We start from the raw sequence: 144,179 nt of genomic DNA on the forward strand, positions 1-144,179 counted from the left end.
TGCAGTATCCTTCAAAAATAATAATAATAAATTTAAGCACAAAAAGTAAGCTAGATCATCTGCTTTACTATCTAGGCCGTTTATTTGCATTTTGTAGCCTCATCAGTAGTAAAGTCAGTACTGTTTTGATAGGTTTCTGCCCGTCGGTAAAAATGGTCTACCGCCCTCATAAATTCTGCATAATCCAGTCCTAGTTTTTCTGTTACAATATACCATCTTTTATGATAGATGAGCACTACCAAAGTCAGAAAGTCAAATGATTTTCAGGCAAATTATATGAAAAAAAATCCTATTGTTTACAAAAAACAGTCACAAATAACATTGCATCATCTATTTCAAGGTTACTGTGTGTAATATCAGAGGGTTTGTTTTGAGCCTTTATATTTTTCCTCTGGGAAATACCTCGGTTCAGAACAAACCCCTTAGATTTCACATGATGAGCTCAAAAAAAAAAAAAAAAAGGCGCGAGTGATTTATAGTGCGCCACGCGCAGGCACAATGCCTAGAGCGTTGATCCACAAGCCTCAGCACACTTTACAGGTTGTCGCTGACCACTACGCCCCCACATTATTCCATACACCATTTAACAACAAATCAGGGACTTTGCTGCATCAAGAGCGCACACCCTAGACATTCCACAAATAACCATTGCAACCAGGATCAGCTCCCCGAGTTTTGTACGGGTTACAATGAGACAATTAGTTCCTTGTCCAGGGGAATTTCAAGCTAACTCAATTTTTCCATGAGAGCGTACTAGGCACCACCAGGCTTTCGAACCCGCAACCTCTCGCACCATAGTCGAACGCCTTATCGATTGAGCTAACTTGACTGAGACAAAGTTACTATGGACTAAAATTTGCACAGTATTCTTGGGAGTTGCTAATCAACAGAAATGGAAAAATATACATATACAGCAGTCGACCTAATTAGCTTTCCAGATGCTTAAGTACATCATTTTGAGGGTGGATGTTTACATCATAAAAATCACAGTAAAAATGTTCCAGGTAAAAATAATACTTCAATTCGCAAAAAGAATTTGGAACTAGAGAAAATATGTTGCAACAATTTAAGTTTATGCACTGATCATTACCAAAACAGTTTTGTTTTGACCAATTTCATGTAAGTATTCTGAAAGGGGCACACAGATATAAGTAGAAAAGTCAAAATATAACGGGGTAATTATTAGGAACCGGACACTAATTAGTTTGAATAGGGTAATTCAGCTCTATCATTGTTACATATTTACATAAGTAATGCATCAAATACAATTAAAAACAGTTATCACATATCACACATATTTTAGGAGGAATCCTTGCTCCATCTTGTGTCTTCCGGTACAAAATTGTGTTTTTTTACAGTTTTCAACTGCTAAGATGTTAGTTTTATTGTACACTACTTAAAGAAATGAAAGGATTAGACTTATTTATTAGCAGTAACATTGTAAATCATGTGAGTGTCATTTCAGTCAGTACTGCACCAGAAACAAATATGTTCGATCTTTGGATTGACCGTCGATGCTGCTTCGATGATTGTTATTAACGAACTATCAACTAATTAATCAGAATGCTAAATTTATATTGGTCAATATCCCTACAGGCACAAATTACCATTTTATAGCAATTAACAATAGTAAATTAGTTGATTTCATAAATAATAAGGATCGACCAAGCATCGATGGTCGATCCAAAGATCAAACTTATTTGTTTCTATTGCCTAATGTTTAGGTAACAGAAAACTCGCAGTACCAAGTACTGATGTCCCAGGACCTAAAACATATAATTTTGATTAGCACCATAAGAACAAAAAAGGTTAAAATCAAGATTGTCAGAATCTGATCCTTCTGATTATTTGAGTTGTGTAGATCAAAAATTGGTAAAGTGAAAGGTTCCTTTACAAAATTGAATGGTTAATTTCTTTCACCAATGTTCATTCACAATATTGATCATTGCATTGATTAGTACATAATTATGTAACTAATAACACTACCACTTCTTGTCATCTTGTTACGGATCTTGCATTGATTAGTACGTAATTATGTAACTAATAACACTACCACTTTGTCATCTTGTTACGCATCTTGCATTGATTAGTATATAATTATGTAACTGATAACACTACCACTTCTTGTCATCTTGTTACACATCTTGCATGATTTGTCTGTATTCCAGTTGATGATCCAGCATCTTGAGGAACACTTTGTGTTTTCTGGCGTAGTAGTCTTGAAGTCTTGCATTAGGCCACACAACTGACCCAGCTTTACTCATCTTAGCCATAGCTTCCTGCAGTCACATAACATAAAAGAAAAAAAAAAAACAATAACAACTTGTGAATAGTATGGCATTCAGAATTTGATTTGTAATAATAAAATTGTAATTTTTCAATGTGTTTGCCACACTATTGCACTGTTTGTTTAAACGGTTGCTCTGTGTGGAAATACACTTGGGTCCTGAAATGACAAGGCTCAAACAAAATGTTCAAGCCAGGCTAAAGCAGACCTTCTCAACTAGCGGCGCGCGCGCCACTTGTGGCGCTTAGAGTTAGTCGAAGTGGCGCTTAGAGTTAGTCGAAGTGGCGCACGGTAAATTTACTATTTTTTTCACATAAATTTATAACAAAAAAGTGGTGAAAATACCACCGTATGAGCCTTTAGAAAGCCCTTTGTCAGTGGACCCTCCAAGGGCGATAAGGCGAGCCCCTGGACACCACCGCTATGCGTTCGGTCGCGCACGCGCTCCCTCGCAAAATCCACCCTTGACATGTTGGCACTTCATGAGCACTAAAATTTCCCAGTTGGCACTTCAAATAAACTGGTTGAGAAGGCCTGGGCTAAAGCCTATAATGTAGAACATAATGCACATACCTGTACATTGGTATAATGTCCAGCAGCTGCAGCACCTAATATGGCTGACCCTACAAGAACACACTCAGTCTCCTTAGGAAGCACAATGGGTAAACCTGAAATACATAATGTACATACATAAGCAATTAGTCATTAGTACACTGCGTCATTACTGGATATTAGCATGACCTGTACATTGGTATAATGTCCAGCAGCTGCAGCACCTAATATGGCTGACCCTACAAGAACACACTCAGTCTCTTTAGGAAGCACAATGGGTAAACCTGAAATACACAATGTACATACATAAGCAATTATGAAGATCCATCAACTTAATAGAAGTTATTACGAGTGCCTCAACAGCACCAAGACATCCAAGCTTCAAGATCTCCGTAAAGAACAACCACAAATCCATTCAGATGACAACCGCAGGTTAGTAGTCACCATACCTCCTGAATTGGAACTTAATAATGACCAAATATCTGTACTCTCCAAAGGACTTACCTTCATTCCACAAGCGACCTAAGGCTGATGAATATGAAACTTCGTATAGAGACGGAGAAATTCTTTCGCCGCTTGCGTCTCAAAGCTCATTTCCATGAAAAAGTTGAAGAGAATGATGACGATGAAGACAGTGACATCGCCGTTAAAGATGATGATGATGAATTTCTAGCACTCCAACCTAGGACACCACCCACTGGCAAGTTTTCTTCCTTGGACTTATATATCGACAAGTGCCGACAGGACATCAGCAATATCGACTTCAACCAGAAGTTCAACCCTCACAATATCACCACCGGTGAAAGACAGGCGATCAAGGATCTCCGCAACAGCAACGAAGTTGTCATCAAGCCGGCGGATAAGGGGTGGTGCAGTTGTAGTTTGGAAGAAGGACCTTTACCTCAAAGAAGCTGAACGTCAACTCTCCAACACCACAGCCTACGAGCGTCTTTCTTCTGACCCTACAGATCAGCAACAGCCTGAGATCAAACGCACCATCCAAAACATGATCAAGAACAAGGAGCTACCTTCCTCTGCTAACAACCTTATCCAACCTCACCCTAGATGCGCTAGATTCTACATGCTGCCCAAAATCCACAAACCGGAAAACCCAGGACGTCCCATAGTCTCGACTTGTAGCTGCCCCACAGAAAATACCTTGACAATGACAGCGTGCTTGCACCCATCGTCAAATCCTTACCTACTTATATCAAGGACTCAACAGAAGCACTTAAGATCTTCAAAGAATTCAGATTTAGCAGTGATCAGCACCACATCTTCACCATGGACGTTAAATCTCTGTACACATCCATACCCATCAAAGACGGTCTCTCTGCTCTCCGTCATTTCCTCAACCTTGACAAGAAATATCATCATTCAACCACTACCTTACTGCGATTAGCCGAACTCGTCTTGAACAACTCATTCTTTGAGTTTAATGGAAACTACTACAACCAAATAAGCAGGCGCCGCCATGGGAACTAGGATGGGATGTAGCTTCGCCTGTCTTTTTATGGGGCACCTAGAACAATAAATCTTTGACAGCTATAACGGCACCAAACCAGAGTTCTTCCACAGATATATTGACGACTGCCTGGGCGCTTCATCATGCTCCAGTCAAGACTTAATTGAATTCATGAACTATGCCAACAACTTCCATCCAGCCATAGAGTTCACCTACGAGATATCCACCACTAGCCTACCATTCTTGGACATTCTCATATCAATTGACAAAGACCATCTTTCCACGTCTGTATACTACAAGCCTACAGATTCACACAGTTACCTCCAATATGAGTCCTGTCATCCTCCTGCTTGCAAGAATAGCATCCCGTACTCACAACTACTGCGCTTACGCCGCCTTTGTGATGATGACACTGACTTTGACAGCAAGGCCAATCAAATGACATCCTTCTTCCACCAACGAGGGTATCCTGAATCAGTCACCAATGCAGCTCTTCATCGCACCAACAACATGACTCAGACTGATGCTTTAACTTCGAATGCATCAAAACATCTGACAGAGTACCTCTGGTTCTCACCTACCATCCCCTCAACACCAGAATTGCCAAGATCATCAAGCGCAATACCAACATCTTACAGGCTGATAGCACCACTAAGAAAATCTTCCCATCGCCTCCTTTGTGTGCTTATCGCCGCGATAGAAATCTTCGTGATGAGATGGTAACTACTTCTCTCACCAGCCCTACCGACAGACGACAAGAAGGCAGCACATCACCTTGTCACCGACCACGCTGCAACACTTGTAAACATATATCATCCACCGATAACATCGTGGGACCTAAAGAAACAGTCAAAGTCACCGAAGCCTTCACCTGCACCACCACCAATGTCATTTACGCTATTCAGTGTACAAAATGTAACATCTTGTACATAGGCGAGACCAAACGACGAATGGCGGATCGATTTACAGAACACCTTAGATCAATCCGCCTCAAGATGCCAGGTTTGCCAGTAGCTCAACATTTCTCCGGCAGTGGACACAACACCACACACATCAAGATTTCCGGAGTCTACAAATGCCACGGTGACGACCAAGCCAGAAGAGACATGGAACAGAAATTAATCTTCAGACTCGGCACCCTTCAACCCAATGGACTCCATGCTAGTTTCAACAGTTTTAAATTTTAATCATAATTTTCTTCAGCGCTCCTTTTTCTTATACTTTTTCGCGGTTTCCCCTTTTCGCTCCAGCGTTTCAACCTTTAGGCCTCGCATTACGCTCGCTTGCGCTGCTTTTTATATATTTTTTGTATTCTCCGTTTTGCGTGCATTTTTTTAATTAAACATGTTTAACGCTCTTTTTTTGTATACGCACACGCGTTTGCGCACTTTATAATTATTTTTTCCGTCTTCCGCGTTTTGTTTTCCAACTTAAACATGTTTAACGCGCTGTATTTGTATACGCTTTACCCGCGTGTCGCTTGCGTGTCGCTCCCACCATTCACCTGCGCTCGCGTTTTAATCATGTTTTAAATGTTTTTCTTGTGTAGGCCTCACAACACTATTTTTGTCACCTGACGAAGGGCGAGGCCCGAAAATTTGTGTAATAAAATATTCAATTACGACATTATAATTATTCTTCGCTTCTTTGCTTCCTTCATCAAATGTGGACGCAGTTAATTTTCTAGCAATTAGGTATTAGTACACAGAGTCATTACTGGATATTAGCATGACCTGTACATTGGTATAATGTCCAGCAGCTGCAGCACCTAATATGGCTGACCCTACAAGAACACACTCGGTCTCCTTAGGAAGCACAATGGGTAAACCTAAAATACACAATGTACATACATAAGCAATTAGTCATTAGTACACTGCATCATTACTGGATATTAGCATGACCTGTACATTGGTATAATGTCCAGCAGCTGCAGCACCTAATATGGCTGACCCTACAAGAACACACTCGGTCTCCTTAGGAAGCACAATGGGTAAACCTGAAATGCACAATGTACATATAATTTACATAAGCAATTATTAATTAGTCCACTGTGTCATTATTGGATATTGGCATGACCTTGCCTAAGATAAATTCTCCCCTATCACAACTTACGGGCAAAAAGACATTTTTTTCTACAGAAAATTTTCAGGTCATTAGTATCGCGTTTTGGGTCAAGCTGGGAGAAAAAAATCCCAGGTCGACCAAAAATAGCGTATCGCACACGATAGACCACCTAAGTTATTGTAAATCGGTTTCTCCCAGGTCGACCGTAAATTTTGGGTTGCCACATTCGGCCCGCAAACGCCAGGATTTTTAGTCAGTTCGACCCATGACAAGCATGCAAATAGCCCTACATGTAGTCATACTTCCAAGTTTTCTACTTTCTTGAATTTGCGTCAACGTGTAGGCCTAACTCGCTTAAGCTTACATCCAAGTTCGCATGGACGGTACTGCGACTCGATGTTTCAGACTTGTGAGAAAAGGAAATAGGTCACAAATAGGATCAAATAAAATAATCCAACAAAGAATCATCCTGCCTAAGTGCCGGACATAGGCTAGGCCTACATGTTTTAAACTTTATTATTATCCAGACCACCACGAATGGAATGCCAATTTCTATTAGCCTAAGCTGTCTTTCTATCAACAAACGTGGAATCTCCCAGCTTGACCAATTTGGCATTAGTATCTACGTAAACAATAAGTGAAGCAACCCAAATTTCAAATTTCAAACCCCTAATCCCAACTCCAAGCCCTTCCAATTTGACTGCATTAACAAATCAATGTCAACTGTTCTGAGCATTTCCCATTTCAATGTTGTCATACTATGATGGCATTACTGCCATCTGGTTACGCAGTAAAATATTTGTTTTTGCCTTTTGTCCTGCTAATACTAATGTGCCTTCATGTTGAGGGGGGTACTACACCCATGTGGTAAATTTGTGACAATTTTTGCATTTTTCTCAAAAATTAATAACAAACTGGTAACAAAACTTATGTATATTGTTGGGACAAGGAATCCAATTACTACACTGAAATTTCAGTGACTCAAGACAAGCGATTCAGTATATATGATAGGAAATGAGGTACACCCTAGCGGTACCTTATTTCTTATCATAAATAGCAATACGCTTGTCTTGGGTCACTGAAATTGCAGTGTAGTAATTGGATTCCTTGCCCCAATAATATACATAACTTTTGTTACCACTGTAGTTATTAGTTTTTGAGAAAAATGCGAAAATAGACACAAATTTATTGAGGGGTGTAGTACCCCCTTAATTACAATTTGACTAGTATTCACATAGACATACTTTTGATCACACCGGCCTAATACAATAAAGCGCAGTCAGTACCTGTTATATCAGCATGAACTTGAAGGAACAGTGAATTCTTGCTGAGACCACCACAGGCAAATAAGGTAGAAAACTTGTGACCTGATGATTCCATTGCATCAATTATGTGTTTGGTCCCATGCTGAAAACAAAATACAGAAAATCATAAATGCTCTATTTTGATATTTCTTTTATGTAAGGCCTAAGGGAAAATTGTTACCAGCCCTCGAATTAACCCACGGCACCCATGGCATTTTGCCGTGGGTGCCCATCCCGACTGCCGTAATGCCCTCAAAATATGTCCTTTACCCAAGGCAGTCACTTGCCGTGCCCTCTAAAGAAGTTGCCGTCGGTGCCCCAGCCCTGCTCCTTCATTATAAAATCATCTATCTATGTTTGTGTGTGTTTTCTTCACTTTTGAGAAATGGCCTTGGGGCCCTTCTCAAATTTTCAACAGTTGCCATGATGCCCTCTTGAAATATAACAAACTGCTGTGCTGCCTTGCCTTTTCAGTGAAAATCCAAGGCAATTATCAACTTGCACAAAAAAGTTGCCGTGCCCCTTCAGATCCTTAATTCGAGGGCTGATTGTTACTTTCACACTTAACTATTGTCCCTATATGTAATTCTCAGACACAGGTGTACATAGGTGGACATCATCATGTCAAAGTGCATTTGTACTTCATATATGCTACAACCTTAGTAACTGCCTGCTTGGTGACAACAATGGGTAGCATGATTAGATGAATGCACAACTGGTGAGCTGTGCATAGTTCACAATGCCATGTACCTGTCACAAAATTATTGGTGCTTTTCAAACGAACATGTTGTACATGTATCTGAGAATTAAACAAAAACAGTAGTGACATTTCAAATAGATACTAATAACCAAAATATAATACCAAAATATTACAACCACATGATATCACATCAGGACATTTTACACCACATCTTACCCACAGTGCAAAGGCACACAGATTCTATCTTTATTCCACACACTTAAGATATTAGAGTGTCATGTAAAAATGAGAGAAATCTATGCTGGTTTAGAGGAACGTGGGTCAAGGTATCTGTAAGTTAAGGGTAACTGAAACTTATCATTAGTTGCCCTCCAGGGACTGACCCTTGTATAACAGAAGAACCAACACTTGTCAAACCTGAGAAGCCTTATTGATGTACACAAGGGCAACGAGTACGCTAAATAACAGTGTAAATGTGAAACCACATTGACTGAAAGTTTCAACATTATACTATGAATTACATGTCATTGGTACACAGTGTCATCGCCCCGACATGTTCATGGCAAAAATCGCCATGATGGTAGGCTGAATCCACTAGTTCTTCAACAGCCACACATGTCCATTTTTGTTCCGACCTGTTTAATAGTTTTGAGACCATGGGTTGAGGGACTAAGGCTATTGACAATAGCCTGGTCACCAACCTCTGTAGATGTCAGTGAGCCTGGTACGTTATCTGCTTTAGACTACCTCTACCAGTGGTCTACACTGCACTATAGTGGGAATTCCAATTGAATGAACGCAGCTTTCAATAGCGTGACGAATTTTTGCGTACACTGCGCGATGTATGCCAGCGTGTGCGACTGTGCGTGAGTAACGCGGAAGTGAATCCAACCATGCCAACGCATGTATCCAAGGTCGTGCGTTCGCGTTGGAGTTTGAAATACGCAATATACGATCGCGGTTGGATCGAGTGCAGCTGTTAAAAGCTGCATTCATTCAATTGGAATTCTTACTATAGTACCATGTTATGTTCTGTAACCCTGCAGGGTTGACAAATTAGGGCAGCAGTCATTTTTTTTGTTCTGCACATATAAAATCGTAATTTTTCAATATGACTTATGACTATCGTGTTCTTTCAACACATATATTCAAGTGCAAGTCTTAAAATTGGTTTCTTTAGAAACCAAAAATGACGGGAGATATTAATCATTTTCTACCCCAGTATCCAAAGATCTATCGTCCGAAAATCAATACATGTGTATCGGCGTACATAGCAGATACACGTGTATTGATTTATTAGTTTCCCTGCCTGTACAATATAATTATTTATCAGGCGTTGTCGCTGTGTGGTATTACTGAAACTGAGCTCCATTTTGATTGAAATGGCTACTTGTTTAGTAAACATACTTACAGTAAGAGCTTGTACAGTTGCAAGATACTTTATTGCCAAGTCTTCAATTGATGTTGATAAAGTCAGACCACTTATCTGAAAGGGGAAATTATAGAATATTATGACTAGAATTCTGGTATGACCAGAGATGAAACAAACATGTCAAATAGTTTTTCCTGATATATGGAAATTGTCAAGAAATAATATATTTCTTCTCTATGGGTACTATTTGACAACTTTCCAATCTACAAACACAATCTGTTGAAAAAATGATAAATGCAAAATTGAATACAAAGAGAAATGTGAACGCTGCTTTTAACTTATGATCACATTTACTTTTTTGTTGAGATTTTAAAGAGTTTATATCCAACAGAAATAAAATGAAAACCCAGCATTCAAACGAATGCTCCTGTATATTCCTCTTTATCCTCTTACCATTCCTGTAAGTGTAGGATCAGCTAGTGGTGACCTGTTTCCATGGTAATCAGGCCACACGTGTAAGTCTTTAGTAAGTGTTGCCGGTGAGCTTGACCTCCTCAATGCAGCTATAGATGGTAGCATGTTGTTCAAGGACTCATAAATACTTTCACCACTAAGAAATAAAAAATAGTTAAAAGGGTAAAAAATGTGATACACAATTTCTAGGTAAAAAGCTCTATAAAAATGCACTTTTATGCTCCACATTCTTTCCACATGTAGTTTAAACTATTACAAAGAAAACATTTCGTGTCTGAGATGTCACGAGTAGTGGCTGATTGATGAATAGTGAAAACAGCTTTCTCTGCACAAGCCAACCTCCTCACTGATTTGACTATAATAATTCATTTGTACTAGTGCTAAATCAGCTTTTTTTAGTTAAGTTTGAACAAAATTGAAGACATTTTTTTTTCTGCTGACAGTTTTGGCAAACAACAGGATTGGACAGAGAGGAGATACTACCATTTACATGGTTGCTGGCACATTGGGCTATTCCATTTAAAATCCACACTAACCCTGTGCAAGATTTAGCTTACGTCTTCCACAGAGGGAGTATAAATTTTGAATAGAATAGACAATTGGGTAACTTCTATTTGAAATTTGTAGAAGATATAGGTAAACCCATAATACAGAGGGAGTATGGGTTTCAAAATGATTAACTCTGACCAATTACATTTGAAAAACATACTCCCCCTGTGGAAGATATTTCCAAAATCTTCCACAAGGGTAGCATAGATTTTAAATGGAATAGCCCAATTTTGTTCTTATTTATGTTTGTAACCTCTGCTCATCAAGACAACCTCAAGAGATGATTAGTCACATTTTGATGGAATAACAAAATTTTCCCACTCCAAAATATGATCAATATAATTTTGAGAAAGCAAGATGTCACACAGCAAATCAGCAGAAAAAGACAGGGTTTTCCAGCAGCATTTGACAACTATACACTTTAGTGATTAACGCCAACACTGGGTACATCTAGGTATCTAGGTATCAACTGTTTGTAATAACAAATTGATATCCATTTTTAAAGTAATAACATGCAAATTTGTGAGGATTCTTCTTTAATCTCAAGGTACATATATGGGGCACATGATCGCTACGTGAAGCTCTGATGTCCACCCATCCCTTGCATTTTTCAGTTTTAGGTTCACTACTTCGCACATCTTGCATACTATTATCTGCCAGCACCCTACCTTTTTGAAGCTCTGTTCTCAAGCTCCTTGAAGGCTGGATGTGTGTGTAGCACATGGTCAATTAATTTACCAGTGATACTCTGACCTCCTTCATTTGACCATAGCCCTGGGTGCATTGCACTATAGTATGGACCCCACACACCTGGTACAAATAGAGGATCTTGGTTGACCTAAAGATGTAAAGAATGGGAGAAAAAATACAAAGCATGTGTTTTTGTAACAGATAAATTGGCTAAATCAATGAGGTATTGTACTCTGGTGTGGTGTAACAATGCAAATTTACATTAAGTCAATTTATTCTCATGAAAATTGAGCTACCTTGAAGTTTATCTCGACAAGGAACGTACTACTGACACGGGACTACTGATTGTCTTGCTGTTACCTGGATAAAACTCGGGGTGTTTATCCTGGCTGTGATAGTTATACTGTATAAGTGGTAATTTTCGCGAGAGTTTTATTTTCGCGAATTTCGCGATTAGAGCTCCAACCGCGAAAATAACACCTCGCGAATGTATGCAATAATGTATTACAAGTATAGGGAAGGACTGGGCAATCTCGAAAATAACATTTGCGAAAATGTGTCTCTAACTCCAAATCGCGAAAATAACTGTACGCGAAAATTACCACTTATACAGTATATTGCACAATTTTTATGATATCTGCTTCTTGGCTGAAATTCCATTATTATCTACTAAATTCCATTATTTAAGAAATAAAGGGTAATGCATTATCCTTTATCACGAAAAATAATGTGTCGAGACAGTAAAACGTAAATAATGGGTGAGGCGCAGCCGAACCCATTATTTAAAAAGTTTTACTGCCGAGGACACATTATTTTGATGTAAAGGATAATGCTGCACCCTTTATTTCTATTCTATTACCACAAAATAGTGCGATTAAAAGAGAAAATGTCACATTTTTTGCCCAAATATTTCATGTTGTTAACCTCAAGGTGGAGAGCATACGCGTAGCCAAAGCGTAAGTGATAGCGAGTATTACAGAACGCGTAACCAAGCGTAATGCTTTGCGTAGAATGCGTAACGATGCTAATATACTGCATCACCCTTTGCTGTGCGCTGTGATGCGAGAAGAACATAAAGTTCGTTGCCCTGGCCACTTTATTGCTAATTAATGGGCTTTCACGTGCGCGATTTTGAATAATGGGTCGTGGAGGTAATAGAATAAGTTTTAAGTGTGCAGCTAGAGGCCACATGGGTTTGGCATAGCATACTATTATCAAAATCCTTTTTGAACAAAAGATGACATTGATGTCTCTCAGTGGCAGAAAACAAATTGATAGCCGATGTGTTCTTGAATCACATGATAAGATGCATATTGAATCAACTGTGGACACATATGTTAGAGTGCCATTTTTACAATGCTAGTGCTGGCCTGACTCTACACCGGTAACTGTGGACAATAGCATTTTAATGCATTCTTATGCTGCTTTGGATCTACATGTAGAAACTCTCCAGAATTGCGGACATCTATGCATCCACAATATATGTGTCTTCTTGTTTGCAGGTGTTTACAAAAGCAGGCACACACACCCCCACACACATATGTGATGTGATCAAGCAAAATCAGTCGAAAGTCGGAAATACCGATTTTGAGATAAAGCCAAACAAAGGAAGGATTTCCTTCTGTTTCCTATTCTTTGGAAACTCTTGAACTGCTCTTCATATCTTTTGAAATGGTTGTCCAAATTCAATGGGGTTTACCCGGGTTTTCTGCAAAATGTAGCTTTGCAAATGCTGTTTACAATCCAACTTCAGACTGATTTTGCTTGATCACACTGCATATCTTACCGCCATATGACAGGATAATGTTCCACAGATAAGGGGAAGACGGGATGTGATTGGCTTGTCTTGGCAGGGGAGGTTAAACCCTTCAACGTTGCCTGCCAGCATACCTGTCAATACATGCACACACACGCCCACCCAACACACACAAACCCATATCTTACCGCCATATGACAGGATGATGTTCCACATATAATGGGAAGACGAGATGTGATTGGCTTGTCTTGGCAGGGGAGATTAAGTCCTTCAACATTGCATGCCATCATACCTGTCAATACATACATATTTCTATTGTCAATGAAGTCATAAATTTACAAGTATTATTGTGCAACACTGTGTCAAGTTTTGCAACATAATTAGACAATAATAACTGCGCACCATCTATTTTGAGGTCATTGTGTGAAATCGGAGGGTTTTGTTTTGGGCTGAGGTATTTTTCGGAGGGAGGCCCAAAACAAAACCCGACAGTTTCACACAATGACCTCAAAATAGATGGTGCAAAGTTATTATTGTCATTCATTACCGTCGTATCTAATATTTTGAACAAATCAAAATGGCATTTTATGTTATTTTATGCCATAAAAAGCTGTTAAATATAACCAGTTTTAATCATTTTTGTAACCTACCCTACAAAAAATCAACCAGGCGAATATAACATTCGCGCCGACAACAAGAGCTACCAATCACAGAAGCGCGACGGCATCGCGTAGGCATGTGCGTTGCCATAACGCTGTAGCTTATATACGCACGCCGCAGCAGAAGTCATTGTTGCGTCAGGAGTCATTGTGAGTTATTAATGACCTCGCAATTAGTGCGCGGTCAGGCAATCAATTTCTTTTGATTGGATTACAGGCTTCGCGTATATTAATGAGGTTATGAATCATTATTAAAACATTGTTTATGTTTTCATTTTCTGTTTTTTATATTACATTGAGGCGTACCATTGAAACAATACATTTCCGGATTGTTAAAACATATAATAATGTCTTACATGATACTTGCGGTTATGGTTACCACAATTCAATATGTATTTGTTCATGCCATCTACAAGAAACATATCTCAGGCATTACATTTTAGATTTTCAGTTTTGATGAAGAAAGATGGGAAATGAGGCTGTCTATCAGGTCACACCCTTTCAAGAGCCATTTCCTTACCTACACCTCCAGCATGTGCATCAATAATACCAGTACCAACAGCAGTCCCCTCACATAGACCCAACTCTTTGGCTGCCTCTGCAGTTAGTCCATTACCAACAGGGGTTCCTGGTTCCAAAACTTCAGTTCCTAGTAAAAATAAGGCAAATAAGGCAATAAAGTTAGAGGAACACTAAATATTTGGGAAAACTCTTATTCTGTGTGTTTATTTTGTTTAGCATAAGCACAGAAACATGATTGATTGATTGATTTAGTAATTAAGAATATAACATAAATTTTTGACCTACTCCTGTCCTATAACATGTGATGTGATCAAGCAAAATGAATCAGATGTTGGGATTGTTGATTTTGAGAAATAGCTCATAAATATTCAACTTCCTTTGCATTTTATTGTTCTGAGCAACACTAAGATGCCATATCTCTGGAACCGTAAATCTAATGATGATGGAGTTTTGAGCAAAATAAAACTTTGATAGCATTACACATATGGGCAGCAAATGCCAGGACACATTGCAAAATTCATTAGAATTATGCAAAGGAATTTATGGAGGAAATAATGATTGTTTTTTGAAGACCAAGAAAGGAACAATCTTGTTTGGTATGATTTTAAAGCTTGTGAAATAAGACTTTCAAATCTGACAGTCAATTTTATGCTCACCAGGTATGCTCATTTTATGAGGGCAAGTCAGATTTAGATATCACTTTCATGTAAGCATACTGAGAGTTAGCCTAGTGTCAAGACATGGATTATACAGCTTACACAATAATTAATAAATACTATATGAAATGCTAATTTTGTGTAGTGCTTACATGATTGTTAGATTTAAATTTGTCCATTATTGTGTCAAAGTTACATCTGGAGATGCAATAAACATGCAAATGAATGATAGCTCCAAATTTTTACAATTCTTGTCATCTTTACACCAGGTAAACCCTTGCAAAATATATACAGATGATCCATGTAATTGACTTGGTATATTGTGTCAGACATTAATGAACCATAATGACATTGAATTATTTTTCTGATGAGATGAGTGAGTCCACTCATTTCAAGTTTCAACCAATCAACCTTCCAGATACCTACCGACTCTTGCATAGTTGTTTTCAATAAGATCCCCTAAACCAATCTGTTGCCAGAATGAATCATCCCAGTGTCTGGCACCCTCTGAGTCAGCCTGATAGGCCCACTTGCAAACCAGAGTGCATAATGATCTGCAATTGAAGCAAACCTCTATTTACAGTAACAGTAGATGGGTCGATCCTCTTTTCATGTCTGATGTCAATTTGGTTAAAGTGCAACAAACCAATGTGCATGTGAAATATGATCACCACGCAAAACACATACAAAGTCCAGATTTATACCTTACCAGTTAAACAAAAAAAATTTCACTAGGCCTATATCACCTTGGCTAGGCAGTGCCATCGGTGCACAAATCATTGAGCCCAGCTTGAGGATTTGCACAAAGCACTGGTGTACAATGCACACATTTAAAGACGCTGTGTACATGCGCGCAAAACAGATGCCTCATCGCGTTGATGTCACTGCCGCATCAAGAAGAAATTTAGTATAGAAGCATTTTTCTCTTTTGAAATAAGTGCAACTTTAATAGTAGAAATACTCATGCTACATTTATCAATTTTCATGCTTTATGATCTGTGGTTAAATATGAAATTGTTTATGCGGAAAAGTTATAAGTATTTGATGACATCATTACCTTGAGGTTGCACCTGTTGCTTTCCATGTCATAAAATCTGCTAGATCAAAAAAGTGTCCCGCTTTACTCCATGTGTTGGGCATATTCTGAAATAAAATCATAACATGACAATATATATTTGCGTAGGCTAAAAGCTAAAAACAAATACACTGGTAACAAACCGCAAATGAGGGCCAATTCCCTTCGTGAAATGCGAGACACAAAACTGCTATGCACACCGCATATTTTCAGTCTTTCACATAAACACGAAGACACAACCCTCTGTCTGTTGTTTAACATGAAGCAACGCTGGCGTGATTTGTTAGAAAGCACGACTGAATGATCATCCCTCATGAATATGTGAGAATTCACAGCATACAAAGCACAGGGACTTCGGCTGTTGGTGAATAGTCTGTGGTTGAGACCTGTACCAAAGAAAGTGGCATTTCAGCATAATTTATGCTAAAAATAACACAGCACAGGGCAAAATTGTTCCAATGACTTTTGTTTTGCATTAATTGTAGTACTCACCTGTTTCAACCACAGGAGCTTTGGTGGTTCCATTTCCAATGACATCTGACCTCCAACAAACTTCAATACTTCATGTTTAGTTGCATTGATGCTATTGGCTTGAGCCTCTGCTCTATGGTCCATCCACATGATGATGTTTCTGGTGGGACAACCTTCAGGTCAAATGTCAAGATATATGGTTACAATAGAGGCCGTCAGCCTTTTCCGCGGGATCCGCCATCTTGTGGGTACTGCCGTTCTGTATGTCATGCGTTAGACATTACGCCCCCGATTACGCGTAAGTCGCAGCGCATTACGCACCTCTTCAGTCAAGCATGAACGCGGTGATCTTAGCAACAAGGCACTCCGTACCCACAAGATGGCGGCGTTGACGTGACAATGACTACCTCTATTGTCTAGTAAGACAATAGAAGTCAAAGGTCAAATAACATGCTGTACACATTCCAATGTAATAATTGATTCTGTAAATTCAAAGTCTCAACTTGGTTTTTTAGGTTATGGTCTTGATGGCACAATGTTGAGGTCAAAAGTTGCAAGACATCTGGTATTTATCCCAGATGTTCCATATAATATCTATAGAAATTGTAGGGACTGAGCTGCATGAATGAAGGCTTAAAAACCTCTAGTCTAAGGCTGAGATCTATGTTCTGTTCATGTGCAGATTTCTGACATGTATGACTATGGGAAAACTACATTGTCAGTTTGATAATGTATGATCTTCCAATATGAATTGGTCCATTTTTTCTTCAAACCTTACATTTGGTTTATTTGTAATGTTTACACACATCCCAACTTATACTGAAATGGAATCGGCCAAATGTGTTGTTTGTCATGTAAACAGAGCAATTTTGACAATGGTGTAAATTTCATGATAGTTAATAATATTAACGGCATTTATCCACGCTTTCTGAATACTCAGGTTCCTAAAAGCGTGCCACAGGTCGATATGCTGCCAAGCCCGAAAGGGCAGCGCAAGTTGACCTCAATGCTGAGTGTGACCGACAACAAGCCTGGGCTGATCCCCTGCTCTTTACAAAAAGGCCTGCAACTTTTACATGTCCAGATATTGCTCTTCTGGTACATGGGACCACCATTTTATGTGACTCTCCAAACCATGGCATGCTACATGTATGCACCCACTGTGGTGTTATTACGAATATATTATATCAGCAGTTTGAGATCAAATGTGATGGAAATCATACATTATGGCTTGAACACACTCTGATGTATTCCATATTTTTATATTCTTAACCTGCTTCACCCTCCCCCCTCCATTCTCCTCTAATTCTTCCTTTCCCCCCCCCCCCCCTATCCTCAAAGCTTACCTATTGGGCTTACTGTAATTGACTGGAACTTATCATCTAGCACTACCAAGGAACACGTAGCATCAAAACCAACCCCTTTCACCTTCTCTGGATTGATGTCACCAACAGCACCCTATAGCATAGGTAAGAAAGTTAGCCTACAATGTAGTATAAAGCACATTAGTTGAATACAGGGCTGAGAGTAAGAGGCATTACATCACCATTGGATCAAATATTGAGCTGTGAACAAACAAGCATGCATACAGCTCATCAGGTGTTCAAATCAACATACATGTACCCCTATCCCCCCCCCCCCTTTGCAGGCCATGGGGAATTTAGGAATGTCATTCCTGGGAAATTTGGTCATCTGGGAGGAAACTATGCTTTTTTTTTTATAAAGAAATACATTAGAAATGGTAGGAAATCCTGATATTTTGAAGGGAAATGTGTCTACATTCCTGGGAAATGAATATTTGTTTCCACTTCCAGGCCTGCTCCCTTGTATCAAAGAAATTCAAAGTTAGGTAGAGACTCAATTTGGATATTAAATTAATCTCTAGTAACCACTGGTATCCACAGAATACTACCATCACCTTAAATAGCTACATGTACCTTTCATGTATTACAATTTTACATGCTTGTGCAAAACTGATATTATTTACTTTCCTTTTTTTTCTTCATTTAACATTCTTGCCTATATGTTACAATATGCTGATAATCGTACCAAAATTAGCCCCAGCTCTTATATGTGTACATCCATATCAAAAGCGATGCATTTGTCGGCTGCTACATGTGTCTCATTTCACATAATAGTTAGGAATAAATACCAGACTCATATCAGTGTAGGTCACTTCAAATCATCCCAAGTCAAATTGTATAAGAAATATTATCTGTATTCCTAAACCACGTGACTTGGGATAATTTGAAGTGACCTCCACTTCGGAGATGAGTCTGGTATTTATTCCTAGTTATTATGTGAAATGAGACACATGTAGCAGCCGACAAGTGCATCCTTTTGATATGGATGTACACATATGTGACCCGCTCTGAGTGAAAAAACCAGTAACAAGTCGCATTTTTGACATTTCATGATTTGAATTTTAAAATGTAAGCACTAGACAAGTATATATAAGTAGCATCAATACTTTTCAAGATATGGATAATTTTGTAAATGATACCTTGATATTTTGGCCAAATTGCTATTCTGAGTAATGGGCCAATTAGTTTCCTGCCTTACACAGGATTGAATATATGGATTATCATAGTTCAACTGTTATTTATTGATTAAATAAACCTCTTTTTTAATAAGTACTTTCAAGGATTTGAAAGTCCACTTAGTCCCACAGTCAAATACCATGATAATAAGAATTCCAATTTTTTTTTTTTTATGGGAATGTCATCTTTAAAGGCCTATAACTCAAAAATATGTCTGGCGACTTGTTCCGGGTTTTGTTGGAGCTGGTCACATATATGAAAATATTCATGTTCCATTATTAGACAAGGAAAAAAAAAGAGAAAAAAAAAGAACTTCAGTGATATTTTACTATAGTTCATTTGGCTTCCTCGAGGAAGTGACTTCAGTGCTTTGTGCTTGCTGCCACGTACCACCTTTGATCGCGCATGAAAAAATGCCAGTTCTTTGAGTCAACGCACACAATTTAATAACTATGTGCATTGAACCATGCACTGATGTCACTCTCTCTTGCATAAGATAACAGCTTTATAATCTTGCATATTGTCTTTAATGACCACTGAAGTTAATTATTTTATTGAAAAGGCATCTACCATGCAGCAAGTATGCCTTGTTAAAGTGCTGCTTCCTGGGAACATAATCTAAACAGTCTATGATCTAAATCGCCTTGTTAGAGCAAAATATCCCACAATTTCTTTAAATGTATTTCTTTACTAAATGACAAAAATTCTCTCTAAATGGGAAAATATCCCTAGAATAGCAAGCAAGCAAGGAAGCAAGCAAGCAAGCAAACCAACAAAGAAACAAAGAAACAAACAAACAACAACAACAACAAAAACAAACAAGCAAGCAAACAAACCTTCACAGCTGTCCTGCATGCCTCCCATATATTGTCTGATGATTGCTCATAGTAACCAGGCTGAGGCTCAAAAATTTTGATTCCGTGTTGACAAGTTTTGAGTATAGTACCGCTAGCATCTACCAAGGCAGCACGGACACTTCCTGTACCAACATCAACACCAACGAACAAGTCTCCTTGAATGATGTCTGCATCTGTTGCAGCCATCTGCAAGAGAGATATCATAAAGCTAAATAAATAAACAAACAAAATTAATAAAAACAAACAAAAGGTTTTTTCCCTGTAAGATACTCTCATTTTATTTCATGATCATTTTGCCATGTAGGCCTATACTTGATTAATTTTCTTATTTGAGAAATCCAAGAAAAATGCTAATTTCATGCATAAAATCCTAAAGAAAATTATTTTTCTCAGTTTGTTTACAATCAAGAAACATGATATCAATTTTTAATCAAGAAACATGAAATCAATACTGCATAAGTGGTAATTTTCATGAGGGTTTTATTTTCGAATTTAGCGATTAGAGCTCCAACCATGAAAATAACACCTCGCGAATGTATGCAATAATGTATTACAAGTATAGGGAAGGACTGGGCAATCGCGAAAATAAAATTTAACTAATAATTAAAACTTTTGAAACCATTTTTCATATCAATAGAACTTACTTTGCAACTGATTTTACAATATCATTTTAATTTGTAACATATTTTACCACAAATCCTGATACACATTATACACCCACCCTACCCCTATACCTAAATTAACTTTCAATATTACCGTATTCGTCCGAGTATAGTCCCACGTTCGAGTATAGTCCCACCCCCCATTTTTCGAAAAAATGGGGGGGGGTAGCAACAACAATTTTTTCATGGCGATGCGTGAGATTTTACTCAATTTTCAGCTTTTTGCGTGAGATTTACTTTTAGGCGTGAGATTATACTACCTTGGCGTGAGACCGTGAGAAATTAATTGACCCAATGCGTGAGACTCACGGCCAATGCGTGACAGCGTGAGAGTTGACAGCCCTGAATAAAGAGAGATGACTACTTTGAATTCATTGAGCTACATGTATATATGCAAGTTATTATTCTTGGGTGATCAGAAGGTGTGCTGACATTTTTAAAAAAGCGACCTGGTGCAATCTACAGGACAAGATGGATGGCAATTCGGTGGAGCATGATAAAAAACATCCACAGTCCATAGTGGGAATCTAGTGCCGTACTATTACGCTGACTTTCGTATTCGGCGAGGAGGACGATTTCGACCTCCTGGTTTGTTTGCAAACAGAGAGGTAGACAAAAGACCGTTCCGCTTGTCCAAACACTCAAGTATCAGAAGGATGGTCCACAATAGCGTGATTCACGTAACATGAATAGGAGTGCTAATAGGGATTAAAAAGCTGTCACGTAGAACCATGTGCTTCTTTTTTTTGTCCAATTTGCCATCAAGATTTCATATGGAAACAGTTCAGACCCAGTACACTGATCATTTCAGAAATTAATATTTTGTTCTGGGTCTGATTATTCGGACTAGTGGGAATCGGATCATGATCGAGGGCCCGAGATATGGCCGCATGAACAATACCTAAATTAATTAGCCCCATTGAAATCATTGTAAATTGGCCTGGTTCCAAACAGTTATGAACCATGCAGGCCAATTTACACTGTCCACTGATTTCAATGGCGGCATTGTCAATAATGCCTAATTAGGTATTCCCGGGAGGTATTCATGCGGCCATATCTCGGCCCTCATGATCCGATTCCCACCAAATTTGGACTGTGGATGTTTTACAGCATGTTCTACTGAAATATGGTCATGAAAATGCTGAAATGCAAAAAGAAACTTTTATGACGTCACACTTCGGTACTCTTATGCGATATATATGCATGTCACATCATCATGTGCATGCAATGCAATCACTGCATCACATCATGTCATTCATGCCTTTTGCAAATACGGTAGATACGCCTCGCGCCTGTCGTGTCTGCAGAACTGAGACAAATATACCTGATGAAGAGTCTGTTATCAGTTTTTTTATCTCTCGATTATATAATAACAATATTCCCAAATAAAGGGCTCAATTGTTAAACATACCTTTACAACAGCTTCAGGTGATAAACTAACTTCAAAAATTTGAGAGAAGGAAGCAGGTCCCACTCATAAGCTTACTCTCCACTTCCACCAGCTTCCACACGACCACACGGTGCTCTCAGCTGGTGTAGCCACTAGCCTAACTCGCCCTATAACAAAATCGTCCCGGTCGCGCAGTCACTCACTGCCAAGTGCCCCGCCAAGTGCACTGATTTATAATCCCAAAACAATCTTAACAATTTTATTTAGAAGTAGGCCTATAGGACCTATTAGAGGTATAAAATGTTACTTTAAAAGAGAGGGGTGATTGTGTGTAAAAAACTTTAAAAGGGGGGGGTCTTTGGTAGGCCTATAGTATTAATTTTAAGACGAGGGTTTCCTGGTTCAGACCTATTTTTGGCCACATCATTTTGAAAAAGGATCATCGTCCGTTGTCAAAAAACTTGGAGCGAAATTTTATTTTATTACAATACAATTTCATGAAATTAGGGAATATGAAAGTTTGTTCAAGTTATTTTTAATGGCAATTGATCCCAAAACAATCTTAACACTTTAAATGCTAATAAAACTACCATATTCAGAAGTAGGCCTATAGGGCCTATTAGAGGTATAAAATGTTACTTTAAAAGAGAGGGGTGATTGTGTGTAAAAAACTTTAAAAGGGGGGTCTTTGGTAGGCCTGTAGCATTAATTTTAAAACGGAGTTACCCGGTTAGGCCTATTTTTGGCCACATCATTTTGAAAAAGGATCATCGTCCGTTGTCAAAAAACTTGGAGTGAAATTTTATTTTATTACAATAAAATTTCATGAAATTAGGGAATATGAAAGTTTGTTCAAGTTGTTTTTAATGGCATTTGAAATTCTATTAAAAATTTAGAAGGGGCTTTGAAGCATTAAAAAGATAGGGACATCCGACATTGCGACATCGTACAGAACTTCTAGGCCTAGTATAGCCGCAGTTCAAAATTAATTTGTACTGGTGTAGATTTCTTTTTGACATGGGGGGGGGGATGAGGTTGGAAAAATTCATCCAGCACCTTTGGCAACAGTATAATGTTATAGTACAAATGCGCGCGAAGCGAGCGAAAAATATTGCCATATTGAAGCTAATCTGGTCAAAATATGGTGCGAAAGTGGATGGCCAAATATGAGGTGGTAAAAACCCACATACAGGCGTTAACATTGGACGAGTCGTAGTCGAGACCAACGTAAAGCACCCAATTTTATCATTATTATGTGTGGATCCAATATTTTCACACACTTGGATTCATCAAAACCTAAATTAATTAGCCCCATTGAAATCATTGTAAATTGGCCTGGTTCCAAACAGTTATGAACCATGCAGGCCAATTTACACTGTCCACTGATTTCAATGGCGGCATTGTCAATAATGCCTAATTAGGTATTCCCGGGAGGTATTCATGCGGCCATATCTCGGGCCCTCATGATCCGATTCCCACCAAATTTGGACTGTGGATGTTTTTCATCATGTTCTACTGAAATATGGTCATGAAAATGCTGAAATGCAAAAAAGAAACTTTTATGACGTCACACTTCGGTACTCTTATGCGATATATATGCATGTCACATCATCATGTGCATGCAATGCAATCAATGCATCACATCATGTCATTCATGCATTTTGCAAATACGGTAGATACGCCTAGCGCCTGTCGTGTCTGCAGAACTGAGACAAATATACCTGATGAAGAGTCTGTTATCAGTTTTTTTATCACTCGATTATATAATAACAATATTCCCAAATAAAGGGCTCAATTGTTAAACATACCTTTACAACAGCTTCAGGTGATAAACTAACTTCAAAAATTTGAGAGAAGGAAGCAGGTCCCACTCATAAGCTTACTCTCCACTTCCACCAGCTTCCACACGACCACACGGTGCTCTCAGCTGGTGTAGCCACTAGCCTAACTCGCCCTATAACAAAATCGTCCCGGTCGCGCAGTCACTCACTGCCAAGTGCCCCGCCAAGTGCACTGATTTATAATCCCAAAACAATCTTAACAATTTTATTTAGAAGTAGGCCTATAGGACCTATTAGAGGTATAAAATGTTACTTTAAAAGAGAGGGGTGATTGTGTGTAAAAAAACTTTAAAAGGGGGGGTCTTTGGTAGGCCTATAGTATTAATTTTAAAACGGGGGTTTCCTGGTTCAGACCTATTTTTGGCCACATCATTTTGAAAAAGGATCATCGTCCGTTGTCAAAAAACTTGGAGCGAAATTTTATTTTATTACAATACAATTTCATGAAATTAGGGAATATGAAAGTTTGTTCAAGTTATTTTTAATGGCAATTGATCCCAAAACAATCTTAACACTTTAAATGCGAATAAAACTACCATATTCAGAAGTAGGCCTATAGGGCCTATTAGAGGTATAAAATGTTACTTTAAAAGAGAGGGGTGATTGTGTGTAAAAAACTTTAAAAGGGGGGGGGTCTTTGGTAGGCCTGTAGCATTAATTTTAAAACGGGAGTTACCCGGGTTAGGCCTATTTTTGGCCACATCATTTTGAAAAAGGATCATCGTCCGTTGTCAAAAAACTTGGAGTGAAATTTTATTTTATTACAATAAAATTTCATGAAATTAGGGAATATGAAAGTTTGTTCAAGTTGTTTTTAATGGCATTTGAAATTCTATTAAAAATTTAGAAGGGCTTTGAAGCATTAAAAGATAGGGACATCCGACATTGCGACATCGTACAGAACTTCTAGGCCTAGTATAGCCGCAGTTCAAAATTAATTTGTACTGGTGTAGATCTCGGTTTGTCGCCGTAGGGGGATGAGGTTGGAAAAATTCATCCAGCACCTTTGGCAACAGTATAATGTTATAGTACAAATGCGCGCGAAGCGAGCGAAAAATATTGCCATATTGAAGCTAATCTGGTCAAAATATGGTGCGAAAGTGGATGGCCAAATATGAGGTGGTAAAAAACCCACATACAGGCGTTAACATTGGACGAGTCGTAGTCGAGACCAACGTAAAGCACCCAATTTTATCATTATTATGTGTGGATCCAATATTTTCACACACTTGGATTCATCAAAACATAATAATGTAATTTGCCTAGTAGTATAACATGTCCAAGTTTGTTAGGGGTGGTGCAATAATTATATGTGTATACCCGGCCCCCGGGTGGTGAATTATTCGGGTTCCCCAAAATTGTGCATGTGTAGGGGGTGGGGGGAATTTTTGGCACGTCAAAAGCCGGGGAGGGGGGGGCAAAGGTTTTTGGCACGTCAAAGGAGGGGGGCAAAGATTTTTGGCATGGCCAAAGGGGGGAGCAAGCGATTTTGAAAGTCCATTTTGAATTCACCACCGGGGGCCGGGCCTGGGGTACATATAATTATTGCACAGCCCCTTAGTTCATCGTAAGGACCGTGCGAATCGTGCTGTTATAGGATAACTTAAGCTAACTTTAGGAGTTTTCTAGACAGGGATGCAAGCTGACCTGAATGAGGAAAAGCCTGAAAAGTACGTGAATCTGGACCAAAAGTCTCCAAAATGTAAATAAAGAAAAGTGCGGGAATTTGGACTTCATGAAAGCAAGAATTCCTGCAAAAGCGGGTAGGATAACTTGCATCCCTACTAGCTCCTACTAGTATGCTAGCTATATATAATGCTCTTTGCCCGGGATGTATGCGTAACAGTAATATTATGCTCCTGTTGAAAGCCGGTTGTTTGACCACTCGCCTAAATGATGAAATAATATTAGTAAATAACTGCAGGGAATGCCTTCTGTCCATTTTAAGCTTAAATATATGCGTGCTTAATGACAAAGTATGAAACGTGATCAGAAACCCCACTTAACTATTTTGGCTGTTCTATGGGGGACTTTGACTTTATGTCAAAATATTAACCCAATGACCCCATCGATCTTAAATTCAAGATCGATGGGGCCAACACTCAACAGAGCAGTATTTTGACCCACAAATATATAACAATTACAAATCAGTGCCGGGTCTGATTCCATTTATAGGTGTAAAGTTGGGCGGGAAGTAAACATTACAAATATGCCAAAGAATCAGGTTTGAAAAAAAAATGAGCCAAATTTGTATTGAGGGGCTGTGCAATAATTATGAGCCCGGGGGGTAAATTTCCAAACGGCTCTCCAAAATCGCTTGCCCCCCTCTCGGCCTGCCAAAAATCACTCGCCACCCCCTCTCGGCCAGGGGTAGCGTTAACCCCGATCGGGGGTGAATGACCCCTAAATTTAAAAAATGTTAATTTTCACCCTCCATATAGGCCTATTGGGAATGTGCAAGCTCGGTGGTGAACTCTACTTTTGGACCTTACTCCTACTCCTGACTACACTGCAAAATATTTTTCACCCCCGAGATTTAATTTTGACCCCATGGGGTAAATTGGGGGTAAATGGAACGCTTAAGCAATAAATCACCTTCTGTGGTCGGGAAGGTACCCATATATGATTTTTGTTTGTTTCAATAAGTAGATAATATGTTTTTACAACTTGTTTTAACAGATTAACTCCCATTTTATGCTTTGTTTTTTGTACTCGGTCCAACATACATGGTCAGGGTGTTCCAGTTACCCCAACAAATTGGGTAAATGCAACGGCAGGGTGGGTAATTGGAACAAGGAGCATTACTTGCAAAGAGCCTACATTCATAGCTATATTTACATTGAAAACACATCAGAATATTTTATTTAACATATATTTCGTTACTAAACAAAAGAATAACAACAAAAATTTAGTTTTCATGTTTTTTTATAAACATGGTAATGAACCACGTAAAAATACACTAGTCTTTTTCTTGGTACATAACAGAAAAAAATGGTTTTTAGATTTAAAAAAACATCAATAAGGGGCCTGATCTACCAAGAATTATTTATTTGTAGTATATAATTTCATATTATTTAAAGGAGGATTTCGTGATCCTAGCATCCTCTTTTGATAGCTTTTGATGACATTTTTCAGTAGATATCCACGAAAAAAGCTTATTTCCAAAATTTCAGTTGATTCCGATTTTGCGTTTGCGAGTTATGCATGATTATGTGTATTACACTGCCCCATAGACAATGTGTTGTAATTTCGTTCTGGTGCACCAGAACGAAATTCAAATTTGGCGATATTTTTGCAAGAAATATTTGGTACATAAACATTATGTAGCCAGAGGTATCCAGTGGTGTAAAATCTCAACTTTTTTTGGGAAAAGTGGGGGGGATGAGGCTGTGGATCACGAAATGCCCCTTTAAACCAATCAGCAAAAAAGTATTAACATGATATTATATTTAAAGTCAATCAACCGTGTTCCATTTACCTCAAGCGGATCTGCTGTGGGGTAAATGGAACACCGAACTAATTAATTAGCTAATTATCATATTACTTTGCATAATTTCATCATGAAAATCTGCTATATTTTTGTTATTGCAGATAACAAACATATTGCCAATATTGTATGACAACTCTCAGAACAATATTCAAATATTTAGGAATCAATACCCTTAAATTAGTATTGTTCACTGAACCGTAGCATCACTTCATGGTGATGGTCAGTGACAACCTTTGTGATTTTCTTCCACTCATACCGAGTAAACCCAAGTTTGGGGTATGAAACAAAAGCGAAGCATAACGGTATTTTACTTTGAGTAGGGACGAGTCAACCGGGAACGAGCTATATGAGGGCAATCGTTTTTAATGAAGCAGAAACTTATATCTAAATGATAATCAATTTAGATGTAGTCGTAGAAAGTGGAGAAAAAATAATTATAAAAAAGTGATGGAAAACGTAAAAACATTACATTTAATGGAATATTGAAATCGATATTCCCTTCAAAGTGCATCCTTTATGTATATTTTTATACTAGGGAAACCTGGAGAAATTAGTAGCCTAGAAACAATTTTGCCATAGTAAACAATCAATCAAGCGCCGAGGTTGTGAAACAAGTGCAGTTGCCAGCTATTTTGTATTATGAAATACGCCAAAAATGGACAAAATAAGAAGTGATGAGCAATCTGGAATGTGGTATTTTGGGCCTGAGCCATGGGACTTTGGAGAGCTATTCGAAGCATTTCGACAGGTGAGTTCAATAATTATAATTTTGGTACACAGTCGACACGTCACACATGCACACCCATTTCAATTTAATTTTAAAGCTTACGTTCAAGACTGCTGAATTCTATTGGCATGGCACTGCTATACATGTACAATGTATCTGCTACTCCGTTCTATTTTAAGGCCCATTAGTAATTTGCTCATTGGGAGGATCGTAAAAATCATCAAAATTCAGGTTTTGGCACCTTTGTTACTGTCATAGATGATAGATAGACATGATAGATGTGATAGTTGTAAAAGTTGAAAGCCATTTGAACAGTTGAACGACATTTCATTTTACACAAATCTGTAATTTCTCAAGCTTGACAGAGTACTATAAATGCAGTAGGAATTCCAATTGAATGAACACACTCGATCCATCCACGATCATATATCGCTTATTTCAAACTACAATGCGAACGCACAATGCTAAACCAACCAATCCAATCACGAGTGCGTTGGCATGGTTGGATTCACTTTTGCGTTACTCACGCACAGTCGCACACGGTGGCATACATCGCGCAGACTAGTGTATGCTAAAAAATGTCATGCTATAAGCCCTTTCGCAAATTCAGATCATGGTGCATCATGGGTAATATTTGCCGATAAAATTGGAGATAAACACGATGAGGCTATTGTACATTTTCAATGGGGTGAACTTTGCCGTTTGCATAAAAATGTTTTGTCCTGGAATTTCGCTGACAGTTTGGTCTTCATTCCTTCACAATATTTGTATTTCACAGGAAATATTAACATATGTAGGAATGAATAAAAAATGTTTTACAAAAATATGTTTTTGAAGGAAGTGCAAAGTTCGCCGCCATTGGAAATGCACTGCAGCCTCCTCGTGTTTATCTCCAAAAAATCGGCAAATATTACCCACAATGCATCACGATTCTGAATTTGCGAAAGGGCTTATTGAAAGCTGTGTTCATTCAACTGGAATTCTTACTATTCTCTTGGTCGGGCTGACGTCACAAAGGGGAAATAGCCTTGTAAAACCAGTGTGCGCATGTGCAGCGCATGTGCAGTTCCCCTTTCTCGAGCTGGTTGCTATGGGCGCGCTTGTACAAAGGGGACGAAGGGGACAATGTTCCCGGATGTCCGACCGAGTGAATACCGTATACATGCATGACATGTACGGTACACTGTTATTTTTAATAGCGAGGGTTTTATTTTCACGAATTTCACGAGTGCAGATTAATAAAGATACAGTTTTATACATTGTATACCGGTACTTTACATTGACTGATGAGGTCAACTTGTAAAATAGGCTGAAAATGAAACATAATTTGTCTATACATGTAGGTCTCATATCTTCAGACGACCTATCTGGAACCCATACCTATTTTTTCCTTATTTTTGACACTGATCAGGCCCAGGGCTAACATTTTTCCAAAGGAAAGCTCCTTACTACATCCCCGGGACTACATGTACATCGGAGCCAGACATGTGACTCGCATAATTTAAGGGGGTACTACACCCCTGGCCAATTTTGGGCCTACTTTTGCATTTTTCTCAAAAATTATAGCACATTGGTGACAAGTAATGTATATTATAGGGGCAAGGACTACAACTACTGCACTGTAAATTCAGCAGCTCAAAGCAAGTAGTTATTGATTTATTGATCAAATATTGGTTTTCCCTCATTTTTGACTGTAACTCCACAACTGTTGGCTGTGCTGAAATAAAATTTCCAGTGCAGTAGTTGTAGTCCTTGCCCGGCCCCTATAATATACATATCTTAATTGTCCCCAATGCGCTATAATTTTTGAGAAAAATGCAAAAATAGGCACAAAATTGGGCAGGGGTGTAGTACCCCCTTAAGGACCACAGTCCAATGGTCTCTGAGTAACAAGCAGTGAACATTACGACTTACGTTCCAAAAACTCTTGGTGATCAAATTTTACGCTTTGAGTTAAATCAGTTTAATATTCTTCACCAGTTTTTTTCCTGGGCTCATAATACCTAAATGTTACATGTACATTGTATATTGCATAATTGTATGTTGTACATCAGTTTGGTTTTTACTTAAAATGATAAGCTTTGTATAATTTTTTTCCAGGCCCCTTACTACCATATTGCTGTGGAAGTCATCCTTATCCTTTTCATCATACGTCTATTGTTTTCCAAGAGTTACCCAATTGAAACTAAGTTAACAAAAGAGGTAAGAATCAGCAGTTGTTGAAAATCCACATTTAAAGATAATAGAGAAAATCAAGACAGTAATAAGGAATTTACAAATTACAATATATATTTTTACATTATCATTTATTAGTAATGGACATCATTGTATATTTTCGAAGACAACTGACATGCTTTGATGTGATATATCACATTTTGGTTTTGTCAAAATTATAAAATACCGTATTTCGTCAAATAGTCGCCCCCCCTCAAATAAATGCTCCCCACCACTTTTTTCAACCAAGATGTTTCAAAAATGCCGATGGCCAATTCCATGCCAAAGTGCCTTTTGGAAATTTTAAACAAAATTTTGGAACATTATTGCTCAAAACAGGAGCATTTATTTCAAACTAGCTAATCATGCCTCCATAGATTGATGTCAGACCTACTGCAAGATAATAAAGAAAAAAAATCTGAGGAAGTACCTTGACAGTTTTTTTCATTATGAAAACGTTACGGACGTTACATTTGACATAAAATGTAACGTCCGTAACACTAAATCAACAGTGTAGGACGATACAGGAGTATTAATTTCAAACTTACTTTTCATGTTTACATAGAATGGAGTCAGGGCTTACTCAATATAGTTAACAGAAAAAAATAAAACACAGAACTGAGTGGAGATAAAAGGATATGTACCATCTGTCAAAAAGGCAGGCACTTTCGCGTAACGTCCGTAACGCTCGTTTCTAATTTCTGTAGCTAATTAACTAAGAAAGCCAAAACAATATTGCTTCATTATATTGAACATTAGAGTGTGTACCAGCAGGGTCTTAGCTAGCCACCCGTCTGGCCGTCATTTTAGACAGCCAGTTTGCTCCTGGGACGGGCAAAATTAATGCCTTTGACAGATGGTATATTATAAATTGTATGTTTTGAGAAGCTAATTGCCCTTTTTAGTAGACCCAATTTGTAGAACAAGGCCATATCAGCACATATTTGAACTCTCTGAACCCCCAATGGGCTATAGATGTCTGATAAATGTTTTAAAGGTCAAATTAGGACAGGCAATTTTATTCAAATGACGGGCAACCCTCAATTTCTAGCTAAGACCCTGTGTACCAGTAGCATACTAAGAAATAAAGTGTTATCCTAACAGCAAACATGTGTGCTATTCACTTAAAAGTTGCAAGTTGCATGTATCTGTAACGTCCGTAACGGTGGAATTGGCCCGATATTTCCATGCTATCTTGTGTAGTAAGCTTACCAAGTTGTGCACATGGTCCATAATAGCGTCAATAATTGGATCAGAAACCCGGAAGTGAGCCAGAAGTCAAGTGTTTCTAGTTCATAGTTCGTCATTTTAGCGTGTGTTTTTAGTTTACCTAATGATTTTAATGGGAATTATCGTTCTAAAATTGACCTTGAATAAACGTCTCCCCCTTGGGAAAAGGTAACGCCCCCGGGGGCGTTTATTTGACGAAATACGGTAGATGTTTTTCAGTAACTAAAAAAAAAAAGCTTATACAAATTTGAAACTTATCTGGTTTAAAAGGAAATGACCAAGTGAAGTACAGTATTTTAATAAAGGATACTACAATGTATGTGAAATTGAAATATCATATACTGGTAATAGAAGTTAATAGAATTTTCTCATGAAACCAAACATTCATTATTTTGTGTTGAAATTCATGTACTGGTACATGACAAGTCGATATTTTATTGTGTAAAGCTACATTAAAAACTAGAGTCAACAGACGCTGATACAAGCCGCAATTTGACCCCTATAACTTGACCCCTGGGTTACGGATGGGGTCAACTGCTCTTACATTGTGCTTAGGAGGTCATAAGAAATATTCCTGGTGAATTTCAGCTTAATCGGAACTTATACATGGATTTTGATTTTTTGAAAATTTTGATTGACATTTTGACCCCTTAATGACCTTTGACCTCAATGAAAAAAAAACCTTGTATACACCGACAAAATGCATTGTTCAAATTTTTATTAAAACATTCTAACATGTTTAGTTCTTGAGATAAAAATTCTTAAAGTTTTTCAGCTAAAAACAGGAAGTGACCCCTTAATGACCTTTGACCCCCAAAATAAAAATACCATGCATACATCAGGGAACACTTATTCATGTATGTTGGTTATATTATTCTGGTCTGTTTACATTTTGAGATAAAATTTTTTAAACATTTTTGATAATTTTCGTTTTTGACCGGAAGTAACCCCTTAATGACCTTTGAGCCCAAAACTGTAGGCATCCTAAAGACCCTGGCTAGTAGCAATGCATGTGTGCTAATGGCGACTCTCTGCTATATAATTTGTAAAGACAGTGATTTTTTGAATATTTTTTACAAATTTTTCAGACTTTCACCAGAAATGACCCCTTAATGACCTTTGACCTCAATCTTTTTTAGGAAGTTTTAAGCACTGCCACATGTTGATTCATATGCATGAGTCACATGATCATTGCATGTAATTTGTGGAAGGAGTAGCATTTTTTTTTTTTTCACATTTTTGACCATTATAGCTAGGTCAAAGGTCACAGCGAGGTCAAAGTCAAATGGAAGGGTTAGCCTAGCCCAATGGTCATTTGGGTCAACTTTGGTTGAAATCTGTCAATCCTCATGGAGCTACATGCAGTTGATTGCGGTTGCCAGAAGAAAGAAAGAAGAAAGAAAGAAAGAAGAATTGAGAAGAGACAGAACAAGCCGACATTCGTCGTCGGCTTGTAAAAAGTTATCAAAACTGAGCTATTTTACACTAAGTTGTCTGTGATCCTTCATGTTGTGACACTGTTATTGTTGTGGCACTGTGATTGTACATTTGTCACCAAGGCTAGCAGTTTTACCCTGCAATGCTTCTCAGGGGTGCAAATTGTGATTTCTTCCTCAGGAGCAAGGTTTTTAGGCTCAAGATTTCCTCAATCATACCATGCATAAAATACATGTAGCTTTATTCTGCACTTCAAAAGATGAGAATGTTAACATAGCGTGTATTTTTAGAGCGACTGTATATTAGATAATTGAAAGATTCTTGTGAACAAATCCAATATTTTGGGTTGATGTTACGTACCTCAAAGACAGTTTCGTGCTAAGATTTACTGTCTTTGAGGTACGTAACATCAACCCAAAATATTGGATTTGTTCACAAGAATCTTTCAATTATCTGTTTTATTGACAATCCTGATGAACTTATTTGCGGACTGTATATTAGGTTTTCGAGCTTCCAAAAAAGGCTTTATGATGACAATGTGTGCGCGCAAAAATTTGGTATTTTACACTAGTTTTGGGTCAATTTTGGTCGGACAGAGGCTCCTTTTCCCTTTTATTTTCCTTTACCCCATTCCTCTTTCATTTTTTTGTCAGAGGAGCACAACTTGTTAAGTGCATTATGGTTCTTCTTTTTAAATTTCCTCAAAATTTTCCAGTTTGTCCTCTTCTCAGTGGCATTAATATGGTCATTTTCACGGTAAAGGGTGTAACTTTGGATTTTTAACATTTTGATCCGTAGTTTTCTAATAAAGCCACAGAATTCCATGATTTTTGGCCACATAAGTCATCTAGTTAGCAGCTACCTTGGGTAGCATAATCATCTTCGGGAGTTACTGCGTTCAGTTTTAGCAGGCTTAAATGTACCTAATATTGCCATTTTGAAAAACTGTAAAAACAGTAACATTTTTGTAAAACCCTGTGTTTTCTTCAGTTAGTTCATGGATAATTTTTCTTATCCTGAAAGTACGGTCATATGTTCAGTAAACACTGCCACATTAGATTTAATTGTGAACAGCCCTGTATTTTTTTTTTTCTTTCTTCGATATTTGTCGTGTCGGAGGCTTCATTTTCCGTTAACAATTGTTAACAAATTTTGTGGGTATAGCTTTGGTTCATAATTCTTGGTTATTTCTTCACTTCTTCTTGATTCATAACAGTTGATATCTTAACTTGAAATGGGTAACAAAAATTAGTTGATTTGCAAGCTTTTAAAATTTTTATAAAATCTTGACTTCAAAGAGCCGATTTTCCGTTAACTTTTTTGAGCCTCCGAAACAAACTGTTCAGCAAGCTTGGGCAAATATAAATAAAAGAGCTCATCCAATCTATTTATCAAAATGTAGCAAAGTAGATCCTCAAGTCACTTGTTTTTAAATCATGGAGATATATATCACCGTTTGAAAATGGGACCCAATACAAACTTTCCGTTAACAATTGAAGCCTCCGAAACAAATGAAGCCTCCGAAACAACAGTAAACTTAATTATCATCTATGCATATCTAAATTGGTATGTTCCATATTGATATCTGCATTGTAATTGTTGCATGATATGTGCAGAATGTCATAAATTTAAAAAAAAATTGATATTATGGTTAATGCTTGAAAAATATACTGATATCCAAGAAAGCCCGTTTCGGAGGCTTCACATGCAAATAACACCATACTTAACAAATGGGTGAAAAAATTATCATGTTATAAATCTGCAATATCTGCCGCATAGAATCATTGATTCAATACACACAAGAAAATAACAGCTTAGATGATCCCAACAGTGTTGTTTTCAAAAAAACTACTTCTGCCATGTTTAACCATTGTAAACATGAAGCCAACAGAAACAAAAAAAATGACTTGCTGTGATAATTTAATTTTTGTCACAACTGAAATTCAATACTTAGAAGCAAAGCATGAAAATTGGTAATTGTGATATTTTTTACCTATTTTTTCATGTCAACTTGTAGTAGTTAGCCAAATATGTTACTTTTATGATCACCTGTGTTGTTAACTGAAGCCTCCGAAACACAAATCGCTTGAATTGCCAATTCTAAAAATAACTCCAATTTCTGTGAAACTTGGCTGGGAGGTTCCTTTCATCAAGTAGTATTTGTACATGAAGTTAGACATTTAAATTATTTTAGGAACCCAATTAAAACTTAAAAAATATGTTTAAGGTTGGGAAATTTCCATTGCAAATGACCCTTGATGTTAAAAATTTTCAAAATTGCAATTACAAACATAGCAAAACATGGTACAAAATTTAACTTATATCTGTTGACTTCCCTTACCAAAGTGTCAGGCCTGAATTAAACCTGAATTCAGCTAGAAATCAGGCCTGAAATAATGACTAAATTCAGGCCTGATTCTAACCTGAAAAAGGGCCGAAATATTTAAATGAGATAAGCCAGAAATTTAATGTCAGGCCTGAAATTTTAGCCAGAAAAATTTAACCAGAAATAATAAGCCAGAATTTTAGGTAGAATTATTAAACAGAATTATTAGCCAGAAATATTAACCAGAAATGAAATCAGGCCTGATTCTAACCTGAAAAAGGGCCGAAATATTTAAATGAGATTAGCCAGAAATGTTGGGCTGAAATTTTAGCCAGAAAGATTTATACAGAAAAAATTAGCCTGAATTTTAGCTAGAATTATTAAACAGAATTATTAGCCAGAAATATTAACCAGAAATGAAATCAGGCCTGATTCTAACCTGAAAAAGGGCCGAAATATTTAAATGAGATTAGCCAGAAATTTGATAAGGCCTGAAATTTTAGCCAGAACAAATTAGCCAGAATTTTAGCTAGAATTATGCCCCCAATCGATTGCAAAATTTAGAAAATCCGATAGGAAAATTGCCAAAAACAGCTTGTGCCCCCATCATACCCGGTGCCCCCAATCATGGTTGGTGCCCCCCCCCCCATTGGATGACCCATGATGCTTCGCCACTGGAATACACCTTTTATAGGATTGTGTTATCAGAACTTGCTGGATAACATCAGTTTATTTGAACTCCAAACCTGAAAGAAGTTTGATATTCATACTGTGCACTTGACCCTCTTTACAAATTAATGCTCTCCTTTCTCAAATGTTGGTCACAAACCTTGTCAGTTTTGTTTTCAGTCTTAACCCAGGTGAAAAGTGTTACTGATGTTCTTGGGGTGTTATGAAGTGGGGAAGGGTTATTTGGAGAGTTCAAATATGGTGAGTTGTCATTTGGAGAGTTCTGATATGGCGAGTTGTCAATTGCAGAGTTCAACTATGGTGAGTCGTCATTTGGAGAGTTCCATGTGGCAATTTGTCACCTTGAGCATATTGGAAAAGTTTTGTTTGTATAGTTGGGATGTGGTGTGCTATGTCAATGTAATGGGAAGTTTTTATTTTGAAGTGAGGAGGGTAATTTAGAGAGTTCAAATATTCAGAGCTACCTTTAGCATATTGGAAGAGTTTATGTTTACAAAGCACATCCTAACGGTACTACACAACTCTCCCAATATGCAGAAGGTGACAACTCACCATATTTGAACTCTCCAAATGACCCTTCCCCCACATTAAAGTACAAACATCCCCAAGACATCAACATGACATATACCACATTGCAACTTTTACAAAATATAACTCCCGGATATAACTCTTTCAATTCGGTGTAGGTGATAACTTGCTCATCCTGGTGCATTGAATTCTCCAAATGACAGACCCTCCTCCCACTTCAAAGTACAAACACTCCCAATTTATGCATCAACAGAACACACCAAACCCCAAGTTTACCAAATACAACACTTCAAATTTGGTGAAGGTGAAAACTCACCACATTTAAACTCTACAATGACCCTCCCCCCACTTCAAAGTAGAAACATCCCCAATATATCAACATTGCCCACCAAATCATCCCAACTTTAAAACCAATACGAACGTACCACTATGATAACCTTATTTGAACTCTCCCAATGACAACTCGCCATATTTGAACTCGCTAAATAACCCTCCCCGCTTCAAAGTACAACCTCCCCAAGACATCAGCATAATTAACACCCCAACAACATCAGTAACACATTTCACCTGGGTCAGCCAGCATCAACCTGCAGTATACCCACATAATTATTCTAAATAAATGATACATGCATAATGCATGCATGTCTGCTGAATTCAACAACCTTTCTAGGCAATGTCTCCTGGGGAAAAAGAATGACAAAATTCAGGCTTTGAAACTTACGAACAGCTGATCTTCCTTCCACAGACATAGCTGGTATGTTCCCCATCAACTACACAATGTTAAAAGACCCTAAAATACCCTTTAAACTGTTATTTTTTCAAAAAGTTGTGGCAGTTTCTGAGCCTTATCAGCAGTCTGCTTCCTTACAGTTGGTGACCTCTGACCTAATATCATGTGACCATAATTAGCCTGAAAAATAATTAACCAGAATACCAAATCTGGCTAATATATAGCCATATTTTTGATTCTGGTTAATGTTTTAACCAGAATACAAAATCTGGCTAAATATCTTAGCCAGAAAACTTTTCAAGTTAAGATTTTAGCCTGAAATTGGATTCAGGTTATGATTTCTGTTTATTAAATAACCAGAATTGATATTCTGGTTAATTTGTTAACCAGAAATTGATATTCTGGTTAATTTATTGGTCTTAGAAAAATTTCTGTTTAGATTCAGGCTAAATTAACCAGAATGTTTGGTAAGGGTTACTTTGGAATGGGATTTCACATGTATTCCAGCTTTCATGTCATAATTTTCTGAGCTTATGTAAAATACATTTTTTCTTAGATTTTAACCAAAATGTTATGGAAATGTCAAATTTTTATCAGAAATCAAAAGGTTTAAGCCTTGAAACACTATTTTACTGGAATTTAAGTTGCTTCTATGCATGATTACAGTAAACAGAAACATATTTAAGTGGTTTGAAATTTTGACCCTAAAAATCAAAAGTTACACCCTTTACTGTGAAAATGACCATATTGATACACTGAATTCCTTCATGACTTTTGTTCCCATAAAATCCTCATTGCTGCCTCTCTATAAATTTCCTCAGATATGATTGCCGCCTCTCTAAACTTCCTCAGATATGAGCTCTGTTTCCACCTGTCTTCATCCAACTTCTTTTTTTCCTGTTTAAAATTACATTGAATACCTCCTATGGTGATGAATTGTAAATTTACCACAGAATTAGAGAAGTATCCCATTTCCATATTCTATCTAACACCAACACCTTCCTCTTTTTTTGCTCTTATTTCTTGAACAATAATGTGAATTCCTCCAAACTTTGCACAACCAGTGTCTTAAAAGATTTCCTCTCTTCTATTCAGTAGCTTCGCTGCCCCGCAGCCCTCCCCTATTATCTTGTACCTCACTCTTCTTCTATTTCTTTCCTCTTTTCCCTCTTCCTCTTCTATTTTATTTTCTTCTCTCTCCCTCCTTTTTCCTCTCTTTCTTTTTTCTTCTCATGGCATTATTTCCTCAATTTTGACTCTCATTTCCTAGGAGCGGTGCTCCCCGCTCCCGCACAATTTGCATCCCTGATGCTTCTACATGTACGTGTAGTAATCATTAATCAACCATTTTCATTATTATAAATTTTAGAATTTACACTGTCATTGAAATCAGCTAATTCCTGCAGAATTCCTTTCTACCTAATAATCAAGATTGCTTCTTGCATTATAAATAATTTGTGCTGCTACAGTAAGCCTGATCATAAAAATTGAACTTTCTCTTATTCATCAGGAAGAGGAACAACTGATAGAGGAATGGACCCCAGAACCTCTTGTGCCTAAAACTCCTCAAGATCACCCAGCTCTTAACTATAGAGTTGTTACACAGTAAGTCAATATCAAGGCATAATCTTTTTACATGTACGGTACCTGAAAATCTTCCATACGGTAATCTAAAACTTGCTTTTTTTCTACAATTTCTGCACTGTTTACTGGATTTGTACAAAAATGTACATTCTTGATAAAGAATCCAAATCAAATCTATTTTATATATTTTTTGTTTGTGAGCCAGGACTGACTATTATTGTATACTATATTACAAATGTTGTGCATCATTTTGTATCTTTTGTTTGATTTTTTTTCTTTTCTTTTATTTTGTGATTTGATTGTGATTTTGGTTGATTTTCATGATTTAAAAAAAAAAAAAAGCACAGGGTATCTCGGTGCCCTGTGGAAAAGATAAAAAAAAGAATCCAAATCCAAAGTGTCCATTTTATGGATCAGTGATTTTCATGAATTACAATTTACATTGTTTGTTGGGGGGGTCTAGGATTGCGGTTTGGTTCACTATTGGGGTTTAGTCCCACATGTGTACATCAGGGTCATGTTGTACTTGGAAATCTTCATTTTATATACCACAAGTATGAGCATAGGAGCCCAAACCAAGATCCCAGATGATCCCCCAAGGACCCTCATTACTCCATTAAATGTGATTCAAAGTTCATTTATCAAATGTCAACTGTAATTGCTATGCATTTAACTTGTTTATGCTACAGACAAGGTGGCTCTATGCTGACAGTAGATGGGATACAAGGTATCAACATGGGCACCTTTAACTTCCTTGGTATGGTGGGCAGAAAAGAAACAGCGGTAAGTAAAGTGAGAACTAATCAGTGTGTATGAGCGTGCATGCTGTATTTACCACAATAGTCAGAAAGTGAATAACATGATAATGTAGTTGACACTATTTGTCCCCAGTAATGAAACATCCACAGTTTGCCCTTAAGATATAAGAAGTAGTGTGTTTGCTGTCAGATACAGAAAGTTCAATGTGAATAATCACAATTGGAAACAAATACAACATGAATAGGGTGAGTATGAGTAGATATGTTTGCCAGCAAACACGGACGTTAATATGAAACCCAACTGTGGATGTTACTGCAATGGGGGACAATCCCCGTTAGCTGACATATGCAATTGACTGTAAACAAACTAAAAATGCTTTTGAGAGTGCGTCCTCTATTACTGATATAAAAATCAGTCTCCCGTTGATAGGTTAAAATTGTTAATATATAACTTGCATAAAACAGGTCAGCATCCCCAGTTAGGCACAGAAAATAAGAAACACATCTGTGCTCATCAGTCCAGTTTAGAGTTACCGGTGAATATATTTAGGGGCGTGTTTGTGTGAGGGTCATTTTTTCATTTAAAAAACAAGCAGAAAAACTTGGTAAGTTCAACCATTTGCTTGATATACAGCCAGCCAGTTATAATAGCTAAAACTTGGTACCTTGGTTCAAAGTAATTTGTGCATAAGGTCAAATACATTTTGACTTCATTTCTTGTTTAATTGTTACAGGAGGCATCACTTAAAACACTAGACAAATATGGTGTTGGCAGTTGTGGGCCAAGAGGATTCTATGGAACTATGGGTAATATTATACTTCATCCGAGTCAATGTTGTATATTATATCGATGAATTTGTCAACCAAAAGTTTTCTCCTGACTTATGAAACTTACATTAAACAAAACATAGATCATACACGTTCGGACACTTTCTGTACCGCTTGAAATCCAAAGTGCAAGTCCAATGTGTACAAAATATTGAAAATGTACTCATTCATATATTCCATGATCCCATATTTTTATCTGGGGGTGATAGACAACAAAATTTACCCTTCTACTTATGGGAATCGTGGGATTAGGGCCGTAGCTAGTAGGGGTACAAGTCAGTAATAATTAACAGTATTTAGTAATCAGAATTTATGGTCTGACCACAGCCTGTGATTAGTTAGTAGCGTATAAAAGGAAGGTTGATTCATCTTAATGCCTTCATCGGAGAAAAGGAATCGCATAAAATTATGGTACTTTTACAAAGCAAAACGCAACTTTTCTAGGCATTGTTGGCACAGTGTCTTAAGGAAATGTTTCCTATTATTAAAACCTAACTTTTGAGACAATTTGTATGTTTAAAAGTGAAAAAATAACCACAGGGCACACTGTGATCTGCAGCGTCCAGTCATGGTCATATTTTGAGTAAGAAAAATGTTTCTGAGCCTGATTGACAGATGTGTCAGGAGCAAATTAATTCAGTCTCTCATTTTAGGATAATCTTAATTTCTGATGACTATTGCTCTTGCAGATATCCACCTTCAATTTGAGGAACAAGTAGCCAAGTTTATGGGCATAGAAGAGGTCATTCTGTATGCATACGGGTTCTCTACTGTAGCAAGTGCCATCCCAGCCTATGCCAAGAGAGGAGATCTCATATTCTGGTAAGGCAATGTAAAATATATTTGGTGGATTTTTATTGTGTCTATGTTGAATCTTGTCAAAATGAATAGTTTTGATAATGAAATTTTACTAATTATATAGACCACTTGACATCATTGTTTATCAACAAAAGTGAGGGACTGGTCTATCAATATGCTTCAGTGGCTCTCATGTACTATATGAAATGTGGTGGCGTTTAAACTGCACATGCTCTGAGCAAACACTATGATGCGTATGCACACTGCAGGGCAAAGAACAATGGAAATTGGTATAATTCGCGCGCATACTGCCGGGCAATGACGGTCACATGTCAAGTGGTCTATAAGGTGTGACACAAGGTATGAGACTCGATTTTTGCCTTGAGCCATGCACATGGTTTTCAAACTAGAAATATTCTGAACTAAATGAACAGTGATAAAGGAATCGGTTTATTAGATGGAGCTGAGCCCTAAGTACAGGAATGAAAAACAACATTTTAGGACATTAAAGTAGATTTTCTTGTCTTATTTTGTAGCATGTCTGCAAAACTTGACTTGGAACCTTACTTGTAACATTTTAGGATCCCTTATTTATCTCTTATTTCAATGTTGTACATTTTATTATTACAGTGATGAAGGAGTGAGTTTCTCAATCCAGATGGGTTTACTAGCATCAAGAAGCAAGGTCAAGTTCTTCAAACACAACAACATGGAGGACTTAGAAAGATTGTTAGAAGAACAACATAGAGATGATCAAAAGGTAAGAGTTTCTTGGTTGTCAACTTTCAGAAAAATTTAAATAATGGTGAAATTTGATAATCTACTTTTGGTATCTGTAACATAATACAAACATAATTATGATTTTTAAGCTTTCTTACTTTTTAGTAATATTATTGATATAATTATTCGGCATATGTATTTACTTCTACATGCTTCTACAACATTTGTATGTTTATCTGAATTTTACAGAACCCTAAGAAGGCTCAGAAGACTCGTAAATTCATGGTTGTGGAAGGACTGTACACAAATTATGGGGATATTGCAGATATCAAAAAGTTGGTAAGTAACAAGCTTGTTCAATTTGGGAGTTGACAAAAGTTAGATATTGATATAAAAATATTGTGTATTTAAATCAAGAAATATTTTGATACTAAAACTAATGTCAGTGGATTTCAATTCAAGAGTTATGAATGCCTGAATTCTCAATTATCCCAATACACAAAATACACAGTATATTGTGGGCATCTAGCTAACATCCTCATTTTGTTATCAAACAAGTAAATTTCAACAAAAACACTTCCAAATCGATCTTTTCTTAACATTTCCAGGGATAATTATCTGATTGGCCAATAATTTAGACCATGTGACAATTTTGTTACCATTAGAACTACAGTTAACTACATCAGGCTCATTTAATGTTGTTGAGTCATACACGTATAGAGGCCCTGCATGAATTTATCGATTGGCTCCAAACAAAGGATTTGAACCGGTATCCTTCACTGTAATCATGGCGCAGGGCAGTCCATTCAATCAAATATTGTCATCAACCTATTTGATCGTAGTGCATTTGTTATGTGTGTGAGACGGTAGATTGCAATCATGCTTTTGTTGAATGCATTTGAGAAATCCGGCATATTTCGGTATGATACATCATTTGCACAACCTCTATAGTCAATTCTCTTACTCTTTTTTACTTCAATTCCTTTATTATTACTCTTACAGCAATACTACATGTGGTGTTCAGTGAAAAAGAATTATGTATTTACTTGTCACTTCTCTTTCTCAATTACAGATTGAGTTAAAATTCAGATACAAGGTGCGGATCTTCATGGATGAGAGCGTGTCATTTGGAGTGCTGGGGAAATCAGGACGGGGAGTGACAGAACATTGTGGTGTTGATGTAAGTGATGTCAAAGAAAAAGGAAACAGGATTTTAACGGTGGGAATCAAAAAAAGTTTATCAGGAGGCTTCAAGGACATTTTTGGCACTTGGTGGGACATTTTGTTTTGTCATAAAGAAGTACTTATGAAATAGTGTGAAATTTGGCTGTCTTCCTGGAAAATAAACATTTTTTAAGCCTGAGTTTAATTGTTTAAATATTTGGAACGTTGCACGTTGTTAATCGTATTATTGCAGCTATAGATTTGTCTGAATCCACTAATATGTGCAAATTAGCATGCAATTGCAAGTGTGTGTGGTCAACTCAAACTTGAATTTCACTATTCTTTTCCATTACAATTTTGCTGTTTAAGCACACCACTCTGTCTTTAAAGCTGTCCTATCAACTGACTAAGGATTGGTGCAATAATTATGTGTACCCCGGGAGGGGATTATAGGGGGGGCAAAGATTTTTGGTAGGCCAGATGGGGGGCAAGCATTTTTGGCAGGTCAAAAGGGGGGTCAAGCGATTTTTGGCAGGTCGAAAGGGGGGGCAAGCTATTTTTTGGCACAGATATTTTGGGTACCGTTTCTACATTACGCCCTAAAAAGGCATAGGAAAACGTTAGGAACACATTGAAATATGCAAAATTTCCAGCTCGCTGCGCTCACATTATATGATAAGACAATTTAAGGTTTTAAATTTGGGTTCACCAAAGTCTTGCATGTGTAAGGGGGGCAAAGATTATTTGCACGTCAAAGGGGGGGGCAAAGGTTTTTGTGCGTCGAAAGGGGGGCAAAAATTTTTTGGCATGGCCAAAGGGGGGCAAGCGTTTTTGGCAGACCATTTTGAGAATTCACCCCAGGGGTACACATAATTATTGCACCACCCCTAACCATCTCACTCTGATGGTTTCAAAATAACATTTTCCAATAGAATTCAATGGAGTTAGAAAGCTCAAGTGGCAGTTGAAATCTTGGAGACAAGAAGTTTGAAAGGGAATATGGGAAGTGCTTTTAAGAACTCATCCTCTGTGTAACAGAAGGGTTATGACTGTTAAGCCATCCGTGAGTTTCGTCATGATTCCTGACAATCATTTTTGTTACATTGCACATTTCTTTGTGTTATTTGTTGAATAAAATTGTATTACTTGTATAACTATTATTCTTACCTTTCATTTTGTTTTGCCTTTGCTTCTCAGATCACAGATGTTGATTTAATCACAGTCTCCATGGAGATGGCATTGGGAACACTAGGTGGATTTTGTATGGGAAGCAAGTATATTGTGGACCATCAGGTAAGGACTACCAATCACAAATTATATACTATAGTTTTCAGCAGAGAACTTCAGCAGTCGTAAATTTGGCACAGTTTATGGATGTATACAGAAGTGGGATTCTGATTGGCTAATTGAATCACATCATCATCACATCGGCACCTCATTCGCTGGTCATGCTGGGCAGCAACGTGTGACCTTGTTCTTTTTACGCGATAGTCAGACAAGGCAGACGGACACCGCTGAAGTAATTTGTTGAATGGTATAATGTGTTATAAGGTAGATTGAGAGAGAACAAGTGGTTGTTCATAGCCTGATCATTTACTGCAACTAAAAAGAAAGGTGGTGAGATCTAATGTCAATTTGACGCCATTCAAGAGTGCTGATTGGTAATACAGCGATCATCACATGAAATTGTGCACTTATGTTCCACCGCCACGTTCATTTTTGTTCACCTTGTGCTGCGTAATGTGTCCTCTACACCCTAATGAAATACTAATTAAGATACTTAGTCAATGGTAATGGAACATTTATGGTGACATTATTAAGACAGAAAGCTTATTTTCATGCAAAAACAATGTGATTCACTTTCATGTTACATATTTCAACTAGTAATTTTCAATATTTTATAATGCACTCTTTCTCTCTGCATCTCTCTTTCAGCTCTTCCTTCCTCTCTTTGTCATCTTTTCATCCACGATCTTCCCAGTCTCTTCCATAGAGATTTTTACCAATAGTGTTTCTAGTTCTCTTATTTTTCACTTGTTTTTGTTGTTACAGAGGCTTTCAGGTTTAGGCTACTGTTTCTCAGCATCTCTACCACCTATGCTAGCTACACCAGCCATGGTAGCTATTAATATGATCAAAGATAACCCATCAATATTACATGCTCTCAAGGAAAATGCCAGTTTGTATATGGAGAACTCTCAAAGTAAGTGCACATTTCTGTAAACAAATGAAGTAGGATTTTTAGATTTTAGAAACATTTTCAGAAAGTTCAGAAGTACAATATTCAGATTCTTTTTGTAAGTTCAGAAATATGCTAATAGTTGGTCTATTCAAAACTTATTCAGAAATATGAAACTGGCTATATCATAGGCGCATCCTTGACAGGATGGCGAAATATCGCCAATATTGTTGTGGCAGCGATATCACACATGATTATCATTTATGTTGTTTTCCTATTACAGAATAAAAGGAATGAAGGTGCAGGGTATTTCAGTATCTCCTATCCAACATTTATCACTGGCCAACGCTGGGGATAGATTGTCAGATATGAAGCTACTTCAAGACATTGTAGAACAGGTATGTATCACATGTGACACGATCTGGTCCATGGGGGCCAAAGGCGGCAAATTTGAAATTGAGATAAAGGTAAAAATAGGGAGTAAAAAGACAATAAAATATATAAGAATATACACATCACAAAACCTCATAACTTTAGAACCAAGTATGCTAGACCTTTGGTGTTTTCAGTATATTATAGCCTAATGTTACTACAAGATAATAATAATAGTAACTCAATTTTCAAGAATGCCTCCTTTGGCCCCCCGTGGAGCAGATTGTGTCACATATGATGTCCTTTACTCATTTGTTGTAAATGACTAACATAAAAACTTGATAGTTAGCATTTGTGCTTACTATCAAGCACTTTTAAAACATGCTCACATGAAGAGCCCAATCCACAAAAGTGTAAAGGGTTTTGAGCAAATCATCAATGCACATAGTTATATACGAACAAGTAAACTGCAAATGTAGGTCTCAACCCCATTAGCTCAGTTGGTAAAGCGCCGGACTTTGGTGCAATTTCATGTTTTTAAAAGCGCTCGATAGTAAGCACATATGCTAGCTTTTGAGTTTTTACGGTATTCAGAATTATTAGGTTCACATTATTGTCATAGACTCCGCTTAATCACTTGCAAAGTGATATGTGCATTTGCCTGGATGAAATTACAGGGTTTAGGTTATTTTGGTGGCAAAATAGGTTATGGACGAGATTGTTTAGCACAGTTAGTCACTCATTAACAATTGTAGGGAAAGTAGCTTTTCAAATTCTATTCAGTCATAATCACCAATATACAGTGACCCAATTCAGGTTGCATCTCTATTTTCAAGATGGCTGCTCACAAGCCAAACAAAAGGGTTGATATCAACTTTGGATCTCTTTTTATGCCTCCACATGAGGCATCCTGTTTTTGCAATGTCCATCCTTCAGTCCGTCCGGATGCTGTATCTCGGGCATGGATGGGCGGATTGACTTCAGATTTTCAGGATAGGTGGGTCATGGTCAAAATCAAAAACTCGGGCTACTTTTTTTTGGGTGGGGTTCAAATATGCTGCGGTCAAAGGTCAATCTGAGGTCAAATTACAAAAACTGTCATATGGGCATGAAACTTGGTAGGTACATTCAACATTTAGAGCCAAATTTTTGGAAGGTCATTTTGGGGTCATCCAGGGTCACCAAGGGGTCATCTGAGGTCAAATTACTAAAATTGTCGTATGGGAGTGAAACTTGGTGGGTACAGTCAACATTTAGAGCCAAATTTTTGGAAGGTCATTTCGGGGTCATCCAGGGTCACCAAGGGGTCATCTGAGGTCAAATTAATAAAATTGGTCGTATGTGCTTGAAACTTGGTGGGTACAGTCAACATTTAGAGCCAAATTTTTGGAAGGTCATTTCGGGGTCATCCAGGGTCACCAAGGGGTCATCTGAGGTCAAATTAATAAAATTGGTTGTATGGGCATGAAACTTGGTGGGTACAGTCAACATTTAGAGCCAAATTTTTGGAAGGTCATTTTGGGGTCATCCAGGGTCATCAAGGGGTCATCTGAGGTCAAATTAATAAAATTGGTTGTATGTGCTTGAAACTTGGTGGGTTCAGTCAACATTTAGAGCCAAATTTTTGGAAGGTCATTTCGGGGTCATCCGGGTCAGCAAGGGGTCATTGGAAGGTCAAATTAATGAATTGGGCGTATGGGCAACCTTATATATATGACTATTATTTTTGCTCATATTTTTTATGTTTGTTTGTTTACCACTCAGTTGACTTTTAGCGTTATCAGATTTGTACACATGTAAATCGCCTCATGGTGGAGGTATCCCATTCGACGCCTTGCGTCGAAAACCGTGATGTTTCTAGTTTTGCACTTTGTTCGACTTTGAGTATGGTAGTGAGGTTATTTTTTACACGGTTGCAGTGCAAGTATTCTGACAAAGTCGGACAAACTGCCCTTGTACACATGTGTATAATATGCTCTGCACGATTAGGCTATCTTGACCTATATCACTTCCAAACGTGACGTAAGATATATGATATAATATCTATGATGGCAAGCGAGAGTGGTTGGTATTTGTAATGAATAGCCAATGGCACCTCAGGAGAGTAACACTTGTGATTATATCAAACTGATATCACCTTTTGATAGCATGTCAGTATAATCTGAAGAATTAAGAATAGCTGTGTAACCTTAATAAACCCTTCTACTTATTTAGGTCTTGTGCTTCTTGATATAAGGCATCTTGAGATGGTGTCCTTCTGGCAATTAAAGTCCAGTAAAACAGGACAGGCAAGGTCCAATTAACTAAACAGACTGATGTTTACTACCAATTATGTGTTTGCTTTTTCAGGCATTAGATCGTGGTGTAGTTTTAACGCTATCAAGATACTTGGATGAAGAAGAAGCCTTCCCACCACCCCCAAGGTAAAGTATTATTACTATTATTCGAAAACAGGTCTGATGGATTCAATATAATGGAGTTTATTCTCTTATTTGACAAAAGCAGCTAAATAAATAAAATAATGAAGTACTCGCTCGTTATATTTCAGTTCCTATCAGAAACCTTGTTCACTCTGCATTGACTGTGGTGTTTCTAGATGTTGGTAGTCCTTGGTGGCTGTAATGACATTGCCACATTTTGAAATGAACCGTTTTTAAATGAACCAGAACTTATTAAATTTAATTGACCTTTAAAGGGCATTTCCTGATCCACGCCCCACTTTCCTAAAAAAGTTGAGATTTTTATAGCACTGGAAACCTCTGGCTGCATAATGTTTATACAATGTACAAAAACTTTCTTGCAGATTCATCATTTTATAGCAAAAATATCGTCAGATTTGAATTATGCTCTGGTTAACCAGAACAAAATTAACTGCATTGGGCTATGGAGCAGTATAGCATAATGCACATATACTAATCATGCATAACATGCAAACACAAAATAGGAATCAACTGAAATTTTGGGAATAAGCTTTTTTTGTGGATATCTACTGAAAAATGTCATAAAAAAGGATGCTAGGATCACAAAATACTCCGTTGAGCAATCTTGATGAACCTCATAAATAAAGAAAAACAACAACTTTACTTGCTAGCCTGTTTATTGGAAATTTCATAATTTTCTTCTTTCAAATAATCAGTGAAACAGGACAGCCTTTCTTCTTTCCCTCTGATGATGTCCTGCAGCTTCAATGTCTTTTAATGATTTGCATAGCGTCTACCCAGGATTTTGAGTGGGTTTTTCTTTACCATCAACTTGACTTGAAATTACTTTTGTTTTTGTATCTTCATATTTGACAGTATACGGTGGCTGTGAGTGTAGCATTATCTGATGACCAACTAGTATCAGCATTGAAAAGTATCCAGGAAGCAGCTTCAGCTTGTCTTCAACGAGTGTCATAGCATACTAACTGAAATAAGTTACTGTGTGTACTAAAATAAACAGGGCTATCTCAACACCACCTGCATATTATTGCTAGTTAACTTAGCAGTCTGGTGGGTAAAATTACAACAGTTACTGTACCCACTCATCTTGCTGGCAGGTTTTAAATTTAGATCAGTGTGAATAGGCCATATGTTGGGCAGTGTGAATAGGCCATATGTTGGGCCAGTTATTTTCTTGTTGGGACAGCGACTGTTTAGAAATATTTGGCCAACTTGCAAATAGCAAGAAGGAACAGTCATGTGGAATCTTATAGTACATGTAAGTGTGTAAATATTTCCAAGGGTACTTGAAACTTGTGCTTTGAACTGCATCAAAGCTCTTTGACGATAGTAAAACACTGCCAGCTTGGCAGCAAAGCCCTTTGAACTTTGAACTCAAGATTATTGTTAAGGATTGTGAATACCATTTTAAGTCTTTCCTTTGTAGATATAATTCACTTATATCTCAGTTGTGTAAAGCTTGACGCTTAATTTTATAAATCGGTACACCACACCTGTCATACAACCTCATACTCACAGAATACAGGGTGTATCAAAATGATTGGTACCCATCCGTTTCCAGTTATTATGGACAAGACAGCAACGACAAAATGCAACAAAAGATCTACCTTATTTATAGATAAATGTTATACAACGTCATAAAACTATAAATCCTGGGCATGTCAAGAGGATCCAATGTTGCATAATGAAGAAGCAGGTTTGTCAATAAACATCAAAAACGATGGGTACCAACCATTTTGATACATCCTGTAACGCACAGCTCATGGGTGGTTTACCGTTTTATACAACCTAGCATAAAGCTTGTATCAGGAGTACTATAATAGCTTTGGCGGTAAAGATTTCAATTCATAATGCAAAACCTGATGTACATGTAAGGTATGAAAATATGAAGAGATTGATGTAAAAGCATGTTATAAATAATGAACCAGAATTGTATTTCACAAGTACTGAAAATAGCATGTACTGTTTATTTAAAAATACCACCAAATATGTATTATGTATGGAGCACAAAGGTGAGATGTCTTACAAAATCTGCAAGTTTATGTTAATTTTAAAGTGCCTTGAATCATGTTTTCAGTAGGAGCTTGCAATTTTGAAGGCAGTCTTGTCTGTGATGATGTCTAACAGATTTGAATACTGTAGACTGATTAGCTCCTAAATTTATTGTTTAATACAGATTTTTGTTGTTGAGTTCTAGAGATGTGCACGTAGTAGAGAATATAGAGTGAAAATTAAGAAGAATGAAAGGAAATATGTGATTTCAATCATGTTTACTGTTGTACACTTGCACAGAGTCAGTACAATCATAATCGCAGAACCAGTGATTTCATTGAAAATGTTGGCACAAAATAGAGCTGAAATTGAGTGTCCTGTTATAGGGCTATTTCATTATAAATGACACGTTCACAAAAATGGCTTTTATCATATCTGGTTGATATAATTAGGGTGATAATGCAGTGTTATTAACTTAATTCTAAGTATGCCACAAACTACAAGCTACATGAGCATTTTTACAGAATTCTGTCTATTTTTTGTATAAAAAATTGCCAAAAGGTACATTTTAACCCAATTTTGGAGTCCCATTTCATTTTGCCCATGTATTCTGAATTAATTCTTTGAAAAATTAGGTACATTCTATGGCAATGTGCTTGTTGCAATGAAAATATGATATGTGTGGAACATCATGCAAGTTGAATGGTGAAAATTGGTGCAAAAATGTTAAAATTCAGAGATTCTTGCAAAATTGGCATTTTATGTTAAATAAAAAAATGAGTGTCCTCTCCAATTCATGCCTCCATTTTTGTTAACATTAAAGAGGAAATATAAACCCTTACCCTACCTGTATAATCTGTGTTATATTACCAATTGATGGGACAGGGCACTGATTGAGGAATTCATTTATTTTACATACAGTAGACCACTTGTTCTTGATACCACAGTTCCGTGTTAAAAATTTGTCCTCTCCAGAACTGAAGTTAATTACTAATTGTTGAAATAAGAAGGATTATATCATAGAATGTGAAATTTGTAGAGGAAGAGTGGTCTTCCTTCTACCAAGGTGGCACATGATTTGGTATTTGTTGCATTTTGCAAGCCTGTATCCACGATTCTGTTTGCAATTTAACAAATGTCCTCCAGCACAATTATGTCATTTCCATGAATTGGTAAACAAACTAAAAATAAAAATTTCAAAGAGCCAAACCCACAAGAAATTTTTGCATTTTATTGCAAATTATGCTTACAAACCACTTTAGTGTTCAAATTATTGTCCAGTTGTTGAGAACACATATATGATATTATTCTGCATTGAACTTCGGTTAGCTAAAAATTGCAATATTCCTAATTTAACCAGAATATTAACCCTGTTTGTAGTGGATTTTAAATGCTGGGGATCTTTTATGCAATAATATTGATGCAATAATATTGATGCAGCTATTTCTAAAGTTAAAGTATGCTTTAGGGTCAGTCCATGTCAAAACAGACTGAGTGTACACCCACCCTCTTGGATTATGCTCTCCTTTGGCTCAGGGGTACCTTTCATGGACCCCTAGGTGAGGTCACAAGAAAAAAGTTCAAATTCAATTTCGTTTCCGAATGGCGGGCCATCTAAGTTTGGCGACCTTGACCAAAAATGGGAATTTAAGGTGTCCAAATGACAAAGCGCTCTCTTTGAGAGGCATTTTCTTCTTAATTAAATCAGTTGTGACCCTCTTTTTGAATGTGGTCACTCACTGGCTGTGTCTGAAATGCCTAATGCCAAAAAGATTGATTTGAATTTCGATTTGGGATTTCAGAGGGGTCAAAATCAGCACTTCATACTGTTCAATCAAATTATCTTTGATTTTGAAGGACCCATGATAATGCCACAGTGCACTTATAGGTCCTAATTATGTTCAGAATGGATTAACCATGTGCCAATGTCTATGAGCAATTCAAAAAAGAGAAATTTCTAGACCCCCTACAGAATTTTAGGCCCCCTAAAGTGGTTCAGCCACAAATGGCGCTTAAAATCGGCAAATTTTGACACCTAATAACTTTAGGTGTACACCAGATATGAATTTCTAGTCTTTTGCATCTGAAAGAATGTAGTCTAATGTTACTAGGAACATAAGATTTGTTTTGTATTTTTTGTGTTTTGATACTTTCAAAAAGGTCGTTGACCTATGAACATTTTTCGTCATAGCGCCCTCCTGAAAGGTCTGACACATAACACACTATACATTTTGGAATCCTCATGACCATACTGAGTAATTTGATATATTACTTGACATAATTGGGAGCATTCTGAAAATTTGACCCCCATAACCTGTACTTTGCATGTGCATCGTTGCCAGGAAGTGCATTTTTGACCCCTTAAAAATCCATACAGAGGATTAGAAAGTAGTTTTTCTTATTACTTGACTCAAGAGCAACTTGAAATATCAGGATAAATAATACAAATGGCTATAAAGTGATCAAAAATATATAAAAATATCATACTAAAATTGGCATTTTGTACCGTATCCTGTATGCATGGTATGTTAGGCAAAAATGACTATTTTTGAAAGCGCCAACTTAATACTAAAACACAAAAATACAAAACAAATCTTATGTTCCTAATAACATTAAACTACATTCTTTCAGATGCAAAAGACTAGAAATTCATATCTGGTGTACACCTAAAGTTATTAGGGTCAAAATTTGCCGAATTTTAAGTGCCATTTGTGGCTGAACCACTTTAGGGGTGGCCTAAATTTCTGTAGGGGCTAGAAATTTCTCTTTTTTTTTAATTGCTCATAGACATTGGCATATGGTTAATCCATTCTGAACATAATTAGGACCTATAAGTGCACTGTGACATTATCATGGGTCCTTCAAAATCAAGATAATTTGATTGAACAGTACGAAGTGCTGATTTTGACCCCTCTGAAATCCCAACTAAATTCAAATCTATCTTTTTTGGCATTAGGTATTTCAGACACAGCCAGTGAGTGACCACATTCAAAAAGAGGATCACAACTGATTCAATTAAGAAGAAAGTGCCCTCAAAGAGAGCACTTTGTCATTTGGACCCCTTAAATTCACAATTTTGGTCGAGGTCGCCAAACTTTGATTGCCCACCATTCGCCAACGAAAAGGAATTTGTACTTTTTTCTTGTGACCTCACCTAGGGAACCATGAAAGGTACCCCTGAGCCAAAGGAGAGCAAAATCCAAGAGGGTGGGTGTACACTCAATCTGTTTCGACATGGAGTGACCCTTTATTATGTGTTAAAAAATGTGTCCTATCCAGAACAAATGACACAGGAGGGGTCTTTTATTTTAGGTTTTCCATGACTAGTACAACAGATTGACGCAGAATACTCACTTATGCATCAGTGTAGCTATTGGGCAGGACAAAATGACTATTTCATGAATTTTTCATGTGAAGATAAAGTTTATCCTTAAAATATGTAGTAATTTTGCACCATTTATCTGGATTAGTATCAATTTACTAATTGTTTTATATTGAAACTGGCATATTTAAGACACTGAAGTGTAAAGGAACATACAACAATTATTACAGACTAAATATGAATAAGTATGAACCCAATGTTGGTTACATATACTCTTTCAAAGTTGTGTATTAAATTGTTTAAAAAATGTCCCTCCAGACGGCAGCTATGTTTTTACACAGCAAAAATTCAATTTAATTTTTTTAATGGTTCCTGAGGGTTTGACGCTCTAATATTTTGAGAATTATTGACACACCATCTGAACTTTGAAATGATAATGAATTTGCATGAAATAAATGAGTTTGAATTTTGACCCCTTTTGGGACTCAATGTTGTCATTTATAATGAAATAGCCCTATAAATGTATCATTATTGATGATGTGCCATGTTGATAACCTTTTATTATATTTATATAAATTAAGTGTTACTGTGATTTGAAACACAATGTACATGACCAAAACTCACAAATTTTATTAGTCAAATTCATAATTGTTTAGATGTTGTTTTTGATTTTGTTGCTGTGTTTCTCATTTTCCATTGTTCCATATTGTTCAATTTTGTAGGTCCTTGCATGTGTACCCAAAATCTGGCTTATGAAATGGTGATATTCAAGTCTTATTTGTGATAGACATATCTTGTCCTAAATTGTAAACCATTGGTTATTTAATAGTAGTTATTCCCATCAGAGCAGGTCAGTCGATTTAAAGATACAAACTTCAAATCTGCGAGTTTTACCATCTTAAGCATCCAGATTTTGATGGTACACATTGCATTTGTCTAAATTATGTTGTGAAATAATATTTACTAAGTTTGTTCAGTAGAATTATTTATTGCTCCCTTGAAATAGAGGTTGCCAGTGTGACATCATTTTCAGTCATCTTGTGGGTTTAATCAATAGCATTACATGTGATAACCTAATGATGAGTACATAGATTTGCACCCATGACAATAAAGGGAAATGCAACTTGATTATAATTTATCAATTTACCAGGTTTTGCCCACAATATGGTGAAAGGCTGATGGCATTAAATTGTTTAATTATCTAGAAATTAAAATGAAAGTATTCTGGGAGGAAATGATTATTTTTCATGTAAAGTGCCTCCTTAAAAATTGTTTGTTTTAATCAGTTCTTATGAAATTGTGTCAAATGAAAAATGTTTTTTAGTTGGTGTGTGTAGGAAACTAGTAATGCACCTTAAATTATTATTGTTAGAGGAACTTGTAATAATATTATGCAATACATGATGGTAATTGTCAAAACGTAATACCTGAATAATGATTCTGTTGCATAAGAAATTTTTTGCTTGTTAATACTGGAATGGTAAAGTAAGTTTCCAAAATTCACTTTTTAAGCCAGAATTGGAGGCTCTACTTTAGTATACATGTAGGTTCAATGTTATGTAGTGACCATTGTGTGAATGAGCCTTCATTAAAAGGACTCAATTAAAAAAAAAGGCAAGTGACAAGGTTTCCAGTGCAACTTGTTTTACACTTATTAATAATTGATGATCTTTTAATCACTTATCAGGATCATGAAAGAACTGTAATTGAATATGACAAATGAGACATGTTCTAACTAAATGAGTGGGAAGTTGCCAGGGATAATCTTTCCAGAAAACAATACAAAAGGACAAGTTCTTTACTGAAATATTGACTTTTTAATGCAGAGGGAGGGGGCAACCCTGGCAAGTTATATATCATTTTAAGGCATATGATTCGGTGATTATCAATCTGCACATGACTCAAATTTTATATTTGCAACTTTCCTCTCATTTGGTGGCAACAGGTCTCAAATGTGTGTATTTGTAGTAATTACGTTGTGTGTAGTTTAACATGTGGTAATGGGTAGAATTTTAGAAACAGAATCCTGTGTGAAAAAATACCTGTCACATTGAATTATGGCAGGTGTCAGAACCATCATTTAAGGGGGTACTATACCCCTGTCCAATTTTGTGCCTATTTTCGCATTTTTCTCAAAAATTATAGCACAATGGGGACAAGTAAGATATGTATGTTATAGGGGCAAGGACTACAACTACTGCACTGGAAATGTTTATTTCAGCACAGACAACAGTTGTGGAGTTACAGTCAAAAATGAGGGGAAACCAATATTTGATCAATAAATCAATAACTACTTGTTTTGAGTTACAGAATTTTCAGTACAGTAGTTGTAGTCCTTGCCCATATAATATACATAAAATACTTGTCACCAATGTGCTATAATTTTTGAGAAAAATGCAAAAATAGGCACAAAATAAGCCAGGGGTATAGTACCCCCTTACGGACAAAATGTGTAAAAAGAAGACTGTAAAAGCAGAATTTGTGCTATGTTTGTCACATGTTTGATGGTTCAATTTAAAGCTAAGTCCCAGCTCTATATGCTGTCAACATGCTTTAGTTTATGTCAACATTATGTTGACATGATGAATATCTTGACATATCAATTTAAAAACACCCAAGAAGTGTCAAACTCTTTAAGGCTGCTGTGCTGCATAGTATTTTCCTAACTGCAAATGATTCCCAGGGCCAGGCAGACTTTAATAGTGGATATAATTATTCAACAAAACTGATGGATTTCTTTCATTTTGTGATTACTTGCCCTGTGAACCAACTTGAATTGAATCCTGGTCCCAATACTGATCCCAACATTGGGATCTCATTTTTATTGACATGTGGACATAAAAATTATCTTGACAACAGCACTACAACTTAAGAATCCAGAATTGTTTTTTTCGGCGTTGGATACAAGACATTTTAAGCGTAGCATTATCAGCTTGCACTACTTGATTTTTGTTACATTTGTACTGTATAAGTCTATGGCATAAAATTGCTATGCATTTCCCTAATTGTGTAGCATTTTGCTCCATGATACTGGCTATGGCCAATGCTATTTTCTTTGGAGGTGATTGCCGGACTATGATGTGATAGAGTCTCAATTACTGCCTAGCAAATTACACATAAGGTTAATAAATCAGAGATTATTGATGTTCAAATTATGATGTATGGTACTATAGCTTTTATTTATACTGTACAGTTGTCTGTATAGATAATAAACTTTCTTGGCAAGTTTTATACAATAACAATCTCTTTTTCTTCATTCTTTGTTTACATAATTGTAAAATATAAAAATATATTTTGAGCACTTTTAATAAATAACGACTAATGTGCATACATTGATGCTTATCGGTAGCATGACTTCTCTCTTGTCCTAAGGGTCGCTAGTCCAAAGGTTCTCTAGTTCGAAGGGTCGCTAGTCCAAAAACCAAAATAAAGTTAACTAATCCAAATATAGAATAAGGGTTAGGGTTAGTGAGCCTTATTCTATATTTGGACTATAGAACTTTATTTATTAGTCTGACTAGCGAATGGTAAATTATGTGTTCGGACTAAGGAACCTTCGGACTAGGGAACCTTTAGATTTATAGAGAGTTGTCACCATCGGTAGTTGGGTGTATGACATAAACTGTTAAAAATTTACTGGGCTTTTCTAGTTGAAATCCATCACCTATAGAAGACATGACCTTATTCTCACACAAAGGAAGTGTGAATTTCAAATGGTTACCTGAATGGGCGACTATTTGAAATACACATTCCCCGTTTGGGAGATTACGGCCATATCTTCCATGTATGGATTTAAACTGGATTAGCCCAATTAGTATCAGTTCATACAAGCATCTTATTATGCAGACCCAGAGCGATTTTTTTACCCTTGGACCATTACAGAGTTGAAAGGCTTGAAATCATACAGGTTTCACATGACAATCAAAGGTAAGATTTTTTCAACAGCTCTAGGATTGGTAAAAGTGAATCCTACTTCTAGAAATTGCATGATCAGGAGCTAAGACAAGGCAAAGTCATAATGCAATGATCAGGCCCATAAACGGGATTCTTTGCAAAAAGTGGACCTAACCCCCCTAAAAATGGCCCTTTTAGGAACTTTTTAATCCCTTATTACCTGTATTTGTAAATTTTTCTCACATTTTTGGACAGTTTTATTTTTTTTAAATAGTAAAAAGTGGATGAGGCTGTGTATGGGCCTGGGAATGATATAGAACAGTATCAGTTGAGTGAAGCACCTTGCTGGGTGCCTTCAAGTATGTGTGCCTGGTGCACTCTGTGAATTTATGGAAAATGTAGATTCAACTTAATTAACTTATGCACCCTCTTGCGCACTAACAAAGAAAAAAAAATCATTTTATTTGGTGTTGAACAAAGTTGAGATGCATAAATTGCATATGGCTGCTAGTCTATTATCACTGACCCTCTGAACATGTCACTGGTCACAAGACAAAGACATGAATATCTTCAGGTCAAATCTGATTTTTGTTGTGCAGTGGGTCTTATTAATGGCTCAGGTAATGGACTGTCTTATAAGTAGATTAAGTACTGTAAACTTAGTGCAAACCTTCAGTGTTATTATTTATTCCAGCTCCAGTTAATTTCCCTGGACTTTAGGATGCATTGAAATAGGTATTAGCATTTTACTTTGGACAATCAATGTAACAGGGCCGTAGTGCTAGTTTTCATGCCCCTAGTGAACATTGGTTAATCCTACCTACAATATGTATGAGGTGTCACTGGCGTTGGAACAGATAATAGCTACCAGTCTTATCTTCCCATTTAATATCCACTCACGTTCCCATTGAAAACCAACAGTGGTAGTGAAATTCTATAAGCATAAGAATTTTCCTATTTAAACAGGTACCCAAATTTCCACATTTCTTGTTATCTTGCCACTGCAATGGTTCCAATTCAGCTCAATTCACCTTCATATGCATAAATGAGGCAGGTATAATCTGAGACCAAAAGGCTAGTTTGCGTCTGACATCAGGGTAAAGGTGCATCGTGATTGGTTGCTGACCTGCACAATACGGCATTTTCAGTCTGGTTGACTGGATGTCAGATGCAACCTACTCCGTTTAATTCACTCTCAGATTATAGTGGGCATTCTCATTTTGGATTCATGAATGGATATCATGTGATCACCATGGAAACCATCCTGCAGAGCTTGAAGTTGATATATATAGGTTCTTATTTTCAAGACTTCTACAGGTACACACAGGCACAAAATGCCATCATGATGGCATCATATGCTGGCAAATAGTAGTGATCTCTGCTACTTTAAACACTTGCAATCTGGAATGTAATGCAATTTTAAAAGGCTTGTCATCTGGAATGTAATGTAGCCAAAAGAAAAGAATAAGTTGATTTTTTTTTACAGATTTTGTAAATGGACCAAGAATGGAACAAGAATGTTGCATTGTAGGTATTGGAGAGACCAATGTAATGTTTCAATTGTTTGTATGGTCCTTCCGTTTGCCAACAGATTCTCTTCAAGACTTGGTGTCAAATGTTTGCATCATATTTTGCATAATGTCCACTCAATCTAATCTTTGTAGGCTACAGCTGACCGGAGATGATCATCTTCTATTTGTAGCCTCCAATAGCCATGTGATTCCTTCCACAACACCAGATAATGTTGACACATTGGCATCAAACATCTGCAAGGCAATAGTGGAAACAAAGTGATGATTAGAGCATTGTGTCAAGATGTAAAGGTTACATATTCCTTAAAAGCCTTAATCATAGATCTATTCAATCTATTCTAAGATGTGACCTGCCATTACGAAATGAGTGCAAAGTCGCAAGTTGGTATAGTTTCAGAACACCCTGGCTACTGCCTTGGTGGTCTTTGTTTCCTTTGTGAATGGCCCATTCACAAATGACATACAGACATACTTCTAGCTTCAACAGGTGCCAGGCAAACAAAGCCCTTCAACTCAGTCAGCCTGAATGTCTTGAAACTACCAACTTGTGACTTTATACTCATTTGTTATGGCAGGTCACATATATTGCCCACTGTACAAGAACTCCCAATCCACTTGACATTTTGCACTTCATATAGCAATTGTAAGAAGTTTTTATTTATTTAATCATTTCATTTACCTTCCAAGTTCTGTTAATCCTATGCATAGCTAGTTGTTCTGCTACATCCACACATGGTATTTTACTGCTTTCACAGTCAGGCACACATGATAATATAAGTAATGGAGCCTTATTTGGAGTCCATCTTTCACTCATCATGGCAAAGAGCTCCGGTCTGCCTTCTGGTACTGTTTGAAAAAAAAAAAGTATGGAGATATTTAGTTTGGCTGGAATTTAACAGATCAGGCATAGCTCAAAACACCTGTACATACAAGAAAGTGGTTGTTTTGGATTCATTTAGCCAAAACCCCAAGTGCTATGTGTTTCTAGTTTGTTTATTTTTCCCTCGGAAAAGGCTGTGCTGATGCATATTTATTTGCCTGCAGTTAAATTTCATTTCTGAAGATTAAAAACAAAACCCAAGCTCAAAAAAATGTGCTTAAAGTTAAATGTAATTTTTTAAAAAACCTATGCGCATGGGAAGCTGAGACAAACCTGGGGGTGGGGGGGGGGCTAATTGCTATCTAATATCCAGGTGTATCGTAACACCAGCCAGCATGCCAGTGGTACGCAATTCTGTTATCAATTATCATGCCGATACAATTTCAGCAGTGCCTGCCCCTCTGGCAGGTATCAATTCAAATGTCAGGCCGATTAATTTTGAAGCTGGACTGGTAGCTTTTTATCTGTCTGACTGATGTAGTTCATGTAGGCCTAAAGCCTTGCTTAAAACAATAATAACAATAACAACAACATCACTGTTTGCCTTACCACAGTGGCATTTTTCTCTAAAACAACAACAATACTGCTTGCCTTGGAACAGTGGCATATTTTTTATCTTAAAGATAAAGATGTATCCATAAAAATGTTGTGATCAAAATCCAATACTCATCTTTTCTTTTACATTGTACATGATCAAAATTAACTGAGACCCACTTTCCCACATGAACACAGTTTAAGAACAGGCAATAGGTACTTAGGGTCTCCTCATAAACTTGTCATTTCAGAACCCAGACTAGGGGTCTCCTCATAAACTTGTCATTCAGAACCCAGACTAGGGGTCTCCTCATAAACTTGTCATTCAGAACCCAGACTAGGGGTCTCCTCATAAACTTGTCATTTCAGAACCCAGACTGACAAACCCCTTGGGAAGTGAAGCAGAAAAGTAGTTGCCATGATTTGACTTACATTCTTCTACCGATGCAGATGAGTCAACAACAAATATGAATGCATCTGTACCACTGCACAAGTCTCTGACGGCCGGGATGGGCTCATATTTCAGATCAGTCTCATCACCATCTGGGTTATTGCTAGCAGCTGTTGGTCTTAATAACTTATTCCTGTCTGCTCTGGTTGCATTTGGTATGTTCACATTTGTTCTGTCTCTCCTGAAAAATTGATCAAGATTATTCATTAATATTATAACAATGGTCTCTCCTGAAAAATTGGTGATGGTTATTTATTATTATAACAATTATATGGTCTCTCCTGAAAAATTGGTCAAAGTTATTCATTATTATAAGAATGGTCCATAACAACATGCTTGTATTTGCTTGCTTGAAAATTTTTTGACCTATATGAAATAGAATATGGAATATGCTTTTCTAGATGGTTGGATTTAAACATGGGGGGGCACTTAACACAAATGACCATACGGGTATGCTCCCCCGCAAAGACTCTTGATTTTGTTTTGTTTTTCAGCTCTAAAAGACCCCAAAATTGCTCATTTCTCATATATCTGGTTTTTCCAGGAGATTTTCAACCAAAAAGTCAAGAAAGACCCTTGATTTTGACTGTTCGCAGCTCCAAAAGCTCCCATTTTACTTGTTTGCCATCAGCTCCCAAAGACCCACCTCCTCGAAATTCCGGGGGAGCATACCCACCATTTTTTTTTGATGTGCCCCCCCTGGATTTAAACTGAAAGTAAAATAATATAATTTAGACTCATCAAATTGATTGTAGTTCTTACTTTGTTCCAGAGTACAGGGTGATAAGTCCGAGTTGTGCTTTGTTGTTCATTGAAATGTTGAAGCCTGTGCCAACACCTGAAACCAATAATAACAAAATTAGTACAAATGAACCATTGTCGATTGTCTTATTCATAAGATATAGGCCTGGGGTATAGGTAAAGATTTTTATTTCACTTTATTCCCACAATAGCAACATTGCCATTACACTGTATTACTTGTCACTTGAAGAAAATGGTCTGCTTTATTTTTTTTTTCAAAATTTAAAACAAAACAATGAACCCTCTTAATAATTTGCACTTACTGATGTATTTCTTTTGTCGACAACTTGTCGTCATGTAAATGTCAACAATGAAAATTCTACTTGACAACAGGCCTAAAAAATATATGTTTAATAACAAACTCAGTCAAAAGCTCAATTTTGATACAACTGCGCAATCTTAATGCATTAACATATGTTTCTTAGTTGTCAGCCCAGAGAGCATCAGTCTATTTATAACAGATAGATCTATTCAAAATACAACTACCTGGTTGTGAAGCTGGAAACATTCCTTGATATTGAAATATGCCCGACTCATCGTTACCGATTAGTTTGTGAACAATTTTTGATGTATCTGAGTCCAAGCCAGGCCCAAACATGACCACCTTAGGTGCTTTGTGAGGTATGAATGACCACAGGAATCTTGGAATGGATAGAATATCAAATTGTTCCTGTCTTGCACAATGGGGGTTGCATCGCATGTATCTATGGAAACAAAAAAGAAAATACAAAATGTTGTAAATTGACACTATAGTATTGCAACTGAAGGGACAAGTTTTCAGAGATGGTATTGACAACTTAATAATGTGCCAACAGTGCAGAATAATTTACCTGTTTAATAATTTGAAATATGTTGCCACACAGTGTCGACTTCCTATTCGATAAATATAAATTTAATACTCCGTTGGTGAGCGACAGGCGACTGGTATTTCACCGAACGCAAGAAAAGGAGTTCTATCTGATTGGCTAGCAATCGATCGCTTAGGTCGCTTAGTAGTCAACTACAAACTCAAAACTGAGCATCGTATTCAATTCGATTGAAATCGATATTCTATTATTGCCGTAGATAAAGAGAGTGATAGTGTGTCAATAATGTACATTGTATTGCAGCTGGATTTTACATGCATTCTTTTCTCAAAGAGTTGAATATGATCAAAATCTTTACTCAGGATTTCAAATTTTTACCCGCAAATTGCAGTTAAACATATCCACAGCAAAATACCGGTCCTCACTAATTAGTGTATTTAATTTCCAGTTAGTGTATTTAAGATAAAACCTGACAACAAATAAAATTTTCTTGCAATAGAAATATCATATGGGATACTGATATGGTAGGTCGCAACCGCCTAACGTGGAGCTGCTACTGCCGTAGCTGACTTTTTGCTCCGTGGAGCCAAATTGACCAATCATGATCATGTTAGAGTTTTTCATTACTCGGAGGTAAAACTGACTAATTAAGTACGACTTAATCATTACGTGAAGCAAATTTATTCATTAAGAATTTGCCAGACGAGCGTCACGTAGTTGCAAGATATCCTCGGTCACGAAAGTTATGATTCAAAAAGTAGTTTATGAAAAGTACGAACTGACTTATTATTAAGATGGACATGCACTCATAAGAAACTCATACAGTATTGTACATAACTATATAGCTAGGCAGAGTGGTGGTAAACTATGCACACAGTTCTGCGATCTGCAGTGTATCGCCGGGAGCTAATTTGTATAACTTATGCGGTGTCCCTGCGTGAATTCGACCTTCAGCAAACTGCAAACCAGTTCGGATTTACTTTATATACTAGTAGTAGGCCATACATACTGTAGTTACTGTCCGTTTTCCTATACACAATACTCAGTGCGCTCACACGTGACCTCTACAAATAGTTTATGTTAGAAGTATAGGCCATTGCCTAGTTGACGCGTCACTACTGTGTAAAAAATAACCGCCAATATTTAAAGTATTCTCTGAAATTCTAGAAAATATAGTTTTGTAACATGTCCTAAATTTTAGCTAATTTAGGTGTTTGGAAATATTGGTACTTTTGTACCAAAAAATATGAAGAAATTATTTCTAAACCGTGTTAAGTCATTAAGCTTCTCATTTTCAAGAACGCTGGTTAACAATAAGCAGACTATTGTCTCATTTCAGTAAACAAAAGCCCACAGTATTGTTACCTTGCGTTCGCTTTATAATCGTTCACCCAACTGAAACTATAATACCAGCTCATTGCTCATTGCACAGGTAAAACAGACACAAGTGCAGTGTGTATTTAACCAGAGAAGATCTGATGTAACATAGTTGAGCCGTTTTCATTGAGTGTTATCTTGGTTTAATAGCTTTTAATAGGGTTTAAGTCCTTCAAAGGTCGTGGTGAGTTCTACTGTAAACATGACTGCATCATGATTATTTTTAAGTCAACAACATTCAACAATATGATCACCGTGATAGTATGAGAGTATCAGTACCGTGGGTGTCAGTGATCCTGGCCTGACACAGTAGACAAACAAACAAACAAACACGCCACACACATGACACATGCATGCAAGGTAACATTGACTTTGCTCGAGAAACGCTAGCTACGAATTTGCTCACGGATGCCCTCGCATTCGTAGCTAAGCGCCCTCGAGTATCTGAATGCAGTGCGGAATAAACATGTAAATAACACCGTATACTTAATACAATAGGCCACTTACTGCTTCAATAAGCATACCCTCAAATACCACTTTCCACATAACATGACCTACCAATTTGTTACTATACACGTTCCCAACATAACTCTCAGTAATATCAGATTTCAAGTGCAATTGCGTGGATATTTCATCACTAAAATTGCTCCCATTTTTCCATTGATCGGCGATGATTCAACTGTCAGTTCACGAAATAAAATTTACTGTTGTTTCTAGTTTGTAATTTCAATTTCCCTAGACATGTGTATTAATAAACAAAACTCTTAAAAATAATAAATTTTTCTAATTGCTACTGACAGTATATCGGAAATTACTTCTTCATTAACTGCTGATTTGTTTTTGGACTATTTTATAAGACTATATCAATATTTTGTATTGTTAAATTAGGTTTGTACTAAAAACACTAAAACTAATTGCTCATCACGTGAGCCTGTTACGTCGATAATATTCTCAACCCCACAAAACGTTATTCAGTCATTAATAAGCACAATTTACGTGTGTGAAATGCCCTCGTAGGTTAAGACTGTTTCACCATCAGCACGGCGCAAACGGCTACAATAATAATAGCATGTGCAGGCCGGATCCAGCTCTGAAAAACTTGCGAATATTTAGCTGATATTTCCTTTATAATGTTAGGATCGTATGCATCGAAAGTGCAAACAGGCAGGTAATAGTACAATAAAACTTATATAATGACACGCTTATTAATATGTGCTGGTGAAGTAAGCCAATACATAGCATTTTTATCAGTCATGTCACTTTGTTTATATCCCGATGCATTTTTATACACGGGTTCGACCGATATTCAGTAGGAGCAGATTCTAACGGTCAAAGCAAGCTTTGACCGTTAGTAAATATTTCGAACAACATTGACTATACACTAATCAAACAATGGTATTGATCCTGTACAACTGGTCGTGGTTTATTTACAATCGATTCATTTAAAATCCCCATAGTAAACATTAATTTTGGCAAGAGTTTTCTCTCTCTGGAACGAGGATGCATCCACTGGCTCCGGCGTAATGAAAAGATCTAACATGATTGGTCAATTTAGCTCCGCGAAGCGAAAAGTAAGCTACGCGTAGCAGCTCCACGTTGTGGCGTTTACGGCCAGCCATATATTGATCATGCGAAAATCGTAAAACATAGAATAGAAACAGTGTGGCAGGTGCTCAAAATCTCAAATTGTATGCTTAGCCTGAGTTGCACGGCCTATCTCGAATAAAATCACCATGCGTAGTTGTTGAAAAACGTGAGGATTCATCGTACTATCACGGCAATTTTTAACACGAAGATATAGGGATGATGACGGTGTGTGCCAGTGCAGTTAAGGGGGGTACTACACCCCTCGATAAATTTGTGTCTATTTTTGCATTTTTCTCAAAAACCAATAACATAGTGGTAACAAAGGTAAAAGTATATTATAGGGGCAAGGAATCCAATTACTATGTACACTGGAATTTCAGTGACCCAAGACAATCGGTTCGTTATTTATGATAAGAAATAAGGTACCGCTAAGATGTACCTCATTTCCTATCATACATGATACTGAACCGCTTGTCTTGAGTCACTGAAATTTCAGTGTAGTAATTGGATTCCTTGCCCCAACAATAAACATAACTTTTGTTACCAGTGTGTTATTATTTTTTGAGAAAAATGCAAAAATAGTCACAAATTTAACACAGGGGTGTACTACCCCCTTAAGCAGGTATGGATCCAAGTTTTTGAAGGGGACATATTTGCACTAATTTATTTAAACTGTGCTCTCTTTCCTCCTTTTTATCCCCAGACCTGCTTCTGGGTGTAAGACCTTGTGTGATCGTACATTATAAACTGTTTTCCATGGTAAAAATCTCACAAATTTATAACAAATCTAAAAACACTTCTTACATTTCTTTGTAACCGAGATCTGAGTTCACATCTTCATATAAAGCAGGATTGGAAGTATTGCCGAGCTCCGTCCATGATGATTTCTCCTTCTTCAGAACATCTCTCCAGAGTAACTCATCAGCACAAATACTCTGGCATTGTTGACATGTAGCACTGAGTCTGCAAATGTCCGATGCATTCAGGTATGAAAGGATGTGTAGGTGAACTTGTATCTGAAGAGAAACAACATAAATCATATAATGTACTTGTATGAAATCATATGCATGTGAGTATCGGGTTACAAGTTACAACAAATAAAGGTTAAAGCCACTGATTAGTCAAAAAGTAACAAAAATATTGTATGACTTATTTAGTGCAATAGGTTAAAAGGGCCGCATTTCGTGATCCACAGCCTCATCCCATACTTTTCTCCAAAAAAAATGGAGATTTTTATATCACTGGAAACCTCTGGCTACATAATGTTTCTATACAAACAATTTCTTGCAGACTAATTCGTTTAGCAAAGATATCGTGAAATTTGAATTTCGTTCTGGTGCACCAGAACAAAATTACAACACATTGTCTGGAGCAGTGTAATACACATAAATCATGCATACTGTAAAAGTCAATATTTTGAAGATTTTGTCAATTGCACAAGAATTAAATTTCGCGGTTTTGATATTGATACAATAGAAACCTAATGCAAAAGTTTATTTTCGCGATTTTTTATTTTCGCGATTTTATGTCCACTCGCGAAATTCGCGAAAATAAAAACCTTGCGAAAATTTCTACTTTTACAGTAACTCGCAAACGCATAATCGGAATCAACTGAAATTTTAGGAATAAGCTTTTTTCGTGGATATCTACTGAATAATGTCATAAAAAGAGGATGCTAGGATCACTTAAATACTATGGAAATTTATGGATCATTAGTTTCCAATTGGACACCTCAAAAAAGGTGTTGTATTTGCTAAAAACATTGTTTGACTATCTGAAATCAGTTAAAAATCATGTGGGATTGTTCAGTACAAGTCTTGGCAAACAATGACAAGCATTTGTAAATCACCATTTCCTCTACAAGCGAAGCGAGTCAAGATATACGACAAGAGACTACTAAATATTTCATTATTATCATTATTATTAACTTGAAACTGTTCTAAAATCATCGGAAAGGTTAGTAGTAGGTACAGAGATGCTCCAAATCTTTTTAAAGAAAAAGTGCAAAATGGATTATGGTAGTTGGTTAAATTACTTACTGGTAAATGAAGAAATGGTATCCCAGCGATTCCTTTCTCATGCTCAGACTGCTTCTCAGTTCTCTCTGATTCTGCACTTCCATTTCCTTCTTCAATCAAATTTGAGTTTGACATGTTTGAAGAACTTTCTCCACTCACTTCGGATGTTGTGGTACATCTGGCAGTCCCATTCATTGTGTCAAGTGTCACTGCATATGTGTCTGAGTACAACTGCATCATGTATTTCAATGACACATCTAAACCACTTCCAAGATCTCCAGCAATGAAACTGCTTCTGTCTGCCTCTTGTTTTGCTAAAATGTTTTGCACATTTGACAAAGTTTTCTCGTCACCAAACATATTTATGATATAAATGATAAATCTCTTTTCAGATCTAAAAAGCGTCTACGTTAAAGAACCAGCAGGACTCAAATGTTTCCTTTCCCAAATCCTGGTCCGGTCTGTCAGTGTCATCGGTAAGCTTAATTTAGATGCATGTGTCATTCCAGATACGTGTACGGATCCACGTCATGCACGTGGAAGTTTGTTTTGTAAACAAAAAAGTCAAAGTATCTCTAGGATCAAGAATACAAATATTTTTAAAAGTAAACAACAAAAACGAATTTTTCAATAAAAAAATCTAAAAATTATTTGTAAAATAATATCCTTGCTTTACAATGCTTTAAATATGAAAAAACTGTTTTGCAAAAGAAATTACCAGCATGTATTTTAGATTTAATTTCATTATAGGTAAAAACACAATTGACCCAGTTTCCAATCAATTACAATTTACTTCCGGGTTAAAATTTCACGCGAATGCACGCGTTTTGACGAGATTTGGTCTTTTGCACCGAGGCCATTACGGTACCAAGATGGTTAGTAAACCCCGAAAATAAATCCACTTTATCCGACTGAATGAACCAAATAAAGAGTATCATTTTAAACTGAATATAAAGTTAAGATACTAAATGACAATTTGTGGTTGATATTTAGTAATTGAAGCTCTAGGTTTTGATCGTGTAGAGAATTTAACATACTACCCCGTGTCCATATATTCCTCGTAAATTCTGTAGTACATGAGTAAAAGCGAGTAGGTACAAGTTTAGCGTTCTACAATCACTGAATCACAAACAAGCCTCACTCAGTGATTTTAGGCACTAGAACACGATCGAATTCGGTGTTGAAATGAGCAAAATTGTGCGCTTAACACCATTTCCATGCATTGTTTCACGTTTTAAATAAATAGCGCCCGAGGGCCGAGCATTGCCGAGGGGGTAAAGTATTATTCAGATTTCCTTTTACAAATTAAGCGTGCACTGCTAGCCGTCCAGCGTATTATTTTACACATGGTCCAATGCCAATGCACACGCTTGACGTCGCGCACGTATACGCGATGCGATGGTTAATTTGTAAAAAGAAATCTGAATAATACCTTATCATTCTTTAATTAATTTAGGAAGGTCGAAAGAGGTCCCAAATTTCGGCATGTTCCAGTTCCAATAATTGAAACTCCCGGCTCCGACCGGGAGTTTCAACAGGTGCGGATGTGTATGTGATGTGCATTTGATTCACATGCATACTTATTTAGATGTTGGTATGAAGAAATCGTTAGACGTTGCTCCAAAAATGATTGCAAAAAAAAAACACATTTGTTATCATTTTGTAATCATTTTGTAAACACATTTGTATCATTTTTCACCACAAATATGATAATCCGAAAAAATTTGGGCCAAAAAACCAAATTTACTTTTTTTTATCCAAAATTTTTTTGCCCAAATTTGACATCTCGGATTAATTCATATCAAGTCTCTGGCATTCCAAGTGTACACTTATACTGGTACTTTTTTAAACCAACAAGAAGCCCATAAGTTTCTGTAATTCAGGCAGGGTTAGAGTTAAAGGAAGTCTCTGGCAATCACAACATTTTGCCTTTTATATGTAAGCATGAATCGTGTGATTATATTTTAAACAAACTCATATAAATTTGCCATAAAAATGAATAAAAACAGCGGTCTGTCTCTCACGCGATATTCCAAATTCCCTGGCACTGACATTGTCTAGTGCAATGACGTCCCAGTAATACAATGAAGGCTGACAACAATTGTGCACAAATAACTATTACGCCATTGCACTAGAAAATTCCGGCACGGGAATTTTGAATATCACTTGTTGAGAGCCGACTGTTTTTGTTTGCTTTTATGGTCAATATGAGTTTGTTACTTTGTTTTAAGGGGGTACTACACCCCTGTGGTAAATTTGTGACTAGTTTTGCATGTTTAAACCATGTTTATCATTTTTCTTTGCAGACGAAGGGTACGTCAAGCTTTGGTAAGAGGCACAACAAGTCTCACACCTTTTGCAGACGATGCGGTCGTCGTAGTTATCACATCCAGAAGAAACGATGTGCTAGCTGTGGATACCCATCCAAGCGCATTAGGAGCTGTAAGTTGAGATTTTTGTGTTCCATATATCCAACTTTGCTTACCGTACAAGTTACAATATTGCTTACATATGTACAGATCTATAAATATGTACCGGTATCTACTCTCAATTCCAGAAAAATACAACACTCATTTTTTAGGATAAATAAAAAACATATATGTTTATAATTGATATAATTAAAAGACTAAAGAGATTCGAAAATGTGTTTTCCAAAAATTAGAATGCATAATCTGGAATTAGTGCACAGCGGTACAGGTTCTGCCTTTGCGAGCGCAATCAGAGGATTGTGAGCGCACAATCAGAGGATTGCAAGTTTGAGTCCCAGCAGTGCCATGGGTAAAGCCCTTTATCTCCCTTGCCTGTCTCTACTTGTCCATTGAGCATGCCTTGGGCATTGTATGGCAGCTGACATATTATGTTATTGATAGTGCAGAGATGTCACTTTTCCTGATTTATCAGGAATTCCTGATTTTTTCCCCTGATTTTTGCCATTTTTAGCCAAACATTCAGGATTATTTTTGGCAATGAGTGAGTGGCTATGCTTTGCAACTTTCCGATTTTTTTTTCAACAAGCAAGTGCTTCTGTAGGCAACTGAAGGGTTGTAATTTAATGCCACGCCACCATTATTTGTGGAGTGGCAGTACGGTACTAAACAGGCCTGGAAATAAGTCCGTCTGAACCAGGAGCCAAACATTTGGAAAAGCGGCTCCTGGTCCTGTAATTTTCTAGTGAACCAGGAGCCATTTTTAAAAAGCCAGGAGTTATTTTTTTGAAAGTATCAAAATGCTTATTTTTGGTATTTCTACAGCTTTCGATGCTCACCTGAGACATTTAGATCCATGTTATTTGTTTTAATCTTATTATATTTTAACAAATAATAACAAGTTGTAACAATGTTATTTTATCTGAACAACAGACCAGTTAAAAAACCACGAGTCTTATTTATTTTATTTTATTTTGTTTGAGTCTTATTTATTTTATTTTGTTTTGTGTTTTATTCTAATCTATTGTAGTTATTTCACTTTATTTTATTTTATTTTATTTTATTTTATTTTATTATTTGAATAAAATTTGAATCCAATGACTAAAATCAGGGCTTAATTTGGCCTTACCCGTTTTTTTTCATGATTTTAGGAAAATTGTAAAAAAATCTAGAAACAACCATCGGCAAAATTCAAGATGGTCGCCTTCATGATCGCGATCATCGTGATCACCTAACCAGAAAACAAGGCAAAATACTGCCAAAATTATGAGCCCTAATGGCAAATATCAAGGAAAATTTGCAAAATATTAGGTAACTAAAAGATAAGATTTGGGTGCTGCATTTTGTTGAAAATACATTGGAAATGGCCAATATTTTGAGTGGAAATGATATTGCCTGACGAACTTTTACTGGGCCATTTCCTGAGCACTGAGGCTGAGCACTGAACTCGACAAAATGGAGCAATACTGGTCATATATACCGGGCGCAAAATATAGATTTTCTGTGGCGCCTGGGCGTGTAATTCTGGTTGGATCCAGGCGTCAAAACTCGGTAACCGTAGGGTAAAAATCGCTCGGCGCCTGCTTGTTTCCAGGCTTGGTACTAAACATGAAATCGGGTTGATTGTGGCAGCGGTACCTGTATAAAAAGGAATGTTTCGCTCAAAATTATCCATTAATGTGTTACTCTGCCAAACTAATACAGGTGATCAATATTCTCATAAATCATGCATATTAATTTTTTTTTATTCCTGCAGATAACTGGAGCTTCAAGGCCAAGAGAAGACGTACCACTGGCACTGGTCGTATGCGCCATCTTAAGAATGTCCATAGAAGATTCCAGTAAGTTCATCAGTCTAGCTGTTAATACTCTTTCTGTACGGTCTCCTTTAGTTTGTGTTTAAGTCAAACTCTTTTTACTTTGAATGTGTATGAAGAACATTATAAACATTACATGAATCAACTTCAGTGGTCACAGAAAGGAGGTGCATCAATTTATGAATCTCAGTTTGACAAGTTTTTGTGTAGGTACATGTAGACCCTAGACTAAATCCATCACTGGGGCAACTCTACATTTAGTTTTCTCAGTCATCAACCCTGACAGTTGACAAATGAGGTAGACCTGTGGAAGAAATTTCTAGCCTGTTTCATCACTTTCATGTTGAAAATATTCCTTCATTTTGAGGAATGTGAATATGCTGAAGACAGTAGCAAGTGATCCCATAGAGCAAATTTGTGTGATGTTGGAATTTCGAACACCTAGGCATTGTATTCAGGGCCACGATTTGTCTTGGTTTGCGAGAATCAAAATCGCACTTACTGTATGATTTTAATGTTGGAATTTCAAACGCTAAGGCATTGTGTTCAGGGCCACGATTTTGTCTTGGTTTGCGAGAATCAAAATCGCACTTACTGTATGATACAATGAGAGAAGTTGATTCTTGCAACCAAATCATCTTATCAGTAGTACTTGTAGTCTTGTACTGTACAAAACTGTAAAAGCTTGTGTCACCACACAAAATTGTCCTTTTAATTTTAAGGATTTTGTTTTAACCAAAACATTTTTCTCTTCTTTTCTTCTTCCACTTTTGCAGGAATGGTTTCCGAGAAGGGACAACTCCAAAGCCCAGGCAAAGAGGTGTAGCAGCAGCCCCCTCAAAATAGATAAATAGCACTTAAAACTATAGACAAGATCTGTGAGAAATAAAGTATGGACTTTGGTACATAAAATGGACATGGTGTGATATTTGTGTTATTTCAAGAAAGTGAAGATATGTGTTTGTAAGGTAATTGGTGGAGATCAAAATTTAAAACAATTTTGTGGGGAAAAAGTAGTTTTAACCTTTAATGCTGGTTTTATACTTTCTGCCGCTTGCCACTAAGGTTCTCACCAATTCCCAGGTACCAGAGTTTGTCCTTCCTTGGCCTACCCGGGTCAAAATTCACGGGTCAAAGTACCTACAAAAAAAATTATAAACAAAAAAAGAAGTTACGCCCTAAATTACTTGTTTTAAGGTTGGAAACCAGAGAAATACTGAGCACTAAAAAGCTAATTTTTTTTTCTTCAAAGTTGTACATTTTAATTACTTTTCCTTCTATTGAACAGCTAGCATACTAATTCAATGTGTCCCTGCCTGTTCAATAGAAGCAAAAGTGATTAAAATGTACACTTGATTCAAGTATTTTTTAATTGGTATGAATATTTCTCTGGTTCCTAACCTTGTTTAATAAGTACTTTAGGGCCTATAACTTTTTTGTAAAAAAAAAAAAAATTCAATCGGGTTCCCGAGTACATAATTACTAGCTAGTTGAGAGCCCTACTTGCCACTGAGCGGCGTGACACTTCATCATGCCGCTTGTCTTTTCTGCAGCGGCATGACTATGAAAATCGCTTTCTGTTCGTGATACGTCAGAGTGGCTCTGCTCGAGTTGATTTGAATTTGATCTGCCGCTTTGGTCAAAGCGATGGAGTGATCAATATATCAGCTTGCCACTGGTCACCACTAGCGTTTCTGGTGCGTCTGCACAGTGAAGCAAAATCGTACAAGCGGCAAGAAAGTATGAAACCAGCATAAATCATTAAATGGATGTTGTGCAGAGATATTATGGCCATGGCAAATGGAATTCTGATGAAAGTTGGTCCATTGGTTCCTGTTTCATACATAATTTGGATTTAGGGAGGTGGGGACTACCAGGTATTTCATTATTTGACATATTTTCAATCAAGTTTCATAGTGAAATATTGTGGTAGAGCATTGAAACTGCATGAACAAAACTACCTACTTGCATTGAAACTATTATTAGGGGTAGTCACAGTCGTTGTACTGATGGACCCTGCGCCACTTGTTGGCTGCAAACATGGTTCCGACATTTTCTAATGACGGCGGAATAAATGTAAAGCGTTTTGAGGCTGGTTACGGCATAAAGCGCTATATAAATATCTACATTTATTAAACTACATAACAACCTTCATAGCCATTTATCTCTAATTGCACTAAATGTGACTTGGGGCCCCTTTTTGAACTAGCATCCTAATGTGAAGTAATGACCAGGTCATACCTTTGGTAACTTGTAGCACCCTCCGTCTTTGTTCAGAGATGGCTGGTTGGCCCTGATGTGGATGGCCTCCTTGACTCTTCCGCAGATATTGCGCCAAAAGACAAAACTGAGAAAAAGGACGTAACTGGTCCAGTGTACATTCATTCATTCATTTTATTTTTTCATCATCATCAATACATACATAATCAGCATAACAGATATAAACAATGTTGAAAATAATGATGTGATGAGGTAGATGCATTACAAAGCCAAAGGCCTGAAAGACAATGCATCACCTTAATATATAAGTTTAGATATTTACACAAGAAAGAAAAAAATCAGTATAAAAACAGAAAAAAAACAACGAGACAATACGGAACCCATCTTGAATATCACTTGTATACATTAACCAGGCAAATTATGCAATTTTTTTAAAAAGTGTTTATATGTAACAACTTCAGTAACTTTTACAATAGAGTAAAAACAGAATTATTACATGAATGCGATAATCAAGAGTTAGTGATCACCTTTAATGATTCCAATAATACCAGTTTTGAATTTGGAGATGCAATTTGCTTCTTTGACTTCCTTTGGTAAGCTATTCCACAGCCTAGGGCCAAGTGACAAAACATTAAGTCGATGGTGATTCCATACCAGGGGCAGACTACAAGAGGCACCTGTAAAGAATCTTGCATTGGAGAGACTGAACGTTCTCCCAAGACCAGATTTCTTGAACACAGATGTCCTAGCACAACTTTGTCAGAGGTTTCCAAACATCCACATAGAGTCACCGGCGGGCCATCACATCGACCTGGACAAAGTCCAAATCTTGGATAGGGAACCCCGCTGGTTTGAGAGAGGAGTCCGGAGGCCATCCACATCAGGGCCAACCAATCATCTCTGAACAAAGACGGAGGGCGCTATAAGTTACCAAAGGTCTATGATCTGGTCATTATGTCACACTACAAGAGTGCACGATGGGCTCATTCCACTGACGAAGGCTGAAGTAGCAACAGCTAAAAATTTCGAAGGTAAATATATTTGTATTGTGATCAAGAGTTTAAATCTTTCTATAAGATGTGGGTCTGTTTTTTCAAGGGTTGGTCGAATTATGCCAATTAAACAATTTTGTTACACCTAAAAAAGGTAGTATGCCAATAGGTCTTCCTCAACAACTTTGAGAATCCATTGGTAATATTTAGAAGGAAATTTAAAAAAGTGAAATCCCTTTGTTATTGGGCAAGAGAAGTCGGATACCCTGGAGAATAAGCACGTCTTTGAACCAAGTTTAATTTCTTTTCTAGATTATCTGTCTTGCCATTTTGTTTTGGAAAGCACTTGTTAATGAGTGTGAAGTACAAACCCCCCCTGTTTCAGTAGTAACAATTATGATCTTTTTGCATAGGCCTACTGAATATGGAGCAAAACGGCTTCATGCAGATTAACAATGCCTATTAACTTTAAAACCCATTTTTGAGCCTTTTTGAAGATTTTTGGATACAATTTCTAGACTTTGCAGGCGCCTGCTCGGCCAATAAAGCATTTTTCCCAATTATAATTCATCAGGGTGACTTTTCGTAATTCTTGTTTATCATCATGATTGAAACAGAACACATTTCATGACGCGCATTTCTTATTTTACGCGAAGAATGTAAAAAGAACGCGTTCATAATGACGGCCGTTACAACGGGCCGCAACACTAAATAAGCGTCCCATAGGATAACGTGTGATTTTGGCCTACTTGAGCGCCATTCCTGGCGTCCCTGCAATACTTGGCAAAATAAATTTGGTATCAAATTAAAGCTCTGTTTCTGTAGATTCCAAAACTTTTGTCGGCATATATCGATGACCGTTGACTTTTTTCGCTATTACGCAGTACAAAAAATATGGCCTAAAAATATACTAAATTCACCACTCACATTTCAAAATCGGAAGTTGTCTTCATCCGCCACAGAGAATTGCTTTTGAGATAAAATGTCCGGTTTTTTCTGCATGTTATCATTGAAGACACTTGTCGAATTCATATGAGCTGATATTGAGTGATTTAAAGTGAACATGTCGGTAGATATGGTCGCTACAATCTCATACTCACTATGGACTATATTAGCGAATTTCGTTCTTACATAAAATGCGTAGTGATTTAGTGTTTGCCCCTTATAAGGATTTAAAAGTTTTCAAAATCCACATTTGTCACTTATTAATTAAATTAGAGAAAATTTGTAGCTCAACACCGAAAATTTCATGTCTCTGCGACATTTCGCTCAAGAGATATGTTGTTTTAAAGATCAGTGCCGAAACGCGGAAAATCGAATATTTCGACTTCCTCCAATATGCGAGAGTTTGCACAAAACTCACTAAAACTAGTGACAGACAACAATTTAGGGGCTGTGCAATAATTATGAGCCCTGGGGAGGGTAAAATTGGGGGGGGCAAGAAATTTTGGCGAGCTGAAAGGGGGGGCAAGCCATTTTGGCCAGCCGAGGGGGGGGCAAGCGATTTTGGCACACATTCATGGGCGCTTTTAAATAAAACGCTCTAAAAGGCTTAGGAAAACAGTGCTTGGAAACGCTTTAATATGCAAATTTTCCTGAACGCTGCGCCATAACATATATCTAGACCATTTAAGGTTTGAAAATTGGGATCCCAAAAATTTGGCATGTGTAAGGGGGGGGCAAAGATTTTTTGGCGGGTCGAGAGGGGGGCCAGCGATTTTTGGCAGGCCGTTTGGAAATGTTACCCCCCGGGGGAAAAATAATTATTGCACAGCCCCTAAGCTATAATGTATCATAAATGTGGATGTGGTAAATTTTGGACTCAACAGGGCCGAAAAATATGTTTTGATGAATCAATTGTGTGAAAATATTGGATCCAAAACATGATAAAATTGGATGCTTTATTTATTTACTGGTCTCGCTATGAGTTTTAAAATATTGGACTCTACTATGTCTCGTCCAATACATGTATATTCAAACTCATAGCTCGACCAATAAATAGGGCTCAATCGATCCAATTTTATATCAAAACTGATCTCAAATCAGGGTCAGAAATTTGTAACCAAGTGCGAGAATCCTTTTGGATTCTCCCAGTGGAATTTTGCAAGAATCCATGGATTGTCGCCATATAACTTTGTATGAGAAACTGAAATATTTACGAGAATCCATTTAGATTTTGCAATTTTGTTGGCGTAGAATGGATTCTGAGATTCTCGCCAACTTTCTGACTCCAGCAAATTGATCATGTACAAACGGTGGGGTACCACCACATAAGTAGTGATCAATTGGGTTTTTGACATTTCTTGCTCTACTATTCGTTAATGAAGCATTCTGGATGCTATCATTTATAGGTACTTTAATAGAAGTTGAGGTAAAAGCTTCAATGGCACAGAAGGCCTGTATCTTATATTAAAGTTGTTTGGTTTTGGTAGGGATGTGCCGCTGAGATTTTGGAAGTGGACCCATAAATATACCAATTTTTCAAGAAATTGGGACCCATTGATATACCAAAAGTTGAAATTTTCGGCCGAATTTAACCAAAATTGTCTTAGTTTTTACAAATTTTGGGAAAATTTTGAAAACTTTGGTTAGATTAAGGGGTACTACACCCATGTGGTAAATTTAGACTATTTTTGCATTTTTCTCAAAAATAATTACACACTGGTGTATATTATTGGGGCAAGGAATCCAATTACTACACTGAAATTTCAGTGACTCAAGACAAGCGGTTCAGTTTATATGATAGAAAACGAGGTACATCCTAGCGGTACCTTATTTCTGATCATAAATAACAAACCGCTTGTCTTGGGTCACTGAAATTCCAGTGTAGTAATTAGATTCCCTGCCCCCATAATATACACAACTTTTGTTACCACTGTGTTATTAGTTTTTGAGAAAAATGCAAAAATAGACACAAATTTATTGAGGGGTGTAGTACCCCCTTAAGGACAAATTGGGCTGTTTTCCGAAAAAATTGAGAACATTTTGAAAAAAGACCCATTCATATACCAAAATAGGCTTTGAAAAGGGGTCATTGATATACCAGAAGGCTGAAAATGCTACCCATTTTTGCGGGACGTCCCCGTATGTTCATTTGTACTGAGTACCCCCCCGGGTTGTTATTATGAATCCATGACCTACTCGTTCTGAGTTATATACAGCATACACCTCCTGACACGGCGCTTTAGTGAGTGAATGGTGTATTCAGCAAGTGCACCCTCTATAATTCTTTCAACAGGACATACTCCCTCCACATGGTCTTGTTAAAAAATTATAGAGGGCACACTTGCTGAATACAACATTCACTCAAAGTTAGTGTTGTGTCAGGGGTGTATCTTGTATAAGGATAGAAAAATATAAATTTTGGTAGGAAATGATTATTGATATAAACATTTTGCAATGTTAAAAGGTAAAAAGATACTTGTAAAAACTTTCAGCTTTCTAAAATTAATGTGATCCTGCCACATACATTTAAACAAATTATTATAATAAATATTTGAATAGACATGGACTTCATCAGGATAGTACTCAGCTATGGTAACCAATAAGCTATCCATAAATGTGTTACATTATGGCTATTTATTTGCAAACACAATGTACTGGTGCAGGTCACTATTCCAGATGAGTTAGAATGTTAATTTGAAGTCCAATTAAATAAGTCCAATTAGGACTGCCACCTTCACACACCCCTTGACAAGACTAAGATAAAGCACTTGTTATGCTGATACAAAGTTGTATTTTAGTGATGGCAACTCAATGGCTCCATTGTGTGAAACTGGACCAAAAGATAATCAAGAAGTTTATGATGGGATAATACCATAGAGCTGCCACCATGCAATTTGATGATCGGATAATGTCACTATGAATGGTGAACCATTTATAGACCTCATCACTTCCAATCTTGAATAAGAACAGTTATTCATGTTGGTCCTTCTGAAATAGGAACTATGTCACTTGGTGATGGGTCTTTTGGTGATGCTGATGACTCCGGAGGTGGGCCACTTGGTAGAGGTATGTTAGTTGGTGATGGGATGTTATGTGATGATGTAGTGTCAGCACTACTTTCATTCTCATACAGTTGTCTAGCTTGCAGTTGCTGGTCCTTAGTGCAATAGTCCTGTGAATGAGAAGAAAACCAAATCAACTTCATTTTCATCATTTTAGCATGGAATGTGCAACTTTTCCTGTGCATAATTTTGTTCTAGTAGTTCTGGTTAGTGGAACAACTTTGCCCCCACTAAATTTCACAAAGTGCAATGTATTTGATGCATAATGCCGTTTTTTGCGATTTAATGCGGTGACCAGATTTTGCGCTTATGTCACCGGCTCAAAGAAAAAAGCACTATACATATAACCTGTGTGGTCATGTGGATAACAGGCTATTCCATTTGAAATCCATACATCCCCTATGGAAGACACAACTTCAATCTTACACACAGGGAGTGTAGATTCCAAATGTGACAGGGAGTGTAGATTCCAAATGTGACAGGGAGTGTAGATTCCAAATGTGACAGGGAGTGTAGATTCCAAATGTGACAGGGAGTGTAGATTCCAAATGTGACAGGGAGTGTAGATTCCAAATGTGACAGGGAGTGTAGATTCCAAATGTGACAGGGAGTGTAGATTCCAAATGTGACAGGGAGTGTAGATTCCAAATGTGACAGGGAGTGTAGATTCCAAATGTGACAGGGAGTGTAGATTCCAAATGTGACAGGGAGTGTAGATTCCAAATGTGACAGGGAGTGTAGATTCCAAATGTGACAGGGAGTGTAGATTCCAAATGTGACAGGGAGTGTAGATTCCAAATGTGACAGGGAGTGTAGATTCCAAATGTGACAGGGAGTGTAGATTCTAAATGTGGCTTCCTGAATGAGTGACTCCACTTGAAATGTACACCCCCCATGTTGGAGATTAAGGTCATGTCTTCCATATGGGATGTATGGATTTCAACTGGAATAGCCCAATGATGTTAGAGTTTGCTACATGCTCACCTGTAAAAATACACTGGCAACATTACTTATCCTTTTGCTTGGAGAGTGACAAAATCTTTCCATACACATGAGGACATGAGGAGCTGTTATATCTGTTGAAAAAAAGAATATTATTTACCACTATTAGTTATATATATTATTTAAACTGAAAGACTGTTTTTTAAATTAAAATTTGTGTCAAATGTAGCTTTGACCAGGAATGATGGGTTAAAAAGTACTAGTATGTGTGTCACTGCTACATGCACGATGTATGGGAGGCTCACTAGAGATAATCTGTGCAGTTTCTGTCAAAAATTAAATGAAAGAGCCTACACTTAAAAAGTTGCATTATTTGACATGTGTCAGACCTAATAAATGAAAGAAACAGCACTAGAAAGTCCGGGAGGGAGGTACTCGGTACAAATGACCATACAGTGACGTGCCACAAATATGGGTAGCATTTTCAGCCTTTTGGTATATCAATGACCCCTTTTTCAAAGCCTATTTTGTTATATGAATGGGTCCTTTTTCAAAATTGTCTCAATAGCCCAATTTTCCTTAATCTAGCCGGGAAAATTTGTAAAAACTAAGACAATTTGGGTTAAATTCTGCCGAAAATTTTAACTTTGGGTATATCAATGGGTCCAAATTTCTTCAAAAATTGGTATATTTATGGGTCCACTTTCAAATTCTCAGCAGCACATCCCTACCAAAACCAAACTTGAGTACCCCCCGGGTAAAAAGTCCAGTAACAAAAGCATCTATTTTCCATTTAATAATCACACCAGAGTATTTTCCGGTGTTTACTCGTACTGCATCATTGATTTTAATGGGGATTGTCAATAGAACATAATAATGACAGTGAAACCTAGCTCTGACTGAGACAAAAAATCTATGGTGCCACAGGTTTCAGTTTGCATTATCAATTGGTGTTATCAGGTACTTTTAACATAAAAAAGCAATGCCAGGTGCATCAAAATCACTTTGTGTTATCGGTTTTTGTGTTAACCGATTTTGTCTTAAAGAGCCTAACACTGTAGAATATTAAGTTTGATTTCATGATGGGGGTACAATTATAACATGGAATAACAAATGAAACTTGCAAGAACTTGACAAAACAGTATGATTTGTGAAAAACTTGTAGATATGTTCGTCTATCAAAATGTTTTGGGCTATTTGGTGTGGACATTGTATTGCAAGTTCATTCTGAAGCTAGATAAAATAACAGTCAAACTTAAAGCTATCACATGGAAGTTCAAAAGTCCATGTTTTGTCAAGAAATTGCCAAATCTTGACTTTTACTTCAATTGGTCTTGAATTTCCTTTAAAATTTAATTCAAGACATATAGTCAAACAAAAGTCAAGAAATTGACTACCCCCTACACCAGATTTTTTGTCTGTTGTGGTAAAATGATCAAAGAAACCGCCAAACGGCTCCATAATTATTGTCCGCCCATCCTTTAATTGTGCTTGTTTTAGCGATAAAAAACATCTTTACCTAGAGTAGGGTAGGCCGTCGAACTTTGGGGGTTGTTGAGGTCTAAATACAGATTTTTGTATGATATTTAAATATTTAGGGCATGAAACTATCATTCCTATCATAATCCACTGATAAATACTGCAAAAATCCAAAGTTTCTATGATTCTGGCTGAAAAATTACAATTTTTGTATATTTATGATGCCAATCCGGAAATGAATGTTTGGACTTTTTTGTTTTTTGCTACTGATGGAAACAGGAGACCCATATCTATCAATTGGTACCAAAATCATAGACATTGGCCATTTTGTACAGAAAAAATCCAGAATATTACTGTAAAAGTAGAAATTTTCGCGAGGTTTTTATTTTCGCGAATTTCGCGAGTGGACATAAAATCGCGAAAATAAAAACTCATGAAAATAACTTTTTGCATTAGGTTTCTATTGTATCAATATCAAAACCGCGAAATTTAATTTTCGCGCAATTGACAAAATCTTTAAAATCGCGAAAATATCTTCTCGCGAAAATATTGACTTTTACAGTACAAAAATGCCTCAGTTTATAGAAAAGTGTTATAAATGCTATGAAGCCTACCTGGCTTGGATACAGGAGTCACAAGAAACATCAGTGTAGTAATGGTGGACAAAATTATGTCTTCATTGGTGCTGCAGAGACAAATACATTGTAAGACAGCTATTAGTGAGTAGTGAACATGGGTACATACAACTCATCTCATACTAGTATCAGCTAGTCCCACTTTGGAGGTGAAGCGTATAAGAACTCCTTTTTCTGTTACCCAAAACCCCATATTTTTTTCTGGAACACATGATCTGTCACCCAAAGACCCCTATTTTTTCCATTTGATCTGTCACCCCAGGGAAGTGTAAACCCAAAGGGTCAATTAGAATGGCAACTAAATATCACAGATTTTGTTACTTAATTTGAAATAACAAAGCAAGCTGAAAATTCAATGTTCGATGCTTCTGTGGACTGTTTTGGCTCTCACCAAAGGATCCCATGTTAAAAAAAGGTCATGTGCTCACCCAATGCACCTCCCTTAATTTAGGTCCAAATGGTACATCTCTCACCCCAAAGACCCCATATTTTTACATTTTGCTCTCCCGAATGACAAAAAATCATGCTCTCACCCAATAACTCCATATTTTTTACATTTCGCTCTAACCAAATGCGTCTTGCTGTGACCGTGCCAGCTCTACACCTATCCATTTCATATTGAAGTGCCCCCAGGCAGCTAGTATGATAAGTAAAGGACTGTAGATAGAATCCGGGGATAGAATACCCATATCAATTGAAAAAAATAGAATTACACAGAATTACGCAGTTCATCAGCCAACCTACCAACTGTGTCATAACATAAGCCCACCACATAACACATTTTAGTTAGGGGGGAATTAATCATATTAAAATTTGAATGGTGTCCCTCCCAGCCTAGTCATTGTGAAATTTTGAAAATTTGTAATTTTCTGCATCTGTATTTAACACCAAATGCACTATTCAAGCATGATTCAAGTACTTTCTCATCCTCAGGAAATGTGGGGCACTGGCGGTGACAGACGCACAGCCACAGCTCAATGCATATGTATCAAACAAATGTTGTCATCACAATTCGTCGTCCGTATTCCATAGTGGCGTATAGTGGCGCCGCGAATAAACAACTTTTCGAGAAAATCGGGTTTGAAGAAATGCCAATTTAAAATCGAGTTGTGTAAATCAGACATTCATTATATTTTGTAAATGATGTGAAATTTCTGTAGTAAACTAAATAGATTTTATTGTTATATATTTTTCATAAGAAATAAATACATACTATTGCTGGCAAACTGAAAATAAAACTATACGTCACTATGGAAAACAAACAAAACGCAATACCCTAACCTAACGTTAACCGTACGCCACCTCCGTCGCCGTGTAATCCCTATGGCGTTACCCTTCGTCGTTCGTATTCCATAGTGGCGTATAGGTCCGATACGTGTACGCCACTATGACATACGATTTTTTTCATTTTTGCCGATATTTCATAATTATAAAATGTGTATAAAAAGTGGCGTATGGTCGATACGCCACTATGCACACGGTCGACGCCCTATACGATAAATATAAATTTAATACTCCGTTGGTGAGCGACGGCGAGTGGTAGTGAGCGACAGGCGAGTGGTATTTCACTGAACGCAAGAAAAGGAGTTCTATCTGATTGGCTAGCAATCGATCGCTTAGGTCGCTCAGTAGTCAACTACAAACTCATGCATTCAATTCGATTGAAATCGATTATTCTATTATTGACGAAGATAAAGAGCGTGATAGTGTGTCAATAATGTACATTGTATTGCACCTGGTTTTACCAGCATTCCTTTATAAAATAATTTTCTCAAAGAGTTGAATATTATCAAAATTTTTACAGCGGATTTCAAATGTTTTACATCAAAATTGCAGTTAAACATATCCACAGCAAAATACCGGTCCTCACCAATTAGTACATTTAATATCCAGTTAGTACATTTAAACGAAACCTGTGATTTACGTGACAACAAATAAAATTTTCTTACAATAGAAATATCATATGGGATACTGATATGGTAGGCCGCAACCGCCACAACGTGGAGCTGCTACGCGTAGCTGACTTTTTGTTCCGTGGAGCCAAATTGACCAATCATGTTAGAGTTTTTCATTACTCGGAGGTAAAACTGACCAATCAAGTACGACTTACTCATTACGTGAAGCGAATTTAGTCATTAAGAATTTGCCAGACGAGCTTCACGTAGTTGCAAGATATCCTCGGTCACGATAGTTATGATTCAAAAAGTAATTTATGAAAAGTACGAACCGACTTATTATTAAGATGGACATGCACTCACAAGAAACTCATACAGTATTGTACACAACTATATATAGCTAGGCAGAGTGGTGGTAAACCATGCACACAATTCTGCGATCTGCAGTGTATCGCCGGAGCTGATTTGTACATCATCTTGCGCGGGCGTGGCCTGCGAATTCGACCTTCAGCAAACCAGTTCGGATTTACTTTATATACTAGTAGTAGGCCATACATACTGTAGTTACGGTACTGCCCGTTTTCCTATACACAATACTCAGTGCGCTCACCATTGACGCGTGACCTAGTGTATGTTAGAAGGTTTTATGCCATTGCCTATATGACGTCACTGTGTAAAAAATAACCAGTCAATATTTAAAGTATTCTCTGAAATTCTAGAAAATATAGTTTTGTAACATTTCCTAAATTTTTAGCTAATTTAGGTGTTTGGAAATATTGGTACTTTTGTGTTTTAGGAAGGATATGTAAACGACAGATAACACCAAAAAAATATGAACAAATTATTTCTAAACTGTGTTAAGTCTGCAAACCATTATGCTTCTCATTTTCAAGAACGCTGGTTAACAATAAGCAGACTATTGTCTCATTTAATAAACAAAAGCCCAGACAGTATTGTTACCTTGCGTTCGCTTTATAATCATTCACCCAACTGAAACTATAATACCAGCTCATTGTTCATTGCACAGGTAAAACAGACACAAGTGCAGTGTGTGTATTTAACCAGAGAAGATCTGATGTAACATAGTTGAGCTGTTTTCATTGAGTGTTATCTTGGTTTAATAGCTTTTAATGTGGTTTAAGTCCTTCAAATGTCGTGGTGAATTCTACTGTAGACATGACTGCATCATGATTATTTTAAAGTCAACAACATTCAACAATATGATCACCGTGATAGTATGACAGTATCAGTACCGTAGGTGTCAGTGATCCTGGCCTGACACAGTAGACAAACAAACAAACACGCCACACACATGGCACATGCATGCAAGATAACATTGACTATACACTAATCAAACAATGGTATTGATCCTGTACAACTGTTTGTGGTTTATTTACATTCGATTCATTTAAAATCCACATAGTAAACATTAATTTTGGCAAGAGTTTTTCTCTCTGGAACGATGATGCATCAACTGGCTCCGGCGTAATGAAAAGATCTAACATGATTGGTCAATTTAGCTCCATGCGAAAGTTTAAAAGTAAGCTACGCGTAGCAGCTCCACGTTAATGGCGGTTACGGCCAGCCATATACTGATCATGCGAAAATCGTAAAACATAGAATAGAAACAGTGTGGCCGGCTCTCAAAATCTCAAATTGTATGCATAGCCTGAGTCGCACGGCCTATCTCGAACAAAATAGCTCAAAATCACCATGCGTAGTTGTTGAAAAACGTGAGGATTTATCGTACTACCACGGCAATTTTTAAGACGAAGATATAGGGATGATGATGGTGTGCTATGGAATACAAAATATGTCACTTTGTAACTATACGCCACATTTAATTAATTAATTACTAATTAATTAGCTACTTATGACTGATGAGACTTAAAAAAAATGAAAGAGAACATCATTAAAAACATATATGCCAATTTTCAAAAAATGACCAAAAATCACTATACGCCACTATGGAATACAGCCGACGAATTCACACTTATTCTATGTTACACATTATGTTTGTACATTGGTTTTGCTTTGAAGATTAATAAACCATGAACAGGAAGTCTCTGAACACTAAACACCTTACCTTTCACCCTTATCAGACAGTAATATTTTGCTTTATGTTCTGATGATAAACAATCTTGCTTCATGTTCCGATAAATAACCGCAGTGAGAACCTTTTGTTAGGAGCGCTATCAATGTTTAGACAAGATAATTTAATTACACTGACCCACTTTCATATTTTGTGTGGGAAATTGCCCCAAAAATAATTTTAGCTATCTACTACTTGATATTCTCAAAGTTGTAACAGAACTTTAAATTCAAATTTGTATTGTAACATGACAGGTGTCCAATTATTGTAGGCAAATATGTACAGAGTGGTTAATTTTGGGAAAGGGCAGGTTGAATTTACTATGTGGCCAAAATAATTTATTGGTGGGCACCTTTTTATTTTTTAAAAATGATATAAGTAAAAAATGGTCCAACAAAATTGTACACATGCACTAGGACAGTAGCTCTCTACTGTCTATGAATGTATGTAGTTACAAGCCAAAAAAATAATTACAAGCCCCATCAATCATTTCCCCCACATTCTCCTGGATGTGAGCTGGTATGATAGCGCATATCTAAACATGATCACACTTTTTGTTGGTATTATAAACCACCCCTAGTGAAATTGGCTTTGGTTTAGAGGATGTAATCAATCTTTTGATATGTTCCCTTCACATACATGCCAGGTTACAAATATTTGAATTCATTCATATATTTTCAGTAGCAGCTGTAGAACTTGTTAAAATACTTGTTAAACTTGTTAAAAAACTTGTTAAAGCACAAACATTAAAACTAACCTTGATAAACACTGGACAACTTGTTGTATACCATCATTTGCTAGTATGTGCTCTTTGTTCTTCTTATCTGAAAATAAAGGAACACCAAAATAATTTGGTTTAAATGTGATTCTTCATCACCCAGAACAAAACAAGTATGTCAAAGGCTACAAGGGCAAGAAGGCTACATTTGCAATCAGCAATAGCTGCCAGGTGTCATAGCTTTAGATGTGAACAATTTTCGAATGCAGAACACACCACTACACGCCATAAATAAATTCTGCCAGTCACATTTCCCCAATATGAAATTTATTAAAAAGTAAAATTTTAATTATAATTTTACTTCATTAAAGTTTGGCGGAGGCGGGGTTCGAACTCACGGCGGCGGACCGCTTTGGACACACTATGAACAGCACTCGAATTAACCCACGGCACCCACAGCATTTTGCCGTGGGTGCCCATCCCCACTGCCATAATGCCCTCAAAATATGTCCTTTACCCAAGGCAGTCACTTGCCGTGCCCTCTAATGAAGTTGCCGTGGGGTGCCCGGCCCAGCCCTGCCCTTCATAATAAAATCATCTATCTATGTTTGTGTGTGTTTTCTTCCCTTTTGAGAAATTGCCTTGGCACCCTTCTCAAATTTTCAACAGTTGCCATGATGCCCTCTTGAAATATTACAAACTGCCGTGCTGCCTTGCCTTTTGAGTGAAAATCCAAGGCAATTAACAGCTTGCCCTAAAAAAGTTGCTGTGCCCCTTCAGATCCTTAATTCGAGGCCTGACTATGAATCCAGCGCCTTAGACCACTCGACCACTTGTCTTGTTGGAATTCATTTGAAACTTATTTGTAGATATAATCGCAACTTCAACATAGGCCTACCACGTGACAAGCAAAGGCAGAAAACGTACCATATTTTGGAATTTTATTTGCCTAAAAACATTTATGTGTATTATTAGCGCTCAATTGTTGTTAACTACGTGTTTTATACAAAAAAAATCCAACAAAAACATGATAACTGGGCGTCTATATGGACAATACATGATATCGATTTTGACACGTGCTTGTGTCTCAGTACATTTCCATGGTCAGTAAGATACTATAGAGGAAAACCTACCATTTTCTTGTATACACGTTCGATGTTTTGATCAAGTATGTGAATATTCGACATTAGACCCAAAATGTTTTTTCAGGAAATAAAAGATTAGATTACCATAAAAACGAAACAGTAATCTTTTGCGGGTCTAATGTTATTTATACATGGAATTTTCAACGTTTTTTCTATCCTTATTCTTGCTCAATTAAAAAAATATTTTGGCGTATATAAAATTGAAATAAAATTCTCTGCTCCATAAACGACATCAAACGTGCCACAATTGGATATCACGAATCGTTATATATGATGTGCAGTTAATATTCATATTTTCTTTTATACAGAGGATGCTTCAGTTTTGACAGGAAAATGTTTTCTTGAAAACCCTCTCACTCGGTTTTTTCAAAACGGTAACCATGCTTCCCTAGAATGTGCAATAATTTAGCATTAAATTTTTTCTTATTCTAACAGCAAGCGTTTCTAGAATGAATTATGGCGAAATGTGGTGTAAATGCAGAAATTGACAAAATGTCTATAGGGCAGCTATTGCAGATAAGACCTTTTTGTACTAATTATATTTCACTTGCTTATTATTCATGCCTTTATAATGATATTGTCCCAAAATAGTGTGTACATACATTTTTCACAGAGGATGTTTAAAGACATTCCCACAACCCAGTGGGGTTTCAGACCTTGTATGTCTGGCTTTTGTTCACATGTGGTACAGTTGATCATACCTTGCATTGGGAATGTGTGCAAATATCTGGTGTTTTCATCCTATTATTTAACATTCAAAACATCAACTTATGAATAAAGTTAATGCAGTGGGACAATATGAATGTTTCCTGTAAGAAAATCAAATATCATTCCTAAGTCTCAACTATTAGCTCGTTGGCTGCAGTTTTAAAATTACCATTTTGTGTGTGTGGCAATGGGGATTTTGCCTTTAAAATTAGGTTATATTGATCAAATTTCCCAATCATAGTGCATTGTAGGAATGCCTTTAAGCCTCCTCTGCATTTTTCACATGCAGAGGTTGTGCAATAATTGTTTGCTTGCCCTTGTCTGACCGACCCAACCTTGACCTTTTTTGAAAAAAGTTTTTCAGAAGTTTTGATATTCTGAAAAGATTTCTTAACATTTTCTACACATTTCTGACCTGTTTAAAAACATAAAAGGGGTGATACAGTAGAGAAATATCCCAATCCTAAAATTTAGTGATATATTTTTTTTTTTACTGTTTTTTTGGTCTTATCAACTTGCATTAAATGACATTAACAGAAGAGGTTTAAAACATTATTCATCAGATTTTGCTTTGGGTCACAAGAAAGAAAAATAAAAAGAAAAATTTGCCAAAATCAGTTTTGCGCACCAGTGTTAATTTCAAGTGTCCATGTCCTTTGCCAAAATCAGTCATGTGCACCAGTGTTAATTTCAAATGTGCATGTCCTTTTTTTTTTTTTGAAAAGTCCTTTTTCTTGTCATAACTTCTGATGCATTGCAATTGAATAACAAATTATTACATGTAAGAAAACCCCACGCCATGGGAAAGCAATTATCATTAAACTTAGCCAGGCAGATCATGGATTCTAGGGCAGATACAACACATGAAATATCTCATGGCATGCTCATATCATAATCTCAGATATTAATGATAAAACACTTTTCCTTTTTATTTCTATTTCTTTTCTTGTTTTGAATATAAGTTTTCTTTTTGTAGAGTTACATTACATTCATACATATGGGTAAATACCAAAAGAACATGTTTGTATAGATCTAATTTTGAGATCATGCATCTAACAGAAATATTAGAAGTTTAAATTTTGCAATTGAGTTTTTCATGGTTTTGAGTATGCTAGCTACCATAATGCTTTATACCCAAGGCATAAAAGTAGGAGAAAAGCAGAATTACTTTAAAAAAAGGATTATTATACTCCTCGATCCTCTTTACTGCAAATGTTACCAGTTTTACCATGATTACAACATTGCGGTATTAAAGGAGTATTTTATGATCCTAGCATTCTCTTTTAATGACATTTTCAGTAGCTAGCCATGAAAAAGCTTATTCACCAAATTTTGCGTTTGCGAGTATATGCAAGATTATGTGTATTATACTGCTCCATAGGCCACTGTGTCGTAATTCCATTCTGGTACACCAGAAAGTTATTCCAATTTGACAATATTTTTGCTAAACGAACTAATCTGCAAGATATTTTTGTACATAAAATAAACATTATGTTGCCAGAGGTTAATTCCAGTGGAATAAAAATCTCAACTTGTTTTAAAAAGTGAGGGGATGAGGCTGTGGATCACAAAATACCCTTTTAAAACTGAGGATGGTTTGTGCAAGTGATACTCACCTAATGCTAGGTTACAGATCCCTCCAATGCCAAATACCACTAGTGTCTCATTAGGTTCACTCAGCATATCTGTACAATAACATAACCAATTCCAGTCATTCAGTTGATGTTTATTAGGGGTTGTGCAATAATTATGAGCTGGAAGGGGGGGGGGGGTAAATTGGTGGAGGGGGCAAGCATTTTTGGCACACTGTTTGGAAATTTTTAATTTAATAACTATTGGACAGTTCCTTACTCAAACCAGAGAAGATGAATGCTCCGGAGGTGGTTTGGCTGGAGGTGCCCTATGTGGTGTCCATTGGTGGTTGGGGGAAAGGCACCACTATGACCTTCCATTTCAACTCCACTCACCCGAAGACCCCATGTTTTTATTAAATTTGTCACCCTAGAGACCAACCCCCTTTTTCCAACCCTATTTTTAGCAATCTAGCTGTCACCAAAAGAGCTCCAGTTTGGAGGTATCATAAACTAAAATTCTTTTTAAACCAGATATTTTAGAAATCTGAACATTTTAAAAACAACAATTTGAATACCTTTCAGCAACAAAAATTAGAAACGGTCAAGAACATTTTAACATTTTGTTACATCCTGCACACCTACCTAGAAACAAATCTATGATGTTTAGTTGCCTCATATATTCATAGTTGATTGGATCATAGGCAAAGTTTGCTAGATTGGCCAGCACCTGTTCTTGGGATTCTGTAATGACAAGAGAATGGTAATAGACATAATTATACATTACACTTTCAGCTCTTCAAAGTGGCCATGGAAGGAAGCCGGACTGAAATGAAATGAAAACTTGTATTGCGCTGATAGTCGCCAACAAATGACGCTCATTGGGCTTTGCATGAGTCCCCACTTAGGTCCGACAATTGTGTACTCAACAGATATGCCCTATATTTGGCCAGTAAAATAAGCTCTCCACATCTCAGGCATTAGACTGCACTTTTCTACAAAAAATCTGAAAATGTCTGTGAAATTGGGCTAAAAGTACCAAAAACAGGCTGAAATTAAATAAAGCTGGGGAATTATATTGAGTATAAAAAAACTGAATTCAGTTTTTACACTGAAAATTCTCATGCCTGAGATCTCTGGACAATAGCAGGATTGAATGATCACTTGTGTTAGTGTGGATCTGCCTAAATATATATACCAAATATGACAAAAAAAGAGACCCCAAAATATACTAATTTTCAAAATATCTGATCAAAATTTTGGAAAATTTGCTAAAATTTTGTTGAAGAATCTGCATTTTTTCCAGATTTTGGAGGAAATTTTGAAGATAAAAGAACCACCCCATCTCTAAACCAGTTTTCTGAAAATTACAACCCAAGACTCCACAGCAGGGAAAAAATCTATGATTTATCTGTCTAAATTTCTAAATGGTTAATTAATTACAATCAAGTTCATATATTTTTTAAAGGTGGGAATGGCCAATGTGCAATGTCACCCTGCATGGAAATGTAATCAAGTGTAGAAATGAATAAATAACAATTATTACTGTCCTGTAGTCGGCACCTGCCAGCCACCTTCTTTTGACCATGCATCACTTTATTTATATGACATTTTATGGTTAATGAATTTACATAGAGATGCCTATCTTACACAAACATAACATAAAAAGTTATGAAACATCCCAGGAAGCCACTCAAATCAAACTTGAAGTCATCCTCAAACAGAAAAATGCCAAAAAGGGTAGTGTTTTCAGCCTACATGTAAGCCATTGGCCGCGATAAGGGTATCGATTTCAAGAAAAAAAAAAAAAAGGGTAGATAAGGGTATCGATTTCAAGCTTTTTGCAAAAAAGGGTAGACTTTTTACCCGGACTTTTTAATCACTAAGGCCTACAAGTCTGTGTTAAGGGTAGTGATTTTCATGTTTTGTCGGAAGCCATTTTTCAACTGGTATTTTACATACACAGCAAAAAATATTAAAGCCCGTATGGGGAGCCCGAGTATAGGCCTACTTTATTGTATCAGTGAAAAGGGTGTATATTTTGAGTTGATCAGTGAAAATGGTTCCTATTTTGCTCCAAGGCCAGTGACAAGGGTTCATTTTTTCACTCAATGAAGGTCAGTGTTTAGAGTTGGGAACCTGAGGGGCTGTTTGAGGATTGAGTGGGCCCCTTGGTGAAATATGGGTGTGTTAAATTATGCCAAATTAAAAAATGGTTTGTCTCAAAGCTCCCACGCGCATTAGTTTTTTTCACCCGCATTAGTAACAAAAAAATTTTTCTCCTTTAAAAAAAAAATACAATCGAAATGCTTTTTTTACAATTTGTTTAAAACCTCCAGAATTCATTTTTCCCTGTACTTGGGTCTAGGTGGGGGATGGGAAGTACATCAAGATGAACCACCAGACCCCTGCTCTTAGATTACTTCACTTCAATACAATATAGCAGCATCACTTTATGTTAAATACAACACTTCATACAGTAGAATATTGAAAAATATCTTTGGATAAAAACAACGAAAAAACAACAACCACATTTCGCATTATTTTTTCAGAGTTGGAGAGCTTTGAGACAAACCTTTTTTTTAAATTTGGCCTTATGTGACAACAAAATAACTGTCCTTATTTCTCCCCAAAGTTCAAGTATGCGAGTATATTATCATAACTGTCACAGTACCGGCACTTTCTTTTAGTGATGCATCATTGCATTTTATATGGTCAATTTAATTTACGTAAGTCAGGTGTGATGCCAATCTTACATAAATGTACCAAAGTGGCATAGCCAGGGGAGCCATGGGGGTGGGGTGGGTTCTCCCCCAGTATATTTTCCAGGGATAAAATGGAGACGACAAAGAGTAGAGCGTCATTAAAATAACTAAACACAGTGTAAAAAATTGACTAAAATCCTGGTTACGCCACTGATGTGACATAAAAAGTTTTGTTGAAACATGTGAGCATAAAATTATGAAACAACAAAATTCAAAAATTCAAGTATTCGAGTTTGACAATATAGTTTAACACAATTGATTCATCCAAGCCCAAAGTCTCCACATTCATATCATCACCAGTGGAATAATTCACTGATCATTTAGGAGAGGCTTTATTGGACAATTTCAATTGTTTGCAATTGGTTTCCAAAGCATCCAACTCATAGCGACTTAATGCTAAAAGATGCCCATTGCTTTCTTTAGTTAAAAGTCAATGAACTTACTGCTTGATTAGATATTTTGTTGTTCCGACCAGACCAGGCATGTAACTTTGTTCATGATAGTTTTCAATAAAATTTCTGATCAAGAGAAATGACCTAACAAATGACTTCAAGGATGCATGTTTTAAGCATTAAAAGAATATATGCCTACTGAAATTGTGACTTGTAAACTCCATTTTTTGGACAAGAGAAAGTTGGGGGGGGGTTAAAATTATTATTTTCTATGTCTATATAAACTGGGCTCAAAAAGAAACTTATAATTTTTTACAACTTGTGAATCACAAGGTCATATCTTAAAATACTGTCAATCAAAATGAACCAAAATTACACAAAGGATTACTTTCATACTCTACTCAAAACACATGTCAGTAACCAAGCAGTTGTCCAACTGACACAACAGCAAAATGCACTGTCATGGGACAGCTTCCTGGACTTCCTCCACTTTCACAGCCCAACATTTAGCACCCAGGACAAAAAATCTGTGAGAATGCACACAAGATCCTTGCTCTGATGATAAAACGGTGCTGCTTTCTGCTTTCATACACTTTTTTCATGAAACAGGGCTGGGCCGTGAATGTGGTCCAGGAAGCTGTTCCATGTCAGTGCATTTTGCTGTTGTGTCAGTTGGATAACTGTTCGGTTACTGACATGTGTTAAGAGTAGAGCATTGAAGTAAACCTGTGTGTAATTTTGGTAGAATTTGATAAGACAGGATTTCAAGATATGACCTTGTGAAAAATTATAAGTTTCTTTTTGAGGCCAGTTTATATACGTACATGTATCATGGTAGTAAGTCAATTCAGCACTCTTTAAGGTCTATGTATTCAATGATTTGCTCATTCAGAAAATCGTAAAAACAATCAAAAAGACTGATTCCTTACATGAAACTGTAATTTTAGAGAAATCAGTTATGCAGGGGTGTCTATTCTTCCAGAAAAAACTGTTAATATTCCCTCACCTGTTCACCCTACTGCATTGTGGCCACATCCTTCCCCAGATTCTTCCCCAACCTGAATAGGCTATATTGCTGATCCATTGATTATCCTTTTCTGGTGCATTGTGGGATAGAAAAGTGGGCAAATCGATCGCTAATTTGCTCCCTTTTCTATCCCACAATGCACCAGAAAAGGATAATCAATGGATCAACAATATAGCCTATCCCACAGAAATGACCCAAAAGAGAAACTTTTATGCTTGTTGCTATCAGCATTGTGTACATGTGCCATACTTTTCCTTATTTTTTGTCCCCCTCCCTTCCCTGACTACGTGTAAGTGTAGGCATTTGTCAGACCCAGAAACTTTTCTTATATAACTCTTATTAGTTTAGCCAATTGTGAACACTGAACCATTGCATCTAAGGACTAACGGTTGAAATTAAGGGAACACACTCAGACTGTCAAACACCTCTTGGCGTAAGAGTTCAGCTTTTTTGGTTTTGATTTCCAGCTTTTTTATACTCTTGCTCTGTACAAAAGTACAGGATATTATTCCCCAATTGCAGCTTTTTGCTAGCTGTTTTCATGCTTTTTCATCTCTTGCTATGTGCCCCTGGTTTTATTAAGGTGATAAGTCAGCCTTACAATTAAAAATTGGTAGTCTCATGGCACAGTTTGGAATTGCCGCTGAACTAGAGATTTGGAGCTGAGGCGGAGGTTTAAATGGAAGACAAACTCTTCCCTTAGAATCCTAAATGCTACTAAATATATAGTTAGGTGTCCAAACCGAAAAGAAAATTATATTTTGTATAAAATATGCAAAGCAGAAACCAGCATCCTTAATAACTCTCAATTTGTGTGTGCTTGAGCTATTGTATGACCACTAGTCACTATTGCCTAGGTAGGGAAGAATTACTAATCCCAACTCTCCCCTAGCTGTTTTATTTTAAAGCATTCCTTGGTTCCCTCAAAATCATTATTTTTTGCATGGGGATAAGCCAAAGAACTGACTACATGTAATATGCTAATGATATGTACATGTACCCATTATAATTCTTCCCTAAATGACACTTGACAATGCACATACCCCAGGGGCTATTTTAGGAGAAAAAAGTCACTGCACGTTGGCAAATGTAAAGTCTCGATGATCAACCAGCTGTGACGAGCTTGCGGGGAGGGGTGGAGGGCTGGTCCCTCTCCAGCTTTGGCGATTTTTAAAAAATCATGCATTTTAGTCATTTTTGACTTTACCTGATTGGACACTTGACACTCATTATATAGCAATACATAATCTGCCAATAAAAGTGCAAAATAGGTCTGAATAAAATTTGAATAAAAAAGCAACTTGGCCGAAGGTCTAACATATTGATCTTAGAGGGGAAAATACTGCAGTCAAACGCTTTTCTCACTTGTAGGGCGTTTAGGACCATTTTTACTGGCAAGTTATCAATGTTATTAGCTCAAACGGGTGGGGTCCAAGGATCCACCTTAGATCCTTTGGTGGAATCCATCGTCAAAGCCCTTGCTGGGGCAAGGAGTAGAGTCTCAAGCTCACGAAGTTTTTAAAGGCCTTTTTATTACGTTTTCATGATTAACTTGGAAAGCGTTTTCTTGAAGTCGTTTAATAACGCCTTCGAGATTTACAAGTTGATCATATCATACGATATTTTAATACTTATTTTTTGGTGAGTGTAGACAATAATTTGGTTTAATTCATTGAGTTAAAAATTATTTTATTTTATGACCACTCAAACAGTAAGAACTTTCTTCTGTTGAGGTGTTTATTACTGACAACATAATCCCCACTATTTTGTTTCCAAACCACGCATAGTCATATCACGGAAGAATACATGGATTTGTGCACAAAAGATCTAGATCCTGAAAAGAAACCACAGGTAACCTACTTTTAGCCTTGTTTTTTCACACCACTATTTTCTTTAAAATTGTTTAGTTTATTCACCATGGTCTAAATGGCTTTACTGCTTAAATATTGTTAAACTATGTCAAACCATATAGTCGGGATTGGGAACATTAGATTTGGTCGGGAACCTGGAATTTGAGTATAGGCCTAGTTTCAATTTTTTTTCGCTTTTCTTGAATATTTTTTCAGCCATCTTAAAAATCGTTTTTAAGACCATAACCAGACATCTAGATGCTATTAAAAAGTTTTGACCAAAACCAAAACGTGTTTATAGCATATGTTTAGAACGTTTTCAAAACATTTTACCTATGTCTCAATGTCTCACTGAGACAAATCCAATTTCACGCATTCCTACATCTCAATGGTAACCATAGCTGGGTCCCCCCCCCTTAGGTCTATTCCACCTAAAATGTGAAATGATGTGGCCTTGGCGGGGATATTAAGCTGCATTCCATCACCCGTGTTACACATAATAAAATTCAGCATCGATTTTTAAGCGGATTTAATACACCCAATTGGGCAGTAAGAACACAAGTTTTGTGGACCCAGTAATGGCCGATTGAATTCTGACCTTCACTTGGCTCGTTGGATTTGTCAATATATCTATTTGCCGAGATATGGGTTAAATTTGCTTATTTTAGAGATATTTTGACTCGGTGACTACATTGCAACCGTAAAGAACTATGTAACAAATACACAGCCTTCTGCTTTTCCATTTTAAAAATGTTACGTCCATTTCACAGTGTTTTGGTAGGCTTTGAAATTACTCAATGATGACAAGCGAGTCAAGGTCCAGAATTTCATTCTAAGACAGTGTCAGAGGATCAGGACCAACAAAGGATACGATACTAGCGATTATAACCTTTTTAAAAATCAAAATTAACGATTACACATTTTGGATTTTGTTTACAAATTTTTGGCCCTAAAATTATTCTCATAAGCCGTTTAATGTTGATGGCTACTAGTTACTGGGAATGATATATATTTTTAAAGTAGCGTAGGCCGGAAAAAAAAGTAACAAATACAACCATCTTACATGACTGTTTTAAATACATTTTTAACTATTATGTCTTTTGAGTTATTTTTGGACATTTTGGTGCCCCCAAAAGAGGATTTTGTAAACATATTAATGTCATTTATCGACTGGTATCTACAAAGAGTAAATTGTGACACCGAAACGAGAAAAACATTGAAGGCAATATGATTGTATTATTATTATCTCAATTTAAATTCAATTTGAGTAGTTTTTGGTAATAGGTGATATTTCTCAATATATCCAAAGCTCAAAACTTCATCATGTTCACCAGGCTACGCCAGTGAGTCAGAAACAAATTACTAACAAACTAGTAAGGAACTATTACTACATTTCTGGTCCTTTTGGCCAAATTTTATCTCTAAAATGAGTGTCCTAAGCATTTTAATGCTATTTGATGTTTGATTATCTACTTGGAGTAGATGTGGTATACTTAAACTCCGAAAAATCATGCCCTTAATAGAAAGCAATTACCAATTTCTCAATTTTGGGTAAATTTCAGTCATTGTACATGTAGTCATGTTTTTATATAGCTCAGTGATGACAAATTGGCACGTCGGATTTTATGTCAGGACATGTCACATCAGAGAATCAGAAACAACAAAATAATGTAACTATAGACGAATCCAACAAGCCAAGTCATGGTCAGGATTTACTCGGCCATTACTGCACCAAACTGGTGTTATTACTGCCCAAATGGGTGGATTAAATCCGCTTAAAAATCGATGTTGAATTGTATTGTGTTGTAAACTTTCATCAATCTTTTGTCTACGTGTAACACAGGTGATGGAATGCAGTTTAATATCCCCGCCAAGGCCACATCATTTCACATTTTAGGTGGGATTGGACCTAAGGGGGACCCAGCTATGGCTGCCATCGAGGTGTAGGAATGCGTGAAATTGGATTCGTCTATACTGCAATTCCACGTTCACCTCAAATATCCCCGACTACGGGGTTGGAAAAATGTCTTGAAGTATAGCGAATCCCGCACGTTTTGACGACATAATATAAGTTTATTGTACAAATGCGAGGGTAGCGCGAACATTTTGCTATATTGAAGCTAAAATGGTGAAATATGGTGCAAAAGTAGAATAATTTGAATGAAGAGCGCAAAAATGAGCACGAGGATAAAATGACCAAATGAGGTTAATTTGGACAGAAACCCACATACAGGTGTTACGTCAACGTGGGGGTGATTGTATATACTGTGCCCTTATCAATTTTTGGTAGTTGCACCAACCCCATTTGCCACGCAGGTTGACAAAATAGAAAGTTGCCAGAATTTGTTTTGATTGTAAACACTATCATGACTATCGTGAGCAAGGCGTGAGGGGAGGGGAAGTTGATGATACTAGCGGTTAGCAAACTATGTCTATAATATGCATGAGGCCCTGTGAAAATTAAAAAGAGTTTTCTAGAAACATGAGAAAAGGGGTAATGAAGTGTAAAGGGCGGCCAGCGCAAAACCTTTGCCATTTCATCTGAAAATGACCATACGGTAGATGCTATATTTAAAGCATCCATATTGAGTTTGTCGAATTGCATACAAATATTTTAAGCACGGATTTTTAATTCTCACTGCACGGATTTTTAATCTCACTGCACAAACGTGCCTGGAGGCACGTTAAAATAGCCTCTGACATACCCTGAAGAGCAGTCACTGCCAGCCAATGCATAAATGACTATTTTTTTTATTTAAAAACTAACCCCATCTTAATACAGCCTCAGTTATAGACTTTTTGTTCCCCAAATCCATTGTATTCTTTGAAGCTCCTTGAATGCCTTTGAAACTTCTTTCCCTCATATTTTTTTTCCTTTTTCAAAAGGCAAAATTCTTCCCTAAATCATGCAAATGGTAAAACTATTCCTTCCCCTTTGGGGGTGAATGATGGAAGAATATACACCCCTGACTATATGTATTTGAATGGGGCTTCAATACTACTGTTTTCCTTATGTTATCCTCAGTTCATTTATAATGACAATATTAATTGAATGATTATCCTTCACTTTAAATAATTTAATTACTGTTTAATTTTGTTTAAATTAAATTTAAACAAAATTCGATTTTTTTAAACACTTTTACTGGGATCACTGAATGGGCCTTTAACCCTAACCGCCTAAGGGCTTTTTGGGGACGGGAAGGGAAAGAAGGAAGGAATAAAGAGAGAAAAGAAGGAAAGAAGTTGTTTGCTCTGGGTGGGATTCGAACCCGAGACCCCTCGCATGCAAGGCACTGGGTCGGCGACACTTTGCCACGGGTCTTGGGCTTCACTGGCCAGCAAAACCGTGCCTATATATCACTTAGGGCGATTGCGTCATCACACCACGTGGGATGCATGCACGAACAGCGCATATACATGTATCAAGTACTATTTTGTAGTATACCGTCCTGTTAGGGTTAAGGAATTGTTAAGCATGCATGCCCAACCATTTCAATCTGAACATGATAATATCTACAATTTGTTTTTACTTGACTGTGCAAATTAAAGAGGCTAGTTGTGACTTTTCCTGTCATACATTTCCAGGGGGATTGTTATTTTTTTCTATTGAAAGGGCATTTTGTAATTCTTCAACTTTTTAGGGTATGGTTCAATGGATATCTACAAAAAAAGCAGATTTTTAAACTTTCAGTTGATTTTGACAATGAATTTGCAAGTTACACACATATTTGCATTACAGCCCCCTGCATGGGCCACGATGAGTTTCTATCTATCGACAGACAGAAAATGCAAATTGTATAACATCTTTGTCGAATGACCGAATCTGCAAGAAAGGTTATTCACACGAACATTTAGTCCTAAGAGTCTGGTGGTACAAACATCCTTTCAATAATGTACTTTCAATAAGAACAAAAAAAAATATTGTTGTGTAGCCCTCAAGTGGGAAAATGGGAAAGTTGGGTGGGACGGTCGGATTTTTTTTTTTTTTTTAAACCTTCAGTTTTAAACATCCCCTAAAATATTAAATAATGCTTCTTCAATTAGGGGACATTTGTCAATTTTGACCTCTGGATACATGTTAGACATCAATTAAAGACTAGTCTTTCAAAAAAATATTAATTTTAAGTGAAAAACACTGATTTTTTGAACAAATCTGTAAAAATCATCATTAAAAAAAAATTGCGGCCCTGATTTTTCAGGATTTAGGGTCGGACGGTTGAGGGCAACACAACATTGTTGCTTTAGTATTGGGCAGGATCGTAAATGGAGAAATAGCCAAATATATGCCCGTGGGTGATTTTTTCACAATTTGGGTTTGTTGCAAATTTGTGATGTTATTAATGTTAAAAATATTGGCTGATAGTTTCAGACTGGAATATAACTGGCATCTTGTATTTTTGTACTTCCTACTCTCAACATTGTCAATAATATTTCTAAAGGCCGATATCTCAATTTCCAATTTGACAATACCATAACTTACGAACTCAATATCTTCGCTTAGGAATGTCCGATTTCATTGGGGAAAATGGCATTGTGGAGCAAAATATCTCTATATTTAAGATATGTAAAAACCTCAAAATTGATAACCTGCCCAAAAGTGTCTCCTTTTGACATGACACATCACATACTATCCAGAGAGGTTGTGTCATATTATATTTATATTTGCAAATTTCAAATAAAAAGCCAACTTTCATTGGATTTAGCGCCCATGTTAAATTTAATAGGGAAACAGAATACTTTATTGCTAAGGGCAAAGACAAACTTTCTGCCCATTTCCGCAAATGGAGATTTGATTTGTAATTTTTGATGTTTTTATTTTATAAATTATTGATGGCTGCATAATCTATAGGCATGTTATATTTTTTTCAGCATTTCTTGCTGAATGGTTTCATTGGTGTTAAGGGGGTACTACTCCCATGTGGTAAATTTGTGACTATTTTTGCATTTTTCTCAAAAAATAATAATAAAAAAACAAAACAATTATTGGGGCAAGGAATCCAATTACTACACTGACATTTCAGTGATTCAAGACAAGCGGTTTGTTATTTATGATAAGAAATGAGGTACATCCTAATTGTACATGTACCTTATTTCTTATCATAAATAACGAACCGCTTGTCTTGGGTCACTGAAATTTGTTACCACTGTGTTATTAGTTTTTGAGAAATATGCAAAAATAGACACAAATTTATCGAGGGGTGTAGTACCCCCTTAAATTTGTGCAAATCTTTTTTGTTTTTTTGTTATTGCAATGTAATTCTTTTTTTGTGTGATTTCTTGTAAAAATAAAAAACACAGAAACATAAAAAAAAAGTTCATGAGAGTCGGTCCTGCATTCTTATCACTAGGGTCAATAATAAATTGCATCATTAATCTGTAATGAAAATTATATTAGTCTGAATAAAATAGAGTCAGCATTTAATTGATATTTTTTACCATATTTCAAACCTCCGACACATTCAACTAACCCTTGGTCCCAAGACATTAGTCTCCTCTGCCCAGTGGCATATGCAGGATTTCATGAGTAAGGGGCCAGATGCCACGTTCGGGGCCAAGTTTCCCAGACTGACCTAACAAACAAAGTGGTCCTTGAACAACAATTCTTGCCTGCTTTCGCAACCGCCCACTTCTGCACTTGTAGCAGAACGTTTTCGTTGTGACCCCAAAATCTATGGTAATTTGACCCTGGATTACCCAAAATACTGTCAGAACCCTCATTCTCTCACATCTTGATTACTGTAACATTTTGCTCAATGGAATAACACAGAAATATCTCTCCAGACTACAGAAATTACTGAACAAATGTGCCAAAAAGCTGATATATCATAAGCCCAAATCTGATCATGTGAGCCCACTCTTTAAGAGATCTTCGTTGGATACCAGTTCATGAGAGAATCAAGTTCAAGACACTTACGCGTGTACATACATCCCTAAATGGGCTCTCTCCTCAGTACATTTCCAGTGAGACTAGTGTCACTAGGTTCAGTGAGTGTGTTAATTTTATCATTCCTCGCACCAGGAATTGTGCTGGTGATAGAGCCTTTTCAGTGGCTGCTCCAAAGTTTTGGAATAGCTTACCATCTACAATCAAGAATGCTATCAGCCTGGACTCATTTAAGTCACTGAACAAAACTCACTTATTTCCTTAATTTTTTGCTGCCAATCAATCAATCAATCAATCAATCAATCAATCAAAAAGGGCTCCAAGCTCAGGTTAAGGACATTTGTGTCCAGCCTTGGGTATATATAGAGAATAAATTTATCCAACAGCCGCTGTCGTGGATCTATCATCTAGTATAACATGGGCGACAATCAGGCCTGTAGCCAGGGTGGGTGTTGGGGTGTAATGCACCCCCCAAATTTGCAAAAGTATTTCTTTGCTAGCGTAACGAGCCAAAAAATTTGATTTTTAAAGTTTTTTTGGTCAAAAAAGGTCTAAATTTGGGGAAGAAAGTCCACTTTTCACAGAATTGCCCCCCTTGGAAAAAAGTCCAATTTGTCAAAATCAGCACCCCCACAAAAAATCCTGGCTACGGGCCTGGCGACACCATTATTTGCCACATTGTTTTACACCAAAAATAATGTCGCACATGTTATATGAGACGATAGAAATTGCAAGATAGCTCGGCTAAAACAATATACACATACAAAATTTTAATCAAATTAAGTCCTACATTATTAAAAGGGCTACGCACCCTGATTGATTCAAATACCGCGTACAAGTATCGTGTTGATTTGCACGTGCTGAACTGTGTTATATCTTGTCATATCACATGGCTAAGAACCAATAAGATTGCTGGAACTTCCTCAAATGTTTAAGAATTAACAAAAATGAACATAAGAGTTTGAATGAGAAGGTCTCACATTGTGCTACTACATAATTATGACCTGGGGGATAAAATTTCCAAATGGCATGCCATAAATTACTTGCACCCCCTCTCAGCCTGCCAAAAATTGCTTTCCCTCCTCTCGGCCTGCCAAAAATCTTTGCCCCCCCACTTGCACATGCTAACTTTCTTGGATCCCAATTTACAAGCCTTAAAATGGACTAGATCTAATGAGGGTGCTGCGAGCAGTAAAATTTGCATAAAAAGCATTTCCATACTGTTTTCGTCAAGCCTTTTTAGAGCGTTGCATTTGAAAGGTGCCCCATGAATTTGTGCCAAAAATTGCATGCCCCCTTTTCAGCTTGCCAAAAAATTCTTGCCCTTCAATTTTATCCTACCCAGGGCTCATAATTATTGCATTTTGTTGAATTAAGATGCTGTTTCTGCTCAACATGTTATGCAGTCCTTGATATATACATGTAGGCAACTTTCTGAGGTGCATCTGCAACGCAAGGAATTCTAATTTGTTAGACCCTGTTTCAACTCTTATATGGTTAAATTAGTGATTGCATACCTTGCTCTTGTGAGGTCTGGTACTCAGTGACAAGTTGTTGCAAGAATTCCAATCTATTCAAAGAACCTGTTGGTGTTTTGTGAGCCAGGTGATCCCAAGAACTAAACATATTTGAAGTAAACTCTCCCAGATATATGACACATTCTAGTGAGGAAAACAACGCAAAAAAAATAAGGATGACATTAAATTCAATAACATCAAATTTTCAAATGGCATGCCAAAAATACATAATTGCTCCCATCCTCATTTTGGCCTGCAAAATAATGCTTGCCCCCCCGCTTGGCCAGCCAAAAACCTTTGTGCACCCCCCGCACATCATGACATGCCAAATCTTTGAGAACCCAATCACATATGGTCGAGTTTTCCCAAAGTGAAAAAAAGACATATAAATAAATATCGGATAGTTAATGACGAAGTAAGTGAAATTTAGCAACGCAACCAGGTTTATTAGCACAAAAGTCTACACTTCATATCTATGGGATAGGCAAATAAATTCACACCAAAAGCAAGCCCAAGACATCAAGTATTCACCGAATGATACAATGAATATATACGCGGTATAAGAAATAATGTACTGTCCCCCAAGTGCCACTGAACAAGGCTCTGAAAGTTCGGGATTGACAAGCTACTTGTTAATGCTTTAATCGGCACCTAGGGCTTCCCTAGTAGCAGTACTAGATCGTATCTGTATTTTGCTATAGCTTTGATTTGTACACGCAATCCCACGCATGAATGAAAACATTGTGGACAAAGCCTACTGAAAGTAACGCAAAAAGGAAAAATGGCCGCATGTGATTTGAAAAAGTGACAGGACTAAAACTTTCATTCCCATAACCTACGCTATAAAGGCTAACACTAAGTTCACCACATAAACTTGTATGGCTCAAAATTCGGACATCTCACCACTACGCTTACTGACTTCCGTAGTTTAAATTTGTTGATGTTTTTTAAATGATCCCCGATTTCTGGTGGATTATTTTAGCTTAGTTATGTGTATGACGCTTGTGGGAACCAGCCAAACTTCAGAAGAAAAAAAAACAATGTTGATGTTGACAATCGGCATATACTATAGCGAAGATGTGGGACTTGCATAGGATTGTAAACTGAGCTCAAAAAGAAACTTGTACTTTTTACAGCGTGTGAATCACAAGGTCATATCTTAAAATACTGTCAATCAAAATGAACCAAAATTACACAAAGGATTACTTTAATACTCTACTCAAAACACATGTCAGTAACCAAGCAGTTGTCCAACTGACACAGCAGCAAAATGCACTGTCATGGGACAGCTTCCTGGACTTCCTCCACTTTCACAGCCCAACATTTGGCACCCAGCACAAAAAATCTGTGAGAATGCACACACGATCCTTGCACAGATGATAAAACGGTGCTGCTTTCTGCTTTTCATACACTTTTTTCATGAAACAGGGCTGGACTGTGATTGTGAATGTGTTCCGGGAAGCTGTTCCATGTCAGTGCATTTTGCTGTTGTGTCAGTTGGATAACTGCGTGGTTACTGACATGTGTTAAGAGTAGAGTATTGAAGTAAACCTGTGTGTAATGTTGGTAGAATTTGAAAGACAGGATTTCAAGATATGACATTGTGAAAAATTATAAGTTTCTTTTTGAGCTCAGTTTAGATAGTGATTAAATTGAGCAAAATCTGACCTTTCTAGGTTAGTTGACCAAACTTTATGTGCGTATGATTTACTCGAGAACTCTAGCTTCGAATTTAGACACGATAGTTACGCATTCGATGCTAGAGTGTAGGTATGCTAGGTGAATTCAAATTTGCCATCAAACTGCACCATTTTACATATCAAATTAAAGCCCTTGAGTAAAGAAAGCCAAAACTGAAAATTTTTTTGTCATATGACTTTCTGTAACAAAGTTACATCTTGTCAAAGATTGACTTTCATCAAAAAGATTCTGCTAGCAAAATTCCCTAAAACGGCATTTAGGGGTGTTTCTAGATCTTAGTCTCATGGCGATAGCAGCTTTTTTAATGGAACTGCTATCAAAATCCTCTAAAATTCCATGTGCGACTTGATTATCACCATAAAAAATCATATATTTGGGTCAAGTGAAGTATAGAAAACATATTTATGTAGGTTTCCTTCACCGACCTATTCTCTTAAAAAAAAAAATTCAAATTTCTATGTAAATATGCATTGTGTTTGGGCCCCGGTCTCGGCGAATTTCGCTGACTAGTAAATGTGTTAACTAAGGTTTGCCTGGGATACCTATAGAGTGCATTGCTATCATGTTTCGGTCGGACAGCGATGCAATTTTTTTTGCACCGGAGGTTATTTATTCTGTTAATGTTGAAATTTGGATGAAAGTAATTTCGATGAGTCAACTGTATCTTTTGAACAAGATTTGCATATTTTGGACAGTCTAAAATCTTGATGAAGTGTAATAATATTTTAGCAACATTTTTGATGCGATTGCCTGTCGTGATCAGATGTGTTTACTTAGACTTCCATTGCTTTACACGGTGTCATGCTTCAGCGAATCCGACTAGATTTTGAATGCAATGGTTTCTAGCCTAGAATGTGAAGCTATCGGTGAGCAAATTCTTGGCTAGACTTCTCAAGCAACATATGATAAACGACAGTCTAAACTTAGAGTATGTATATGTGCAACGCTTTTGGTGTTTTGGGAGACTGAGGGATCCCAAACAATGGGTGATGAATCCTATTCTTGACTGTGTAAATATTCCTTCAACAATTCCCTGTATGGTATTTACGGTCTTATACGTTGTCCAGAGTATAATTCCCTGTACTAGCTAACAGGGTTGATTTGCTATCCCTGATATGCCATTTACTAGGGTCGAATTTTGAGCATGGGTACAGGGCTGTCAACTTTTTGGAATTGCTTGGCGTGAGACACTGTCGTACCGGGATGGAATATTTGTTTGCCGACTACAATGTTCATTTTGACCCATGATTAGTGAGTCACCTCGCTCGAGAATGTAATTTTACAGCTCTTGGTGTGAGATTTACTACCTTGGCGTGATATTATACTACCTTGCCGTGAGACCGTGAGAAAATGCTCGAATGCGTGAGACTCACGGCCAATGCGTGAGAGTTGACATAGTCCTGCCAGCAAGACTTCAGTCTTTATCATAATGACATCTATGCCGAGTTACAGTTACTGGAACTAGAATGACAGCCCTGTAATTAATAAATAATATCATGAGCATGACATGATTATATAGGTAACCCAGGCAAACCTTAGTTAACACATTTGCTAGTCAGCCAAATTCGCCGACAATGTCAATGCATATTTACATAGAAATTTAAAACAACTGCCCGAAGAAGGAAACGTACATAAATATGTTTTCTATACTTCACTTGACCCAAATATATGATTTTTATGGTGATAAGTCACTCGCACATGGAATTTTAGAGGGATTTGGTTAGCAGTTCCATTTAAAAAAGCTGCTGAGACTAAGATCTAGAAACACCCCCGAAATGCCGTTTTGGGGAATTTTGCTAGCTGAAACTTTTTGATGAAAGTCAATCTTTGACAAGATGTAACTTTGCTACGGAAAGTGCTATGAAAAAATGGTTTTCAGGCAAATTTGAATTCACCTAGCATACCTAGATTATAAATTTAAGCTTAGGGGAGATTGGGGTTAGTTGGAACGCGGGGTAAGTTGAAACATTGTATTTTTTTCTGACACAAAAAATTAATTTGGTAAAATACTGGCACCTAGTAATAGGTATTAGTAAGGGTCATCCACCAAATTAGCAACAGCACTGATGCCCCACCAGTGTTGGCTTGGGAAAGGAATATCTGTTTTTTGACTTACTGACTAATTTTTATACCTCTCAGAAAAGATGCGTTATCTCCATGTTGTTTGAATGATTCAGGGAATATTTTTTGAGTATCATAAGCACTAGTAGTAAGTCCCAGAATAATGTTAAATAAAAGTTTTATTGTATTTCTTATTTTGTGTAATGAACTTTGAGATGTAAAAATAGGCATCGGGGTTAGTTGAAACTTTTGAGGTGGGGTTAGTTGACACGTGAAAATCGCATAGAAAAATATGGTTAAAAATTTGACTTTTTAAAAATTTGTAACATGTTTACCATTTCTTCAATATTGCTTTAATATGGTTAAAAGCAATAATACAAGCAAAAAGTGCACACAGAAAGTACATTTTATAATATTTTAGGCTTCTCATATTTTGGTCCATGGTGACACTCGTCACCTTGTGTCCAAAGTATTGACCCGAACTCCCACATATTTATTTATTCATTTTTTCACACTGATTGTATGTTAAAGGGTGCCTTCAAGGGAAGTATAACCTAACAACACAATAATAATTATTTTGAAATTTTACAAGCCATGTTTCAACTAACCCCTCCCTATGTTTCAACTTACCCCAGGGGTGGGGTTAGTTGAAACACTTTTTTTCAAATTTTCAAATTGGATTATATGAATAATCATAAGCAGGTCCAATAAAGTTTAAGGCTGTATTTGTAGCATGTATGTATATGTTTATACTGCTATGGTTAGTGTTTCTTGAAAGTAATCGGTTTGCGTTAAAAAGACGATTTTGTGAAAAATGTTTCAACTAACCCCAATCTCCCCTACTCTAGTCTAGTCTACCATTTCATGTAGAGTGATATAGCCAAAGTTGAAGTTCTACGTCAATCTTGCCGGTAAAACTATAATTGAAGTACTTTAGTGATTAATGTTAAAATGTTTCAGTCGTTGTTTGGTTTTATAATTACAGAACAAAAGGTGTTTGACGTAGCGGAATGAAGTTCTCGAAGCTTGTTGCCGACTTGCCGAAAATAACAACTGTGAAGCTGCCAGAATGATTCGGAATTGGGGATGAAAACTGGCATCTATGAGGTGTTAGAGCAGCACAGTAATATCTCGTGGATTTGCTGCCGGTGTGGTTTGCCCAATTTTGCCTCAAGTCTCTTTTCATCTGACTCCATAGATGTTACTAACAGTTTCAGTAGTCTTGATGCAGTTGACATAGATGCAGATGTTGATCAACCATTATCATCTCCGATAGCAACCTCATCCCGCAAACAAAGTTCAGTAAAAACATCAAGAGAGTAAAGGACACACACAGGAGGAAAAGACAATAAAACAAAAAACTAATAAGAAACCATACAAGCCAACCAAGATACTGGTAATCAATTTCCAAAGCATCAGAGGGAAAACAGCCGAACTCGCCACATGCTTGGAGTTCGATGATCCAGACATCTTGATTGCGACAGAAACATGGATTGACAGCTCTGTTTACAGTAGCGAAATATTCCCCAATAATTACACAGTGTATCGGAAAGACAGACCTCAAATTAAGGGAAGGCCGCATGGTGGCGTTCTAATTGCTGTCAAAAGTGACATGATCCACGCCCAGAGACATGATTTAGATACCGATTGCGAACTGGTGTGGATTGAGCTTAGCGTTGTAGGATCCAAGCCCATCTTAGTAGGGTCCTTTTACCGCCACCCAGTTCACCAATTGAGGATCTGAACATGCTCAGAACTTCTCTGGCCAGGGTTAAGGTTGACAATTACAGTAATGTATGGCTTGGAGGTGACTTCAATCTTGGCGATATCATATGGGAGACTCAATCAGTTCGCCGGGCTCACCAAAAGGCCCCATGTAGAGATCTCATAGATATTGCGAATGATTGCGGTTTCGAACAAGTCGTGGAGGGTCCCACGAGGGGTAAAAATACCCTGGATTTGTTATTTGTGAAAAATCCATCCCTGGTGGTCAAATCTGGACTCTTACCGGGCATAAGCGACCACTACGGGATCCCGGTTGTAAGTATTCATTCCAAACCATCCACTGTCAAGCAAAAGCCTAGGAAAATTTTCCTCTATAACAAGGCCAACATTGATGAGCTGAAAGCTGACATAAATGAAATCAGTAGTGATTTCAAGAGTGGTAACGTTCTGAAACTGATGCAAATGCTCTCTGGATCATTTTCAAATCTAGACTGTTGCAGGCAGTGGATAAACATGTGCCATCAAAAATGGTGCGGAAAAGAAATTACACACCATGGATCAATCAAACATTAAAACGCCTACACAAACGTAAGCAAAGGGCGTATAACAGAGCAAGAAAAAGTAACAGTCAAGAAGACTGGGAGAGCTTTAAAGAACTTAGGAGGAAAATAAAAAAGGCAACTAGGAAAGCATACAGGGGATACATAAGAGATAAGTGTCTAGAATCATCAAAACAATTCTGGAGCTTCATCAAATCATTGAAAAATGATTCGTCAGGTATACCAGCATTAAAAGATGCGCACGGTGGTCTAGTGACATGTAACAAACAAAAAGCTGAACTCCTAAACTGTCAATACCAAAAGCAATTCACACAGGAGAGACTTGAGGACCTACCAACAGAGCCAGAGAGCAATATTCCATCAATGCCTAACATAACCATCAGAGAAGAAGGGGTCTGTAAGTTGTTGTCTGACCTCAACCCTTTCAAAGCTACAGGTCCAGACGAGATCTCTCCGTGGGTGTTAAAGGCAATGACAAAAGAACTCAGTCCAGCGCTAACAGTGTTATTCCAATTAACATTGGATTCGGGAGTAGTGCCAGAAGATTGGTTGTGTGCCAACATCACCCCTATTTATAAAAAAGGGGACAAAACAGACCCTGCAAATTACCGTTCTGTAAACTTAACATCTGTTTGCAGTAAAATGTTCGAACACATACTTCACTCTAATATTATGACCCATCTGGACACACACAACATATTGTGCAATCAACAGCATGGATTTAGATCGGGTCACTCATGTGAGACACAGTTAATTTCCACAATTCAAGATATTGCAGCTGAACTAGACAAGAAACATCAAGTTGACATAATCATCATGGACTTTACAAAGGCATTCGATAAGGTACCACACAGGAGATTGTTGTTGAAATTATGGGCGTTACGGCATCAGAGGTAGCATACATAAGTGGATAGAAGCATTCCTAACACGTAGGAAACAACGCGTGGTGATTGATGGTGAATGCTCAGATTGGGTCAAAGTGGACTCAAGTGTGCCACAGGGTACCGTAACAGGGCCCCTTGATTTCCTCCTATTTATCAATGACCTGCGGACAACATCAACACAAATGTCAGGTTGTTTGCCGATGATTGCATTTTGTATACTACCGTGGCGGGCCTGAGGGCGCTGGCAAATTACAAGCAGACTTAGATACACTTACAAGATGGCAAACAAAATGGCAGATGGAGTTCAATCCAAAAAATGTTATGTTATGCATGTCACCCATGCAAGATCACCACATCTCAACACATATACCTTAAACAACATAATACTGAATGAAACAACATCTCACTCCTATTTAGGGGTAGATCTGACCGAGGACTTATCCTGGAACTCACACATAAATAAAGTTGCAACAAAGGCAAATAGGACTCTGGGTTTCCTGAGAAGGAATTTGCATTCATGTCCACAACACATAAAGGAAATGTCATACAAGACATTAGTGCGCCCAATCTTACAATACTGCTCCTCCGTGTGGGACCCACACACTCAAGTGTTAATCAACAAATTGGAAGCAGTTCAAAACAGGGCTGCACGATTTGTAAAAAGGGTGTATGGCAGAAATACAAGCGTTAGCGCATTAAAAAAGGACTTACACTGGGAGAGCCTAGAAACACTAAGGAAAGTGGACAGACTAACCATATTTCATCAAGCTGTAGCAGGTCACCTCGCCATTCCAGTACGAAACACCCTGCGCCCGGTCAAGAGGAATTTACGACATACATCTCAGGCAGCAAAGAGTTTTATCCCAATTTCAACAAATAAAAACTGCTACAAATACTCCTTTATCCCCCGTACATTAACTGACTGGAATAAACTACCATCTAACCTAACCAACATCGACGACAAAGAATCCTTCAAGCAAGCAACAAAGAACCACCTGCAAAACAACTAGTCTACAGTCGCAGTGCGCCTCACGTACCCTACTCGGTTGACTCTCAATTTTGAGGGTGTTGAGTAGTACTAGCACAAGACAAGAAGACAAGAATTAGCTGAGCAGTCAATATGATCGATACTCTAATTGGGCGCATGAATAGTGGTGGCGCTCTATATTTTCCTGTTAATTTTGTTTTCACACAGGCTGTGTTTAACTGGAAGCGCGAGGTGCATGGCAAAGTGCTTTTGCCCCGGCTTTTGCAATCAAATTTAGATTAAAAGTGCTATAATTTGTGCTTGAATATCATGATATGTACCAAGTATGTGCTTCATTGGTTGCTGCTTATGATTCCTCAATCGTGATGTGTATTTGTGTTACCGGTGTGATAAACGAGGTATTAAAATTTAGCAAACTCCAGCTGTTCATTGATCAACCTGCTAAAATTTTTCCATCACCATGCATGCATGTCCATGCCATATGAAATGGTAAAGTTGTTTTCTTTAAACTTCCGTGGTCGTGCCTGTGTGTATCGCGTACACGAGCGTAAACACAAAAGCAATAAACAATCACGCTGGTTGGCTGATCAATGCACTTGACAACAAGCCGGCTGACCCATTGGTCTTCGGCGCGGCGCGAGTAGGCGACCTTGTCACTTCTACGCGATCGCAATTCACCAGCGCGTACCCGGACCACGGAAGTTTAAAGAAAACAACTTTAAGTTACTCACTCGAGAAGTCTAGCCAAGCCCAAGTTACTTGAGTACCGGGGTACTCTATTGGTTCACCTCAGGTTGTGACGTGACGTGTACATGTGATGTGTGTATTTGACTATTTCACCAGACCAGCCACCGTAGTATTGAATGATTGAATCGCTTGCATATCAGTATATACTCGGTTAGGATATCCACATCATCATGGCACATGTCTGAATGTAATAAAGCTGAGGGACTTCTTTGTCTAAGAGCGGTGCAAGGGTGAGTGTGCCAGTGCGTATAATATTAATCGCGTATACTCGCGCACATGACAAGCGCAGTTTGTCAGCACACTCACTAGCACCTTGCGCGCAAATCACCATTAACGTCATTACCAAACTTGAAGATAATTCATATCTTGTGAATGCGCACTGCGTACAGACAAGCTGTACTTATTTTTACTCTGGAACCTAGAGTAGATGAGTGTATTTTTGAAGTACAGTACCGGGATGATCCCCCCTGCTCTTTTCGAATAGCCTGTGACGTTCTTTAACGTGCACACTGCATTAATGTGAGAAATACATGTACACGGGACCGACAGCTTAACGTGCCCTCCACGTGAAGTGCTTTGCTCAAGGACACAAAGAGCCAGCCGAGCTCAGGCGGACCTCGGATTCGAACCCATGACCGTTGGATTCACAGTCCAACGCCTTAACCGCTCAGCCACGCTCCAAGTTTAGAAGATCACGACGAGCGATCGCATCAAAACTGTTGCTAAAATTGCACTTCATCAAAATTTTAGACTGTTCAAAATAGGCAGGTTTTACTCAAAAGATAGGCCCACAGATGACTCATCAAAATAACTTTCATCCATATTAACAAATAACATCCGTTGCAAAAAATGTCAATGCTGTCCGACAGAAAAATGATAGCAATGTACTCTAGCATCACATGCGTAACTCAGGGGAATAGACCTGAAACTTTTCCTCTTTGCAGCTGATTTCCTCTTTTTTTTTATTCCTGAAATTTATGAATTAAATTCTTTTATTTCAGCCTAATTTGAGCCATTTACCTGATTTTACGCTGTTTTCCAGCATTTTCTGAGCATTTTCAGCTTTCTTCCTCTTTTTTTTTTTTATAAAGACCCTGTTTCAGGTCTGGTAACTATTGTGTGCAAATTCAAAGCTAGAGTTCTCAAGTAATAATGACTGTGTCTTGTGGCGTAGCTTAATGACTGCGCTGTGTGACATTTTATTAATTTGAACAATTTACGCGGATGTATGTGTGGTAAAAAGCAAGTCTATCTTGCAACTATGAAATAATGGTTGTTTTTTACTCTGTTCAAGGGAAAACTTGTCCACGAAAGACTTCAAACTAAAATTTTACACAAAATAGTGCCAAATTGCTTCAATTAGGTCTTCATTTTGCAAAAGTTCCTTACTTCTGAGGACCACCCATTACACCCCTGCGTTGTGGCCAAACAACTGACCGTTACCGCTTCTGTTTTTGACATTTCCCAATTTTTGTTTAACACAATTTATAGGACAATAATAGGGAAAACTTGTCCACAAATGTTTGGGCTTTTTCAAACATCCCCCCCCCCCAGACATTACACCCCCTGCGTGAACATTCTTGCTTCTGCTTTCGACATTTCCCAATTTTTGTTTAACACAATTTATACGCCTACAATTAATAGGGAAAGCTCATTTCACAAATGTTTGGGCTTTTTCAAACTAAAATTTTACACCATAATAGTGTCAAAATGGTCCACCAAATCACTTCAATTAGGTCTTCATTTTGCAAAAGTTTCTTACTTCTGAGGGGTTGAGGGGAACATCCCCTGAGACACCCCCCCTGCGTTACGGTCAAACAAATGACCATTTTTCGCTTCTGCTTTCGACATTTCCCAATATTTGTTTAACACAATTTATACGCCTACAATAATAGGGAAAACTTGTCCACAAAATTCGCGCAAAAGGCTTCATGCTCATTTCACAAATGTTTGGGCTTTTTCAAACTAAAATTTTACACCCTAATACTAGTGTCAAAATGGTCCACCAAATCGCTTCAATTACAACACTGCACAAACGTACCATTATTGCTGAAATTTTCGTCTCAGCTATTTGTTACCATTACTAGTGCATCTTGAGGTTGATGTTGCTATGCTTGTGCGTAATATGCATAAGCAATGAACCATATTTACTAAACTATATCAACTAAGCGGGTCACCATTGGTGGAGCCACCAAATAAATGCAAATAATTATTTGTATTTATTTATTTGTCTATCTATGTATATTTATCTGAACATGCTTTAATAGCTAGAATTTATTTATCTATTTAGTAATATATTCATCTATATTAGCTGAGAGATCATGATGAATTGTTCGTCACTGAAAAATATCAATTATTGGCAAGTTCCTCTTTATACACCAATCCGAGAAGCGTTTACTGTATTTGGCCCTCTATTGACGGCAACACAGATGTACCAGAGCGGGAGATTTAATTCGTAATTCAATACTCATGATTGTGTATTGAATATCACTGTTGTGTACAATTCCGGGTACAATTCTGTATAGCACACAATAAATAATGGATGGAACCCCGACCTCGGGACACCATGAGTTTTACATCGGGACACGCAGTAATGGCGAAGTCGGATAGGTGTATAGATTTGAAAAGTGTTGGTGTATCAACGTCTTCGGCCTATACCAATTTTATGTGCACATGCCTTATTGTTTCAAATACACATGTACACACATCATTGATTTTGAATAGCATAGTGACTGCAGCACTACAATATTTGTTTCTTTTAAAATTTAATTGTACGCAATATTTATAACGTCATATTTCTTCTTTTTTTTTTTTTTGTATTTTGTGTGTTTAGTGGAGAGATGATGCATGTGACCAAAGTGAGGCTTATTAAACGGTTTGTATTCTGGAGTTATTATTGGACATGTCCCAACTATTATAGCCCTGGACCCAGTGCAGCGACCTGTCCCCGCTGGTAGTAGCACTCAGAAGTGGCGCCCTCTCGGCTGCTTTGTGACCTCGTAATCCGACAGCGACAGTGGCGTAGCGATGGGGGCAGAGGGGGCACCAAATTGCCCAATTCAGCACTGATTCTGCGCCCCTCTTAGCGATGAAAGTCAAAATTTTTGTGTGCTTCGCGTGCAATTTAGCACAAGATCATTTGAAAGATCAGTTTAAGACCGATATTAAACTTCCTTATATAACCAAAATTAATAAGTGATAGGCCCTATTTGTGCCAATTCTTTTTTGCACACTTCTTTCAAGGGTTGGGGAGGGGTCCCATTATGCATCCTTAGCCCTGGGCGCCACAACCCCTAGCTATGCCACTGTAATCCAAGGAACTGGGCCAGTTCAAATCCCAACATAAAGAAGGTCTTCACCAGTGCAACTTAAGCTAAAATTTTATAGACACAAGACAGGTAATTGTTTGGTTTATGATGAAATTCAAGATGGAATTCCTATGAGAGTGGCAGTGGATATCAAGTCATCTGTACATGCTCCTTCGTCTCACTATTTAAAAGAGACCTACAAAAAACTCTGTTGTACAGGTGTGCCCAACCCAGATTATATGTTTGCAGCATGTCACTTAGAAACTTATTTTTCAAAAACTGTACACATTTGCTTTGACTAAAGTTCATAGATAAAATAAGGTCGAGTAAAAAACAAACATGTTTAGTGTCCCCTCCCGCTTCCTTTGTTGAAGATTCTTCTTTTTATTTATTATTATTATTTCAGGAATTTACTGAGCACATTTCCGAGAAGTTCTATAGCCTTATATAGCCTTACAAATGTATAAGAAGCTTAAAGGAAAGTTTTGTGATCAGTATAGGGCCTATAAACCTACCAGAAAAATCAAATAAAACAGGCCTCCTTTTTTTGCCATGCAAAAGCAGACCAACTAGGGTTTTTCCACCATTTAAAAAAAAAAAAAAAAAGCCCTCCTCCTTCCTAATTTTTCAAAAACCTGGATGCTAAACATGTTTTTATTTTATTCGGCTTAACTATCATTAAAGGATGTCTCCGGCAATCTCAACATTATGCCTTATATGATAGTAAATTAATCAAGCACGAATCACATGGTTTTATCTGAAACAAACCCATATTGACCATAAAAACAAATTAATACAGCTGTCTCTCAACTCGTGATATTCAAAATTCCCAGGCGCTGAAATTGCCAGGTGCAATGACCTTAATACAATGAAGGTTGACAACAATTGAGCACAGGTAACCATGATGTCATTGCACTAGACAATTTTGGCGCAGGAATTTTGAATATTGCGATGTTGAGTGCCGACTATTTTATCTGTTTTATGGTCAATATGGGTTTGGTTTAAATAAAACCATGTGATTTAATAACTTGATAATTATTTTCTAACATACAAGGCATGTTGTGATGCCGGAGACACCTACTTTAACAATAACAAGTCTCCAGTTATCGATGCCATTATTATGTTATTCCTCGCGTATAGGCACACGACGCTAAGCGTGTGTATAGGACCTTGTACAAACTAATACCAACTGGAAGGTAGCAGGGACGGTCAATAAGTTCAGTAGAACAAGGTGCGAGGCGGTCAAAAGTTAAAGTAGAACTCGGTATGCTACGTTATCGCACGGTATTGAATTTGGTCTCATTTGAAAGCCTGTTCCTTCAAAACATTACTGCACAGATATTAGACTTTTGCATCACTGTATGTGGGCAGGAGACTCTTCAGAGGAAGCCTACCTCCGTGAATTCACAGGTACTACCAGAAGTGAAGACAGGGTCATTATAGAAAATTCTCCGAACGGCGGTGAAAACTCAAATAAAATTTAACAATGTACAGTTGCTGTAAATGGTAATGAAGTCCTTGATATTCAACAGCAACGAAATGGTTCTTAGAGTTCAAGAATGGAATGAGCATCCTTGAAGATCATCCAAGGTCCAAAAGACTTGCTGGCGTCACCACTAACGATATACGTGCTAGTAAAGTGGCATTGATAATGGATAAAGAGCCAAAAAAGAAAGATGAGATAGCCACAAAATATGACAACTCTGTTGAATGTGTTTTCAACATTAATCCATTAACATTGGGTATTCCAGGGTGTCTTCTAGATGGGGTCCCAGAATCGTAATGTACAAATTTGATACCAATTGACATATTCAGGTCCACGCCTTTTATACACTTAGAATGAAGACTGAGGCAAGTTTGATCTATATGTAGCTAAAGGTGATAAAACATACATTAATCACTGGAATTACGAGAGCATTTAGTGGAAGCACCTGGATCTCCCACACCTAAGAAGATCATCACTCGGTCACCATAGTGCAAGGACTTCATAGCTGTTTCTGAGATCCAGGGAGAGTCTTGATGACAGATCATTTGCCAAATGAAAGTACAATCATAGGCATATATCATACAATTTTGATAGCAAAATTGAGGCAAGCCATCATGTGAAGAAGGTTGATGGTAGGAATGTGACTGTTCTCGGATTGTATCCTGTCGCTATTCTTAGTTTGTCAAGCTGCCATTCACGACAGAGGGTCAGTTAACTGAAGTAACCACATTGTGGTTCAGGCATAGCCTCCAGTTAGTGAAACCTATTTTAGAATTTTAAGTCCTAGCTTCATAATATCAGGTTTGCTGGTGATCAATGCTGGAGAGCCTGCACTGAAGAGTGGCTAAAGGAGCTATCGGAAGACTTCCATTTTGTTGACATAGAAGGTTTCAGAAAAATTGAGACGGGTGCATTAAGGTTTGTAGTGACCATGCTCAAGAGTGAGATAGAAATAATTTGGCTAGTACTCTTTCAAGTACCTTGTTCTACGAACTTATTGACCGCCCCTCGTACTTGAAAGAGTACTAACCAAATTCTCATTCTTGAACATGGTCAATCTACATACCTTAATGCACCTGTCTCAATTTTTTCTGAAACCTATGTCAACAAAATGGAAGTCTTTCGATTGCTCCCTGAGCCACTCTTCAGTGAAGGCTCATCAGCATAAATTTCCGAAATAGGTTTTGCTAACTGGAGGCCATGCCTGGACCACAATCTGGTTGCTATAGTTATCCGACCCCTCTGTTGTGAATGGCAGCTTGACAAACTGAGAATACTGTACAGGACTCAATCCAAGAACAGTTCCATTCCTCCCACCAACCTTCTTCACTTGATGACTTGCCACAATTTTGCTATAATCAAAATTGTATGATATATGCCTATGATTGTGCTTTCATTTGACAAGTGATCTGTCATCAAGACTCTCTCTGCATCTCAGAAAACAGAGAAGACCTTGACCTATAGTGACCAAGTGATGATCTTCTTAGGGGTGGGAGAATGGAGATCCAGGTGCTTCCACTGAAGGGACTCATAATTCCAGTCACCTTTTGCCAAATATTGATGACACTTGTCTCTGTCCTTATTCTAAGTGTATAGGAGGTGTTATATATTTTTTGTAAGAAGATTCTGGGACCCATATCTAGAAGACACCCTGGAATACCCAAATGTTGATGGATTTATATTGAAAACACTTTCATCAGAGATGTTATATTTTATAGCTATCTCATATTTCTTGTTTGGTTCTTTATTCATTATCAATGCCTCTGTACCAGCACGTATATCATTAGTGGTGACATCAGCAAGTCTTTTGGACCTTGGATGATCTTCAAGGATGCTCATTCCATCCTTGAACTCGAAGGACAATTTCGTTACTGTTGAATATCAAGGACTTCATTACCATTTACAGCAACTGTACATTATTAAATTTTAAATGGGTTTCACATCCGTCTGGAGCAAATTACATGATGACCCTGTGTTCACTTCTGGTAGTTACCTGTGAATTCAAGGAGGTAGGCTTCTTCTGCAGGGTGTCCTAACCATATACAGTGATGCAAAAATCGAATATTTTTACAATAATGTTTTGAAGGAACAAGCTTTCAAATGATACCAAATTCATTACCGTGCAACAAATTAGCATACCTTGTTCTCTGAACTTTTGACCGCCCCTCGTAGAGTAGTATTTTATGCTTGATTTTTATTTTGCATTGTAGTCAGGCCGGTACTCAGGATCGAGTTTAAATACTCGAGAAGTCTGCAGATTTGCTCACTGTGATAGCTTTGCCCTCCAAGCCAGAGTCCCAAGCTCTCTTTTTCAGTAAATTAGCGGTGACACTCTTTGCAACACATAAAGTATTCTGTTGATATTAAATTGCATTAACAGTTCAGTAATTTGATGAGTCAGAAGTGTCTTTTAAGGTGGTATTTGAGGCATTTTGGAAGTACTCTATTCATGTTTTAAAGCAGATTAATTGAGTAGGGCAAAGAATACTGATCAACATGCCTTCAAAGCTAATCGGACATACAGTTTTCATAATACAAATATTTTAAATGTCTTTGTATTGTATTGTTTTTATCAATAATCAATATGAGCAATAGGCAAAATATTTAATTCTTGATCATGAGAGCCAACTTGGGTACACACAGTTATTCGCGTAGAGCATAGGCGTAGATCCCGAAGGGGATTTATCCCCCCAATATTTTGCCAGGGGGGGATGATCCATACAATCATCCCCCCCCCCCAATGTTGACGCCTGTATATGGGTTTCCAATCAAATTAACCCCATATTTGGCCATTTCAACCTAAAAAGTGCTAAATTTATTCAATTTTTGTACAATATTTCACCAGTTTAGCTTTAATATTGCAAAAATTTTTCACGCGCTTCGCGCGCATTTGTAACATAACCTTATTTTGTCGCCAAAAGGTGCAGACTTCAGGAAATTTTTTCTAACCCCATCCCACTCAATGGCGAAAAGAAATCTACGCCACTGGCGTAGAGCATACTACACAAAGACCGGTGCTTACAGCGCAAACACAGCTTTTGAGAATTGACCAATCTCACGCTCGTTGCTAGGCAAGGTCAAGGTTCGGTCATGCAGATTGCATAATCGTGTTATTCCATGAAAAGTGCGCTGTTGAAGAAGGTACATCCTCTTATGATCGACAATTCGTTATTTTGCCTATAATATGACTTGAAAGTGCTCATTAATATGTAATTTTTACCAATATTTTGCTGAAAACAATGAATAAATGTTCATTACATTTTTATTTAACAGAATATTGGCTTCAAACTTGGTCAAAGTGTTCCTGATGACTTCCAGATAATTTAAGTATAATTAATTAGCTAGCTGCCCTAATTTGCATAATTATCATTTATACAAATTAGCTCATTAATTATGCAAATTAGAGGGCAACTTCACTATATAATACATTAGAACATTTCAGGCCTGGGTAGAGTTAAAAATATTATGGCAACAAAGAAGCGTGAAAAAGATCAATTTGTTGACTGACACTTTCAGTCTTGACAACTAATCATGCATTATCTATACATTGTTTTGAAAAAACATTTTGACATCTTTGGATTACTCATACAATTTCCTTTAATATAAGGGATCTGGAATTAGCACTTTGAGCGTTTCGACTGTGTTTTTTGTGGGACATGAGAGCATATCAGACATATTGAATTGCATTCTGAATACGAAGAATGTCTTTCTGATATCAAATAATTTTAATTTTTGAAATTCACGATATAATACAAATTATAAAGTATTAAAATTTGATATTTTTACATTTTTGATATATAACAGTCCTCGAAGTAAATTTTATAAATCTAATGATATCTTAAAATGTATGTAACTTGGAGGAAAAGCCGACGATCAATTGAAAATTTTCAAATTTTGAAAAAAATCCACATCTTCAATACGAAAGGTCAAAATTGTAAATTGATCGCCGGATTTTCATCCCACCTACATACACTTTAAGTACATATCATCAGATTTATAAAGTTTACTTCGAGTACCGTTATATATCAAAAATATAAATTTTAATAATATGCCATAAAATGTGTATTACATTCCCGATTACATTGCGAATTTCAAAAAATCAAAATTATTTGATATCAGAAGGACATTCTTTGTATTCAGAATGCAATTCGATATGTCTGATGTGCTCTAATGTCCCACAATAAATACTGTCCAACGCTCATACGCCATCCCTTAAGAAAATGTATACTTTTCATATAGTATGGTGAATATCAAACATTGTATGGGGTCTTCAAACCCGTTACGCTTTTACATGCGGCAGCCTTGGTCAGATTGCCTGATGAATTATTTTTAGTCTCATGATTTTTTTCGGATTCTTAGTTTAAACTTTAATTTCTAACCTTTGTGGTATCAAATATTGAGTAAACATTTTGATAATGCCTAGATTAAATTTTTCCTAGTCTTTTAACAATTTATTTTTCCTATGACACTCTAGTATGCTTATCATTCATGGCAAATTTTCAGTGGCATGTACTGTGTGGGGAAAGGGCAAGGTGTGACCCCCCAACTCAAAGAAAAAGAAAAGGAAATATTCCGTGTTCTTAGTAGGGTTTCAATATGCACACATTTGGTCAAAACATTGATTTTGGTATAAAATAGTGAAATTATTGAATTTTTGCACGAAATGAGCCTAATTTGTATCAAAGTTTTTCCTGTGTAATTAATGATAACAATAACAATATGCTTCATTTGGCAAAACATAATATATTTTTAATTCCAAAAAAAATAGTTGTGTATTTTTTCGGAACAGGGGATATTAAGTCAAACAATAATAAATCACTGCACTACTGGTAAACCATTTAACTATATAAATTATTTAATTATTTATTGGTGATATTTGGTGAGTGGTGGGTGTTTTAAAGTGAGTGTTGCAGTTGTGTAAATGTGAGTGACAGTTTGTAAATTGTATGAGCGAGCAAGGAAGGTTATTTGCATTTAAAGTGTCTTTGTTTAAAATATTGTCAATTTATATTTATTTGCCATTCATTATTTAGCTTATGTATTTTTATATGTGCAATGTATGTAAATCAGCCTTTGGCTGCTGAAGTGCATTTTTCTAATAAACCTTGAGTAATATAAATAATGCAACCTATTTTGTTTAGGCCCTTCACAATTAATTCTTAGTTTCCTGTTTCATGGTTGAAAACCAGGGATGAGGCGACTTTTAATTATTAATTATTAATTATCTTTTATTTTCTTTATTTTAAAATAAGTGGTCGCAACCTACATCAAGCCATTTTGACAAGGAGCATGCATTTAATTATTTTACTACTATGTTCGATTTTATACATAAGTAATGGTACAATTAGGTTCTATGTTTATTCATCATTTATAGATGATATGATCAAAGTCAGAAAGTAGCAAATGGTAGTCATTAAAAGTTATTTTTAAAGAGAAAATCCAAAATATAAATAAAATAATAAAATATTTTGCAATTCTCTACTTTGGACGCGGGCGGGAAACAGGAAACTAAGAATCAATTGTAATTGGCCTTATACCTCTAGTATTTGTATTATTGATGTTTTGTATATTATTTATGTTTATATTGTTATGCAAAATTAGAAAAAATAAATATGTTTCACACCCCCTCCAACTTCCTTTTTTGAGGTTTCTTTGGCAAGCGAAAGGGAGGGGGGGGCAAGCGATTTAGGCACACATTCATGAAACGCTTTAATATGCAAATTTTCCTGCTCGCTGCGCTCACAACATATATCTAGACCATTTAAGGTTTGCAAATTGGGATCCCCAAAATTTGGCATGTGTAAGGGGGGGCAAATAATTTTTGGCGGGCGAGAGGGGGAGCGATTTTTGACAAGCCGGGGCAAGCGATTTTTGACAAGCCGTTCGAAAATTTTACCCCCCCGGCTCATAATTATTGCACAGCCCCTAATGTAGGGTGTTTACACTGATTTTACGATAAAAAATTTAAAATAAGAAAGCCCCTCTTCCTCTTTTTGAAACATGTTTTTTTATATTTTACTTAAATTAAAAAAGATCAATCTATAATATTGTTCTATTAAACATCTTTTAAATCCAGGTTATTGGCTCAATCAAAATCAAAATGGACATGAGTTTGCTTTTAGAATAAGGCTCTTCACAATTGATTTTGAGTTTACTGTTTCCCTCCTGCATCCAAAATTGAGAATTGAAAAATTTGATTATTCGATTTTTATTTGACATTTTCTTTATTAAATGACCTTTTAATTAATTTGCTACATACTTACTTTGATTATCCTAACTATATCTGCTGAACAAAGACCACCCCTGCATTATTATAAATTATGTTATCAATGCATAAAATCAACCATAACTGCAATATAATTAAATCCGCAGTGCCAAAATGTACTGTTGATCCCGGCTGTTGATATTGTCCTGCGCTTACTCATTTCAAAATAAAGAAAATAAGTAATTAATAATTAAACAAACAAAAGTTACCTCGTGCCTCGGCCTCGTGCCTTTTAAAAAATCTTAAACAGTAAATTAAGAATTTAATGTGAATGGCCTAACACGTGTATTAGCTGTGTGATCACCCGTGTGATCACTAGCTCCAAAGGAGCATAATTTGAGGGGCCTTAAAAATATTAGTGTAACCCCTCTTAAGTCCCCGCTCAAGCCCTCTGTCTCAAGCCCATGAGTGGCAAGTTGGTGGCCTATAACTCAATACAGAAACATGGGGCAAGTATAGTTTGCATAAATACAAAATGTGTATCAAACCACAGATTTCCTTCTATAAGGCCAAATAAAAAAATAAACATGTTTCACGTCCCCTCCCGCTTCCTTTTTTGAGGTTTTCTCAAATAAATTTTTATTTTTTGAAATTCAGTTATAACTTTTCAAAAAATATGTCTAGGAAGTTGGGATGCTTTCTATAGCATTGTTAAGATACAAGAAACATTTTAGGAAGGTTTTGTGATCATTAGAGGGGGTGTAACTCTCAGAACAACAAATAAAAAAGGGCCTCCTCCTTTTTCCAGGCATTATTGTATGTACGGATTGTACGCTAAAACAGCTCTAAGTATGGGTATTTACACCAATTTTGTGATAAAAAATAGAAAATAAAAAGCCCCCTCTTCCTCCTTTTTTTCGAAAACCCGGACGTGAAACATGTTTTATTTTTTACTTAGCCTAATCTGTGATCAAACTGCAAATGGGATTTGCAGAGGAGGATGGAGGACTTGGGGAGTTATTCATCCCTAGGAGTTAGAATGTACATTTAACCATAATAGACTAGGCCTTCTGATTTTATAATAACACTATATGAGCCAAAATTGACTTTTCTATTGCAATGCTCAATAACCATGATAACGTCCATTTCATAAATATAGCCAAAGTTGAACTCAAGGTGGAGAGTATGGGATTTTTACCCAACAGACTCAAAGATCACTTTATGTGTGTATAAGCAGGGATATGAGGTCCCGGGGGGGCACTCAACTTTGGAAGTGACGGTATGTGCCTGTCAATAGGCCCCCTCTTTTGAAGTCGACTATACCCGATGACCCCCCTTTTTTTAAAAGTCATACCCGATGACCCCCCTTTTGTTTAGATGCGGCTACCCAATGACCCCCTTTTTTCTGGATTTTCTAGAAGAGCATCATCAAAATGCAACAAAATAATGCGAAACTTTCAAATTTTGCTCAATTTTTCAAAATTATGCGAAACTTTCAAAATTTTGCTCCATTTTTTCAAAATTTTCTACCCGATGACCCTTTTTTGAAATCTTATACTCAATGACCCCCTTTTTTCAAAATATTATACCCAATGACCCCCTTTTTGATTTTGTTTGTACCCAATGACCCCCTTTTTAAAATAACGCTTTGTTACCGATAGGCCCCTACTTTGCGATACCGGTAGGCACATACCCGTCACTTCTAAAGTTGAGTGCCCCCCCCGGGTATGAGGTACAAGCATATTGGGGTCAAGAACTGTGTACTGACAGATGAGCATGTCTGTTAGCTAACATGATTTGTGGTGTTATGTATTAATTGTTTTGACAGCCGGCCCTGCTTGCCCAGGACCAAGGATGTCTGTGTTAAATTTGTCATTTTTGTATTATTTTTCATATGATTTGAGAAAATTTCTGTGTAGAAATAGTAGACTATGCCATAGTCGATTTTTGATAAATAAAAGCATGTTATTTAATCATGATGAAAGCATTCAGTTGAACTCGAAATTATACTGATATTTATTACATCAAAATACTAGGAAATTGTTTAAGGCCAAGTAAAATAAAAAACATGTTTCACGTGCGGGTTTTTGAAAAAAAGGAGGAAGAGGGGGCTTTTTATTTTTTATTTTTTATTGCAAAATCTGTGTAAATACCCATAATTAGAGCTGTTTTAGTTACAATAATGCCTGGAAAAAGGAGGAGGCCTCTTTTTATTTGTTGTTCTGAGAGATAGGCCCCCTCTTACTATAACAAAACCTTACAAAAGTGTTTCATGTATGTTAGCAAGGCTATAGAAAGCATCTCTACTTCCAAGACATATTTTTTGAAGAGTTATAACTGAATTTCAAAAAATAAAAATAAAATTGAAGAAACCTCAAAAAAGGAAGCGGGAGGGGACATGAAACATGTTTTATTTTTTATTTGGCCTAATATGAAAAAGTTTATATAATTATCCCCGGGATAATTATATAAGTGACAGTAAAAGTAAAGAGCTGTAAAGTGTACGTAGGCTTATATTATTGAATGCAACATATCATAATGTCATAATTATATTGGGACTTCAATACTGAACGATTCTGATTTTAGAATCTACCAGTATTAATCGCGAAAGTCCGAGTTAAAAATCACTTGGGAAGCTAACAAACAGAGGGACTGAAAAGATCAGTTGTGAAAATCTATCAATTGTGCACACATTAATTAAAGGGCATTTCGTGATCCACAGCCTCATCCCCACTTTTCTCAAAAAAGTTGAGATTTTTATATCACTGGAAACCTCTGGCTACATAATGTTTATGTACAAAATATTTCTTGCAGATTAATTCGTTTAGCAAAGATATCGTGAAATTTGAATTTCGTTCTGGTGCACCAGAACGAAATTACAACGTATTGTCTATGGAGCAGTGTAATACACATAATCATGCATAACTCGCAAACGCAATATCGGAATCAACTGACGTTTTGGGAATATGCTTTTTTCGTGGATATGTACTGAAAAATGTCATAAAAAGAGGATGCTAGGATCACGAAATACTCCTTTAAATCGGAGTTTTAATACAATATCCAGAGTATGCACAATGGGCAAGTGGACTACAGAGTAGTCTATAGAAATAGTGGAAGGCTGCTGTGTTGCATGTTGGATATGTAACCATGGTAACGATGATGACAGAAAATACACACATTGGAGTCAATCAATTAGACATGAAATTGTAGGAGTTTAAAATGTTTTTGTATTGCCCAGCAATATTAGTCTAAACATTTCTATAAAGAAAATTGTATTTCTTTACACAAAGTATTAGGAGCTGTGCAAGAATTATAAGGCCTGTGACGTATAAAATGGGGAGGGGATGCCGGGGAAAATGTTTTCCCAAGCCGAAAGGGGGGGTGTACAAGCCGAATGAGGAGGGAGAAGCAATTTTAGCACACTTTCATGGGCCACCTATGAAATAAAAATGGGCTCTATAGGGGCTTTTTTTAAAAAAAATTATCGAAAAATAGGTGTAAATACCCATATCTGGCCTTATATTTAGCGTATGACATATGCCACGATCGCGACCCCTAGCTACGCCCCAGCAGCCCGCGTCTAACATATTCTCGGGGGGGGCAATTTTGTTTCTTGTCCCGGGCGCTACCATATGCTACCAAAGTACCAACCCTAGTTACGCAACTGGGTGGGAAAATCAAACAAACAAAGGCAAGGGACCATCATTAAAATTCGTTAAATTCAGGGGTACTACACCCTCGATAAATTGTGCCTATTTTTGCGTTTTTCTCATAAACTAATAACACAGTGGTAACAAAAGTTATGTATATTATAGGGGCAAGGAATCCAATTACTACACTGAAATTTCAGTGACCCAAGACAAGTGGTTTGTTATTTATGATAAGAAATAAGGTACAGCTAGCATGTACCTCGTTAAATACTAAACCGCTTGTCTTGAGTCACTGAAATTTCAGTGTAGTAATTGATTCTTGCCCCAATAATATACATAATTTTGATTACCAGTGTGTTATTATTTTTTGAGAAAAATGCAAAAATAGTCACAAATTTACCACAGGGGTGTAGTACCCCTTATTAAGGATTCTAATTTGTTCGTGCTCTGTGTGGACGCAGTATGGACGCATGAGGGTCCAGCGGTCAAGTGCGCCCCTTAGTTGGGTAAAATCTCCAAACGGCTCGCCAAAATAGCTTGCCCCTCTCGGCCGGCCAAAATCCCTTCCTCTCGGCCTGCCCAAAATTCTTTGCCCCCCTTGTGCATGACCGGGGTGCATGCCAAGTTGCGAGCGCAGCGAGAAGGAAAAAGCATATAATTTAAGCGTTTCCGTGCTGTTTTCTGAAGCCTTTTTAGAGCGTTTTATTTAAAATGCGCCCCATTAATGTATGCCAGAAATCGCTTGCCCCCCTCTCGGTTTGCCAAAAATTGATTGCCCCACCCCTTTTGGCCAGCCAAAAATTTCTTCCCCCCTCGGGCTAATATATTGCACAGCTTCATTAAGGGCCGGATTTACCATTGGGCCACATGGGCCCGGGCCCAGGGCCCCAAAATTGCCTGCATCTTCCATTTTAGCCGAAAACACCATGTTTTAGGGGACAAAATCTGAACCCCCGTGAGTTCCTACAGTGCGCATAGAAACCATAATATAACGTGATTTAACGAATTTTAATCCAAGTTGGTCCCTTCAGTTTGATTTCTTTTGTACTTCTGTTGATTTTCCCTCCCATCTATATTTTTACATTATGGTTTATTCTATAACATATCCAAAATTTCGGCGATTCTGCTGACAACTAAGGGGTGCGTTTGACATCTGAACCCTAAATGCCTCCATACAGAGCACGTATAGACCAGAAACCATAATTTAACGAATTTTAACCCAAGATGGTCCCTTCAGTTTCATTTGTACTTCCGTTGATTTTCCTCCCATCTATATTTTTACTATATAGTTTACTCTATAACATATCCAAAATTTGGGCGATTCTGCTGACAACTAAGGGGTGCGTTTGACCTCTGAACCCTTATGCCTCCATACATGCCATACAGAGCACGTATAGACCAGAAACCATAATTTAACGAATTTTAATCCAAGATGGTCCCTTCATTTTGATTTCTTTTGTACTTCCGTTGATTTTCCCTCCCATCTATATTCTTACTTTATAGTTTACTCTATAACATATCCAAAATTTGGGCGATTCTGCTGACAACTAAGGGTGCGTTTGACCTCTGAACCCCCGTGAGTCCCTACAGAGCGCAACCCAGAAACCATGATTTAACGTGATTTAACGAATTTTAATCCAAGATGGTCCCTTCATTTTGATTTCTTTGCTACTTCCGTTGATTTTCCTTCCTATCTATATTTTTACCTTATACTTTACTCTATAACATACCCAAAATTTGGGCCATTCTGCTGACATCTAAGGGGCGGATTTGACCTCTGAACCCTCCTGTGTCCATACAGAGCACGTATAGACCAGAAATCATAATTCAACGAATTTTAATCCAAGATGGTCCCTTCATTTTGATTTCTTTTGTACTTCCGTTGATTTTCCCTCCCATCTATGTTTTTACCTTAAATACTTTACTCTATAACATATCCAAAATTTGGGCCATGCTGCTCACATCTAAGGGGCGGACTTGACCTCTGAACCCTCGTGAGTCCCTGCAGAGCGCATCTAGACCAGAAACCATATTTTAACGCGATTTAACGAATTTTAATCCAAGATGGTCCCTTCATTTTGATTTCTTTGCTACTTCCGTTGATTTTCCTTCCTATCTATGTTTTTACCTTAAATACTTTACTCTATAACATATCCAAAATTTGGGCCATGCTGCTCACATCTAAGGGGCGGACTTGACCTCTGAACCCTCGTGAGTCCCTGCAGAGCGCATCTAGACCAGAAACCATATTTTAACGTGATTTAACGAATTTTAATCCAAGATGGTCCCTTCATTTTGATTTCTTTTGTACTTCCGTTGATTTTCCCTGCCATCTATATTTTTACCTTATAGTTTACTCTATAACATATTCAAAATTTGGGCCATTCTGCTGACATCTAAAGGGCGGACTTGACCTCTGAACCCCAGTGAGTCCCTGCAGAGCGCATCTAGACCAGAAACCATATTTTAACGTGATTTAACGAATTTTAATCCAAGATGGTCCCTTAATTTTGATTTCTTTTGTACTTCCGTTGATTTTCCCTTCCATCTATATTTTTACCTTATAGTTTACTCTATAACATATTCAAAATTTGGGCCATTCTGCTGATATCTAAGGGGCGGACTTGACCTCTGAACCCTCGTGAGTCCCTGCAGAGCGCATCTAGACCAGAAACCATATTTTAACGTGATTTAACGAATTTTAATCCAAGATGGTCCCTTCATTTTGATTTCTTTGCTACTTCCGTTGATTTTCCTTCCTATCTATATTTTTACCTTATACTTTACTCTATAACATACCCAAAATTTGGGCCATTCTGCTGACATCGAAGGGGCGGATTTGACCTCTGAACCCTCCTGTGTCCATACAGAGCACGTATAGACCAGAAATCATAATTCAACGAATTTTAATCCAAGATGGTCCCTTCATTTTGATTTCTTTTGTACTTCCGTTGATTTTCCTCCCATCTATATTTTTACCTTATAGTTTACTCTATAACATATTCAACATTTGGGCCATTCTGCTGATATCTAAGGGGCGGACTTGACCTCTGAACCCTCGTGAGTCCCTGCAGAGCGCATCTAGATCAGAAACCATATTTTAACGTGATTTAACGAATTTTAATCCAAGATGGTCCCTTCATTTTGATTTCTTCGCTACTTCCGTTGATTTTCCTTCCTATCTATATTTTTACCTTATACTTTACTCTATAACATACCCAAAATTTGGGGCCATTCTGCTGACATCTAAGGGGCGGATTTGACCTCTGAACCCTCCTGTGTCCATACAGAGCACGTATAGACCAGAAATCATAATTCAACGAATTTTAATCCAAGATGGTCCCTTCATTTTGATTTCTTTTGTACTTCCGTTGATTTTCCTTCCTATCTATATTTTTACCTTATACTTTACTCTATAACATATCCAAAATTTGGGCCATTCTGCTGACATCTAAGGGGCGGATTTCACCTCTGAACCCTCGTGTGTCCCTACAGAGCGCATCTAGACCATAAAACCATATTTTAACGTGATTTAACGAATTTTAATCCAAGATGGTCCCTTCATTTTGATTTCTTTTGTACTTCCGTTGATTTTCCCTCCCATCTATATTTTTACCTTATAGTTTACTCTATAACATATTCAAAATTTGGGCCATTCTGCTGACATCTAAAGGGCGGACTTGACCTCTGAACCCTAGTGAGTCCCTGCAGAGCGCATCTAGACCAGAAACCATATTTTAACGTGATTTAACGAATTTTAATCCAAGATGGTCCCTTAATTTTGATTTCTTTTGTACTTCCGTTGATTTTCCCTCCCATCTATATTTTTACCTTATAGTTTACTCTATAACATATTCAAAATTTGGGCCATTCTGCTGATATCTAAGGGGCGGACTTGACCTCTGAACCCTCGTGAGTCCCTGCAGAGCGCATCTAGACCAGAAACCATATTTTAACGTGATTTAACGAATTTTAATCCAAGATGGTCCCTTCATTTTGATTTCTTTGCTACTTCCGTTGATTTTCCTTCCTATCTATATTTTTACCTTATACTTTACTCTATAACATACCCAAAATTTGGGCCATTCTGCTGACATCTAAGGGGCGGATTTGACCTCTGAACCCTCCTGTGTCCATACAGAGCACGTATAGACCAGAAATCATAATTCAACGAATTTTAATCCAAGATGGTCCCTTCATTTTGATTTTTTTTTGTACTTCCGTTGATTTTCCCTCCCATCTATATTTTTACCTTATAGTTTACTCTATAACATATTCAAAATTTGTGCCATTCTGCTGACATCTTAGGGGCGGACTTGACCTCTGAACCCTCGTGAGTCCCTGCAGAGCGCATCTAGACCAGAAACCATATTTTAAAGTGATTTAACGAATTTTAATCCAAGATGGTCCCTTCATTTTGATTTCTTTGCTACTTCCGTTGATTTTCCTTCCTATCTATCTTTTTACCTGATACTTTACTCTATAACATATCCAAAATTTGGGCCATTCTGCTGACATCTAAGGGGCGCATTTGACCTCTGAACCCTCGTGAGTCCCTACAGAGCACGTATAGACCAGAAATCATAATTCGACGAATTTTAATCCAAGATGGTCCCTTCATTTTGATTTCTTTTGTACTTCCGTTGATTTTCCCTTCCATCTATATTTTTACCTTATAGTTTACCCTATAACATATTCAAAATTTGGGCCATTCTGCTGATATCTAAGGGGCGGACTTGACCTCTGAACCCTAGTGAGTCCCTGCAGAGCGCATCTAGACCAGAAACCATATTTTAACGTGATTTAACGAATTTTAATCCAAGATGGTCCCTTAATTTTGATTTCTTTTGTACTTCCGTTGATTTTCCCTCCCATCTATATTTTTACCTTATAGTTTACTCTATAACATATTCAAAATTTGGGCCATTCTGCTGATATCTAAGGGGCGGACTTGACCTCTGAACCCTCGTGAGTCCCTGCAGAGCGCATCTAGACCAGAAACCATATTTTAACGTGATTTAACGAATTTTAATCCAAGATGGTCCCTTCATTTTGATTTCTTTGCTACTTCCGTTGATTTTCCTTCCTATCTATATTTTTACCTTATACTTTACTCTATAACATACCCAAAATTTGGGCCATTCTGCTGACATCGAAGGGGCGGATTTGACCTCTGAACCCTCCTGTGTCCATACAGAGCACGTATAGACCAGAAATCATAATTCAACGATTTTTAATCCAAGATGGTCCCTTCATTTTGATTTCTTTTGTACTTCCGTTGATTTTCCCTCCCATCTATATTTTTACCTTATAGTTTACTCTATAACATATTCAAAATTTGGGCCATTCTGCTGATATCTAAAGGGCGGACTTGACCTCTGAACCCTCGTGAGTCCCTGCAGAGCGCATCTAGATCAGAAACCATATTTTAACGTGATTTAACGAATTTTAATCCAAGATGGTCCCTTCATTTTGATTTCTTCGCTACTTCCGTTGATTTTCCTTCCTATCTATATTTTTACCTTATACTTTACTCTATAACATACCCAAAATTTGGGCCATTCTGCTGACATCTAAGGGGCGGATTTGACCTCTGAACCCTCCTGTGTCCATACAGAGCACGTATAGACCAGAAATCATAATTCAACGAATTTTAATCCAAGATGGTCCCTTCATTTTGATTTCTTTTGTACTTCCGTTGATTTTCCCTCCCATCTATATTTTTACCTTATACTTTACTCTATAACATATCCAAAATTTGGGCCATTCTGCTGACATCTAAGGGGCGGATTTCACCTCTGAACCCTCGTGTGTCCCTACAGAGCGCATCTAGACCATAAAACCATATTTTAACGTGATTTAACGAATTTTAATCCAAGATGGTCCCTTCATTTTGATTTCTTTTGTACTTCCGTTGATTTTCCCTCCCATCTATATTTTTACCTTATAGTTTACTCTATAACATATTCAAAATTTGGGCCATTCTGCTGACATCTAAAGGGCGGACTTGACCTCTGAACCATAGTGAGTCCCTGCAGACTGCATCTAGACCAGAAACCATATTTTAACGTGATTTAACGAATTTTAATCCAAGATGGTCCCTTAATTTTGATTTCTTTTGTACTTCCGTTGATTTTCCCTCCCATCTATATTTTTACCTTATAGTTTACTCTATAACATATTCAAAATTTGTGCCATTCTGCTGACATCTTAGGGGCGGACTTGACCTCTGAACCCTCGTGAGTCCCTGCAGAGCGCATCTAGACCAGAAACCATATTTTAAAGTGATTTAACGAATTTTAATCCAAGATGGTCCCTTCATTTTGATTTCTTTGCTACTTCCGTTGATTTTCCTTCCTATCTATGTTTTTACCTGATACTTTACTCTATAACATATCCAAAATTTGGGCCATTCTGCTGACATCTAAGGGGCGCATTTGACCTCTGAACCCTCGTGAGTCCCTACAGAGCACGTATAGACCAGAAATCATAATTCGACGAATTTTAATCCAAGATGGTCCCTTCATTTTGATTTCTTTTGTACTTCCGTTGATTTTCCTTCCATCTATATTTTTACCTTATAGTTTACCCTATAACATATTCAAAATTTGGGCCATTCTGCTGATATCTAAGGGGCGGACTTGACCTCTGAACCCTAGTGAGTCCCTGCAGAGCGCATCTAGACCAGAAACCATATTTTAACGTGATTTAACGAATTTTAATCCAAGATGGTCCCTTAATTTTGATTTCTTTTGTACTTCCGTTGATTTTCCCTCCCATCTATATTTTTACCTTATAGTTTACTCTATAACATATTCAAAATTTGGGCCATTCTGCTGATATCTAAGGGGCGGACTTGACCTCTGAACCCTCGTGAGTCCCTGCAGAGCGCATCTAGACCAGAAACCATATTTTAACGTGATTTAACGAATTTTAATCCAAGATGGTCCCTTCATTTTGATTTCTTTGCTACTTCCGTTGATTTTCCTTCCTATCTATATTTTTACCTTATACTTTACTCTATAACATACCCAAAATTTGGGCCATTCTGCTGACATCGAAGGGGCGGATTTGACCTCTGAACCCTCCTGTGTCCATACAGAGCACGTATAGACCAGAAATCATAATTCAACGAATTTTAATCCAAGATGGTCCCTTCATTTTGATTTCTTTTGTACTTCCGTTGATTTTCCCTCCCATCTATATTTTTACCTTATAGTTTACTCTATAACATATTCAAAATTTGGGCCATTCTGCTGATATCTAAGGGGCGGACTTGACCTCTGAACCCTCGTGAGTCCCTGCAGAGCGCATCTAGATCAGAAACCATATTTTAACGTGATTTAACGAATTTTAATCCAAGATGGTCCCTTCATTTTGATTTCTTCGCTACTTCCGTTGATTTTCCTTCCTATCTATATTTTTACCTTATACTTTACTCTATAACATACCCAAAATTTGGGCCATTCTGCTGACATCTAAGGGGCGGATTTGACCTCTGAACCCTCCTGTGTCCATACAGAGCACGTATAGACCAGAAATCATAATTCAACGAATTTTAATCCAAGATGGTCCCTTCATTTTGATTTCTTTTGTACTTCCGTTGATTTTCCCTCCCATCTATATTTTTACCTTATACTTTACTCTATAACATATCCAAAATTTGGGCCATTCTGCTGACATCTAAGGGGCGGATTTCACCTCTGAACCCTCGTGTGTCCCTACAGAGCGCATCTAGACCATAAAACCATATTTTAACGTGATTTAACGAATTTTAATCCAAGATGGTCCCTTCATTTTGATTTCTTTTGTACTTCCGTTGATTTTTCCTCCCATCTATATTTTTACCTTATAGTTTACTCTATAACATATTCAAAATTTGGGCCATACTGCTGACATCTAAAGGGCGGACTTGACCTCTGAACCCTAGTGAGTCCCTGCAGAGCGCATCTAGACCAGAAACCATATTTTAACGTGATTTAACGAATTTTAATCCAAGATAGTCCCTTAATTTTGATTTCTTTTGTACTTCCGTTGATTTTCCCTCCCATCTATATTTTTACCTTATAGTTTACTCTATAACATATTCAAAATTTGTGCCATTCTGCTGACATCTTAGGGGCGGACTTGACCTCTGAACCCTCGTGAGTCCCTGCAGAGCGCATCTAGACCAGAAACCATATTTTAAAGTGATTTAACGAATTTTAATCCAAGATGGTCCCTTCATTTTGATTTCTTTAGTTTGCTACTTCCGTTGATTTTCCTTCCTATCTATGTTTTTACCTGATACTTTACTCTATAACATATCCAAAATTTGGGCCATTCTGCTGACATCTAAGGGGCGCATTTGACCTCTGAACCCTCGTGAGTCCCTACAGAGCACGTATAGACCAGAAATCATAATTCGACGAATTTTAATCCAAGATGGTCCCTTCATTTTGATTTCTTTTGTACTTCCGTTGATTTTCCCTTCCATCAATATTTTTACCTTATAGTTTACCCTATAACATATTCAAAATTTGGGCCATTCTGCTGATATCTAAGGGGCGGACTTGACCTCTGAACCCTAGTGAGTCCCTGCAGAGCGCATCTAGACCAGAAACCATATTTTAATGTGATTTAACGAATTTTAATCCAAGATGGTCCCTTAATTTTGATTTCTTTTGTACTTCCGTTGATTTTCCCTCCCATCTATATTTTTACCTTATAGTTTACTCTATAACATATTCAAAATTTGGGCCATTCTGCTGATATCTAAGGGCGGACTTGACCTCTGAACCCTCGTGAGTCCCTGCAGAGCGCATCTAGACCAGAAACCATATTTTAACGTGATTTAACGAATTTTAATCCAAGATGGTCCCTTCATTTTGATTTCTTTCCTACTTCCGTTGATTTTCCTTCCTATCTATATTTTTACCTTATACTTTACTCTATAACATACCCAAAATTTGGGCCATTCTGCTGACATCGAAGGGGCGGATTTGACCTCTGAACCCTTCCGTGGCCATACAGAGCACGTATAGACCAGAAATCATAATTCAACGAATTTTAATCCAAGATGGTCCCTTCATTTTGATTTCTTTTGTACTTCCGTTGATTTTCCCTCCCATCTATATTTTTACCTTATAGTTTGCTCTATAACATATTCAAAATTTGGGCCATTCTGCTGATATCTAAGGGGCGGACTTGACCTCTGAACCCTCGTGAGTCCCTGCAGAGCGCATCTAGATCAGAAACCATATTCTAACGTGATTTAACGAATTTTAATCCAAGATGGTCCCTTCATTTTGATTTCTTTGCTACTTCCGTTGATTTTCCTTCCTATCTATATTTTTACCTTATACTTTACTCTATAACATACCCAAAATTTGGGCCATTCTGCTGACATCTAAGGGGCGGATTTGACCTCTGAACCCTCCTGTGTCCATACAGAGCACGTATAGACCAGAAATCATAATTCAACGAATTTTAATCCAAGATGGTCCCTTCATTTTGATTTCTTTTGTACTTCCGTTGATTTTCCTTCCTATCTATATTTTTACCTTATACTTTACTCTATAACATATCTAAAATTTGGGCCATTCTGCTGACATCTAAGGGGCGGATTTCACCTCTGAACCCTCGTGTGTCCCTACAGAGCGCATATAGACCATAAAACCATATTTTAACGTGATTTAACGAATTTTAATCCAAGATGGTCCCTTCATTTTGATTTCTTTTGTACTTCCGTTGATTTTCCTCCCATCTATATTTTTACCTTATAGTTTACTCTATAACATATTCAAAATTTGGGCCATTCTGCTGACATCTAAAGGGCGGACTTGACCTCTGAACCCTAGTGAGTCCCTGCAGAGCGCATCTAGACCAGAAACCATATTTTAACGTGATTTAACGAATTTTAATCCAAGATAGTCCCTTAATTTTGATTTCTTTTGTACTTCCGTTGATTTTCCCTCCCATCTATATTTTTACCTTATAGTTTACTCTATAACATATTCAAAATTTGGGCCATTCTGCTGATATCTAAGGGGCGGACTTGACCTCTGAACCCTCGTGAGTCCCTGCAGAGCGCATCTAGACCAGAAACCATATTTTAACGTGATTTAACGAATTTTAATCCAAGATGGTCCCTTCATTTTGATTTCTTTTGTATTTTCGTTGATTTTTCTTCCTATCTATATTTTTACCTTATACTTTACTCTATAACATATCCAAAATTTGGGCCATTCTGCTGACATCTAAGGGGCGGATTTGACCTCTGAACCCTCCTGTGTCCATGCAGAGCACGTATAGACCAGAAATCATAATTCAACGAATTTTAATCCAAGATGGTCCCTTCATTTTGATTTCTTTTGTACTTCCGTTGATTTTCCCTCCCATCTAAATTTTTACCTTATAGTTTACTCTATAACATATTCAAAATGTGGGCCATTCTGCTGTTATCTAAGGGGCGGACTTGACCTCTGAACCCTCGTGAGTCCCTGCAGAGCGCATCTAGACCAGAAACCATATTTTAACGTGATTTAACGAATTTTAATCCAAGATGGTCCCTTCATTTTGATTTCTTTTGTATTTTCGTTGATTTTTCTTCCTATCTATATTTTTACCTTATACTTTACTCTATAACATATCCAAAATTTGGGCCATTCTGCTGACATCTAAGGGGCGCATTTGACCTCTGAACCCTCGTGTGTCCATACAGAGCACGCAAAGACCAGAAACCATAATTCAACGAATTTTAATCCAAGATGGTCCCTTCATTTTGATTTCTTTTGTACTTCCGTTGATTTTCCTTCCTATCTATATTTTTACCTTATACTATACTCTATAACATATCCAAAATTTGGGCCATTCTGCTGACATCTAAGGGGCGGATTTCACCTCTGAACCCTCGTGAGTCCCTACAGAGCGCATCTAGACCAGAAACCATAATTTAACGTGATTTAACGAATTTTAATCCAAGATGGTCCCTTCATTTTGATTTCTTTTGTATTTTCGTTGATTTTTCTTCCTATCTATATTTTTACCTTATACTTTACTCTATAACATATCCAAAATTTGGGCCATTCTGCTGACATCTAGGGGCGCATTTGACCTCTGAACCCTCGTGTGTCCATACAGAGCACGCAAAGACCAGAAACCATAATTCAACGAATTTTAATCCAAGATGGTCCCTTCATTTTGATTTCTTTTGTACTTCCGTTGATTTTCCTTCCTATCTATATTTTTACCTTATACTATACTCTATAACATATCCAAAATTTGGGCCATTCTGCTGACATCTAAGGGCGGATTTCACCTCTGAACCCTCGTGAGTCCCTACAGAGCGCATCTAGACCAGAAACCATAATTTAACGTGATTTAACGAATTTTAATCCAAGATGGTCCCTTCATTTTGATTTCTTTTGTATTTTCGTTGATTTTTCTTCCTATCTATATTTTTACCTTATACTTTACTCTATAACATATCCAAAATTTGGGCCATTCTGCTGACATCTAAGGGGCGCATTTGACCTCTGAACCCTCGTGTGTCCATACAGAGCACGCAAAGACCAGAAACCATAATTCAACGAATTTTAATCCAAGATGGTCCCTTCATTTTGATTTCTTTTGTACTTCCGTTGATTTTCCTTCCTATCTATATTTTTACCTTATACTATACTCTATAACATATCCAAAATTTGGGCCATTCTGCTGACATCTAAGGGCGGATTTCACCTCTGAACCCTCGTGAGTCCCTACAGAGCGCATCTAGACCAGAAACCATAATTTAACGTGATTTAACGAATTTTAATCCAAGATGGTCCCTTCATTTTGATTTCTTTTGTATTTTCGTTGATTTTTCTTCCTATCTATATTTTTACCTTATACTTTACTCTATAACATATCCAAAATTTGGGCCATTCTGCTGACATCTAAGGGGCGCATTTGACCTCTGAACCCTCGTGTGTCCATACAGAGCACGCAAAGACCAGAAACCATAATTCAACGAATTTTAATCCAAGATGGTCCCTTCATTTTGATTTCTTTTGTACTTCCGTTGATTTTCCTTCCTATCTATATTTTTACCTTATACTATACTCTATAACATATCCAAAATTTGGGCCATTCTGCTGACATCTAAGGGCGGATTTCACCTCTGAACCCTCGTGAGTCCCTACAGAGCGCATCTAGACCAGAAACCATAATTTAACGTGATTTAACGAATTTTAATCCAAGATGGTCCCTTCATTTTGATTTCTTTTGTATTTTCGTTGATTTTTCTTCCTATCTATATTTTTACCTTATACTTTACTCTATAACATATCCAAAATTTGGGCCATTCTGCTGACATCTAAGGGGCGCATTTGACCTCTGAACCCTCGTGTGTCCATACAGAGCACGCAAAGACCAGAAACCATAATTCAACGAATTTTAATCCAAGATGGTCCCTTCATTTTGATTTCTTTTGTACTTCCGTTGATTTTCCTTCCTATCTATATTTTTACCTTATACTATACTCTATAACATATCCAAAATTTGGGCCATTCTGCTGACATCTAAGGGGCGGATTTCACCTCTGAACCCTCGTGAGTCCCTACAGAGCGCATCTAGACCAGAAACCATAATTTAACGTGATTTAACGAATTTTAATCCAAGATGGTCCCTTCATTTTGATTTCTTTTGTATTTTCGTTGATTTTTCTTCCTATCTATATTTTTACTTTATACTTTACTCTATAACATATCCAAAATTTGGGCCATTCTGCTGACATCTAAGGGGCGCATTTGACCTCTGAACCCTCGTGTGTCCATACAGAGCACGCAAAGACCAGAAACCATAATTCAACGAATTTTAATCCAAGATGGTCCCTTCATTTTGATTTCTTTTGTACTTCCGTTGATTTTCCTTCCTATCTATATTTTTACCTTATACTATACTCTATAACATATCCAAAATTTGGGCCATTCTGCTGACATCTAAGGGCGGATTTCACCTCTGAACCCTCGTGAGTCCCTACAGAGCGCATCTAGACCAGAAACCATAATTTAACGTGATTTAACGAATTTTAATCCAAGATGGTCCCTTCATTTTGATTTCTTTTGTATTTTCGTTGATTTTTCTTCCTATCTATATTTTTACCTTATACTTTACTCTATAACATATCCAAAATTTGGGCCATTCTGCTGACATCTAAGGGGCGCATTTGACCTCTGAACCCTCGTGTGTCCATACAGAGCACGCAAAGACCAGAAACCATAATTCAACGAATTTTAATCCAAGATGGTCCCTTCATTTTGATTTCTTTTGTACTTCCGTTGATTTTCCTTCCTATCTATATTTTTACCTTATACTATACTCTATAACATATCCAAAATTTGGGCCATTCTGCTGACATCTAAGGGGCGGATTTCACCTCTGAACCCTCGTGAGTCCCTACAGAGCGCATCTAGACCAGAAACCATAATTTAACGTGATTTAACGAATTTTAATCCAAGATGGTCCCTTCATTTTGATTTCTTTTGTATTTTCGTTGATTTTTCTTCCTATCTATATTTTTACCTTATACTTTACTCTATAACATATCCAAAATTTGGGCCATTCTGCTGACATCTAAGGGCGCATTTGACCTCTGAACCCTCGTGTGTCCATACAGAGCACGCAAAGACCAGAAACCATAATTCAACGAATTTTAATCCAAGATGGTCCCTTCATTTTGATTTCTTTTGTACTTCCGTTGATTTTCCTTCCTATCTATATTTTTACCTTATACTATACTCTATAACATATCCAAAATTTGGGCCATTCTGCTGACATCTAAGGGGCGGATTTCACCTCTGAACCCTCGTGAGTCCCTACAGAGCGCATCTAGACCAGAAACCATAATTTAACGTGATTTAACGAATTTTAATCCAAGATGGTCCCTTCATTTTGATTTCTTTTGTATTTTCGTTGATTTTTCTTCCTATCTATATTTTTACCTTATACTTTACTCTATAACATATCCAAAATTTGGGCCATTCTGCTGACATCTAAGGGGCGCATTTGACCTCTGAACCCTCGTGTGTCCATACAGAGCACGCAAAGACCAGAAACCATAATTCAACGAATTTTAATCCAAGATGGTCCCTTCATTTTGATTTCTTTTGTACTTCCGTTGATTTTCCTTCCTATCTATATTTTTACCTTATACTATACTCTATAACATATCCAAAATTTGGGCCATTCTGCTGACATCTAAGGGGCGGATTTCACCTCTGAACCCTCGTGAGTCCCTACAGAGCGCATCTAGACCAGAAACCATAATTTAACGTGATTTAACGAATTTTAATCCAAGATGGTCCCTTCATTTTGATTTCTTTTGTATTTTCGTTGATTTTTCTTCCTATCTATATTTTTACCTTATACTTTACTCTATAACATATCCAAAATTTGGGCCATTCTGCTGACATCTAAGGGGCGCATTTGACCTCTGAACCCTCGTGTGTCCATACAGAGCACGCAAAGACCAGAAACCATAATTCAACGAATTTTAATCCAAGATGGTCCCTTCATTTTGATTTCTTTTGTACTTCCGTTGATTTTCCTTCCTATCTATATTTTTACCTTATACTATACTCTATAACATATCCAAAATTTGGGCCATTCTGCTGACATCTAAGGGCGGATTTCACCTCTGAACCCTCGTGAGTCCCTACAGAGCGCATCTAGACCAGAAACCATAATTTAACGTGATTTAACGAATTTTAATCCAAGATGGTCCCTTCATTTTGATTTCTTTTGTATTTTCGTTGATTTTTCTTCCTATCTATATTTTTACCTTATACTTTACTCTATAACATATCCAAAATTTGGGCCATTCTGCTGACATCTAAGGGGCGCATTTGACCTCTGAACCCTCGTGTGTCCATACAGAGCACGCAAAGACCAGAAACCATAATTCAACGAATTTTAATCCAAGATGGTCCCTTCATTTTGATTTCTTTTGTACTTCCGTTGATTTTCCTTCCTATCTATATTTTTACCTTATACTATACTCTATAACATATCCAAAATTTGGGCCATTCTGCTGACATCTAAGGGCGGATTTCACCTCTGAACCCTCGTGAGTCCCTACAGAGCGCATCTAGACCAGAAACCATAATTTAACGTGATTTAACGAATTTTAATCCAAGATGGTCCCTTCATTTTGATTTCTTTTGTATTTTCGTTGATTTTTCTTCCTATCTATATTTTTACCTTATACTTTACTCTATAACATATCCAAAATTTGGGCCATTCTGCTGACATCTAAGGGGCGCATTTGACCTCTGAACCCTCGTGTGTCCATACAGAGCACGCAAAGACCAGAAACCATAATTCAACGAATTTTAATCCAAGATGGTCCCTTCATTTTGATTTCTTTTGTACTTCCGTTGATTTTCCTTCCTATCTATATTTTTACCTTATACTATACTCTATAACATATCCAAAATTTGGGCCATTCTGCTGACATCTAAGGGGCGGATTTCACCTCTGAACCCTCGTGAGTCCCTACAGAGCGCATCTAGACCAGAAACCATAATTTAACGTGATTTAACGAATTTTAATCCAAGATGGTCCCTTCATTTTGATTTCTTTTGTATTTTCGTTGATTTTTCTTCCTATCTATATTTTTACCTTATACTTTACTCTATAACATATCCAAAATTTGGGCCATTCTGCTGACATCTAAGGGGCGCATTTGACCTCTGAACCCTCGTGTGTCCATACAGAGCACGCAAAGACCAGAAACCATAATTCAACGAATTTTAATCCAAGATGGTCCCTTCATTTTGATTTCTTTTGTACTTCCGTTGATTTTCCTTCCTATCTATATTTTTACCTTATACTATACTCTATAACATATCCAAAATTTGGGGCCATTCTGCTGACATCTAAGGGCGGATTTCACCTCTGAACCCTCGTGAGTCCCTACAGAGCGCATCTAGACCAGAAACCATAATTTAACGTGATTTAACGAATTTTAATCCAAGATGGTCCCTTCATTTTGATTTCTTTTGTATTTTCGTTGATTTTTCTTCCTATCTATATTTTTACCTTATACTTTACTCTATAACATATCCAAAATTTGGGCCATTCTGCTGACATCTAAGGGGCGCATTTGACCTCTGAACCCTCGTGTGTCCATACAGAGCACGCAAAGACCAGAAACCATAATTCAACGAATTTTAATCCAAGATGGTCCCTTCATTTTGATTTCTTTTGTACTTCCGTTGATTTTCCTTCCTATCTATATTTTTACCTTATACTATACTCTATAACATATCCAAAATTTGGGCCATTCTGCTGACATCTAAGGGGCGGATTTCACCTCTGAACCCTCGTGAGTCCCTACAGAGCGCATCTAGACCAGAAACCATAATTTAACGTGATTTAACGAATTTTAATCCAAGATGGTCCCTTCATTTTGATTTCTTTTGTATTTTCGTTGATTTTTCTTCCTATCTATATTTTTACCTTATACTTTACTCTATAACATATCCAATATTTGGGCCATTCTGCTGACATCTAAGGGGCGCATTTGACCTCTGAACCCTCGTGTGTCCATACAGAGCACGCAAAGACCAGAAACCATAATTCAACGAATTTTAATCCAAGATGGTCCCTTCATTTTGATTTCTTTTGTACTTCCGTTGATTTTCCTTCCTATCTATATTTTTACCTTATACTATACTCTATAACATATCCAAAATTTGGGGCCATTCTGCTGACATCTAAGGGGCGGATTTCACCTCTGAACCCTCGTGAGTCCCTACAGAGCGCATCTAGACCAGAAACCATAATTTAACGTGATTTAACGAATTTTAATCCAAGATGGTCCCTTCATTTTGATTTCTTTTGTATTTTCGTTGATTTTTCTTCCTATCTATATTTTTACCTTATACTTTACTCTATAACATATCCAAAATTTGGGCCATTCTGCTGACATCTAAGGGGCGCATTTGACCTCTGAACCCTCGTGTGTCCATACAGAGCACGCAAAGACCAGAAACCATAATTCAACGAATTTTAATCCAAGATGGTCCCTTCATTTTGATTTCTTTTGTACTTCCGTTGATTTTCCTTCCTATCTATATTTTTACCTTATACTATACTCTATAACATATCCAAAATTTGGGCCATTCTGCTGACATCTAAGGGCGGATTTCACCTCTGAACCCTCGTGAGTCCCTACAGAGCGCATCTAGACCAGAAACCATAATTTAACGTGATTTAACGAATTTTAATCCAAGATGGTCCCTTCATTTTGATTTCTTTTGTATTTTCGTTGATTTTTCTTCCTATCTATATTTTTACCTTATACTTTACTCTATAACATATCCAAAATTTGGGCCATTCTGCTGACATCTAAGGGGCGCATTTGACCTCTGAACCCTCGTGTGTCCATACAGAGCACGCAAAGACCAGAAACCATAATTCAACGAATTTTAATCCAAGATGGTCCCTTCATTTTGATTTCTTTT

The 144,179-nt window shown here is 37.1% G+C and overlaps 5 protein-coding genes across 8 annotated transcripts; 2 read left to right on the plus strand and 3 right to left on the minus strand.

Annotated features, from left to right (window-relative positions):
* Window positions 1–537: 537 nt before the first annotated feature.
* LOC140144171 (FGGY carbohydrate kinase domain-containing protein-like) lies at window positions 538–22,167 on the minus strand. Its single transcript, XM_072166022.1, has 14 exons — window positions 22,067–22,167; window positions 19,973–20,179; window positions 17,943–18,054; window positions 16,618–16,769; window positions 16,108–16,193; window positions 15,477–15,604; window positions 14,393–14,521; window positions 13,402–13,505; window positions 11,436–11,605; window positions 10,198–10,354; window positions 9,784–9,858; window positions 7,655–7,775; window positions 2,861–2,955; window positions 538–2,279 (listed from the first exon to the last, which is right to left on the minus strand). Exons 2-14 carry the CDS (start codon window positions 20,177–20,179, stop codon window positions 2,136–2,138), a joined length of 1,680 nt encoding a protein of 559 aa, XP_072022123.1. The 5' UTR covers window positions 22,067–22,167; the 3' UTR covers window positions 538–2,135.
* A 5,778-nt stretch (window positions 22,168–27,945) lies between these two features.
* LOC140144268 (serine palmitoyltransferase 1-like) lies at window positions 27,946–50,064 on the plus strand. Its single transcript, XM_072166121.1, is given in 14 exon segments — window positions 27,946–28,124; window positions 30,204–30,305; window positions 38,769–38,863; window positions 39,532–39,625; window positions 40,335–40,407; window positions 41,118–41,250; window positions 41,857–41,986; window positions 42,196–42,285; window positions 43,019–43,126; window positions 44,308–44,403; window positions 45,163–45,277; window positions 45,280–45,313; window positions 45,573–45,687; window positions 48,011–50,064. Coding segments are annotated over 14 exon segments (1,356 nt in total). The 5' UTR covers window positions 27,946–28,031; the 3' UTR covers window positions 48,089–50,064.
* Window positions 50,065–58,572: 8,508 nt separating this feature from the next.
* On the minus strand, window positions 58,573–67,847 carry LOC140144366 (F-box only protein 4-like). Of its 2 annotated transcripts, none has more exons than XM_072166274.1 (7): window positions 67,318–67,847; window positions 66,083–66,294; window positions 61,995–62,212; window positions 61,470–61,545; window positions 60,689–60,888; window positions 59,522–59,688; window positions 58,573–59,076 (listed from the first exon to the last, which is right to left on the minus strand). In XM_072166274.1, the coding sequence occupies exons 1-7, from the start codon at window positions 67,654–67,656 to the stop codon at window positions 58,996–58,998; spliced, it is 1,293 nt and encodes a 430-aa protein (XP_072022375.1). In that variant the 5' UTR covers window positions 67,657–67,847; the 3' UTR covers window positions 58,573–58,995. The 2 variants fall into 2 exon arrangements, with proteins under 2 accessions (XP_072022375.1, XP_072022314.1); XM_072166213.1 differs by having other exon boundaries at window positions 61,992–62,212.
* Window positions 67,848–68,073: 226 nt separating this feature from the next.
* Window positions 68,074–72,455, plus strand: LOC140144515 (large ribosomal subunit protein eL37-like). The gene is made up of 4 exons (XM_072166366.1): window positions 68,074–68,171; window positions 69,603–69,738; window positions 71,479–71,563; window positions 72,316–72,455. The coding sequence occupies exons 1-4, from the start codon at window positions 68,169–68,171 to the stop codon at window positions 72,383–72,385; spliced, it is 294 nt and encodes a 97-aa protein (XP_072022467.1). The 5' UTR covers window positions 68,074–68,168; the 3' UTR covers window positions 72,386–72,455.
* A 4,948-nt stretch (window positions 72,456–77,403) lies between these two features.
* LOC140144612 (armadillo repeat-containing protein 7-like) lies at window positions 77,404–108,181 on the minus strand. 3 transcript variants are annotated; one of them, XM_072166452.1, is made up of 9 exons: window positions 107,984–108,181; window positions 106,408–106,554; window positions 103,379–103,522; window positions 90,589–90,687; window positions 89,989–90,057; window positions 86,559–86,625; window positions 81,794–81,864; window positions 79,743–79,834; window positions 77,404–78,868 (listed from the first exon to the last, which is right to left on the minus strand). In XM_072166452.1, exons 2-9 carry the CDS (start codon window positions 106,505–106,507, stop codon window positions 78,671–78,673), a joined length of 840 nt encoding a protein of 279 aa, XP_072022553.1. In that variant the 5' UTR covers window positions 106,508–106,554; window positions 107,984–108,181; the 3' UTR covers window positions 77,404–78,670. The 3 variants fall into 3 exon arrangements, with proteins under 3 accessions (XP_072022553.1, XP_072022679.1, XP_072022619.1); XM_072166578.1 differs by lacking the exon at window positions 106,408–106,554; XM_072166518.1 differs by lacking the exon at window positions 90,589–90,687.
* Window positions 108,182–144,179: the final 35,998 nt, after the last annotated feature.

This window comes from Amphiura filiformis, chromosome 1 (genome assembly GCF_039555335.1).
Source record: "Amphiura filiformis chromosome 1, Afil_fr2py, whole genome shotgun sequence".
Classification (NCBI taxonomy): Eukaryota; Metazoa; Echinodermata; class Ophiuroidea; order Amphilepidida; family Amphiuridae; genus Amphiura; species Amphiura filiformis.

What these genes read in the sequence shown, in the direction of transcription:
- LOC140144171 (XM_072166022.1), bottom strand. Translation starts at nt 20,179, where the DNA reads ATGGCTGCAACAGATGCAGACATCATTCAAGGAGACTTGTTCGTTGGT. An exon ending in AATTACAGTAAGCCCAATAG is followed by an intron (nt 16,770 to 17,942) that starts GTAAGCTTTGAG and finishes TTTGACCTGAAG; the next exon opens with GTTGTCCCACCAGAAACATC. An exon ending in GCAACAGGTGCAACCTCAAG is followed by an intron (nt 15,605 to 16,107) that starts GTAATGATGTCA and finishes CTTCAATTGCAG; the next exon opens with ATCATTATGCACTCTGGTTT.
- LOC140144366 (XM_072166213.1), bottom strand. Translation starts at nt 67,656, where the DNA reads ATGTTTGGTGACGAGAAAACTTTGTCAAATGTGCAAAACATTTTAGCA. An exon ending in TACCATTTCTTCATTTACCA is followed by an intron (nt 66,295 to 67,317) that starts GTAAGTAATTTA and finishes GTTTCTCTTCAG; the next exon opens with ATACAAGTTCACCTACACAT. An exon ending in GGATTAACAGAACTTGGAAG is followed by an intron (nt 59,077 to 59,521) that starts GTAAATGAAATG and finishes ATTGCCTTGCAG; the next exon opens with ATGTTTGATGCCAATGTGTC.
- LOC140144515 (XM_072166366.1), top strand. An exon ending in ATCCAAGCGCATTAGGAGCT is followed by an intron (nt 69,739 to 71,478) that starts GTAAGTTGAGAT and finishes TTATTCCTGCAG; the next exon opens with ATAACTGGAGCTTCAAGGCC. An exon ending in AATGTCCATAGAAGATTCCA is followed by an intron (nt 71,564 to 72,315) that starts GTAAGTTCATCA and finishes CCACTTTTGCAG; the next exon opens with GAATGGTTTCCGAGAAGGGA.
- LOC140144612 (XM_072166452.1), bottom strand. Translation starts at nt 106,507, where the DNA reads ATGATAAAGACTGAAGTCTTGCTGGCAGGACTATGTCAACTCTCACGC. An exon ending in CCAGACCTCACAAGAGCAAG is followed by an intron (nt 90,688 to 103,378) that starts GTATGCAATCAC and finishes TTGTCATTACAG; the next exon opens with AATCCCAAGAACAGGTGCTG. An exon ending in GATCTGTAACCTAGCATTAG is followed by an intron (nt 86,626 to 89,988) that starts GTGAGTATCACT and finishes CTTTATTTTCAG; the next exon opens with ATAAGAAGAACAAAGAGCAC.